Below are 143,477 nucleotides of genomic sequence, written 5' to 3'. Positions count from 1 at the left end.
CCAAAGTTGTTGAATATGTTTGGCAGTAGATAGAGCTGCCGGGGACGACACTGATAATGGAAGTGGCAGTGGTAGTCGTCTGTAGACCACTTTGAATGGTGTTGATCCAGTGGATGGTGCTGGATGAGAATTGATGGCAAATTCTGCCCAGGGCAACAATTCACTCTAATCTTTCTGGTGAGAGTTCACGTAGGCAAGAATGAACTGCTTGAGTGTCCTGTTCATTCTCTCTGTCCGTTGGATTGTGGATGGTATGTGGATGGTATGCTGAGGTGAAGTCGAGAGAAATATCAAACTTCTTACAGAGTGCCTTCCAGAAGTTAGCTGTGAATTGGGCTCCTCGATCGGAGACTATGTGCTTAGGCATGCCGTGCAGGCAGAAGATGTGCTTGATGAAGAGCTGAGCAAGCTCCATGGCGGTGGGTAAGCCAGGGAGAGCCACAAAGTGAGCCATCTTTGAGAACCGATCTACAGTTACCCAAATCGTGTTGTTTCCTCCTGAAGATGGTAAGTCTACCACGAAGTCTGTGGCAATGTGTGTCCCGGTTCATCTAGCAATGGTAAGAGTTGGAGTAGACCCCAAGGATGACCAGGTAGCGTCTTCTGTCTGGCACAATTTGTGCAGGAAGCAACGTAGGAGAATGTGTCTTCCTTAATGGTGGGCCACCAATAAAGGTTTTGTAGCTTAGACAGAGTTCTGCGTTGGCCAGGGTGTCCTTCTACTTTAGAGTCGTGGGCCCATGCCAATAACTTCTGAGGTTCTTGGGCACAATGGTTTTTCCTGCAGGTACTGAGTGTATAGCTGCCAAAATAACCATTTCTGGGTCAATGATGTGTTGCGGTTCCTTTAGAGTGTCCTCAGAGAGGAATGAGCAAGATAAGAATATCAGAGCTGATGCTCTATCTCCAGGGCGGTAGTTTAGCACAAAACTCTGTTCAAAAACAGAGACCATCTCACTTGCCTATGATTTAGGGGCTGTGCGTGGCGGAGGTACTCCAGATTCTTATGGTCTGTGAAGGCAGTGACTTGATGTTGTACTCCTTTGAGCCAAGGGCACCATTCTTCGAATGCCATCTTTATAGCCAGGAGCTCTTTATCTCCTATTCCGTAATTTTTCTCTGCTGGTGAGAAGCGACGGGAGAAGAATGAGCATGGGTGTAAGGCCTTGGAATCACTGGCCTGGCTTAATACAGCCCCTATGCCAACGTCTGAGGCATCAACCTCAACGATGAAGGGCTTGGTGGGATCCGGGTGTCGGAGACACGGCTTGCTCGAAAAGGCATCTTTTAATTTCTGGAATGCAACTATTGCCTCCGGAGACCAATTTGCAACATTGGCACCTTTCTTCGTCATAGCTGTAAGCGGAACTGTAAATGAGGAGTAGTTCTTGATAAAGGTCCTGTAATAGTTGGTGAAACCTACGAAACGTCTGAGAGCCTTTAGACCGGTGGGTTGTGCCCATTTCCGAATGCTCTCCAGCTTCTGTGGATCCACTTGAAAGTGTTACGCGTGGGCTCCGGTCAGGAGTCGTGAACACCACCCAGCAGGGTGACTCCAGGTGGAGAGAGACAGGAAGCTAGAAACAGTGTCTGGTTCCAGGCTGGGTCAGGGCAGGCGGCAAGTAGCAGTGTCTGGGTTCAAGCTGGGTCAGGGCAGGTGGCAAGTAGCAATGTCTGGGTCCAGGCTGGGTCAGGGCAGGCGGCAAGTAGCAGTGTCTGGGTCCAGGCTGGGTCAGGGCAGGCGGCAGAGCAAGGCAGGTCAGAAGGCCCGTAGGCCACACACACAGCAAGCAGGGCAAGGCAGGTCAGAAGGCCCGTAGGCCACACACACACAGAAGGCCCGTAGGCCACACACAGTAAGCAGGGCAAGGCAGGTCAGAAGGCCCGTAGGCCCCACACACACACACACACAGAAGGCCCGTAGGCCACACACAGTAAGCAGGGCAAGGCAGGTCAGAAGGCCCATAGGCCACGCAAGGCAAGGCAAGGAATAAGGCCCGAAGGCCGCGCAAGGCAAGGCAAGGCAAGGAATAAGGCCCGAAGGCCGCGCAAGGCAAGGCAACAAAGTCAGTTGGCAGGCCCGGTTCGGACCCCTCCGGGGGCAGCAGCAGGACCGGTACGGACCCCTCCAGGGGCAGCAGCAGGACCGGTACGGACTCCTCTCGGGGAGACAGCTGGACCGGTACAGACCCCTCCAGGGGCGGCAGCTGGACCGGTACAGACCCCTCCAGGGGCGGCAGCTGGACCGGTACAGCAGGCTCAGATAGTTGAGTAACAAAGTCAGTTGGCAGGCCCGGTTCGGACCCCTCCGGGGGCAGCAGCAAGACCGGTACGGACCCCTCTCGGGGAGGCAGCTGGACCGGTATGGACCCCTCCCGGGGTGGCAGCTGGACCGGTACAGCAGGCTCAGATAGTTGAGTAACAAAGACTGTTGGCAGGCCCGGTTCGGACCCCTCCGAGGACGGCAGCAGGGCCTGTTCGGACCCCTCCGAGGACGGCAGCAGGGCTGGTTCAGCAGGCTCAGATGGCTGAGTCAGAAAGTCTGTCAGTAGGACCGGTTCGGAACCTTCCAGGGGTGGCAGCAGGACCGGTTCGAGCCCCTCCAGGGGCAGCAGCAGGACCGGTTCGAGCCCCTCCAGGGGCGGCAGCAGGACCGGATCAGCAGGCTCAGATGGCTGAGTCAGAAAGTCTGTCAGTAGGACCGGTTCGGACCCCTCCAGGGGCAGCAGCAGGACCGGTTCGAGCCCCTCCAGGGGCGGCAGCAGGACCGGATCAGCAGGCTCAGATGGCTGAGTCAAAAAGTTTGTCTTGAGGCGACAGTAGGGCCGGTCCGGACCCTTCCAAGGTCGGCATCAGGACCGGTACAGACCCCTCCAAGGGCGGCAGCTGGACCAGTACAGCAGGCTCAGATAGTTGAGTAACAAAGTCAGTTGGCAGGCCCGGTTCGGACCCCTCCGGGGGCAGCAGCAGGACCGGTGCGGACCCCTCCGAGGACGGCAGCAGGGCCGGTTCAGCAGGCTCAGATGGCTGAGTCAGAAAGTCTGTCAGTAGGACCGGTTCGGACCCCTCCAGGGGCGGCAGCAGGACCGGTTCGAGCCCCTCCAGGGGCGGCAGCAGGGCCGGTTCGGACCCCTCCGGGGATGACAGCAGGACCGGTTCAGCAGACTCAGGCTCTTCTCGGGGTAGTGCAGGAGACTCGGACCCCTCTTGGGGCGAAACAGCAGACCCAGACTCTTCTTGGGGTTGTGCAGCAGGTTCAGATGGCAGAGTAGCAAGGTTAGAAGTAGTGTGCATGGAAGACACAGATTGTACTGCTGTGGGCTTGATACCTCGAGCCAAAGTCTGACGCTCCTGATTTTGTTTCTGGAGGAACAGTTTAGAGAAGGCACAGGCAGTTCTAGGACATCTAGGGAAGGTGCTCGTTAGTGTCCACTTGGCAGCTGTGGGAAGCAGAGCCCTGCTAGAGTTAATTACTTCCCTCTGCTTCTGTTTCTGGTGCTCTAGCGTGGAAGTTATCGAAGGCTTCTTAACCCGGTGAGTTCTGAGATTTTCAGAGCAAGTTTTTTCCAAAGTGTCCAGAGATGAAGTGCTAGAATGCTTAATCCATAAACTGTTACATGAAATAATGTTGTTAACTGGGCCAGAAGCTGAACGCACGGTAGTAGAGCTGACTGTTCTCCCTAATGAAGCAGCTGGTCCTGTAGCTGAACAACAGGGGCACGGTTTGCCTGGTGGTAATAGGCTGGGAATACATGAACATTTCCACCATCCTGGCTTTGGAGTAGAACAGTTTAAACACTCTTGGTAGACAGAGACATTTCTCTTATTGCAGTTACTGCATGTCCAGTGTTCCTGACCAGCAAGTTGACAGGCTAGGCAGTTCTGATAGCTTGGGTAATTCAAGGTCTGACAGGAATTGCAGGTATAAAACTTTGAAGAAGGAGGCATCTTGTAATAGTGAAAAAGTTGACTCACCGGTTTAGCACACAGACCTATCTCTTCCCCTGGAAATTTGGTGGCTTCGGCATACTGTTACGCTTGGGCTCCGGTCAGGAGTCGTGAACACCACCCAGCAGGGTGGCTCCAGGTGGAGAGAGACAGGAAGCTAGAAACAGTGTCTGGTTCCAGGCTGGGTCAGGGCAGGCGGCAAGTAGCAGTGTCTGGGTTCAGGCTGGGTCAGGGCAGGCAGCAAGTAGCAATGTCTGGGTCCAGGCTGGGTCAGGGCAGGCGGCAAGTAGCAGTGTCTGGGTCCAGGCTGGGTCAGGGCAGGCGGCAGAGCAAGGCAGGTCAGAAGGCCCGTAGGCAAGGCCCGTAGGCCACACACACAGTAAGCAGGGCAAGGCAGGTCAGAAGGCCCGTAGGCCACACACACACACACAGAAGGCCCGTAGACCACACACAGTAAGCAGGGCAAGGCAGGTCAGAAGGCCCGTAGGCCACACACACACACAGAAGGCCAGTAGGCCACACACAGTAAGCAGGGCAAGGCAGGTCAGAAGGCCCATAGGCCACACACACACACACACAGAAGGCCCGTAGGCCACACACAGTAAGCAGGGCAAGGCAGGTCAGAAGGCCCGTAGGCCACACACACACACACACAGAAGGCCCGTAGGCCACACACAGTAAGCAGGGAAGGCAGGTCAGAAGGCCCATAGGCCACGCAAGGCAAGGCAAGGAATAAGGCCCGAAGGCCGCGCAAGGCAAGGCAAGGCAAGGAATAAGGCCCGAAGGCCACGCAAGGCAAGGGAAGGTCCAGGGACCAAATGCACAGCAAGCAAGGAAGGCTAGAGCAGGGAGCCCAGGCGAGCTCGATGCCGAAGCACTGAGGGAACTGTCAGGCAGGGTTATAAGGGACAGCCCAGAACATAGAGAGGAGAAGGGAGATGGACTGGGCCTGTCAGGAGATCCAGCTCTAGAGGGACCCCTGGTGGTGAGGCGGTTGCACAGCAGCCATAGCCGTAACAGAAAGCCTTGGTTGGACACAATATAGTCCAAGAAAGGTACTGATTCCTTGTGGAATTCGCACTTGGATAGCTTGTGTGAAGATGGTTGTCACGGAGTCTTTGCAGCACTCTTTTGACTTCCTCTACATGAGTGGTCATGTCCTGAGAGAATATCAAGATGTCATCTAGGTAGACAACGACACTTTTATAGAGGAGATTTATTTATTTATTTATAGTTTTTATATACCGGGAGTTCCTGTATACAATACATATCACTCCGGTTCACAATTAACAGAAGAACTACTGCCGGGGGGCAGTTTACATGGAACAAATCTTGGAACAAGTAAGAACAGTTGATCTAAATAAATAGGAAAAAAACAAAACTAAGCTCACTTTAAGTAAATAAGTAGGCAATAGATAGTCTTGATTAAATAAGGCAGAAAAACCGTACATTAAAACCAAAGGACAGGGTTGTTAAATCTTCTAGTTCTTAGCTCTCAGGGAATGCTTGCAGGAAGAGCCAAGTCTTGAGTTTTGCCTTAAAGGTAATATGGCACGGCTCAAGGCGGAGGTCTGGTGGTAGAGAATTCCAGAGAGATGGGCCCGCAGTTGATAGAGCGCGTTTTCTCAGGGAGGATTTTGCAGGCTGGGTAATCAATCTGTTTTGGTATGCTCTTCTAGTCGGCTTATCCGAAGTATGAATTTGTAGCTTGAAGGTTAAGTTGAGTGGGGATATGTTATGTAGGGCCTTATGAATCATCATGCTGCTTTTGAACTGTATCCTGTATTTAATGGGGAGCCAGTGGAGGTGCTGGAGGATTAGGGGTGATGTGGTCTTTTTTTTTAGCGTTGGTGAGAATTCTTGCTGTGGCATTTAGGACCATCTGGAGAGGTTTGGTAGAGCATGCGGGGAGTCCCAGCAGAAGTGAATTGCAATAATCCAGTTTCGGGAGAATGATGGCCTGGAGCACTGTGCGGAAATCTCTGTAGCGTAGAAGTGGCTTTATTTTCTTTAAAACTTGTAATTTAAAGAAGCATTCTTTGGTGGTGTTGTTAATGAATTTATTGAGGCTGAATCTGTCGTCTAGAATTACACCCAGATCTCTGACTTGCGGTGAGGTGGAGTATCCTGAGGTGTTTGGAGAGTTGCTGGAGGTAGTCAGGGTAGATTTTTCCGGTGCTATTATAAGGATCTCCGTTTTATTGGTGTTTAGAACCAGGTTGAGGCTGGTTAGAAGCTCGTTGATGGTTGAGAGGCATTTATTCCAGTAGGCCATGGTCTTGTGTAAGGTGTCTGTTATAGAGATCTCTGAAGATGTCGTTCATTAAATTTTGAAAGACAGCCAGAGCGTTGCACAAGCCGAAGGGCATCACTAAATATTCAAAGTGACCGTTCTGGGTGTTGAAGGCCGTTTTCCACTCATCACCAGCGCGAATGCGAAGTAAGTTGTACGCTCCTTTCAGATCAAGCTTGGAGAATATCTTGGCTCCCTGTAGTCTATCGAAAAGCTCTGAGATCAGAGGCAGGTGGTAACGATCTTTCACTGTTATCTCATCGAGACCTCTAATCTATACATGGACGCAATGTGCCGTCCTTTTTCTCCACAAAGAAGAAACCTGCGCCAGCAGGCGACTTGGAAGGTCTTATGAAGCCTTTTTGGAGGTTTTCCTGAATATATTCGGACATGGCTTTATTCTCTGCCACGGAAAGGGGATACACCCGTCCTTTGGGTGGTTCGGTGTTAGACTTCAGATTAATAGCGCAGTCATAAGGTCTGTGAGACGGTAGTATGTCTGCAGCTTCTTTTGAAAAGACAGCTTGGAATGATGCGTATTGAGACGGCAACCCCGGCATTACTGGGGTGGTCGGCATGCAGGGTATAGGCACGACCTCCATTAGGCATTTTCCATGGCAGTCTGGACCCCATCGTGAAAGTTCCAGTGTAGCCCAATTAAATTGAGGCATATGCTGCTGCAGCCATGGTAATCCCAGTACTATAGGGTGCATGGTCTTCTCTAAAACTAAGAAGGAGATAGTTTCAGAATGGAGAACACCGGTCCGTAGACATACTAGTTTGGTGAGTTGGGTTACTTCACCCGGTAAGGGCTCTCCATGAATGGACAACAGGAGTAGTGGAGACTTCATAGTGGTAGTGGGGATCCGCAGGTCCTCCACTAATCACTGAAGAATGAAATTGCCTCCTGCCCCTGAGTCCACTAGGGCAAGAGTCTGGTATTCTAAGGGTCCGCAGATAAAGGATACAGGAAGAGAGAGCAGAGGAGAAGGAGTAGTAAGACCTAAGAAGAGTCCTCCCGCAGGACTTAGGTCTGCCAGTTTCCCGGACATATAGGGAATGTCTGCACAGCATGGCCAGCTTGTCCACAGAATATGCACAGCCCCAATTTCTTCCGTGTTCTTCTCTCTTTTGATGTCAGATGGCTGCAGTCTAGTTGCATCGGTTCTTCTTCGCCAGCCACTGGGACCGAAGGAACAGGCCTGGGTGTGGACTTAACTCGAGCTTCACCCTGAAAGGGTTTTCTGGGAGTCTTGGGCTCTTGAACCTTGTCATGAAGTTGGCGATCAATCCTTGTTGCCAACTTCACTAGTTCAGCCAAGGTCTCAAGCATCTCACGAGCGGCGAGCTCGTCCTTCAGACGAGAGTTCAGTCCTTCAAAGAAGAGGGTCTTCAGGCATTTCGGGTCCCAGGATAATTCAGATGCCAGTGTCTTGAATTCGATAGCGAAGTCAGCCAATGGTTGATTACCTTGCTGAAAGTGAACCAAGGAAGATCCTGCAGTGGTATACCGGGCAGGGTCATCAAAAACCGATTTAAACATTTTGAGGAATCCTTCAAGGTCATGAAGAATTGGATATTCATGCTCCCACAGTGAAGAGGCCCAAGAGAACGCTCGTCCATCCAAGTATGGCAAGATATAGGTGGCTTGGCATAAGCTGTGGGAAAATGGCTAGAATGCAGGGAAAAGTGCATACAGCACTGGTTAATGAAACATCTGCATCTCCAAACTCCCCCCGAGAAGCGGGTAGGAGCAAATAGAGGTACAATAGTTTTAACCGTCACCTCAGACGGTGTAGCTTCTTTACCTGTGGTGGTAGGTAAGTTCATCTGTCTGTGCAGTAGGTTGAATGCAGCGGTCAAGCCCTCCAGCGCATTCTGCTGTTCGGAGATTCACTGGGCCAGGCCTGGAATGGCCCGCATTGCGGTGAGCTGAGCCGGATCCATGGAGTTTGCACTCTGTTATAGTTAAGCGGAGTTTGAGTGGATCCTTGGGTACTGTGGCAGATGACCAATTCTGGGCAAGTGGGCTTTGTTCGATGGCGCTATAGGTTAACCAATATTCGGCTCGTACTGACCGCCATGATGTTGTGTCGAGGGTGGAGGAGCCTTACCTGACGGTCAGCTTCAATGCTGAAAAAGAGACTTTGACTGAGTGGAATGGGGTTACATGTTTTATCTGTTATGTCATTTGGGTTTTGAAGGCCTTTTCTTCAACAGCATTCAGCTCCTATATAAAAGCCCCTCCGCTTCTATTATTATTAACAAGCCTATAAGGATGGAATAGGCTAAACCAAACCAATAAAAGGACAGCACCCCTCCGTACACTCCCTATCAACATCCCACCATCCCCCCCAAACCTTTCCCAACTTTTAACTCTATCTAATCTCTCCCAGCCTCACCCTCCGAACATTCCACACCCAAGTACCCTCATAAAAACAACGGAACACATGTCGCAGGAGCATCCCACCTCACTTGTTATACTACTAATATATTATATCATATGGTTATCCTAAAGTTCGTACGTTATTCCCTGTTAAATCTGCACCCTGTTTAATGTTTTAATGTATTGACCTCTGTTTTAATGTATTCAGTTGTTTTTCATTGTAAACCGGAGTGAAGGCCAACACTAATACTTCGGTATAAAAAAAACCAACAAATAAATAAATAAATAAATAAATAAACAAACGGCTCGCAATCAGCTATGTTTACAATTGGGAGAGGCACACGCCAGGGTTACCCCTTGTCCCCTCGCCTCTTCCTTTTGACCCTTGAACCTTTGTTATTACATATCCAGTCCACTCAGGAGATACGAGGGGTTAGATTACAAAGTATTTTATTTAAATACGCCGCTTTTGCGGACAATATATTGGTGTTTTTTTAACTGATCCCCAACTATCTCTACCTGTTTTGCTACAAGTCTTCCGAACTTTTGGAGGTTTCTCTGGTCTTAAGATCAACTAGGGGAAATGGGAGGCCTTAGGCTATCCAGATGCTTTTAAGGAGAGATGGGTGGATTCTTTCCCCTTGCAGTGGGCACCATTCGTTACTTGGGTATTACTCTTTCAAACGACCCAGCAGCCCTGTATTCACTAAATATCCCCCCCTTGGTGCGAGATTCTCGAGACAGGTTGCAAGCCTGGCAACACCTACCGCTCTCCTTAGGAGGCCATATCAATCTTTTAAAATGATTTTACTCCCGCAGTGGCTGTATGTTTTTCAAAACTTGCCCGTACATATTAAAAGAAAGGACCTACTTGCACTGGATAGAGCTCTCTGCCCTTTTCTTTAGCGAGGCAAGTCCCCCCATATTCCCTTGAGGGGCTGAGGGACAGGTGGGGGTGGGGTGGGATGGGAGTGCCCGACCTTGCCCTTTATAAATTTAGCTAGCAATATGCGGATAGTTCGGGGCTGGCTATTAGACTCCTCCACCTATATTAATTTAGAAGCTGACTGACCGTTGGTAGCACCACTTGACATGAGATTTGTTCTCCAAGTACCCAGTCATGATTTACCTGAGACCCTTCGCCAAAATACTCTCATAGAGCTGATTCAGCAGGCATGGCGGTTATTAAGTCAGCATCTAGGTACCCCACAAATTTGTGCGCACCTTTTTCCTTTACAGGGAAATCTTCACTTTACGCCAGGATCTCAATCCGCAGCCTTTAGTTATTGGGCTGATCACGGTATTACTTAATTGGGGCATGTCCTTGATGAACATGGTGATCTTCCTATCTTTCCACAACTGAGGGCTCAATATGGCTTGAAGACGACACACCTGTTTCCCTTTCTGTAACTGCAACATTATGCCCGTTCTGTACCACCTGACAACAAGCGTGCCGCCACGTTTCAGTCACTACACAATGCTCCTGTCTCTCGATAAACCACAGCCTCTTTCTTTATCTGTTGCTATAAAGTCCTGATAAAGCGGGGCACTGGGGAGGCTAATGTCTTGTTGGCTGAGAGATGGAATAGGGATGGAGAGTTTGTTGTCACGCCCTTTATACTTAAATCCTGTTTTAAACAAATTTCGAAGATATCCTTCAATATGTACTACAGAGAGATGCAATACAAATTCCTTCAGAGGGCTTACCTGTCTCCTCAAATTATGGCCAAGGTTAACCTCCTGAAGACGGGGGCCTGTGAGAAATGTGGGGGGACCTTCCAGTATTCTGTCCCATGCCTTCTGGGCCTGCCCCCCCCATCAGGCGATATTGGGTCCATATCGCCCATTATTTGGTGGACCTCTTTGATACCAACATCCCTCTCTCTCCAAGGTTATTCTTGTTTGGTTGCATCTCTTCTTCAGTACTCAGGGGGTCTGCAGCTCGCCTGTTCATTAATAAAGCTTGTTTGGTGGGGAAAAAAATTATCTTACTTCTTTGGAGGGATAATGCTAGGCCCACTTTCTGGATGTGGCGTAATGCTTTACATCGCTTACTGCAAATGGAGAATTTGGCTTCCCAGACTTCTCTACACCGGCGGAAATTCCTATGAGTTTGGGACAGTTATGTGCAAGCTTTGCCCCATCACTCCAGGAGTCTGATCCTCAACGACTGATTGTGTTGGACTTGCATTTTTTTTTTTTTTTAGACCTTTTCCATCTTATTTCTTCCCTGAAGAGGCGGCCTGCAGGTGCAGCACGAGCTTCAGCAACGGAGGGTGGGGTGGGGGGGACTGGTGTATAGAGTGTGTTCACTGATTGTATCTGCTTTGCTTGCCGGGGTGCATAAGAGTCCATGCACTTCGGTCTTGTTGTTTTATTTCTACTTGATATGTATATGAAATAAAAATCGTTGAAACTAAAATAACCTTTGGTTTGTGGGCCTTCCCAAAAGTATTCCAGACTGAGATCTGGTGCAGACTATAGAAAAAATGGCAGACAGCTGCAGTCGTCTCACTGGCATCTGCTCTTACGGGACTGACTGAACGTGCTCACAGGTTGGGCCCTAAGCCTGCCGATGCCCAGAAGCCACAAATTGTAACTGCAAGTTTCTGAATTATGCACAGAAGGTTGAAATACTGCAACATTACCGGAAAACTAGGGAAATGCAATTCGAAAATAAAAAGATTCTGAGCAGTAGTGGGACGTGAAAGTGTGCAAAGAAGACCATGTTGCCGCTTTGCAAATGTCTATGGGGGACCCATGTCGCAGATGTGCCACTGAGGTTGCCATTGCTCGCACTTGATGTGCATTAGGATGAGAAGAAAATGTTTTGGGTACTTGCCAGGTTCTTATGGCCTGGATTGGCCACTGTTGGAAACAGGATGCTGGGCTTGATGGACCCTTGGTCTGACCCAGTATGGCATTTTCTTATGTTCTTATGTTCTTATGTTAATTTATTCTTCTGATAGCAGAACTGAATGCATTGGGCTATCCAGCTGGATATAATCCTCTTAGCAACCGGAAGACCCGGAGCGTTTGGGTTGAAGGAAACAAATAATTGGGACGCTCGTGTCTCCGAGTGTGGTGTTCTTTTGTAATAGACTAATGCTCGTTTACAGTCCAACGTGTGCAACAAACGTTCTCTATCATTTTGATGAGGTTTGGGAAAGAATGTTGGCAGTTCAATGGATTGGTTTTCATTTCATTTCATTTAATTTAATAAAATTTATTAATCGCCTAACACTAGAAGGCCTAGGCAATATACATGATAAACATACATAATAAAAACAAAAACATAAATATTACACTCATATATACAGGTTTCATAGAAACCATATCAAATTATTCCAATCTAACATTAGGGACTTATCCCTAAAAATTCACTGAATTACATACCTGAAGTAGATTTAACAGGGAAATTCAACAATTAACACTCCATGATTTCACAGTAATATTGTAAAACATTCACATTGTAATTATACAATATTAAATGCAAGAGTAAGCAAATAGCTCTTAAATGCCATCTTGAATTTTTTAACATCTTCCAGCACACGGATTTCAAAAGGGATAAGGTTCCATTGAACTGGAGCCGCGATGGAAAAAGAAGTTTCTCTAGTATTAAAGAGTCGTGCCTGACGGACTGTAGGAATTTCTAATAAATTCAATTGTGAAGATCTTAGAGATCTGACAGGTTTATAAATTCGTAAAAGTGCATTAAACCAAACAGTCGACTCTGAAACACGTAGTTTAAACACTATCAACTATAACTGGTTTCCCAATTCCACTTAAACATCAGGTTTAAGTGGAATTGGGAAACCACTTTTGGAAGAAAAGAGGGATGCGTACGAAGCACCGCTTTGTGATGATAAAATTGAAGATAAGGGCTGTAATGCACCAATGCTTGGAGTTCGCGGACTCTTCACGCCAAAGTTACTGCATTGAGGAAAACTACCTTCCATGTAAGGTATTTGATGTGTGAATCCAGTGGTTCAAAAGGTGACAGCATTAGTTGTTCCAAAATTAAATTAAGATTCCACGGAACTGGAGGTTTCGAAACTGGAGGCCGCAGATGGGTCAGGCCTTTAAGAAAATGTGACATGATAGGATGAATAGAGATGGGTTGCCCCCAATGGGGGTCGATGATAGGCCGCTATTGCACGGAGGTGCACTCTGATAGACGAGGTTGCGAGGCCTGCGACATATAAGGTATGTAGATAATCCAATAAACATTCAGGTGAACAGTCCAATGGATGTATACCCTTAAACATTACTAGGAGGAATATCTTTTCCATTTAAATCCATAATTCCGTCTTGTGGATGGTTTCCTGGATGTGATAAGTATACTTTGCACAGTTAATGAGACGCCTTGTTCTGTCAAGTGAAGGGAGGCTTGCATCGGGTGTAGCAGCATCCCCTCATCTTGTGATAACAGGTCTGCGTGATCTGGCAGCGAGATTGGATTTGTGACTGATAGATATAGAAGGTGTGTGTACCACGGTTGTCGGGGCCACACCGGTGCTATCAATATTAATTGAGCTGCGTCCTGTATGCATTTATGTAATGTTCTGCTTATGAGAGGTATCGGAGGAAACGCATACATGAGAGGTTCCGTCCATGGGATGATGGTCGCTGGACCAAACTGACAAAACCGAGGGACTTTCGCGTTGTTCTCCGTGGCAAAGAGGTCCATCGTTGGTATTCCCCACATTGTGAAAATAGTGTGTGTTACATGTTGATTGAGCGACCACTTGTGAGGAAAGACTAAAGAGGTTAGGACTTTTCAGCTTGGAGAAGAGACGACTGAGGGGGGATATGATAGAGGTGTTTAAAATCATGAGAGGTCTAGAACGGGTAGATGTGAATCGGTTATTTACTCTTTCGGATAGTAGAAAGACTAGGGGACACTCCATGAAGTTAGCATGGGGCACATTTAAAACTAATCGGAGAAAGTTCTTTTTTACTCAACACACAATTAAACTCTGGAATTTGTTGCCAGAGAATGTGGTTCGTGCAGTTAGTATAGCTGTGTTTAAAAAAGGATTGGATAAGTTCTTGGAGGAGAAGTCCATTACCTGCTATTGAGTTCACTTAGAGAATGGCCACTGCCATTGGCAATGGTTACATGGAATAAACTTGGTTTTTGGGTACTTGCCAGGTTCTTATGGCCTGGATTGGTCACTGTTGGAAACAGGATGCTGGGCTTGATGGACCCTTGGTCTGACCCAGTATGGCATTTTCTTATGTTCTTATGTTCTTAATATGCGACTCAACCGGTCTGCCCGAGTGTTGATGGCTCCCAGCAGATATGTCGCTTGAAGGTGTATTGAGTGACGAGTCGCGTGATCCAGAATCTGTAGTGTTTCTTTGCAGAGGGACCATGAACCTGTCCCTCCTTGTTTGTTGATGTAGAACATCGCTACCTGATTGTCTGTATACACCATGACTCGTCGACCTCTTAAGTGCGGGAGGAAATGTTTGAATAGCGTTCCTTATCGCTCTGAGTTCTAGAAGATTCATCTGTAGATGTTGCTTGTGTGTGGACCATAGACCTTGGGTTTGTTGTTGGTCCAAATGCGCTCCCCAGCCTTTGCGAGAGGCATCAGTAGTGAGAACTACGTTGTGAGGAGGGGTAATGAACAGAGCACCTTTGGTAAGAGTCTGTTCCTTGAGCCACGACTTACCACCTCTCCTGGAAGCAGCCAGCTCTGCCGAACCCCTCGCACAGCCAGCTGGAGACAAGCTCCGCAGGGGCTTCATAAAAAGCAGAACAACATCGCAGCTTTCGCTGCCTGAGCTGAGGAAACACCGCAGGACGCCCTCCCCCCACCAGATCACAGCAAGCAACGGGGATACACTCAAGGCCTACCAGAAAGGCCTCCGATCGGAATCCACACCACGTGACCTGCAGCTAAGCCAACCCTCTGACGTCAACGGAGGGGCCGGGTGAGTGAATTTTAAATTTACACTCACCCCAGGCGCCACAGGAGCGCATCCAAAGGAGCAGGCCCCTTTGAGCACCCCTTCGCGCAGCCCATTCAAAGCAGCCCACTATTCCTACCCACCTCTAACGCCTACCTTCCTCTTCCTGCTCCTTCCAAACACTAAAAAACTTGAAAATGAACAAGATCTCTTCTCCAATCAACCCTCCCTCTTCTTCTAAGGAACTCTCAACACAAAAAAAAACACTCTTCTTCGAAACTTCTACACAATGTAAAAAAGCCAACCTCCATCAAAAACAACACACATATCCAACACTCAAGCTATATGCTTCTCTCATTCATACTAATCAATACTCGCTCAATAATTTAAAAAATCCCTCTATTCAATGACCTACTCAACGACTGCAAACCAGATTTCATTGCAATCACGGAAACCTGGCTAAAAAACACAGATTCCATCCTAATAAACCAACTATCCAACCAGAACTACAACATCTCTTCAATTCCCAGAAAAAATAAAAAAAGGAGGTGGCCTAATGCTTATATCTAAAAAAAACCTTCAGCTAAAACTTCATCCATCTACCATTCCTCCACCTTTTGAAATTGCTATATATGACTCACCAAAACTTCAGATATGCATCGTCTACTCTCCACCAGGAGCACTTGAGAAAAACTGCTCACCTCTAATTGAATTTCTAATAAATAACATCTCCCTCAACAAACCCATCATCTTACTTGGCGACTTCAATATACACTTCAACTTACCCTCCCAATCTAAAACCTGCCAAACGATCATTGATGCACTTTCAGCTCTAAATCTTAAACAAATAATCCAATCTCCAACTCACAAAGCAGGCCACACAATTGACCTCATCTTTATCAATACTGAAATTTGGAAATCTTTCTCTACTCACACCAAAGAAATACCTTGGTCTGACCATCACCTAATCCAAGCTGAACTACTCGCCAACCTCAACCTAAAAATGCCTCAAAGCACCCCAAAAATAATATCTTACCGTCCACCATTTAACACAGATCTCCTACAAAAAACTCTTCAATCAGAACTAATAAACAACACCGATAATGCTATCTTATCATGGCTAAATATCACAAAAAAAGTAGCAGACAACATTAATCCCACCATTACAAAATATAAACAACAGTCCAAACAACAACCAATGGTACAATGAAAATATCAGAACTGCCAAACGTCTACTCAGAAAAAAAGAAAGAGAATGGCGGAAAAACAAAAACCCTACCACACTAAATAACTATCGGAACAACCTTACTCAATACAAAAATATCATCAACAATGCAAAAAAGAATTTTTCTCCAATAAACTCTCCAAATTTCATCATAACCCCAGAATGCTATTCACAATAGTTCAAAAACTTACCAAAACCACCCAAGATTCTACATGCACCAAACATGGAAGTGATGACTTTGCGGACTTCAACAACAAAATAGCTCATCTCATCCAATCCAACATAACCAACAACAACTAGAACATCAAACTCAACAGCATGATAACTTCATCCTGGTCAAACTTTGACATCTCCTCCACTCTTGAAATTAGAACTATAATAAACAAAATGAACCCAGCCAACCATCCATTGGACACCATCCCAATAACCTCCCTCAAAACAATTGAACCAACCATTTCTAAAACCATCACCAAAATCGTCAACTTATTGACTGAAGGCTACTACCCCAAATGCCTCAAATCTGCTATCATCAAACCAATCCTCAAAAAGAACAACCTAGATCCAGAAATCCTCACCAACTACCGCCCTATAATCAAACCTTTCATTCCTGGCCAAAACCATTGAAAAAGTTGTACACACTCAACTAGATGATTATCTGGAGACAAACAACATCCTACATCCATCCCAATATGGATTTAGAAAAAACCTAAATACAGAATCTCTCCTCATCTCCCTAAATGACATTATCATCAGAGGCTTTGACAAAGGTGAAAAATACCTACTCATACTCCTTGACCTATCAGCCGCTTTCGACACAGTAAACCACAATATACTGTTAGAACGACTGTCAATCATTGGCCTTTCTGGTACTACATTACAATGGTTCTCGTCCTACCTCTCTGATCGTTCATACCAAGTAGTGATCAACAACACCCCATCAAAAATGATTGACCTCAAAACTGGAGTTTCACAAGGTTCAGCCTTATCTGCTACCCTCTTCAACATTTACCTCCTACCCATCTGCCAACTACTAAAAGATCATGGAATCTCACATTTCCTCTACGCTGATGACATTCAGCTTCTAATTCCCATTCAAAACTCAATTGAAGACGCATACAAAAAAAACATCAGATCTACTTATCTCAATCAAGCACTTACTAAACTCCCTGAAACTGATAATCAACTTCGACAAAACTGAAATCATACTCATGGATAAAAAACCCAATCCAACTCCGCCACCCCTGACAATCCTAGATAAACAAATGACAACGATAATCCCTACCACCCATACCAGGAACCTTGGAGTTACCATCGATGCTGAACTCTCTTTCAAACCCCACATTGCAAATAAAACGAAAGAAGGATACCACAAGCTACTAACCCTAAGACACAAAGCCATTTCTCAACCCTTCTGACTTCAGAACCGTCCTCCAACTGCTTATTTTCTCCACCTTCGATTACTGCAACTCATTACTTATTGGAATCCCTTCATCATCCCTCAAACCACTCCAAATACTGCAGAACTCAGCTGCCAGAATCCTTACCGGAAAAAAAAGAAAACGAACACTTTACACCCATTTTAACCTCTCTTCACTGGCTTCCTATTTCTGCACGAATTACCTACAAATCTATAACCATTATTCATAAAATCTTAAATGATGATCTTCATGGACTAAAAGGCTTAAACATAACCCCCCAAAACCCACAAAGAAACCTACGCTCCAACACAGGATTCCTAAACATCCCCACCTTAAGAGACGCTCATCTTTCAACTACGCGAGAAAGAGCATTTTCCATTGCTTCCCCCAAAACTTGGAACACCCTACCCATAGAACTGAGGACCCAGCACATCCAAAAAACATTTAAAAAAGACCTAAAAACATTTTTATTCCGCAAACTCTATTCTAACTGACACCTGATCATTTATTTATTTTATTTATTTAATATTTATTTATTTATTTATTTATTGTTTTTGTTATACCGAGTTTCATGATAGGCATCACATCAACCCGGTTTACAAATAACAAGGAGTGTAAAGCATAACGTAACGTAAAAAACAATATTTTCAATAAGAACCTTGAACTTTAAATACAGTGAATCAGAAAAAGGGAGAGGGAAAGTTACAAAAAACAAGGAAAATAAACTTGGGATGGAAGGGGAGAAATTGAACAGCACAATATTTACATTTCAGCCTATTGATACATTAGAATAGCAAGTGAAAAAATAAGACTATGAAACGGTACATAGGTAATCAAATGAATAAATATGACAGTTGTGAATGGTAATAGTATGATAAATATTCAGCAGGAATTAGTGAGAGAGGGTTTGAGGTTGGTTGATTCGTGTTTACATTCCATTATTGCATACGAGTTAGTGCTAGTGAGAGGAGGTTTTATTCAAGGCTTGGAAATGCTTTTTTGAAAAGCCAAGTTTTTAGTCTTTTCCTAAATGTTAAAGAGCATGGCTCTTGTCTCAAATCAGGTGGGATCGAGTTCCAGAGAGCTGGACCTGCTGATGAGAAGGCTCTGAGACTCAAGGATTTATGTTGGTAGGTTTTGGCCTTTGGAATTTGGAGTGACTCTTTGTAGTGTTCCCTGATAGGCCTGGCGGAGGTGAATTTTTTAAGTGGTATTTGTAGGTCAAGTTGCGTGTGTTGGTTGATAGTTTTGTATATGATGTTAATGGTTTTGTACATGATTCTATAGTGGATCGGAAGCCAATGGAGGTTTTTGAGAATAGGTGAAATGTGGTCAATTTTCCTGGAATTTGTAAGGACTCTGGCTGCAGAGTTCTGAAGCATTTGTAAAGGTTTGGTGTAAGAAGCTGGGAGGCCTAATAGTAATGAGTTGCAATAATCTAGTTTGGAAAAGATTATTGCTTGCAAGATTGTTCTGAAGTCCTGAGTGTGAAACAGCGGTTTTATTCTTTTCAGGATATGTAATTTGTAGAAGCAATCTTTGGTGGTTTGGTTAATGAATGTTTTGAGGTTGAGACGATTGTCTAGGATGGCTCCTAAGTCTCTTACGTGGGTTGTTTGAAGGAGTGTGGGTGGTTTAGGAAGTGTGTTATTGTTTTCCGGTGATATGAGCAGGAATTCTGTTTTCGAAGCATTGAGTACAAGGTTTAGACTGTTGAGGAGAAGTTTAATTTCTAATAGGCAACTGTCCCAGTATTCCATTGTTTTTGAGATTGATTCTTTTATAGGGATTACGATCTGTACGTCGTCTGCAAAAAGGAAATGTTTCAGGCTTAATTTTGTTAGTAGTTGGCAGAGTGGTAGCAGGTAGACATTGAAAAGGGTGGGTGAAAGTGATGATCCTTGCGGCACTCCTCTATTAGAAGGGTGGTATGGGGATTCTTTATTATGAATTTTGACTCTGTATCCTCTGTTTTCTAGAAATGTTTTGAACCAGTTTAGTGTGGCACCTGTTAAACCAATGTTTGCCAGCTGTTTTAGAAGAAGGGCGTGGTTGACGGTGTCAAAGGCCGCCGAGAAGTCAAGGAGGATTAGAAAATATGCTTGGCCTTTATCAATACCAGAGAGTAGGTAGTCCATGAGTGAAATTAGTAGCGTTTCGGTGCTTGCGGCTTTGCGAAAACCATATTGGTTTGGGGACAGAATACTGTGGTCCTCTAGGTAGTTGGATAGTTGGGTGTTTACCAGTTTTTCCATGATTTTAGCTATAAATGGTAGGTTGGAAATAGGGCGGAAGTTGTTGGGATCACATGCATTTAGATTTGGTTTTTTTAGCAGTGGCTTGATTGAGGCAGTTTTTAGGTCATCTGGGTAGATGCCATGTGATAAGGAGCAGTTTATAATATCTGCTAGGGTTTTTGCTATTGTGTCCGGGATAAGAAGAAGCATTTTGGTAGGGATTTGATCAAATGGGTGTGATGACGGTTTCATTCTTTTTAATACATTTTGTATCTCTGTGATTGTGATGGGTTCAAAGGCATTAAGCTGGATGTCTTTATTTTGGGGAAGATATGTGTTATCTGGAGACGTAGTGTTTGGAATCAGCTGATTAAGGAGATCCGATATTTTTTTTTTTTGTTAAAATGAAGAGCCAATTCGTCTGCTTTAGTCTGGGCTTGTTCGGGTGGTATATCTGGAGTGATAGGTTTAGTGAGGCTGGAAACGAAGGCGAATAGAGCTTTTGAGTCAAAGCTGAGATGATGAACCTTTCGGGCATAGTAGTCTCTTTTGATTTTCAACGTGGTACTTTTGTAAAGATGGAGTGATCGTTTGTAATCAGAGAGTGAGGCTGGTGAAGGGGCTTTGCGCCATTTTCTTTCTTTTTGCCGAAGTAATTGTTTGAGTTTTCGTAGTTCATCATTATACCAGGGTTGACGTTTGGATGTATTAGCAGACCTTGTTTTGGTTGTCAGTGGGCAGAGAGTGTTTGCTATAGATTTTGTTATTTTGGACCAGGATTGGAGGGCAGCGTTAGGGGTAGATACTTCAATGAGTGGTAGATCCGAGGTTAGAGCTTTACTTAGATGTTCCGAGTTGCAAGGTTTTCTGTATAGGAAAGAGGGTCTTGAGTTGAGTTTGGAGTCTGATCGAGGTAAGGAAAAACTGGTGGAGATTAGAGAATGATCTGACCATGGGACTTTTTTGCAATTTGGTTGTTTTGTAAGAGAAATACCAGTGTTTGTAAAGAGTAGATCGAGCGTGTGGCCTGCTTTGTGGGTGGGTTTATTGATTTGTTGTCTGAATCCCATCGCTGACAGTGCGGTGAGGAGGGCTTCACAGTTTGTAGAGAGGGGAACTTTGTCAACATGTAAATTGAAGTCACCCAGGATTATAGCAGGGGAGTCAAGATTGAGATGCAGAGTTATGGTTTCGATGATAGGAGAGGAGTCTGACTCTAGTAAGCCTGGCGGGGCGTAGACTAGCAGGATTTGGAGTTGTTCTGATTTGAACAATCCTAGTTCTAGTTTAGTTACTGTACTGATGGGGTGGTGTGAGAACCTTAAGGATTTTTTTGCAGCTAGGAAGATACCCCCTCCTCTTTTTTTTTGTCTTGGGATGGAGAAGAAATCGTAAGTCTGCGTTGGTAATTGGTTAATGAGTGTGATGTCCGTGGATTTGAGCCATGTTTCTGTTATGGCGCAAACGTCTGGGGTTGTGTCCTGCAGTATGTCGTTGAGTATAAGAGTTTTGTTGGTGAGAGATTGGGCGTTGAATAGGATTATGGTGACTAGGGTGAGGCCTAGTAACTGTGTAGTGGGGGAAATCATGATTGGGATGAGTGATTTGTAGGTGCGTGGTCGGTAGTACATTATTGTTCAGGTTGGATCGGTGCTGGATGAGTGCTACCGGAGCTTGGATGTGCTGCTAGAGACTGGATGTGTGCTTCTGTAGCCTGGATGAGTGCTGCTAGAGATTGGATGCGTGCCTCTGGAGATTGGATGCGTGCTGCTGGATGAGTGCCTCTGGGGACTGGATGAGTGCCTCTGGAGACTGGATGAGTGCTGCAGGAGACTGGATGAGTGCTGCTGGATGAGTGCCTCTGGGGACTGGATGAGTGCTGCAGGAGACTGGATGAGTGCTGCTGGATGAGTGCCTCTGGGGACTGGATGAGTGCCTCTGGAGACTGGATGAGTGCTGCAGGAGACTGGATGAGTGCTGCTGGATGAGTGCCTCTGGGGACTGGATGAGTGCTGCAGGAGACTGGATGAGTGCTGCTGGATGAGTGCCTCTGGGGACTGGATGAGTGCTGCAGGAGACTGGATGAGTGCTGCTGGATGAGTGCCTCTGGGGACTGGATGAGTGCTGCAGGAGACTGGATGGGTGGATGTGTGATCGCTGGATGGATGGATAAGGGTGGGTAATGGCTCTTGCTCTGGGACGCTCCAAGGAGCGCACTAAGGGGCAAGCCCCTTAGGTTGCGCTCCTTCGGGTGCGCGACGCCTGGTGCGCGACGCCCCAGGGAGTGTCTGCAATTTAAGGGCCTGAAAACAGTGCTGGGCTAGACGGCTGGGTTGGGGGTGGGAGCAGTATTACTCACCACGTGGTCCTGCTGCTTCTCTTTATTTTGCAGGTTTCTGAGCCCTCTTGTCTCTTTTTTTCTCTTAATTTCCCGGTTCACTGTTCACTGCTGGCTCACAGAAGGGAGGGGTGAGCGGGCTCTTGCCCCGACTGAGCTGTGCCAACCGCACGAGCCCCTGCAGTGGAGGAGGACAGAGACTGAGAAAGGATCCTGGCAGAAAGAGGGACGCCCAGGGAAGCGTCTGTAATTTAAACGCCTGAAAACAGTGCTGGGCTGGGGGTGGGAGCAGTATCACTCACCACGTGGTCCTGCTGCTTCTCTTTATTTTGCAGGTTTCTGAGCCCTCTTGTCTCTTTTTTTCTCTTAATTTCCCGGTTCACTGTTCACTGCTGGCTCACAGAAGGGAGGGGTGAGCGGGCTCTTGCCCCGACTGAGCTGTGCCGACCGCACGAGCCCCTGCAGTGGAGGAGGACAGAGACTGAGAAAGGATCCTGGCAGAAAGATATATTTCTATACCGGACTTCACAAATAGAATTCACATCAGGCCGGTTTACATGGAACTTAGGGGATAAACAAGTGTAACCAAGAACAAGAAGGCTGAATCAAGCAAAGTTACATAAAACAGGGGCATTGAACTTGGGGGCTAGAGTAGCCAGGAAGAAAGGTAGAGCGGAAATAAGCAACAAATAAATAATATATAACTGGTTATGAGATTGGTAATTATCTCATTCCTTAGGCTGAGTTCGAAGTGGCATTTTGACTAGGGGAAGGCTTGGAGGAAAAGCCACGTCTTCAGTTGTTTTCGAAAGGTATGAAGGCAAGGTTCCAGTCTTAGGTCAGTCGGAAGTCTGTTCCAGAGGACTGGGCCTACTGTGGAGAAGGAACGTTCTTTGGTGGTTTTTAGACGGGTGTATTTTGAAGGTGGGACTTGAAGGGTCCCTTTATAAGCTTCTCTGATGGGTCTTTCGGACGAGTGGTGTTGGAGAGGGTTCTGAAGGTCTAGTGTGAGCTGTTGGTGAATAGATTTGTGGATTATCGTGAGAGCTTTATATAGAATTCTATATTTTATTGGGAGCCAATGCAGGTTTCGAAGGATGGGGGTAATGTGAGCACGGCGGTTGGTATTGGTTAGGATTCTCGCTGCTGCGTTCTGGAGCATTTGTATAGGTTTTGTGGCTGAAATGGGGAGCCCCAGGAGTAAGGCATTGCAGTAGTCTGTTTTTGAAAATAATGTGGATTGAAGGATGGTTCTAAAGTCCTGAAAGTGGAAAAGGGGTTTGATTCTTTTTAAAACTTGAAGCTTATAGAAACAGTCCTTGGTGATATTATTAATTGATTTCTTTAGATTTAGATGATTGTCTAGTATAATTCCTAAATCTCTAGTTTGAGAGATCTGTGGGTCCAGAGCTGTAATGTCGGTGTTGGTCGAGTGTTCAGGGGAGATAAGAAGGATTTCCGTCTTGGATGCGTTTAGAACCAGGTTCAGGCTAGAGAGGAGGTTTTTTATGGACTTCAGGCAATTTTCCCAGTAGTCGAGCGTTTTTGGCAGAGAATCTTTTATGGGGATCAATATCTGCACATCATCTGCATAGAGGTAATGTGTTAGTTTTAGGTTTGTGAGTAGATGGCAGAGGGGCAGTAAGTAGATATTGAAGAGGGTAGGGGATAGCGAAGAGCCTTGTGGGATGCCTAGTGTTGCTTTATAAGTTGGTGATTCTCTGTTGTTGACTCTAACCTTGTAGCTTCTGTTTTTGAGGAAAGAGTTGAACCGTCTGAGGGCGAGTCCAGCGATTCAAATGTCAGATAAGCGGTTTAGAAGAATGGCATGGTTTACCGTATCGAAAGCCGCTGAGATATCTAGGAGGACCAGAAGGTATGAAAGCCCTTTGTCAAGACCCAGGAGGATGTGGTCTGATAGGGAGATGAGGAGGGTTTCTGTGCTGGAGGATTTCCGGAAACCGTACTGTGAGGGGTATAGTATTTTATGTTCCTCAAGGTAGTCAGAGAGTTGTGTGTTCACAATTTTCTCTGTGAGCTTTGCTAGAAACAGAAGGTTGGATATAGGTCTGTAATTGGAGAGTTCTTTTGTATCCAAGTTATGTTTCTTCAAGAGGGGTTTGAGAGATGCAGATTTTAGCTCATCTGGATAGTTTCCTTGAGTTAGGGAACAGTTTATGAAGTTAGTCAGTGCTCTAGAGATGGTGCTGGGGATGAGGAGCAGAAGTTTAGTAGGGATGTGGTCCGTCGGATGGCTGGATGGTTTCATTTTTTTAAGGGTTGATTCTATCTCCAAAGTGGTTGTAGGTTCGAAGGAGTCGAAGGAGGCTCTGGGATGATGGGTGGGATTGGAGTCTAGAGCTGGGTTCCTCGGGTTGGTAGGAAGGAGTGCCAGTGTGTTTGTGATTTTATCTTGGATGAAGCGTGCTAGTTCATTGGCTTTTGATTGAGCCTGTTCATCTGGGATAGTAGGGGCAGAAGGTTTTGTGAGTTGGGATACGAAGGAAAACAGGGCCGTGGCATCGTATTGTATGTCATGGATTCTGCTAGCATAGAATTTTTTGTCTGTAGAATCGAGATCTTGTAGAAATGCAGGGTACGTTTGTAATCAGATAGAGTTGTGGTGTTGGGGTTATTACGCCATAAGCCTTCTTTGTGTCTGAGGTCTAGCTTCATCAGTTTCAGTTCTGGGGAGAACCAAGGTTGTTTCTTTTTTTGTGACCAATTGATGGTTTTCGACATTTTAGGACAGAGTTTGTTGGCTATTGATTCCGTGATGTTGCTCCAAGAGAGAAGGGTCGCGTTGGGGTTGGAGATATCCATATTAGGTAGATCTTTAGTTAGATGTTCGCTAAGAGTGTCGGAGGGGCATGCTTTCCGGAAGTGGATGGTAGATTGAGGTTGAGATTCAATATAATTTACTTTGGTGGAGAGAGTAATTGATATCAGGGAGTGGTCCGACCAAGGTACAGGGGTGCAGTCTGGAGAATTATAGTAAGACAGGTTAGAATTAATGAATATGAGGTCAAGCGTGTGACCTGCTTTGTGGGTTGGTTTATTTATGATTTGTTCAAAACCCATGGCTCTGAGAGTTGAGAGTAAGGATTCAACATTGGTAGAGAGAGGTGAGGCATCTACATGAAGATTTACATCTAATGAAGATCTACATGAGGCATCTACATGATCATCCCAGCACTCAACAGAACTCGCAAGCATAATCCTCCTCCTTCATGCTCTGATGTACCCTCCTTTTCTACCCCTCCCTGCTCACTCCCTTGATCCGTTAAGTTCTTTGAAAATGTTCTCCGCAACATTCTGTTATTCAACGACTAAGAAAATATGTTGATTGTTCACAAAACCCTACTGTTCCCAACTACTATGTTAACTCCATTTGATTGTAGGATAATTGCATATGTTGAATGATAATTGCAGATTTGTAAACAGTTATGATGGCTCTACCGAATAACGGTATATAAAACCCTACAAATAAATAAATAAATAAATAAATAAATAAATAAATAAATAATGAACAGAGCACCTTTGGTAAGAGTCGGTTCCTTGAGCCACCACTCTATATGCTGTAACATGGTGGGTGTCAAAGTCACTTTCGCCGCTAATGGTTGAGAATGTTGTTTCCATTGTCGTTTGAGTCCCCATTGCAGATGACGCATGTGCAACTTTGTGTTGGGAACAGTATGAATGGCTGCTGCCATGTGGCCTAACACAGTGACGATCTGATGCACTGAGGGCCTCTTCAGTACACTAATGGAGCAAAACAGCCATTGCATCTCCAGCTTTTGATCCATCAGTAGGAAAGCTCTGGTTTGGATGGTATCCAGATGAGCTCCTACAAATTGTAGAGATTGTATCGGGACTAATATGGACTTCTGATAACTGACTACAATTCCCAAGTTGTTCAAGCATTGAAATGTTTGGTGAATGTAGTCGTTGAGAATCTGGGGTTCTGATGCCAGTCGTTGAGGTATGGAAAAATTTGTATGCCCTGTTGATGGAGGTGCGCCACCAGCACTGCCATACATTTGGTAAAAACTCTGGGGGCCGCTGAGAGGCCAAAATGGAAGGACTTTGTATTAATAATGTTTATCCCAAAACTGGAAGGACAGGTACTGCCACGAGGATTGGTGGATAGGAATATGGGTATAGGCATCCTTTAAGTCTATTGAACACATCCAATCCCTGGGTTGAAGACGTGGTAGAATGGTTTTCAGCGATACCATCTTGAATTTTTTTGACCAGGTGCTTGTTCAACTCACGGAGATCCAAAATTGGACGGTGGCTACTTGTCTTCTTGGGAATTAGGAAATATGGTGAGTAGAATCCCTTGTTGCGGGCATAAGGTGGAATAGTTTGAATTGCTCGCTGATGCAGAAGGGATGCTATTTCCTGTTGCAACTGATTTTGATGGTTTCGGGATTGGTTTGTGAGTAGATGTGGAAGGTCGAGTTTAGTGGTGAAGTGTAATTGGTACCCTTGCCTTACAATTTCCAGAACCCACTGATCCGTTAAGGCCTCCCAGTGGTGTAGGCACACTGTTATTCTGCCTGATGGGTGTTGTGGCAGTGATGGAGGTACCCCAATTAAAAAGAAGGGGTGGTCTTGGTCGTAGTTTGAGGTTGCTGTGCCGGGGCTCGCTGCGTTCTAGGTCTACCCCTCCTATTCTGTAGCGGCTGAGGGTGAGCCCGCTGAGAGGGATTGTATGTGGCAGGTCTATACTGTTGATACTGTCTGAACGGCCGCCGCTGACATTTCTGTCTTCGGTTAGCGGCATAGTATCGGCGCTGTGTGGTTAAGGACGATGGTTGGATCAAGGACCGAACTGCAACCGCTTGTGCTTTTAAATTTGCCACCGTCTCTTGGAAGCGGTCACCGAACAGGTTATCACCTTTGCAGGGCAAGTTAGCAAGCTTGTCGTGCAGATCTTCTCTTATTGCGCTGAAGCAGAGCCATTCTTCGAGCCACTATGGCCGACGCTGACGCACGAGATGAAGATTCAAACGCCTCGTACACTGCACGCAGGAGGTGCCTTATGTCCTCTTCCCCCTTTGACCTCCCCCCCACCATCCCAGCACCCCCCCCTGCTCCCTCCTACACCTTTCTCCTGGGCCCGGCAACCTCCTCTCCACCGCGCCCTTTCACCCCACATCAATCCCCCTATTAAAATACCTTGCTTTAAGGTATCCTTGTTCCCGCCACCCCCCCTCCCTCTGCATTTAATTGTACATAAGTGCACTTGCCTCCAATACACTGTAAATTAGTTTATATGCTAAGTTTACAAGTGCACACACACGCCTCCTGAACATTGTTTATACATATTTAATCTTACATGGATATCCAATTTTCCATGTCGTTCAACAAAGTTATACCCTTGCTCGTTAACTCTCTTTCCTTGTACTTCCATATTTTATCCAGCTTAGTATATTATCCAACTATTTCCCAGTTAGCCCCCCATCCTCGTTCATTGTAATTTCCTTTCTCAGTTACTTGTGAACTGACATGATGTGTCCTACGAATGCCGGTATATAAAAATGTTAAACAAATAAATAAATAAATGTCTTGGATAGGCTGGATGACCGGCAATGACAATTGATCTCCTGTAGGAATTGTAGCTTTTACAGTTTGCAAGCACTCATACAAATATTGCACCAGATAGAACTGATGTTGGTTTATTCGGGCCGAGAGCATTGCTGACTGGAACGCTTTTTTATCGAACTCATTCAGGAATCTATGTTCCTTTCCCGGAGGTGCAGAGGCATGCAACCTAGATTTTTTGGCACGTTGCATGGCCGATTCTATGACCAGGGACGAGTGTAAGAGTTGCAGAGTGGAGTAAAATGGTGAATGTTTTATTTTAAATCAGTCTTTCTGGAGACTGGCGTGATGGAAAATGGCATTTCCCACGATTTTTCTAGGACCGAATCCAACACCTTGTGCTTACTCTCTCTGAAACCCACACAAGCATCCCCCCAGCCCCCTTCTCTTACCTCCCATGCTCTCTCATACCCTCCTACTCTCTGTAACCCTCCCCGCATATAGGCTCCCTCTCTGAAACCCACACTCAAGCATCCCCCCACTCCCCCTCTTACCAACCAAGCTGTCTCTCACCCTCCCCCACACGCCCTCTCCTCTCTCACACACAAATTCTCTCTCATCAGCATCCCACTCCCCTCATATAGGCTCCCTCTCTCTGAAACCTGTACTCAAGCATCCCCCCTACCTTACCTCCCATGCTCTCTCTCACACCCTCCCCACCCCCTTACCAACCATGCTCTCTGTCACCCTCCCCTCTCTCTCACACACTCTCTCTCTCACTGGCATCCCCCCCCCCCATGCTCTTAATCACACCTTCCTGCTCTCTCTCACCGGCATGCCACGGGAAACGCTCCGTTTGCAGCGAAGATGATGGCCCGGCACGGCATTCGCAGCGAAAAGGTAAGGCCCCCCGTGTGCTGCGAACAGCGTGCCAGGCCTTCATCTTCGCCGTGAATGGAGCGTGCTCCGTTCGCGGCATGCCGGGGTCTCCTCTGCTATTTTCTGTGCAGAATTTGGCAATTCTGCACAGGGGGGGAATTCTGCACAAAGTCTGCATTCCGCAGCATCGCAGAAATCCCCCAGGAGTAACACTCCCATGCAGAGGATCTGCATTTGATTCTCAGCTCAGGTCAGCTGGGGCTGAGGATGCTGAAAATTTGGGCCCAAGGGCCTGGAGGAGTCAATTATCGCACAACAGCGACACTTAGTGGCCAGACTGAGGACCCAGTGATTGCATGGCTCCAGACTGACCCTTGCACATTGCTACCAGCTCCCAGCCCCCAGCCAAGGACTCTCACTGCAACGACTGGATTACAATATTTTATATCTGAATGTCACAACCAGGTTGTTTTTTGGGGGGCAAGGAAGTAGAAATGTAATCTTTAGGTTTGATCTTCTGGCTAAGAAATCCATATAAACATTTAACCATTTTTCCACCAACCCAAAGCTACCAACTCCATCCAACATGACCAGTATCAGGCAATCCTGGGTTTGTTTGTGGCTTGTTTTGTTTTGTTTTAACATCCTGCCTCTAAGCATTTTGTCATCTGAAGACCTGTTGTCTGAATTAACAAAATTATGACTACAAATCCCAAAATGTTTTCAGATCTCAGGATTAGCATATTCTTTTTTTTTAAACTTTATTTTTATTAAAGTTTAACATTATTTCAAATACAAAACATTTGAAAAGAAAAGCTGAGGATACATTGCAAGGAAATAAAAAGTACAGAATATAAGAAATATATCAGCAATATCCTCATGCTAAAAAAAAAATAATAATGGGGGAAAAAGAAAATAGGGCAAATTGACCATGCCAGTCAAGATAATAACTAAAGAATAACAACAGCTGCCTGAAACTAACACTGCCCTCATCATACAAAAGTTATCTAAGATGGATTAAGAAGGTGTACTACATCTGGACTCAATGAAGTCCTGCAGCTGACCTGGATCAAAGAAAACATATCTAATAGCATTGAATATTACAATATATTTACATGGGTGTCTAAGAATAAATGAAGCACCTAGAGTTAACACCTCAGATCTCATAAGACGACATTTTTTCCAGCGCTCCAGTGGCTCTAGCTAAATCTGGAAAAATCCAGATTTTCTCCCCCTTAAAGCTTCACGATTACAAAGAAAACGCAAAATATTGTCACAATCTTGCAAAAACACAAAAGAAATTAACAAGGTGGCTATATGGTAATGTTGTAAACTAGAATTTTGCAAAACAAATCAGTTAAATTCGAAGAGACATCTTGTTGTGCTAAATCTAAATTCTTCTTTTTCGAAGGCAAATAGAAGAGTTTTTGAAAAGGGGGATAAGCAGATTCCTGAATAAGCAAAATTTCATTCATATACAATTTAAACATTTCTAGAGGACAAATTAAAGGAACTTGAGGAAAGTTCAAGATGAGCAGGTTCAAATTTCTTGCGGCGTTCTCCAGACTCTCAATTTTGCAAGAAACCAAATTAGAATCCATTATTTGTTTAGCTTGTAAATCTTGAACTTTGGAAACAGAAGTTTCTAAGTTGGAAATAGATGTTTCACAAGAAGACACCCGATGATCTTGACGCAAGCATTTGGAATGAATATCTAAGGTAAGTGTTACCAGCGAACAAGCCAACACTCCCCACAAACTATCCAAAGTTACTAAATGAGGTCTAGTAAAAGCTGGTCTGACCTGAAGTAAGTGGATAGCATCTTGAATCCGCAGTGAACCAACTGCAGAGACCTTGTCAGCTAATGGGGCCTCGTCCATCGCCGAAGCACCAAAAGCCATGCTTCCCATCTCCTGAAAAGGCTGACAATGCTGCCAGTCCCTGCAGCGGTTCTTCAGCGGTGGTGGGCAGCAAAACGCAACTCGGCACATCATGAGTAGCGCCACAGATCCAAACCTATCCCGGCACCTCCACTCCTGCATGAGTAGCTAAATCAAGAGGACAGGGCGATGATCGATCAATCGGGCTGAGCGAAGCCTCAGCAGTCGACAGGCCGACAACCCCGTCAGCCAAGTCGGAAGCGACGATTGAAGAAGGCATAGGAGTCTGCCAGGTGGCTCCTGCTGGAAAGGTGAGCTCTTACAACCCCTTTCCTTTTCCCCATGACTCCAGGAGAAAAGAAAAAAAAGACCAAGAAACAGTGTAAAAAGGAAAAAGTACAGGAGCTCAAAATTCACACATCTAGTCGGGCAGCAATCTTGACATGCCCCAAGCTGGGTATTAGCATATTCTGATACATGATAAAAGCACCTTGGTGCTGGTAACATGTTCAGAAGCAGATTTTGGGAAGAGTAGAAGAGACATTAGGAGTCCAAAGGAAACAAACTCAAAAGAGTATGTATGTATTTACAAATATCAGCACTTGAGCAAAAGCAAGACAGCAAACATGAAATACTTTCTCAGCAAAAAAAAGTCAGTCGCTATGCCCTGCTGAATGAGACATGCCTTTGTTTAGTATCACAGTTCCTGTACTTTAGGCTATTATAGGAAATGTGCTTCAACAGTTAAGCAGACCAGATATCACCATGGATTATAAGAGGCAAATGCTAACAGGATTTATTTCATATTAAAAATGTGTAGTTTTGGTTTTAGTCTAGCTGACTTTATTTTCACCCAATATTCTCAATAAGACTGTTCCTCTCTTTTTTTTTCCCCTTAAGAAATTGTAAAGTATGCTTGTTTACATTTCTCTGCTTAAGAAAATTACTGTCAGAGATTAAACAGTTTAATATTAATGAAATGACATTGCACCTAAGAACACACTTAATTCTGTAATCACCTGTTTTATCTGCAATGAAGAAAGCTAAAAATACTGGCTTAAAGCATGCTTTTTAGCTTCAACGAATTGATTACTCGTAGAGTGCTGGCATGCTCATTTGCCAAGTGATCTTGTTGCAGCAAATACACCAATGTGGGACAAAGGTCAGCATTCATCCAGGCTATGCTCTCAGCTATGAATCTTCTATCCCTCTACAAACATTTCATCAGAAGCAAAGCCTCTGCTGTGAACAGTGTAATGGAAAGTTTTGTACTGAATAGTCTTTCAAATTAAACTTACAAGCATGGTTACCCAACATGTCAATGCAAAGTGCTATGGAACCTGCTCACCCTTAAGCTGTGAAAAGATAATGCAAAGTGGCAAAACACTGCTAAAGCAAACATCTGCTGTGCAACCATATAGGCAGAGTCAAAACAAACAAAAGCATCGTGTTCTATATTATGAATTGTAACAAGTAAGCAACTCAACTGACAGCAGCAAGTAGATCAAATTGCTCTGGTATCAAAAATTACTATACAGGAGATGTGTTTTTAGCTTCCCAAAGGCTGACAACCTAATTGGAAGAGATGGGGCAGATTTACAACTACATTCATCAGGCTGCATAATACTGAAAAGTATTCTAGGTGAGTGACAATGCTTGACCCTAACCGCCCACTTGTCATGTTGCTTGTTCCTGTCATATGTGAAGAAAGGACCTATGCTATCTCAAAAGCTCGTGTATAATTTTAAATAATCCTGATGCTGTGCTAATTAAAAGTATCACAACTTGCAATGAATTCATTTCTTTCCAAGACTAATAGGTTAAAAGACCTCCTTGGCTTACTATATATAGCCCACTCCTCATACACTAAGCCATAATATGGGTAGCCAGGGCTGACGCTTCTGCCCTGTCCCTTCACAGTCAAATAAATACACAACTGGGGTGGGATCGAACAGGCCGCAGCTTTATTACCCAAACACCCAGGAGCCCGACATTACACTAAGCCACACCGAAGGGAAGGACCACAAAGATGATACATTTTAGCTGTCATCTGCTGAGCTAACTCACAGCTCGATCCAGTATCGTCCGCTCGAGGATTGCCCGTCTGTAACGTGCTCGTAGCGCACAATTCGGGCGCGCAAGGCAGTTCGGCGATACAGTGTCCAGTTTCACGCGTCCGTATCGCTTCTGAAAACAGACGCATAACCCTTTCCGCACCCGGCATGTAAATGAACGAAAAAGCTGTATAATGAAGGAATTAGCTATTCCCCTGCGATACTGTAACGGGCGCTGATATTATCTCCTCCGTAACCCGCTGTTCTGCCGCGGCCTTAACCTGCTAGTTTACCGCCTCCCCCTAGTAGGAGTTAGTGTAGTGTAGTGTAGGGTAAAAACATTGCTTACCTGGTCCCGTCCGGTCTCCTGCAGCCCCGTCCGGACCGGACGGGGCTGCAGGAGACCGGACGGGACCAGGGCAAAAAAAAACAAACGAAAAAGTAGCAAGGCTCGGGCCTGCTATGGTAAGTGTAAAAAGTGTAAAACACAAAAAACCTGTGTGTTATATAAAAAATAAAACAATTTTAAATACCTGTCGGAGGGCCGTGGGTCCAGACGGCCGGTGGGCGGCGGGCAGCCATCAGCGGCATCCGGTAGTCCCTTCTCCCTTCCTCCCTCCCTCCCCTGCCTGGATGAGCGCCAAAATCGCACGGGCGGGTCGGCAGCCGGGGGGGGGGGGGGGGGGGGGGGCGGCAGCAGGATCCGGGAGCGGCGGGTAGGCAGCAGCGGGGTCCGGGGGGTCTGGGGCAGCGGCAGCGGGGGGGGGGGGCGGCAGCGGGGGGGCGGCAGCAGGATCCGGGAGCGGCGGGTAGGCAGCAGCGGGGTCCGGGGGTGGCAGCGAGATCCGGGGAGCCAGCAGCGGCAGCATGTTCGATCGCGCAGGCAGGTAGGTGGCAAAGTAAAGATGGCCGCCTGCACGGGAAAATCGTGCAATTGGCCGCTGAAGACGTGACGTCACGACGTTTGGCGTCACGGGGTGCGACGTCACGTCTTCAGCGGCCAATTGCACGATTTTCCCGTGCTGGCGGCCATCTTTACTTTGCCACCTACCTGCCTGCGCGATCGAACATGCTGCCGCTGCTGGCTCCCCGGATCTCGCTGCCCCCCCGGACCCCGCTGCTGCCTACCCGCCGCTCCCGGATCCTGCTGCCGCCCCCCCGCTGCCGCCCCCCCCCCGCTGCCGCTGCCCCGGACCCCCCTGCTGCCTACCCGCCGCTCCCGGATCCTGCTGCCGACCCGCCCGTGCGATTTTGGCGCTCATCCAGGCAGGGGAGGGAGGGAGGAAGGGAGAAGGGACTACCGGATGCCGCTGATGGCTGCCCGCCGCCCACCGGCCGCCTGGACCCACGGCCCTCCGACAGGTATTTAAAATTGTTTTATTTTTTTATATAACACACAGGTTTTTTGTTTTTTACACTTTTTAAACTTTTTTACACTTCCTGGTGCCTGTCATTTCAAATGTCATTTGAAATGACAGGTACCAGCGCACCCAGGTTACTGTATAGGCGCTGTTACAGCGCCTATACAGTAAAATGGGTTGCGCGGGCATAACCCTTCCCTAACGCTTCACAGTCGCGGCATGCATTTGCATGCGATTAGAGGAGAGTATCGGGGGGTTAGTGAAGAGAACTGTGCGTGCGGGGAGGAAGGGTGCGCCTGACACTACCTCACTGTTTTTACCGCGGCCTTACTGGATCGAGCCGTCAGATTGCAAGCTTTTGAAGATAACGATCAACTTGCTGAATCTGAATGCCTTTTTTTCTTTTTTTTAATATCTAAATGCTGCAGAGCCTTCCATGCTCCAAGTAAGGGGCCTCAAGCGTTTCTACAGAGCAGAACCAGCTCTTGGGAAGAATAACCCGAGGGTGCTTGGGGGCCGCCTGGGGAGGCGAGTGTACTCCCAAAGTCCAGGGCCAAGAGGTCAAAGGGAACTTCCAGGAATTACCTTAAGCGGCCGGCGAAGGAACCTCCGGAATCCAATCGGGCTTTTTCCAGTCTGGCCAAACACAACGCGCTTGGCCAGATTGAAAGATAAAAAAAACAGGGGTGGGGAAAAGGGAAGGCAAATAACAGTGTCCTTATTTTCCTCAGTTACAAAGCAGGTGGCTCCCCACATACGAAAGCACTTACAGCTCGATCCAGTATCGTCCGCTCGAGGATTGCCCGTCTGTAACGTGCTCGTAGCGCACAATTCGGGCGCGCAAGGCAGTTCGGCGATACAGTGTCCAGTTTCACGCGTCCGTATCGCTTCTGAAAACAGACGCATAACCCTTTCCGCACCCGGCATGTAAATGAACGAAAAAGCTGTATAATGAAGGAATTAGCTATTCCCCTGCGATACTGTAACGGGCGCTGATATTATCTCCTCCGTAACCCGCTGTTCTGCCGCGGCCTTAACCTGCTAGTTTACCGCCTCCCCCTAGTAGGAGTTAGTGTAGTGTAGTGTAGGGTAAAAACATTGCTTACCCGCCCTGGTCCCGTCCGGTCTCCTGCAGCCCCGTCCGGACCGGACGGGGCTGCAGGAGACCGGACGGGACCAGGGCAAAAAAAAACAAACGAAAAAGTAGCAAGGCTCGGGCCTGCTATGGTAAGTGTAAAAAGTGTAAAAAACAAAAAACCTGTGTGTTATATAAAAAAATAAAACAATTTTAAATACCTGTCGGAGGGCCGTGGGTCCAGGCGGCCGGTGGGCGGCGGGCAGCCATCAGCGGCATCCGGTAGTCCCTTCTCCCTTCCTCCCTCCCTCCCCTGCCTGGATGAGCGCCAAAATCGCACGGGCGGGTCGGCAGCGGGGGGGGCGGCAGCAGGATCCGGGAGCGGCGGGTAGGCAGCAGCGGGGTCCGGGGGGTCCGGGGCAGCGGCAGCGGGGGGGCGGCAGCGGGGGGGCGGCAGCAGGATCCGGGAGCGGCGGGTAGGCAGCAGCGGGGTCCGGGGGTGGCAGCGAGATCCGGGGAGCCAGCAGCGGCAGCATGTTCGATCGCGCAGGCAGGTAGGTGGCAAAGTAAAGATGGGCCGCCTGCACGGGAAAATCGTGCAATTGGCCGCTGAAGACGTGACGTCACGACGTTTGGCGTCACGGGGTGTGACGTCACGTCTTCAGCGGCCAATTGCACGATTTTCCCGTGCTGGCGGCCATCTTTACTTTGCCACCTACCTGCCTGCGCGATCGACATGCTGCCGCTGCTGGCTCCCCGGATCTCGCTGCCCCCCCGGACCCCGCTGCTGCCTACCCGCCGCTCCCGGATCCTGCTGCCGCCCCCCCGCTGCCGCCCCCCCCCCCGCTGCCGCTGCCCCGGACCCCCCCGCTGCCTACCCGCCGCTCCCGGATCCTGCTGCCGCCCCCCCGCTGCCGACCCGCCCGTGCGATTTTGGCGCTCATCCAGGCAGGGGAGGGAGGGAGGAAGGGAGAAGGGACTACCGGATGCCGCTGATGGCTGCCCGCCGCCCACCGGCCGCCTGGACCCACGGCCCTCCGACAGGTATTTAAAATTGTTTTATTTTTTTATATAACACACAGGTTTTTTGTTTTTTACACTTTTTAAACTTTTTTACACTTCCTGGTGCCTGTCATTTCAAATGTCATTGAAATGACAGGTACCAGCGCACCCAGGTTACTGTATAGGCGCTGTTACAGCGCCTATACAGTAAAATGGGTTGCGCGGGCATAACCCTTCCCTAACGCTTCACAGTCGCGGCATGCATTTGCATGCGATTAGAGGAGAGTATCGGGGAGTTAGTGAAGAGAACTGTGCGTGCGGGGAGGAAGGGTGCGCCTGACACTACCTCACTGTTTTTACCGCGGCCTTACTGGATCGAGCCGTTAGGAAGGGGATCTAGGGACGGGACACAGGAAGTTCAGAAGAGGGAGCCTCCAAACTAGAGAGGAAAAGCTGGCAAGTCGTCTCTAACCACCCAGCCCCAGGCTCCGGACTAATAACCCGCACACACCCCCGGCACCGTACAACCTCCGGTAACTACGCGCCAACAACTGAGCTCCTATTACTCCACCAGCCCCTCCCGCCACACGTTTCAAAAAAACGGTGACCGTGAGGGCGGGTACTCCCCTAGAGATTTTCTTCCCCCTTCCAGCGGAGAGTTACAGGCGAGGCCAGCTCCTTACCTGGCCATGGCACACGAGAGTAAGCCCTCCGGGCAAGCAGCTCCTGACTCCTCGAGCTCCCGCAACCTCCCCACCACCGGGCCGCTCTTCGCTCGCTCTGCAGGGACTGACAACAGAAACAACGGGCAGAGCCCCAGGCCCCGCCCCCCAAACCCTGCGCGGGCAAACGGGGAACTGCCGTCACGCGCACAATGGGGCCCGTTGTCAGGGTGACGGCTGAGCGCTGGCTGCGCGTGAGAGCCCGCCCGCTTCGGAATGCGGCGGACTGCCGACTCGCTCCCCTGGGGCGCGGAGGGGGGACGCGCTGGCTGAGGCCTTTTCTGAAGTTGCAACGGGCGCTTGAGCCCGGGACCGCAGATAGTGTCTCCCTCCCCCCCCCCCCCCCCACACCCCTTTATTACAGTCTGACAGCTGTTTGGTACGTGCACTTGAGGATTTTTCAATGTCCTATTTTGTAAATTAATGTTTGTACTTACACAATTTATATCCAAAAAGGAAATGTTATATCAATCTCATATTGTGATGCCACTTCCCAAAGTATTATTTCTTAAATGTATGGCCGCATCATCAAGCCTGTCAGCGTGTTCTCTCTGTATTCAAAAAGAGAGCCGCCCGGACCTCTAATCATCTTTCTTTTTTTCTTTTTTTTCTGTTTTTCTGTTTTTTGTTTTTTAACTGTTTTTGAAATATCAATTTTATAATAATCTTTTTAAAAAAAAAAAAGCTTACACAATTGCCAGTATGCACAGCACTGGTCGCTACAAAGACTTCAAAATATCCAATTGCTTCTTTCTTGAGTGAAAGAAAGTTTAATTTTCTGCTTACTGTACCACTCGAACTATCCACCGCTGAATTTTGTGTCAAATGTAAACTGCACTGAGCAGTGTCATTTCTTGATATACCGCAAATCCATACTAAGAGCAAGGCGGTTTATATAGTAAACAAAAATTCATATATAACTCACTTGTTATTGTACATTAATATTAATAAAACATTACAAAAAATAAATATGCCATAAAAGTTTTCAAAACCCACACCTTACAGCAAAAGCAAACACAAGAGCTTCAATCCCTTCCCAAAATTATTAGTATTATTTGACTGTAAATACTAGAGATCAAAGGCATGTGTGAAGATTCAGAACTAAATCTCAACCAAAAAACTGTATAGGTGAGAAAAAAAAAAGTGTGCCACCCTTATATAACAGTCTCAAGTGCCAATAGTGTCACAGTTATAACAGAGATGCAAAGAGTAAATGACCTGTCATAATAGGCTTCATCAAATGCATAAATCTGCCAGATGAGTGGCCTTATAATTTAATCATCGGTCACAATAAATATATTTTTTTAGAGTATTTTTTTGTTATGCAGTGTGTAGCTCATGCGATTCTTTAATCCAGTTCCTTAGCTTAAAAATGTTCTGAAGCCAGAAACAGCAAACATGCCCGACATGGAACCATGTTTCGAACTCCCGTTGTTCTTTCTCAAGGGCTCAGTTCAGCGTCTACGAGAACAGTACATTTGTATCTCAAAACATGTTGACATTAAATCATCTCAAAATTCTTTAACTTTAAGTGGGCGATACATCAAAGGGTGGTGGGCACTTACTGTAGTTGTAGTCCGTCTTGATTTTAGATTCAATGAATTTTGTAATGGCATTTCCGCATGTATATGCAAGGAGTGTAAACTGGGAGAAGGCTCTTATCCTCATTGTTTTTGGTCTTGCCCAGTGATCTTTGCTTTTTGGTCGCAGATCATTCAAACTTGCAGACAGCTACTACAGAGGGACCTTCCGACGAACCCTATGTGGTGGTTGTTTGGGGTGGCGCCGATACTTTTACCTAAGCTACAGGTGGCTGAGCACCATTTTATCTGTAAAGCTGGGCTGATAGCCAAGAAGGTGATTCTTACGGGGTGGGTAGGCGAGGACGCACCCAGACATGATCATTGGTTTACATTGCTTATTAAGCTTTATACTTTAGAATTCTGCAGTGCCAGACAAACCTCGGCTAAACGTAGATTAGATGTTGAAACAATTTGGAAGCCTTTAAACACTTATCTAAGGCCTACCATTAGTCCCTGCCCGTAATACTCTTCTATGGTCCTGAACTAAGCCCTGCTCAGGGCTATGCAGCAGCTAAGTACAAGCAGTCCCAAGAGCAAGATTGATGATGCTCCGCACGGACACATAAGGGGAGGGGGGGATGGGAAAATTGAATAAAGGTCTAAAAGCATATGTAAAAGGGCCTTTCTTTATGTTTTCAGGGGTGGGATTAGGCTGGCAAAGGATAGTCCATTACCTCGCCTTATGTTCCTACTTTATCATCGCTACATATATGGGCCTGGGTGTAGGCCTCTTATGGTATCAGTGGGGACGAGTTCAAAGTTGAATTTTCTGCAGATAGCCATGCGGTCTTTTTGTTAGAGTTTTTGGTTACTTCTTTTCTTTCCATTGATGTGTTCTACCAAGACTAATTGTATAGCGCAAAGGTTTCTTTTTACCTGTTACTTGTCAAGGATGGGAAATGAGGGAGTGCATTATTGGCAAACTGTAAAATGTTCATGGCTGTTAAATTTGTCTCCTTTCCCTGTATCTTTTGCCATGTCTAAGATGTTTATGAAAATGCAATAAACATATTATACAAAAAAAAATATATATATATATATTTCAGACCTATTAGTAAAAATTTGTAACCTATCATTAAAATCATCCATTGTACCTGAAGACTGGAGGTTGGCTAATGTAACCTTAATATTTAAAAAGGGCTCCAGGGGCAATCTGGGAAACTACAGATCAGTTAGCCTGACTTCAGTGCCAGGAAAAATAGTGGAAAGTGTTCTAAATATCAAAATCACAGAACATATAGAAAGACATTGTTTAATGGAACAAAGTCAGCATAACTTTACCCAAGGCAAGTCTTGCCTCACAAATCTGCTTCACTTTTTTGAAGGAGTTAATAAACATGTGGATAAAGGTGAACCAGTAGATGTAGTGTATTTGGATTTTCAGAAGGCATCTGACAACATTCCTCATGAGATGCTGCTAGGAAAAGTAAAAAGTCATGGGATAGGTGGCTATGATCTTTCGTGGCTTACAAACTGGCTAAAAGACAGGAAACAGAGTAGGATTAAATGGACAATTTTCTCAGTGGAAGGGAGTGACAGTGGAGTGCCTCAGGGATCTGTAGTGGGACCTGTACTTTTCAATATATTTATAAGTGATCTGGAAAGAAATACAAGTGAGGTAATAGTTAAATCACAAGCAGATTGTGATAAATTGCAGGAAGACAGAGACTGGAAAACTGGGCATCAAAATGGCAAATGAAATTTAATGTGGACAAGTGCAATTTGATGCATATAGGGAAAAATAACCCATGCTATAGTTACACAATGTTAGGTTCCATATTAGGCGCTACCACCTGAGAAAGATCTAGGCGTCATAGTGGATAACACATTGAAATCATTGGTTCAGTGTGCTGCGGCAGTCAAAAAAGCAAACAGAATGTTGGGAATTATTAGAAAGGGAATGGAGAATAAAAAACAGAAAATGTCATAATGCCTCTGTATCGCTCCATGGTGAGATCACACCTTGAATACTGGTATAATTCTGGTTGCTGCATCTTAAAAAAAAAAAAAAAAAGAGATACAGATGGCACTGCAGAAGGTACAGAGAAGGGCAACCAAAATGATAAAGGGAATAGAACAGCTCCCCTATGAGGAAAGGCTGAAGAGGTTAGGGCTGTTCAGCTTGGAGAAGAGATGTCTGAGGGGGGATATGATAGAGGTGTTTAAAATCATGAGAGGACTAAAACGGTTAAGATGTGAATCGGTTATTTACTCTTTCAGATGAAAGACTAGTGGGTACTCCATGAAGTTAGCATGTTGCACATTTAAAACTAATTGGAGAAAGTTCTTTTTCACTCAACGCACAATTAAACTCTGGAATTTGTTGCCAGAAGATGTGGTTAGTGCAGTTAGTGTAGATGTGTTTAAAAAAGGATTGGATAAGTTCTTGGAGGAGAAGTCCATTTCCTGCTATTAAGTTGACTTAGAAAATAGCCACTGCTATTAATTGCATCAGTAGCATGGGATCTTCTTAGTATTTGGGTACTTGCCAGGTTCTTATGGCCTGGATTGGCCACTTTTGGAAACAGGATGCTGGGATTGATGGACCCTTGGTCTTTCCCAGTATGGCATGTTCTTATGAAGTTGTGCAGACCTGTTCTCATAGGTTGGGCTAAGTTGCATGTGTTATCACTGCTGGAATTCAACTCATACGATTATTCCAATTCACCATGTCCTAACCTCTCTCCAGGCTGCAGCTTCAGTTGTTGTAAATGCAGCATAATTTGTTTCTCTAAATTGATTGTGAAGTGAAAAAAAAAAAAAGGAAGTTTTCCTTTGGTTTACAAAAAAAAAAAAAAAACTTCCCTTTTTCTAAAAGGAAAAACTTAGTGAACCTTTGCTTATTCTCTGGAACCCTCTTTTCCCTACAAGCATAAAGTCTATCTATTCAAGCGACAGATAAAGGACACATTTAAAAGAATGTTTGGTTTCTGTGACCTTCAATTTACACCATCAAAAAATGCCTATTTTGTATATTTTCATGCTTCCTGAAGATGAAAATACTTCATGTATTCCAGCACCCATGGAAGAACATATAAGCAGTTTCCTGATTTAGGAACACTCCATCATAATCATAGGAGGTTGGAGGGGGGGGGGGGGTCATTTAGAAGTCAAGCATGGTTGAGAAAAACCATGTTTCATTTCCTTTCAACTATTAATCAACAGTAATTCTAGGATCTTTCCCCCACACCATAATCCTCAACCAGACTAGCACAGCAGGTAAGCGAGACTAACAATCTTCACATTAGCATGTGCAACCCCTTGAACTGTTGAATTACTTGAGCATCCAGTACTGCATTATCTATTCTACCTTCCTTTTATCTCACATAAAATAAATCTGGTTAGATTTCATGTTCATGCTTAGTATGAGACTGGACTCCAAGTCATAGCAACACAGCAAACGATGGTAGAAACTGAGTAAAAAAGGACCACCCAGCCTTGTCCGCAAGATGTTCAAGGTTGTACCACTCCATGCAAGTTACCCCCTCACCTTCTTGTTCAGGGCCGTAACTGCTACTCCATGCAAAGAAAAAGATACCACCCGTTACCCCAGTGTTTTATTTCCATCCTCTTGCCACTAGAGATCCTCTGTATTAAATTCAGAAGTTTTTGTCTTCACCATTTCCTCCACAAGGGCATTCCAAGCAAAACTACCACACTTTCCATGAAAAAATTATTTAATGGCCTTGTTCCAGAGTCTACACCAATGGCGTTTCATATCATGGCTTCCTTGCCATTGGAAAAGGTTTGTCTCATGTGCATTTTATTTTTTTATAGCTATCATAGCACCTTTCTCTCCTCCAAGGTATACATATTTATGGTCTTCAAGAGTCATGTGTCTGTTGCTGCAGTGACTGCACCATTTTGGTTGCCTCTCTCTGGACTATTTCTGTGCTTAAGGTACAGCCCCGTAGCACTGAACACAGTTACTCCAGGTGAGGCTTCATCAGTGACCTGTACAGGCACATTATCACCTCTTTTTTCTTGCTGGTTAGGCCTCTCTCGATGCAGCCCAGCATCCCTCTGGCTTAAGTAACAGCCTCACCACACAGCTTTTCTATCTTCCAGTCATATCACCCCAAGGTCTCTCTCCTAGTCCATACTCAGTCTCTCATTCCACATCCCATGCAACTCCTTTGGATTTCTGTACCTCCAATACAAGACTCTCCACTTTTAGGTACTGAATCATACTGCCAACTATTCATGCATTTCTCAAGCTGTCTTAAATCACTTCTCATGCTGTCTATCCTGTTGCAGATTTTAGGGTCATCTGCACAAAGACAAAAGCTTTCCCTCTGCAATATCCCTCAAAGATATTGAGTAGAAGCAGCTCCAAGCCCAAACCTTGATGCATTCCACTAATAACCTTTCGCTCCGTTGAGTGACTTCCATTAACCAACACCCTTTGTTGTCCTAATCAACCAATTTCTAATCCCATCCTTTATCTTAGGACCCACTCCCAGGCTGTTCATTTTATTCATCAGCCTCTTATGGAGGATGGGACAAAAAGCTCTGGCAAAATCCAAGAAAACATCCAGCGTCTCTCCCCAATTCAATTCTCTAGTAACCAATTTAAAAATATTTATTAGACATGCCCTCATCAGCTATGTGTAGCAATATTAAAAAAAAAAATCCCTTTTATCCAGGAAAATGACTTTTAAAGAAGTCGCCCATCTGATATGCGGGTAGAAGGTACCAGGCATTGTGCCACACGGAGCACGGTGTGGAAGCGCTCCTGGGAGCAGACAATGAAAACGCGCCAGTTCTGTATTTTCAAAATTAGGCTGTCAGGGGTAGGTAAGATAAGCAACTGCAAGGAAGATTTAAAAAAAAAAAAAAGTGCAGATCTGTGGATAGTTTTGCCCTAAGCGATTTTCAGACAGAAAGTGCCCATGTAACTTTCCTTCTGAGCACCGCTGCAAAGCCAACCGGTAAAAGTACCCGGGAACTTTATTCCAAAACGCCCGCCTGAGGTGCGAGAGGGGCTGTGTGTTAAGTTTGTAAGTCATGCATTTGAAGCAGCACCTTCTGCAGTATATTTAGTTTTTATTGGTAATGACCCATTGTTTGGTTTCCTGTCATTTCCCCCTGTATCCGCTGAAATAAATGATATTTAGTTTAAAAAATAAAGTGGATCTAATGTAAAATTGCCACATAACCTCACTAGCACACAGAATAAAAGTTAATCGAATAAGTACTTCATATGGCTGCCTGGAGTCCTCGCTTTGTAATTTTAAAGAGTTTCCCCAGCTAATAAATACAAAAATTAGAACAATGTAAAGAAAGTGGAGTTTATTGCAAATAAATCTATTTCACAATGAAGACAAATATGTACAAAGTTTTAAAGAAAGAAAAAAAAAAAGGCGGTCTTGTTTTGTCAGGTTAGGTGTTAATCTCTTTAGGCAGTTTATTTAAAAAAATTAAAAATTTAAATTCAAGGCTACAGAAAACCATGAACTAACAGGCTGCCTGACACATTAACAACCATGTGTGCAATTCAGAAATGCTGCAGCATGAATGCCTCTGGCTTGCTGAGTTTGTGCGATGGAAGATGCTCACTCAGTATCTGCTGCTTCACTTCTTTACTGGCAGTGGTGAAATTTGCATATCGTGAGCATCAGGCGTTCGAGTGCTTACTCTACACACACTTATCCCACTGCAATGGAATAAAACCTTTAACCAACACAAAAGGCTGCCAAGTATTTTTCTACCCTTACGTGTTCCTCTGTCCCAAAACATAAGTCATCACAGTTTAACATCTTAAATCCCAAGACTGGCTGCAAACAACTCTCATTCAATCAAACTAGCGAGATGTGACCTAAAATGAACTTTAAAAATATTAATGACCAATACAAACAATTCTCTCCATTAGTGTTTCTAAACATCTGCAAACAAACTTGCAAGTCCAGATTTTACTGGGACACAGTGAATTAAAAATTCAACTCAAGATTATCTCCTGTAAAAAAAAAAAAAAAGAAACCTGCTGGCAATCCTGAAGTTGAAGTGTTGAGACAGAGAAGAGGCTCATCTCTCACAAACAACTGGGTCAGCTTTTGTGCAGGGATCAGGAGGCAATCCTTCCACACCTCAAAATGATTCCAGCCATTAACAAAATAAAAGAGGGAAGGCTGGCTTGTCCAAGTCACTCATTCAAGCCGTCCATCTTTCAGATGAAGCAGGGCCAACAGCTTTTCCACAATTGGCTGGAAATACATCTTGGAGAACATCAGAAGGACAATGAAACAGTGATCCATTATACTTTGGCAAAACTCTTTCTGGAGTGGCTTTTATAGTCGCATACAGCATTTCTCAGAAACCCCTATAATAGTCTAGGCTCCTGTATATACTCCTCAAATAAAATGAAACCAGTAGCTTTATTCTACTGTAAAAGAAAGATATGCCAATTGCTATGAAAACCAGGACTCATTTGTGAGCACAAGAATCCAGATTGTATTTGAAGAGAGGATGGACAGACTCCAAACAGTTCCAAGTTACCAGTGTAGCAAGCTTGGCATCAAAGCAGGCAAAGTTTTGCCAACTATACTGAGGAAAGTTCCAAGTAATACAGGAGTCTAAGAACAGTGGGGGAAGGAAATACCTGAACTTCTTGTAAGAAAATTGTTCATAAACTCCAAAATCACCCCCCGAAAAGTAAAGAGAGACTTCACAGTTGCAGAATATAATTGTAGGAAAGGGATTTACTGACCTAGCTAACATGAATCTGGGGTCTCAATGGCACATTACACAGATGTAATGAATGCAGAGTTAAGATCCTAGTTTACTTAAAAGCAAACAAATCATTACCTGAGAAATAAATCCAGTAATTCAGCCTCTCTCAGCTACCACTGTGTGTATATAAAGATTTACAATCAAAGGCAGGAAACTTTAGTGAACCAAAAAAAAAAAAAAAATCAGTCCAATTTGCTTCTCATAATAAAAGCAAAAAGATAGCTTGGCATCAGCTTTTTTTGGGACAGAACTACAAAGTAAAAAAAAAAAAAAAAGCAATGCCTTCATCCTTTTCCACATCTTCTAAAACAAGTTCATGTCACACCTACAAGGCACGATTGATTCTATAGGGATGTCCAGTCGATGGGTTTCTTGCCTGATTTTTTCAGCAGCTCATTGGTTTTCGAGAAATGCTTGCAGCCAAAAAAACCCTTGTGCACAGAGAGTGGAGAAGGATGGACAGCCTGCAGGACATGGTGGCGTTTCTGGAAGAGAAGGAATTACAAAAACTATTTTCAGACTTGAAGTTTTCAAGGCACCCCACAAAGATAAAAACTTCTGACATCACAAGTGATTTCAGTGCAATATTCCACATCTAAGTAACTCAATGAAAGACATCAGAGACAGTGAAATGACCGTTTTCCTTTTATGCCATCTCTAAGCATTCAGAGATTATAATATATTATTTGCAAAAAGTACAACAGTTCAATAGAGAATCAGACAACTTTATGGAAGTCAGAGCACGTTATTTGAACATAAGAGCGTGGGAAGCCATCTCTAGTTTAATTCATCACTAAATCTGCAATTCCAGAAACTAGAAGGGGAAGGTAGGCAACTCTACTCATGCCCTATTCCTTACATACTTCCTTCAAGTGCTTTCTGCTTCATACTGTCAGAGACAGGACAGTGGACTGGACCTTTGGTGTGATCCAGTTTGGCAATTCTTTTATCCCAAAATGGGCACCAAGGAGAAATTACTACTTACCTGATAATTTCCTTTTTTTAATGAAGACAGGTTAATCCACAACCAGTGGGTTATGCACCTCTACCAGCAGATAGAGAATGGGCATAGCTGACCTCACAGTATATATATGTTAGTGTTCGTGGTAGTTGTAGGTGGATCCTTGGGCCGGGGGGAAGATCCCGAGAGGGACCACCGGTCAGGCTCAGAGTATGGAGACAGACACTCACTAGTTCTTTTATTAAATAGTATATGGAACCACCAGAGGTGGCAGTAATGAGCTGCAAGTGCCTGGCTGGGCTGTAGTCCCTCATATACTGGAACGACGATCCTGGATAACTGAGCTGTAGAGAAACTGAAATATAGTGAGTAGGCAGAGTATGCAGTGTTCAGGAAGAGAACCTTGATAGTAACACTCACACAATAGTCCCTTAGAAGCAGCCCAGGAGCTGGAAAGAAGTAGGCCCTCGAGGAGCGAGTACCTGGTTCCAAGGAATGCTCTGAGAGAGCGATGGTAACTCACTGGTGTTGTAGGCGGAGATGACTTCCTGGCAGAAGTGATATTCAGTAGCAAGTCCGGGAACGAGGGCCCTCGAGGAGCGAGTACTGATTCCAGACTGCAATCTGAAAAGCAAAGAGAAAGCGAGGCCCCCGAGGAGCGGGTACCCCTGGTAAGTCCGAGGAGGCAGAGTAGCAAGGTATACGGAGAGCGAATCCCATCCGCCAATACCTGGAGGAAAGCCCTTGCTAACTCGATTCGTTAGTTATTTCTGAGACCTTAAATATCCGGTGAGGATGACGTCACCTCAGGGGGATGCCCCTGAGGTTCGCGCCACTGCCGATACTTGAGTCGGGGCTGCGCCGCACACACGCCCTTAGACTGCTGGGAAACATGGCAGTGTGCAGCATCCAGCCGGTCCGGGGACGCCGGAGAACGGCAAGATGACGCCGCGGCAGCCAAACTTCCAAAAGGCAAAGAGGGAGTCACCAAAGAGGTAAGGTGGCGTAGTGGAGATGTCGGGCAGCGACGGTCGCAACAATATATACCCCTGCACTGACAACAGCCCGCCAGTACTCTCTGCAAAAGCCAGCTCTGGACAAACTAAACAATACATGAATATAACTAACAGACAATCATTCACGTACTCAGTTAACAGGAAAAGATTGAGTTCAGACAAGGAGTGCAATATCACTAATCTAGGAACTGGTTATAATACCAGTAATCCCCAGAAACACAGCCACTCAGGATGACAATATCACATCCAGCAGCCAAGGGCGGGAAGGTGGAGTAACCTGTCTTCATTAAAGAAAAGTAAGTTATCAGGTAAGTAGTAATTTCTTTTTTCTTAGAAATCAGACAGATTAATCCACAACCAGTGGGATGTACCTAAGCTACTCTTGAACAGGGTGGGAGGCTGCCTGCAATCAGATCAACACCACATGTGCATCCTCCCAGGCCTGCACATCCGGGCAATGCCTGGAAAAAGTGCGTGAGGAGGACCACGTCATAGCTCAGCAAATCGATGGGAGACAACCAATCTAATTTCTGCCCTAGATACTACTTGAGACCTAACTTGACTAGACAATGGCTGCTCAGCATCCACATACACTACCGCGATAACAGTCTTAAACTAGTGGGCTAGTGTAGCCCGCAACGTCAGCTCACCCTGTTACCCCCACCTTGGAGTATAAAGAGCCAGTCCATCTTCTTGAGAGGTTTAGAAACTTCCAAATACCTCATGATATGCCACTTGACATCTAAAGTCCATAATAGGCGATATTCATCCACATCTCTCTCACGGTCCAGTGTCAGCAGAGAAACAGATTGATTTTTACTTGAATCAGAGACCATCTTTGGCAAAAAAGACAGAACAGTTCGCAGATGGACCACCCTGTGTCACTCGTCACTCACAGGAATGGTTCCCGGTAAGACCGAGCCTGCACCTCAAACTACACGCAGAACACAGTCCTCTAATAACTAAACCTCAAGGAGAGGCTACGTAGTGGTCGAGAAGTGGGACCCACTAGAAAATCCAGAACCAGATTAAGACTCCACAAGGGCCCCAGCAACTGCAAGGGGGACAAAGATGCTTCACCCCTTTCAAAAAGCGGACCACATGCGGATGGGCTGACAAGGGTTCACCATTCATCTGAACTCAGAAACAGGCAAAAGCCACCACCTGTACTTTCAAGGAATTAAGGGCTTCTCATCCTGCAAAAAAATCCAAAATTAGGAGGATCTTAACCAAAGGAGGATGAACCCCTTGATCCTCACACCAAACTTCAAACACTCACTAAGGAAGTGGAGAACTTTCGCGCTTGAAGGAAGATAGAATCACAGCAGTGGGCTATCAACACTTCAGTGACCAAGCCCTCTCAAGGGCAACACTGTAAGACAACAACCAAGTCAGATCTTCATGAAGAATAGGCCCCTGTCATAGTAGATCCCTGTGGACCAATAATCGGAGAGGAGAGTCCTCCAGAAGTCTCTGCAGATCTGCATACCATGGCCTCCTGAGTCAATCTAGCACCACAGAAGCACCAACCCTGTGTCTCTCTCAATCCTCTGAATCATTCTGCCCAACATGGGCCACAGGGAAAAGGCATATAGAAGCTTGCCTTCCAACCACTCCTGCATGAGGGCATTGATGACCAAAGGCTTCATAGTTCTCCTGTAACCGAAGCAAGGAACCTTCATATTGTGTGATGCCGCCAGCAAGTCTAGAAATGGGAGGCCTCCAGTGGCCGACTGAGCGAGAACAATTTGTTTGACAATTCCCATTTCCTGGATCCAGACTGTCTGCTGAGAAAATCTGCTCATACATTGTCTGTTCATGCAATGTGCGAGGCTGAGATCTCCTGAAGATGTAATTCCACCCATTTCATGAGTTGGGCTATTTCCTGCAACACTTGCTGGCTCTTGGTTTCTCCCCGACTATTGATATAAGCCACTGTCATCGCATTGTCTAACATTATTTGGACCGCTCGACCCTGTAAGTGGTCGATGAATCGCAAACATGCCAATCGAACGGCATGGACTTCAGAGTCCAGAGACAGATTCCTCTATTCTCCAGCACCCCTGCACTGTCAGCTCCTGACAGTGAACCCCCCCCAACCCTGAAGGCTTTCATCTGTCACGAGAATTAGCCAGTCCAGTATTCGTAGGGGAATGCCCTTCCCTTAGATGATTTGCTTGCTACCACCACTGCAGTTGGATGCTGATCTCCAATGGTAACTGAAGTTATATCAAGTAATCCTGAGACTGTGGACTCTCAACGTACAAGCAGTGTGCGCTGAAGAGGACGCATATGCGCTCTTGCCCATGGAACCATTTCTAGGGTGGCTGCCATCAACTCGTGCACCTGTAGATAAGACCACACCATCTGATGTACTGTTTCTGTCAATAGTCGCACCTGTGCAGTTTCTGAATGCGGATCACCCTGCCTTGCTTCGTGTCAAAACGAACACAAAGATACTCCAGTGTCTAGGATGCTACATATTGCTCTTGACCAAGTTCACCACCCAACCTAGTTCGTGTAGCAAGGATATCACCTTGCGCGAGGCCTGAAGACTCTTACATGCTCTTGGCCCGAATTAGCCAATCGTCTAAGTATGTGTGGACCAGAATGCTATCCATTCTCAATACTGCCACTACCACCAACATGACCTTGGAAAAGTTTCTGAAAGCAGTGGACAAACCAAAGGGTAGCGCTTGAAACTGATCATGTTGCCCCAAAACAGCGAAACGCAGAAAACTGTTGATGCTCCAGCCGGATGGGAAAATGCAGATACGTTTTTGACAAATCCAGTGATATAAGAAACTCCTTGACTGTACTGCCGTTATCACAGAGCGTAAGGTTTCCATGCGGAAACAAGTCATTTGCAAATGATTGTTTACTCCCTTGAGATCCAGAATGGGGTAAAAGAACCTTCCTTCTTGGATACAACTAAATAAATGGAATATCGGCCCATATTTTCTTGTGACATGGGCACAGGGATCATGGCCTGCAGGCTGAAGTCTTGACAACATGCACTCCACTGCCTATCTCTTCTTGGAAAAGCTGCAAGGAGACACCATGAAAACCTCCCGAGGAATGCTGAGAAACTCCAGAGCATAGCCATCTCTTATCACCTCCAGAACCCACTGGTCTGACGTGACCTTGACCCACCTTCAATTAATATAAAAAAAAACAAAAACAAAAAAAAAACAACACACAAGGAGCCTGGGACTCACCCTACTTATTGGCCATTTTTTCCAACTCACTCCCAAACAAGTGTGATCCTTTAAAAGGCAATTTTATAAGATTAGACTTTGAAATTGTATCAGCCAACCAATTCCTCAGTCATAGCTGACGCCTAGCCACTATCACCAAAGCCACCCCTTTAGCAGAAGTGCGGACCACGTCGCAGCCCACAATTGCCAAAAGGGCGGTTGCCGGTTCCATCACTGCCCTGGAATTCAAACCAGACCTATCGATTTTCTAAGAGAGAAACAAGAGGCTATCTGCAAATTCATTGCCACCACCTCAAAGGCCTGCTTAAGGATAGGAAAATTTGTTCTTACCTGATTTTCATTCCTGTAGTAGCATAGATCAGTCCAGACAAGTGGTTTTGCATCCCTACCAGCAGACTGAGGAAGAGAACAAAAACTTTGAGGCACTGCTACAAATCCAAGAGTGCCACCTGCAGTCCCCTCAGTATTGACCTGTACCCAAGCCAAAGTGTTCAAATTAACAAACCCTAATCCAACTAAGGCAGGCAGAGAATACAGTTGAAGCCCCCTATAACTAGGACCACTTGATTAAGAACAAGGAACATATTAACCTATGTACACTATCAGTAACTCTGCATATGCCTACATACAGTCTCATCATCAAGAAGCGAGGAAGCCTTTCGGAAGAAGGGAATGGGTGGTACTACAGGAACGAAAATTATTAGGTAACAAATTTTCCTTTCCTGTTCATACCCCAGATCAGTCCAGGCAAGTGGAATGTACCCAAGCCCCCTTATACTGGGCGGGAACCCAAAAGACCTGCGCAAAACACACTTTCCCCAGACGTCACCTCCTCTGGCGCCCACACATTTGAGTGGTGATTTTTGGTAAAAGTGTGAAGAGAAGCCCATTTTGCAGCCCAACAAATCTTTTGCAGAGATTGCAACTGACAGTTCCTCCAGGAAGGTGCCCGCAACCCTTCTGGAGCTAAACAACCCTTACATATGAAAGCTGAATTTATAGCCTCTTTCAGCCATCTCGCAATCGTGCCCTTGGAAGCTTTACTTCCCTTCTTTTCTCCACTAAAAAGGACAAAAAGATGATCCAACCTCCGAAAGGTATTTGTCACCTTGAGATACCGCAATCGCACTTGTTGCACATCCAAGAAATGTAACTTTGCCATTGGATCGGCCGGAGACAAATTCGGAAAAGCTGGAAGCTCAATTATCTGGTTAAGATGAAAGGACGAAACCACTTTAGGCAAAAAGGAAGGTACCTTACACGACACCCCCATCCTCCGAAATCCTCAAAAAAGGATCTCCACACGACAGCGCCTTTAGCTCAGATATCCCTCTGGCTGAACAGATAGCCACCAAGAAAACAGACTTCAAGGTTAGATCCTTCAAGGATGCCCTAACTGGTTCAGAACAAAGGATCACACAGAACTTTAAGCACCAGGTAAAGGTTCCAGGCTGGACATAACTTCCGGACCGGAGGACCTAGATGTTTCACCCCTTTCAGGAAATGCACCAAATCTGGATGAGCTACCAACATCCTTCCTTTTACCTTACCTAAAAGAGACCCTACAGCTGCCATCTAAACCTGGAGGGAATTATAGGCCAAGCCCATGGAATACTGCTTGCCATACTGGGTCAGACCAAGGGTCTATCAAGCCCAGTATCCTGTTTCCAACAGAAGTTAATCCACATCTCAAGTACCCAAACATTAGATAAATCACAAGCTACTATTGATTATTAGTTACCAAATAATAGTTTATGGGACACGCAAGGAAGTTATTAGGTAATATGTTTAATACAAATAGAACATTTTATTTTACTCAACACATAATTAAACTTTGGAATATATGTTGCTGGAGGATGTAGTAAAAGCTGTTAGTGTAGTTGGGTTTAAAAAAAAAACGTTTGGACGAGTTCCTGGAGGAAAAGTCCATAAACCATTATTAAGGTGGACATGGAATCTATCAACCTTTTGGGATCCTTGGCCACTGTTTGAAATACGATATTAGGGCTTGATGGATCTTCGGTAAACACAGAAGCAAAAAATTTGTTTAGCCACGGAAAGACTGAACAGATTCTTTGCTTTGGTGTTTACTGAAGAGGATGTTTGGGAGATACCCATTCCAGAGACTGTTTTCAAGGACGATGATTCAGATGAACTGAACCAAATCACTCTGAACCTGGAAGATATGGTAGGCCAGATTAAACTGAAGAGTAGAAAATTACCTGGACCAGATTGTATATACCCCAGGCTTCTGAAAGAACTAAAAAATTAAATTGCAGACCTATTTCAATTAATTTGTAATCTAACATAAAAATCATCTGTTGTACCTGGAAGGTGACCAATGCAACCCTGATATTTAAAGAGGGCTCCAAGGGTGATTCGGGAAACTAGACCAGTGAACCTGATTTCAGTGCTGGGAAAATTCAGGGAAACTGTTATAAAGGAAAAAATCACAAAACATTTAGATAGACATGGTTTAATGGGACACAGCCAGCATGGATTTACCCAAGGGAAGTCTTGCCTCACAAATCTCCTACATTTTCTTGAAGGGGTGAATAAACATGTGGACAAAGGTGAGCTGGTAGATGCGGTGTATCTGGATTTTCAGAAGGCAAAGTCCTGCATGAGAGGCTTCTAAGAAAACTAAAAAAAGTCATGGGATAGGAGGTATTTTCCTTATGTGGATTACAAACTGGTTAAAAGGAAACAGTAAGATTAAACAGTCTGTTTTTACAGTGGAGTGCCTCAGGGATCTGTACTTGAACTGGTGCTTTTTAATATATTTATAAATGATCTGGAAAAGGGTACAACGAATGAGGTGATCAAATTTGCAGATGACACAAAATTATGCAGAGTAGTTAAATCTCAGGCAGATTGTGATAAATTGCAGAAGGACCTTGTGAAACTGGAAGATTGGGTTTCCAAACAGCACATGAAATTTAATGTTGACAAGTGCAAGGTGATGCATATAGGGAAAAATAACCCTTGTTGTAGTTACACATGTTAGGTCCTATCTTAGGAGTTACCTCCCAGGAAAGAGATCTAGGTGTCATAGTGGATAATACATTGAAATTGACAGCTCAGTGTGCTATGGTGGTCAAAAAAGCAGTGTTAGGAATTATTAGGAAGGGAATGGAAAATAAATTGGTGGATGTCATAATGCCTCTATCGCTCCAGGGTGAGATCGCACCTTGAATACTGTGTGTAATTCTGGTTGCCACATCTCAAAAAAAAGATAGTTGCACTAGATCAAGTGCAGAGAAGGGCGACCAAAATAAGGGGCACAGAATGGCTCCCCTATAAGAAAAGGCTAAAGAATTAGGGCTGTTTAGTTTGGAGAAGAGACTACTGATAGAAGTCTACAAAATCATGAAAGGACTTGAGCAGGTTAATGTAAATTGGTTATTTACTCTCTCAGATAACAGAAGGACTAGGGGGCACTCCATGAGGATATCAAGTAGCTCATTTACAACAAATAAAAGAATATTCTTTTTCACTCAGCGCATAGTTAAACTTTGGATTTCATTGCCAGAGGATGTTATGGCAGTCAGTGTAACAGGTTTTAAAAAAAAGGTTTGGATACGTTCCTAGAGGAAAAATCCATAAACTGCTATTAATTAATAAGCAATAGTAGCTTGAGGTCTATTTAATGTTTGGGTACTTGCCAGGTACTTGTGACTTGGTTTTGCAACTGTTGGAAACAGGATGCTGGGCTTGATGGACCCTTGGTCTGACCCAGTATGGCATATCTTATTTTCAAAAAGGATAAAAAACTTGAGGAACGTCCACCTTTAATGATTCCAAACTATTTTGCAAGCACCACGCATCAAATACTCTCCAAACTCAGACATAAGCCAGAGACGTGGAGGTCCTTCGCACTTGCAGCAAGGGGGTAATCGCAGATTCCGAGCATCCTTATATGCGGAGTTGCCTCCTCTCAAAAGCCAAGTCGCTAGGCAGAAGCAATCCGCCTGGTCTGAAAATATGGGGTCCCTGCTGCAACAAACCTGGCAGATTGCTAGACACACGGGCCCGTTTACCGCTAGATAAACCAGGTCTGCAAACTACATCTGGCATGGCCACTCGGGTGCCACCAGAATCACTCTGACCTGATGAAGCTCAATACGATGCAATACTCTCCTCCCTGAGACACCACAGGGGAAACACATACAGCAACAGCCCAGTTGGCCATGGCTGAATGAGGGCATCTATGCCCTTGGAGCTGCGACTGAAAAAAATAAAATTTCAGGCTGCCTTCGCATTTCCTAGTACCTCTCATGAGGTCCCAGTCCGGCCTGCCCATCTACTCTGAATCAGGGCAAAGGCCTCCGCCAACAAATCCCACTCCCCGTGATCTAGCCGCTGCCTGCCGAGATAGTCCGCTTGCATGTTGTCTACCTCAGCCATGTGCAATGCCGCTATTCTTGCAAGATGGTTTTCTGCCCAAACAAACAGGACTCGTGCCTCCTGCACCAACAGACAACTCTTCGTACCGCCTTGACGATTGATGTACGCCGCATTGTCGGAGAACACTCACACTGACCTCCTTTGAATGAGCGGGAGAAAGGCAAGCAAGGCGTTGCGAACTGCTCTGGTCTCCAAACAATTGATGGACCAGGACGCCTCTTCTAGTGACCAAAGCCCCTGGGCTGATCTGCCTTGACAAAATCACACCTCCATCCTTTGAGGCTGGCATCCGTGGTCACCACCACCCAGATCCATTCCTCTCTCCAGATTGCTCCAAGAAACCCACCACGAGAGACTGGACCTGGCATCCCCCTGAAGCAGCAAAGGAAGCTGAAATTTCTCCGAAAGCAGAATCCACTGGAAAAAAAAAAAAAAAAAAAACAGCCCTCTGCAGGGGTCGCATGTAAGCAAAGGCCCATGGAACTAATTCCAGTGTAGAAGCCATAGAACCCAGGACCTGCAAATAATCCTAGACTCTGGGAACCAAAAACTGCAGAAGGCCAAGTACCAGACCATTCTCTCAGAGGTCAGAAACACCTTCCTTAACTGAGTATCGAACAGAGCCCCAAGATAGTCCAAAGATTGGGATGGCTCTTCGCCAGATTCATCACCCAGCCCAACTAGTCCAAGAGCTGCATGACCCGGCAAACTAAATGACACACTGCTTCCGACTTCACCCTGATGAGGCAATCGTCCAGATACGGATGCACCAGAATCCCTTCCCTCCTGAGTGCAGCTGCCACTACTACCATCACCTTTGTGAATGTGTGCGGCGCTGTCGCCAACCCAAAGGGAAGGGCTTAAAACTGAAAATGCTCTCAGAGAACCATGAATGTCAGGAACCTCTGGTGATCATCCCTTATGGGAATATGGAGCTAGGCCTCTGTCAAATCCAATAAGGCCAGAAACTCCCCTTTGCGTACTGCCGCTATCACTGTCCGCAAAGTTTCCATCGAAAAACGAGGTACCCTGAGGGCAGCATTGATCTTCTGAAGATTGAGAATGGGCTGAAATGTCCCCTCTTTCTTGTGAACCACAAAATACACTGAGTACCTTCCTTGTCCCCTCTCCTGAAGGGGTACCAGAACAATGGCTCATAGAAGAAAATGATGTTGCACCACCGCTTGGAATGGGAGACCACAAAGGTGTCCCTGAAAATTCTAAAGTGTATCCGTCTCTTATCACCTCCAGCATCCACTGGTCTGACTTGACATTGCTCTATGCTTCAACGGCAAGAGGAAATGTGGAAAAAAGGATTTGCATTCACAAAAAAGCAGGGGAGTAGCTTGCTTGTTGCAGCAGTTACTACCCCAAACCAAATAAGCCTGATACTTCACTTGGAATACATATCCAGCACAGCTCACTGCTTCAATGGCAGAGGGGGAATGAAGAAAGAGAGGATTTATATTCAGACAACAATTAACAAGGACTGAATTGTACAGGCTGGGTAAAACAAATAAGTGTGGGAGTAGCTTGCTTATTGCGGTGGTTACTACCCCTAACCAATTAAGCTAGATACTTCACTTAGATGCAGCTCCAGCACTGCTCTCTATTATCAGTGGCAGGGTGAAAGGTAACTAGAACCAAAAAGTTACTAATAAGGGCCAAGAGTATCAGTATGAGAAAAAAAATGTGTGAAAGCTTGCTGGGCAGACTGGATGGGCCATTTGGTCTTCTTCTGCTGTCATTTCTATGTGATCCTGGTCCACTCCTCGTGAAAGAAGGACAGTCTATCTCCAACTGCATTCAGAGAGGAGTGAACCAGCCCACCTTCACTGGCCAATTTTATTTCTACCTCCCCCCCCGGGAACCACCATCCCAAGGAGGTCTAAGCTGCACCCAAAAGGATTGCTGCCTGCCCGATCCCTGCTTTTGTGCCGTAGGCAAAGAGGATCTGCTCAGACGAAATCTTCTTGTGTCTCGAAAACAAGCACGTGGAGGAAAGGGCTTCTTGGTAGATTTCTTGTTCTCGGGTAACTTATTACCCTTCACGAGTTGCTCCAGATCCTCTCCAAACAGCAACTTGCCCTTGAAGGGGAGGTTAGACAGCTGGGCTTTAAACCACACATCCACTGACCAATTTCGCAGCCACAACAGCCTCCGCGCTGCCACCGCAGAGATCATATTCCTGGCAGAAATCCAAATCATGTCATAGAGGGCATCCACTACAAAGGCCACACCTGCCTCCAAACGGCCAGCCTGAGCAGACTCCGCTGTCGTCCCCGACACCTTCTCGTGCGCCTTCTGCACCCAGCACAAGCAGGCTCTCTGCATCAAACTTCCACAGACCGCTGCCCAAAGGCTCAAGGCAGAAACCTCAATCAGCCTCTTCAACATAATTACCAGCTTCCAATCCTGGATATCTTTTACAGCGGCCGAACCTGCCACCGGGATTATTGTCTTCTTGAGCACTGCCGCATCCACCTTGGGAATCTTCCAAGACTCCAAGGTTTGTTCCAGCAAGGGATATAACTTAGCCATAGCTCTGGCTACCTTCAAGCTCGCCTCGGGAGACTCCCACTCCTGATCCACCAACTTCACCTTCTTGGGCAAAGGAAAAGTCTTACGAGGTCCCCGCAGTCCCTCCAGGACCAGGTTCATCCCCTCATTGTCTGAATCTTCCTGCGTGACCTTAATCCCCAACTCCTCCAACACCTGGGGAATCAACAAAGCTAGTGCCTCCCTGCAGAACTGGACCACGAGGGTTGTCACCCTCTGCAATCGGGAAGTCAACCACATCCTGCATAGGATCCACTAAATCGCTTGTCCAGATCCAACGGACCACCCTGCTGCTGACTGCGCACATCCGACTCCTCAGACGTGTCCCCGTCCTAAGCCGTGGATCGTTCCAGCCCAAGGGGGACACAGGATCCCTCCAGAGCCCAAGGCTTCTTAGCCACAGGGGCATTTCTGGGAAGCAGCCACCTGGATCTTGCTTCTTTCTTGCCGAAATAGGCCTTATTAAAAAGCAAGACAAACTCTGCTGAAAATTGCTCCGAATCCGAAGAGGACCGATCCTGCCCATCATCCCCCATGGCCCTCCATCCCTTCCCTGCCACTAGCAGGACTTACATCAACGGGAAAAAGCAGGGCAGGGGAATCCCAAGGCTCTGGAACGGCCTCTTGGCTCCTGTCATGTGCCTTCAAAATGGCCACTGGTTCCTCAGACCCCTCACCCGCACCCCTAGGATGTGCAGCATCGGCTCAGCTGGCCTCGTGCTCTGACACCCCCCCCGAGAGTCCCGAAGAGTTCCAAGGCCCTCCCGAGGTACACGCCGCACAAAACACTGTTGCACTGTGGCGAACCCCTTCAAACTGCAGCCGCTGCAACTTTTCCCCACACTAACAGGCATCGGCCTGAATCACAGTCAAGCCTAAAAACAGCCCATTGCTGAGAAAACACCGCTGGCTGCACGTTCCTGATGCTGAGCGAGCACCCAGCCCGGCGATCAGGAGGTTTCTGTTCTCGCTCACTCGGCCCTGTCTCCCGGCCTATTAGCATGTCAAGCTCTCTTCACTCTTTATTTCTTAAAGGCACAATCAAAGAAAAAAGAAACCACCAGCAAAAAGCAAGGAAACCACAAAAAGAAAAGGACTACTTGCCTGCTTTTGGATGCCAGGTGGGCACAGACACTGGAGGTGAGGAAACCAGGACCCCTGGCTTTCACCCCTCCCCTAACAGATAAGGGCTGAGCTAGGTCAAGGATCACCAACCCCCCGCTCGCCCTGCTCTACCCAAGGGATGGCCCACGAAGGAACCTAACACCTTAGAGAGACTTCCAGGAATCTTCTGTCTTCCTTCTGGTTTGGTTTTTTTCCTATCAAAACTCCAGACTGCAGATGTGCACCTCTACCATCTGCTAGAGACAGAGAAATACAGAGGGACTGCAGGTGGCACTCTGACATGTAGCAGTGCCTCAAAGTTTTGTTCTCTGCTTCCATCTGCTGGTAGGGATGCAAAAACCACTTGTCTGGACTGATCTGGTGTATGAAAAGGAAAGCTTCAATTCTCCTATCATGTACATCCTTCAATACCGTTCTCCCTTCTCCAGGAATAGTTGTCTGCTTGGTTACAGCACACACCAGCGCATCCACTTTCAAAAAGCACAACTGCTCTCTTGCCACCGGATCTAGGGGGTACAGTGCTTTCAGGGCTAGTCTGCCTTTAAAAATAGCTTCCAGGGCTCCCCATGCAAGATCAATCAATTCTTGAATAGGATCCATAATGGGGAAGACACAGGATACTTTATGCAAAGGAACTAAAATAGGATTCATGTTTGGCTGGAATCAGCACCCGGCACCCAGAGCATCTTCAGCGTCTGGGAGATCAGAGTCGGCAATTCATCTCTATGAAAGAGACACAACATTGTTCTATACGGCTCCAACCAAGGAGGGATTTCCCCATCCTCCCAGGAGTAAGAATCGCCTTCATCTAATTTAGGCGCCCACCTGGATTCCCAGAAGAGGAATGGAATCCCTAAAATTATCTCCCCCTCTTTTTTTTTTTTTTTAAATATTTACTCTTTACCTGAGCTCAGCCTGTCCCGGTCGAGTATATGTTCGGGCTGCGGGGGGAGAGAGCAAAGGCCTTCACTGCCACATTCGGCTTCCTGCACCAGGTAGCCTCTCAGCTAAGTCCACGCCGGAAAACAAACTATCAGACCAAGGCAGGAATCCGCAGATATCACCTCAGGAAAACATGACTTGAAATAAGGTATCACAGGACCGAGAGGAGATTTACTTTTTTTCCCCACTTCTAAATTTTTTTTTTAAGCAATCCCCAGTCCACAGTCTGCTGGAGATGAAGAATACTGGCGGGCTGATGTCAGTGCGGGGGTGTGTATACACACATATACATACACAGGATGTCAGCTTTGCTCCATCTGTTGGTAGAAGTGCAAAACCCACTAGCCGTAGATTAACCTGTCTGAATGCTAAGAAATGGAAGCTGACAAAATACCGGAATGCTGAGATATTTGGAGTGAACAGAAGGACTTGTCCCAAGGTGGTGATCATGATGTATTGGGGTTAGCATAGGAGTGGGTAAACCTTTGGGCCCAAAGGTGGGATAGGCAAGGAGGGAAGATCTCCCCCTCAAGCATGAAAGGAGTGAGGGTTTCCCTTGAAAAAGGGGTGCCCCTAATATCCAACAACAGAAATACTTCCAGCTCACTTCTGCCACAAGCTCTTTCTGCAGACCAAAAGGAAAATCTCCCATGGTCAGTAGTTTGTTCCACCTCTCAATTAGCAAATCTGGTATTTTTCATGCTCTACCCATGCATAACTCTGGGGTGTAAGTTTGGCCTCCAGTTACTTTGGGAAAAGAAGTCCCACATCAACATCAAGGAAGTTAATCTGATTTTACAGAATGTATTCCAAAGAACTTTACAAAGAGCCAAGTTTAATAATTGCAAGGGTGGCAGATACACCATTATTAACAATTAGGGCTTCAGAAGATCAGGGGTTATTGGTCACTGCTCAGAACCCAACCAAGGTTTCAAACTGCCTTCAGCATCAACCCCCTTCTTCTGTCAGTCAGCCCCGGTCACGGTCCAAGCAAGCATTGCCAAACAATAAATCATTGATTTTCCTGAAACCCATTAATAAGCAGATCATTTCATTATGGGAAGATAATTTTAAAAAGCTACAATACATTCAAAAGAAATATAAAAAGTTAGCAGTGCTATTAATGTTAGACAAGTTATGATCCAAACTTCAGTCTGGATCTAGTCACCAGCCTACGATTCCAGCCCTAGTGAGGAACAAACGTTTCCTGAAGAGACACAAAACAAAAATTGCCCCCTACCTGATCAATTGAGCAGCCTTTCCTCTGTGCGTAGGCTCCCCACAGCATGAAGACGAGTCCATCCAAGTTCTTGTTCAGCCAGGACACCACCGCGTCTGTGAATTCCTCCCAGCCACATTCCTTATGGGAATTGGCATTGTGCGCTCTAACGGTGAGCACAGCATTGAGTAAAAGTACCCCTAAATTATTGGAAAACAGAAAAGGATTACATATTTCAGCCAATGTGGCAAGTGAAAAGCAATGCCTTTTTTCCGGATACCATGAAATATTGTTAAATGAAACTCCTTTCTAACAGGCCGATAAAGTAAAATCGCAGGAAAGCAGGCGAGCGCCCGCTCTCCCAGTGCGCACACAAGACACTGTGTGCGCGATACAGTAAGTTAATTTATTTAAATTAGGCCCGGCAGTAAAAAGAGGCGCTAGGGACACTAGCGCATCCCTAGCGCCTCTTTTTTGACAGGAGCGGCAGCTGTCAGCGGGTTTGACAGCAGACGCTCAATTTTGCCGGCGTCTGTTCTCGAGCCCGCTGACAGCCACGGGTTCGAAAACCGGCAAAATTGAGCGTCCGGTTTTCGACCTGCCAGCCGCAGGCCCATTTTAAATTTTTTTTATTATTATTTTTTACTTTTTTAAACTTTCGGGACCTCCGTCTTAATATCGCCATGATATTAAGTCGGAGGGTGCACAGAAAAGCTGTTTTTACTGCTTTTCTGTGCACTTTCCCGGTGCCTGGAGAAATTAGCGCCTACCTTTGGGTAGGCGCTAATTTCTGAAAGTGAAATGTGCGGCTTGGCTGCATATTTTGGTTTCTGAATCGCGTGGGAATACCTAATAGGGCCAACATGCATTTGCATGTTGCGGGCGCATTGGCCGCGCGTTTTGGCCGCGCTATTACCCCTTACTAAATAAGGAGTAAAGCTAGCGCGTCCAAAAGCAGACTAACAGTGTGCTCTGTACTGTATTGGCCTGTAATTTTCTAGGTTTGGAAAACAACGTAATGGTCAAAACAGATGAAAACCCTTCCAACCCTGTACCTTGCTCAGCCCATCCAGTCAAATCTCCGTGTCCAGGATGAGTAAAACCTTCTATGTCTGTAGCCAGCTCCTTGTAAATATTTTCCAAACTGCAAGGAAAAAAAAAATGCACTGGAGAAATTCTGAGATCATGGAACAGAGTAAAAAACAAAACTAAATGATCACATGTCCACTCCTTCCCATCTTTCTTCTCCTTAAGACCAAATTGCAAAGCACAACAGCACCAAATCACAGAAAACATAGAAGTCAAAACTCCCCATGCACAGACATCTGCAACTTCAGTTGCGCTATAATTTTTTTTTTTTTACAAAACTATTTCATTAACAAAAGGAGTGGGAGTTTTTACTCATTTTCTACCAAAAACCCAGTTCCAATTATCTGAACCATTTCATACATTTTCTCCTTTGCACATGGTGTGACATAGTGCTACTTGTGCAACCCCCGCCCCCTCCATTTTATAATCCCTTTCAACTTGCTTTAGTTCAGTCACTGCAGCCACCGACCTTAGTCAGGGGCAATGCATTGGGGCTCCTTCTGGAACCCGATAAACACAATGACAGACCACCTCCATGCACTCCCCCCCCCCCCATACACACAGAGGCTGTAAACCCCCACCTCTGCAGCATCCCCAGCACACAGAATCAAACCCAAGTCCCTCCACATGGCAGTACGCAATGCTACCTCTGAACCAGTCCAATTTTTTATTTTTTTTTAATGAAAAGTAAAAGCTTAATGTTCTAAGTCATGCCTGAACCATACAATGAAAGTTTAACCCAGCAAATACCAGAACTTTCTCATACCTGGGTGGTGGAAGCACAGGCCTCTGAACACTGAAGCAGAGTCCATGGGCTTGATTAGGCCCATGATATGGATCTTGCCCCAAGATAACAACTTTTACCTAAACAAACATTGACGTGTAAGAATTATACATTTCTATCATATCCCTTATCAGCCATTCCTTTTCCAAGGTGAAAAGCCCTGGCCTGTTTTTCCATGGGAGGCGTATGTATGTATGTATGTGGCCTCCTACTTGGGCTCTGATCTCCTGGTGCCACAATCTGCATGTGGCTTATTCTGTCTGACTCTTAGGCCAGTAGCTTGTGTGTGTTATTGGGCAACAGAAGAATCAGAATTTCAAATACATATAAACTCTTCGGCCATTTTCATTACTGGCAGACAGGCAGCTCATGAAAACAGAGGCAGAGTTTACCGGCATCGGTCTTTATAACCAGCAGCCGCAGCGGGTCGCATTAGCAAGGAGGCACTAAGCTCACGCAAACGACCCTAGCGCAACCCCCTAATTTACATATTGCATGGCGCCCCCCCTTATGGGTGCCATACATGCGTTAAAGCGGGCACTGAAAAGTCAGCGCCCGCTTTCCGCGAAGATTATTGCATCGGCCCCCTTGGTTGCTGTTATACCTTCATAATAAATCATGAGTGGGGTGGAACAAGAAAAGAAAATTAGGTCTTACCTACGATAATTTTTGTTCCTGTAGTACCAAGGATCAGAGCAGACTCCTGAGTTTTGCCTCCGCACCAGCAGATGGAGACAGAGCAAGATTTGACTGGCTCTGTCATAAATAGCAGGATGCCATCCACAGTCTGCCAGTATTACGCAATGTCAAAGCAGAATGACCCCTAACTTAAAACTATATACAGAAATCTCAACCGGGAAACCGTTGGATCACTGACCAAATCAACAAACCGGACCACATCACATATCAGGTAAAACAAGAGCAGAATCAGAAGCAGCGGTGTCTCCAAAACTTTTATGCACACAGCAGGTGGGACTCTGGACTGATCCTTGGTACTACAGGAACGAAAATTATCAAAGGTAAGACCTAATTTTCTTTTCCCTGTAAGTACCGGATCAGTCCAGACTCCTGGGATGTACCAGAGCTTGAACCTACTTGAGCTGGGATCCGGAGAGGCCCCCTTTCAATATGCCTGCTCCGAAATTGCTTGGATCCTGGACATCGAGCCGATAATGTCGCGCAAAAGTATGCAAAGATTTCCAAGTTGCTGCTCTGCAAATCTCCTGTGGAGAAATCTGATGACACTCTGCCCAGGAAGCAGCCTGGGAGCGAGTGGAATGTGCTTTCAGCCCCTCCGGCAAGGGCCAACCACAGAGCAAATATGAGGAAATTATGGCCTCTTTCAACCAACGGCCGATGGTGGTTTTGGACGCCATATTACCCCTCTTTGGTCCATTCCAAAGGACGAAGAGATGATCCGACAATCGAAAACCATTGGTAGCTTCCAGGTAACGCAGTAGCAGGCTACGGACATCCAGCTTTCGTAAAGCCTTTGAAAGAGAATCAGATCTATCCAGGTCGGTAAACAAGGATAGCTCCACCGACGGGTTCAAATGAAAGGAGGAAACTACTTTTGGCAGAAAAGATGGGACCGTCCGCAAACTCATTCCGGAATCAGAGATCCTCAAGAAAGGCTCCCTGCAGGACAATGCCTGAAGTTCAGAATCCCAGTGTGCCGAGGAAATTGCCACCAGGAATACTACCTTCAATGTGAGATCCTTTAGCGTCGCCCTCTTCAGTGGCTCAAAAGGAGGCGCACACAAAGCCTTAAGAACCACTTTTAAATTCCAGGATGGACATGGAGAATTCAGTGGAGGGTGTAAATGTTTTGCCCCTCGCAGAAACCGGGCAACAGCGGGGTGTGCCACTGGAGTCCTCCTGTCTACAGAACCACGTAAAAAACAGGGGGCTGATACAGGATAATCCCTTAGCTAAACCGTCCTGTAGAAAGGCTAGAATACTGGAAACGGACACCCGAGTGGAGACAATCGCACGCGAAACGCACCATGATTCGAAAACCTTTCAAATTCGCACATATAAGAAAGTCGACATCTTACGCGACCTCAGGAGGGTGGAAACCACTGCGTCCAAATAACCTTTACCTTTTAGACATCGCCTCTCAAACGCCATGCCGCTAGACAAAAGTGATCTACCTGATCGAAACAAACAGGCCCCTGGTGAAGGAGGTTCGGCAGAAACGGAAAATGCAGTGGGCCCTCCACCGCGAGATTGACGAGATCCGCGAACCACGGCAGACTGGGCCACTCGGGAGTCACTAGGCTTACCGCCGACAGATGGCTGTCTATTTGACATAGTACCTTGCCATCAGCGGCTAAGGGGTGGGGGGGGGGGGGGGGGGAGGGAAGACATACAGAAGGACTGTCGTCGGCCAGGGCAACGCCAAAGCATCCACGCCCTCTGCCCCCATTTCCCTTTGACAAGCAAAGAAGCTCGGAGCCTTGGCATTCTTGAAGGTCACCATTAGGTCCATGAACGGCATGCCCCATCTGTCGCAGATGAGTTGAAAAGCTCTGTCCGCAAGCCTCCCACTCTCTGGGGTCGAGCTGATTTCGACTCAAAAAAAATCAGCATGTATGTTGTCGACCCCTGCTATGTGAGACGCGGCTATGCTGGCTAGGTGCTATTCTGCACAATGAATTAACAGGCAAGCTTCTAATGCCACCGGACGACTCCTGGTCCCCCCCTGATGATTGATGTAGGCTACTGTGGTCGCATTGTCTGACAGCACCCTGACTGACTTCCCCTGAATCAGAGGGAGGAAGGCCTGCAACGCCAGGCACACCGCTCTGGTCTCCAAGCGAATGATCGACCACCGAGACTCAACCGGGGACCAGAGCCCCTGCACTGACTTCCGCAAGCACACCGCTCCCCAGCCGGAGAGGCTCGCATCCGTGGTGACCACTGTCCAATCCGGCACCACCAGCAGAAAGCCCCGGAGCAGACTGTCTGAGCACAGCCACCAAACTAGACTGGATCGTGCCAGTCCGTGAATGGTAATGGAAGGTAGAACTGCTTGGACACCGGACTCCAGCTCCAAAGCCTGCAACCAGGGGGGATGACCCCGCAGGATCTGCCAACCCCCCTGGGAGGACTGAAAAGTAATTCCTGTTTCTTCTTTTTTTTTGTAAAGAGAAAGAGCCTCAACCCAAGAATTAGGGCACCACTACAGGGTTTGCACCACCTCCATCTGCTGGAGACAGAGAAATATTGAAGGGATGAAGGAGGCACACCAGGTTAAGTGAGGGTGCCCTTCAAGTTTTTCTTTGTCTCCATCTGCTGGAAGGGAGGCATAACCCACAGTCTGGACTGATCCAGGTACGTACAGGGAACTGAATTCTGCACCTAGAATGCTCTAGAAGAATACATCCTGCCTCTTTCCACTCACCAGAACACAAATGCTACAAAAAAATAGAAATTCTACCCCAATATACAAAACAGTTTCCCTCTCATCTTCAATATTATTACCAATATCATCCATGACTTACATGATAGATTAATTTACTCATATCTTTGAAGTTTTCACAAACAAAGCAGCTACTAGAAATTCTTCAAACCTGCTCATGAACTGCAGGATGAATATCAAAGCAGTACATACATCTCTGATAGCACACGTTTGTGTCCAGGTGAAGACTTGATGCGGTGGTGGATAAACAGTGCCACGTTTTCTCTCTTCTTCAACAAATGCCAGCAACTGTTGAATTAAAGAAATCACTTTAACTGTTAAAGGTTCCTAGTTACATGTGCCAATACTGTTTATCCTTTTCCAAATTTCAAACAATTTATTTTCCTATTTATATTCTATCTCTGAGGACTGACCAGCATAAGAACATAAGATATGCCATACTGGGTCAGACCAAGGGTCCTTCAAGCCCAGTATCCTGTTTCCAACAGTGGTTAATCCAAGTCACAAGTACCTGTCAATTACCCAAACATTAAATAAATCTCAAGCTACTATTGCTTATTAATTAATAGCAGTTTATGGATTTTTCCCCTAGGAACTTATCCAAACCCAGTCACACTAACTGCTGTAACCACATCCTCTGGCAATGAATTCCAGAGCTTAATTATGCGCTGAGTGAAAAATAATTTTTTTCAATTTGTTTTAAATGAGCTACTTGCTAACTTCATGGAGTGCCCCTAATCCTATTATCTGAGAAAGTAAAAGAAAATTATTCCTTACCTGCTAATTTTCATTCCTGTAGTACCACGGATCAGTCCAGACAGTGGGTTATGTCCCCATTCCAGCAGATTGAGTCAGAGAGAAACTCAAGGGTGCACCCTCTGCGTCCCTCCAGTATTCAGAATATCAAAGCATAAAAAGAAAGGCTTGGATGAATCAAGTAAACCCAGAAAATTGAACCATTATAAAACCGGTATAACATACTAATTCTGAAAACAATAAAACTTGCAAAAAGAACCATTGACCCGACACACTAGTATCCGGAAAAGGTACACACAACAGCTGACAGACAATCCCAACCCCATAAAGTCTTAGGGAGGGTGTGTGGACTGATCCGCGGTACTACAGGAACGAAAGTTAGCAGGTAAGGAATAATTCTCTTTTCCCTGTACGTACCCGGATCAGTCCAGACAGTGGGATGTACCAAAGCTTCCCTACTTAGGGTGGGCCCCAGATAGCCCTGCTCGAATGATGCGAGCACCAAAGGAGCCACATCCCGGTGATGGAAGATGCAAGCGATAGTGCCGAGAAAAGGTGTGTAGCAATTTCCACGTAGCTGCCTGGCAAATCTCCTATGGAGATACCGCCTGACTCTTGGTCGAGGAGGCGGCTTGAGCCCAGAGTGAATGAGCCTTGTTTCCCGCTGGAGGTTGCAGACCAGTTCTCACGTACACTGAAGAGACTGCTTCTTTTAACCAGCGAGCATTGGAAGTCTTAGACGCCTGCTGCCCTTCTTGGGACCACACCAGAGGACGAAGAGATGGTCCAATAAGCAGAAGTCATTAGTCACCTCCAAATAGCGAATAAGAACGTGTTTGACATCAAGGCGGCGGAGCTCCCTGGAGTCTTCATTCGAGAAGGATGGAAGTTCTATTGATTGAAACGCCGAGACCACTTTTGGTAGAAAAGATGGTATGTGGTCAAGGACACCCCAGAATCCGTAAAGCGGAGATAGGGCTCCCTGCACGAGAGAGCCTGAAGTTCAGAGATCCTGCGGTCGAAGGTAATGGGGACCAGGAAGACAGTCAAATCTTTAAGGCTAGCACTGTTCAGCAGTTCAAAGGGAGGACCGGCCAGAACCCGGAATACCAAATTGAGCCTCCAAGAGGGGTACAGCGTATGGACCGGAGGCTTCACGTGCTTAACCCCCTTCAAAAAACGAACTATATCAGGATGAGGAGCCCCGTCCAGATGTTGGATGAGAGAGCCAAGGGCTGCCATCTGGACTCGCAGAAAATTGTAGGCCAATCCTTTCTCCAGACCCCGCTGAAAAAAAGGAAAGAATTTGGGCTATTGAAGCGCGACGTGGAGATATGTTGATGGACTCACACCAGGCCTCAAAAAAAAAAAAAAAAAAAACAACAAACAACTTTCCATACCAGGACATAGGAGAGGGAAGTAGAAGTCTTCCTGGCCTTGAGGAGGGTTGAAACATCATCCTCTTGGTCACCTCGTCTTAACCTGCGCCTCTCAAAAGCCAGGCTGCAAGACAGAAGCGATCTGCCCTGTCGAAAAATACTGGACCCTGACGTAGGAAGTTCGGTAGATGTTCCAAGCGAAGAGGACAGTCCATTTTGAGGTTGATCAAGTCCGCAAACCATGGTCTTCGTGGCCATTCGGGCGCTACAAGGGTGAACGGACCCTGGTGGATTTCTATTCTCCGAATTACCTTTCCCACCAGGGGCCAGGGCGGGAACACGTAGAGCAGGAGATGTTGTGGCCATGGAAGGACCAGGGCATCCACTCCTCCTGCACCGTGCTCCCTTCTCAGACTGAAGAAGCATGGAGCCTTCGCATTCTGAGTCGCCATTAGGTCCATGTGGGGAGTTCCCCACCGGAGAAAGAGGAGTGTCACTGCATCCTCGGAGAGTTCCCACTCTCTGGGATCTATATGTTATCTGCTTAAGAAATCCGCTTGGACATTGTCCACCCTACTATGTGGGACGCCGCTAGGCGGGAGAGGTGAAGCTCCGCCCATGCCATCAGCTTGTCCGCTTCCAGCGAGACATGACGGCTCTTCGTTCCCCCCTGCCGATTGATATACGCTACGGTGGTCGGGTTGTCCAAGAGTATCCTAATGGCCCTATGAACTAGGGGGAGGAAAGGCTTCAATGCGAGCGGACCACTCTGGTTTCCCGTCGATTTATCGGCCATGTCGCCTGCATTAACGTCCACCCGCTGCCCCTGCGCCGAGTGCATTTGACATACAGCCCCCCAGCCAGAGAGGCTGGCATCCGTGGTGATGATCACCCACTGAGGTGCCTCCAAGTTCACACCCTTCAACAAGTGATCCAGGCTGAGCCACCAGCACAGGCTGTCCTTGGCAAGATCAGTCAGGAGGGCTTGAAACTCCTCTGACACCAGCTTCCAACGTGAGAGTAGAGCTCTCTGCAAAGGTCGCATATGCGCAAAAGCCCAAGGAACCAAATCGATAGTGGAAGCCTTAGAGCCCAGAACCTGGAGATAGTCCCATGCTGTGGGGATCAGGAGGCTACTAAAGCGCTGTACCTGAGAGATGAGGGACCGGGACCAGTCCGGGCGAAGAAATACCTTGCCCATGCTGGTATCAAAGTGTGCTCCCAAGAAGTCGAGCGATTGATAGGGCATGAGGCTGCTCTTGGCAAAATTGACGATCCATCCCAAGGAGGGGAGAAGCCGTAGGACTTTTGACGGCCAGTCGTCCAGATAGGGAGGGAATTCTTGTGCACACCTTCGAAGGGCTGCCGCCACTACCACCATGACCTTGGTGAAAGTGCAGGGAGCAGTCACTAGGCTGAAGGGTAGCGCCTGAAACTGGAAATGCTGGCAGAGTATTTTGAAGCGTAGAAAACGCTGGTGCTCCTTGAAGATCGGAATGTGGAGATAAGCCTCCGTCAAGTCCAAGGAAGCCAGGAACTCCCCGCAGTGAACTGCCGCAATGAAGGACCGCAACGTTTCCATCCGGAAGCGAGGGACCTTGAGGGCTCTGTTGACCATCATGAGATAGAGGATTGGATGGAAGGATCCTTCCTTCTTGGGGACTACGAAGTAAATGGAATAATGGCCTGACCCCTGTTCCACCGGAGACACCGGAAGGATGGCTCCCAGGGCCAGGAGTCTGTCGAGCGTCTGACGTACAATGAGCTGCTTCTTCACTGGGCTGCACGGTAAGAAGAGAAACCTGTCCCTTAGGGGCCGAGAAAATTGTAAAGCGTAGCCGTACTTTAGAATATCCAGGATCCAGTGATCAGAGGTCATTTTGACCCACTCCTCGTAGAAGAGGAGAAGACGTCCCCCTATCCTGGGCATCGAGGCGTGGGTCGGCACACCTTCATTGGGAAAACATGGATGGGCCTCCTTGGGAGGGGTTATCCTGAGTTGGTCTTCGGCCCCAAAAGGAATGAGACCAAGACTGGGAATGAGCAGAGGGCGGCCTCTGAGAGACCAGCCTGGACTGACAAAAAAAACCATTGTTGACCCCTGAAACGACTCCTGGTGGAGCTGAAAGTCCTGGAGCTTCTCGGACGATCCTCAGGCAACTTATGCACCTTATTCTCTCCGAAGGGCTTAATAAGCTGTTCCAGGTCCTCTCCAAAAAGTAATTTTCCTTTAAAAGGTAGGGATCCCAGCTGATTTTTAGATGAAGAATCCGCCGACCAATTCCGAAGCCAAAGAAGGCGTCTAGCTGAGACCGCTGAAACCATTGACCTGGCCAGAACCCGGAGGTCATACAGCGCATCCACCCTATAAGCTATGACTGATTCCAGACGCTCCGCCTGTTGCGCTTCCTCCGGAGGCAGGTCTTTGCACTGAACAATTGTTGAAACCATCTGAGACCTGCACGCTGCATAAGTGAGCTACAGACAGCAGCTCTGATCCCCAGGGCAGATGCCTCAAAAATCATTTTGAGGTATACCTCAAGCTTTCGGGCTTGGAGATCCTGGAGAGCAGCTCCACCCGTGACCGGGATTGTCGTCCGTTTAGTGACCACCGAAACTAATACCTTGAGGAGCTTGAGGAGCTCCAGGAACTCTTCAGGGAGGGGGTAGAGTTTGTCCATAGCTCTGCCCACTCTTGAGTGTAGCATCAAGGGCATCCCATTCCTTGGACAACTGGAAAAGCATCTCGTGGAAAGGAAAGTTTCTTGCCAGTGGGCACAGCCCTGCCAGGACGGGATCCCCTTCTTAGCCATAGCACTGGTGCCAGGGGCATTCTCAGGCGCATCAATATCCAATTCCCTCAGAACATGGGGGATTAGGGGGTCCAATTCCTCCCTCTGAAAGACGGAGGACCCTAGCATCATCCCCTTCTACCTGCAAGTGCAAGGTCTGGTCATCCAAATCAGGATCAGGTAATGAAGACAGAGGATCCTGAGGTGCAGGAGCAATCGGCTAAGGGACCAGCTGGGCCCTGGAAGACCCCGGGGTAGCCCCAGACCCCATACCATCCCTGGGCTGATCAAATCTGCTGACTTTGGCAGGAGGCAGTCCAGGAGCTGGCTCTTGCTGCTGCTCCAAGCAAGCCAGGTAAGCATTGTGAAGGAGGAGAACAAATTTCGTTGAAAACAGGCCGGGGGGGGAGGAGGGGTAGGCCCAAGGAGAGGATATCAGGGAGAACCCCTGAAGAAGCTCCCGAGGTTGTAGCCAGGTCGGGAGGGGGGGGGGGGGGGGGGGCTATCGACAGGGGTCAGAATCGGCTCAGAAATCAAAATGGCCGCCAGATGGCAACGGGGCCGACCCCCTCCCCCCCAGAAGCTGGCACGATTGCGAACGCACGGCTGAGCGAGTGGTCAGTCGAGGGTCCCTCCCCTTTGGGGAGGCACCTCGAACATAAGCCTTCTCTGGAGAGCTGCAACCCGGGCTCTCCATCGCGAAAATCGCGGCATGGGGGGAGGGAGACACACAACCAGCTACAGCGATCACCCCCAAATTCTGACCAGGGCGGGAAGAAACCTCCGCTCAAAATACCAACGACTTCAAAAGTCCCTCTGAAGAAACTTTAAAGTATTAAATTTTTTTGTTTTGAGCAGAGGAATGACGCCTCTCTGCTAGCGCTGCCCAGAGGAAAGACAGCTTCTCAGGGCAGCATGTCGGAGAAAGGGGGAGTGGTTGGACCACCAACTATCACCCCGAAGAATGAGAAAAATATTAAAGTCTGTGCAGAAAAATAAGACAGAACCTACCCTGAACACACTACAAGGTTAAATATGGGGACAGTTCTGCCTGCAAGTTTCTCAGTGCCAAGGCACTGAGAACTTTGAGTAACTGCTTACACTTTTTTTTTTATATTAAACTTGAGCCATCCGAAGAGAAAGTAGAAAACTAATGTTCTATCTGTAGCAAAGAGAAGAGGGGGAACCGCAAGATATACCACTCATCTGCTGGAGTCAGAGGAATACTGGAGGGACGCAGAGGGTGCACCTGCTTATATAAGGGCGCCCTTCGAGTTTGTCTCTGACTCCATCTGCTGGAAGGGGGACATAACCCACTGTCTGGACTGATCCAGGTACATACAGGGAAATAACCCATTTACATTAACTTGTTCAAGTCCTTTCATGATTCTGTAGACCCCTATCATATCCCACCTCAGTCCTCTCTTCTCCAAACTGAACAGCCTTAACTTCTTTAGCCTTTCCTCATTGGGCAGCCATTCCATGCCCCTTATTTTGGTTGCTCTTCTCTGAACTTTCTCCAGTGCAACTATATATATATTTTTTTTAACTTGTGAACTTTTTTATACCGACATTCATGAGAACATCACGCCGGTTTACATAATAACTGACAGAATGGAAAATACAAAAAACAGGGAGGGGGAAGGGGAGCAGGCGAGAAGCGACCTTTTTGTCAGATGTGGCAAAAGAGGATACATTCAGGTACTATAGGAATTTCCCAGTACCCAGTAAGCTTACAGTCTAAGGGCTCTATTTACTAAACATGTTCCCCAAAGATACAAAATAAATGAAAACATTTCCTAAATAATCGTTTAAGTTTGTATCTAAGGCAATAGAGGGTGTACTTTGGGCAAGTAATATGAATTGCTGGGTTTGTTTTTGTTTTTTTATAAAATGCTTCTTTTTACAATTGCATGTTTTCCACACTTCTCATTTACAATGCATGGGACCTTAACAACTTCCACGCCCAAACCTACGACACGCCTTCCCGCTCCTGCCCAGCATCCCCAGCGCTTCTTCCTAGGGAAAAGCTTTCTGCTGCCCCGGCCCTGCCTTTGTAATATAAGAGAAATCAGATACTTATCAATAGTCTCTTTGCACACACACTAGATCAAAACACCGTTTTCTTACCTTCCGAAAGTAAGGTTTGTTAAACTCGGTGCTGAGTTCCTCTTTCCAGCCATCCCCAAAGCCTTGGGGCACGCTGCGGGCTGCGAGTTTCTGTAAAGCCGCCTGTTTGTTCTTCTGGATGCGCTGCAGCTGCTCGGAGCTCAGGGGAGGAGAAGCGATCTGTGGCGGGGATGCTACATTTCCTTCATCCCTATCAGCCGATCTGAGTCTTTTCACCGGGTTTTTCTGCGGATCAGCAGCACAGAAGCGACGATGTAGAAAAGTAACAGCAGCCTTCCTGCCTGAAGCACAGCAGCTGCTGGGCCTTGCACACGATTTGCAGGCAACCAGCAGCATCTCCCAACACCAGCAGAACGCGAAAAAGAGGTAATTGTTTAGAAGCTTGAGCAAATAGAACGCAGGGTTTAAAAAAAATAGATTTTTGCTTAGATTGCTAGGTTCTGATTTTATAGGACGAAAAACAGATTTTTTTTTTTAATATATTGGGAATTTTTTGAGTCTTCCACAACCCTCACAGGTCGCTATAGTGTTGTGTACAGACATAATAGCACTGCGGAATGTTGCTATAAATCTCTGCCTTACTATGCCCCCTCTACCGTTCGTCTCCAAGCTTATTACGTACGTGAACGATCACTTTCGCGGTAAAAGAGGTTGATTCTCCCCGCCCCTTTCCGTATTTTCAACCGAGATTGGACAATGTGCTACTGAGCCCCGCCCCCGAGCGACATGCGTTGGGCTGGCAGTCCGAAACCCCTGCACATAGGAGCATTATACCTCTACAATTCTTTTCACATAAAAATCTGTATTTTTTTCATACCTTGATGAAACTTTATATGTACGCGAAACGATGCGCATGCGATTTGTCAGACTAGGAAAACTCTTCCACGGACTGCTCGTTTCCGACGCATTAACAATGCAAAAAAAGTTACTAAATATTACTTAAATAGCTTGCCTGTAAACTTTGAGAGCATTTTTTCCCATTAACATAAGAGGATAACGCCAAGCCCTTCTTACCTCTGCAGTTGTTGCACAGGGGTTGTCTGTGTCGGCCCAAGGTTCAGATAAGGTTCTTTTCTTAGAGACAGGAATGAAGAAAGCTTGGATAGTTTTCTGACCTATCATTTTCACTGCTGCTGTTTTACTGTTGAATGCACTAATGATTCCCTTTTAAAGTTTCGTAGAGTTGCGAGGAATCCCTGAAAAATTCTACCGCTGCTGGGAAGTGTGGGCGCCAAATCTTGTCTTGCGCAAGCGCAGTTGTGTTCCGCTGCCTGAAGATTTGAGTGCGGGGGGGAATTCCCGCCCGCGGCGCGAAGGTGAAGAACCATAGTGTATTAAATTAGGCAAATAACTGTTAGATTCATTCCCTTAGGAAAATCAGCAAATAGGAAAGAATTTTTTTTTTAATTTCTAATTAGGTCGTTGTAAAATTAAGGTCCTACGTGCAACTGTTTCAATGAAAAAATATAATTGCTATATTTAATCTATTGAATTAATATTTTTTGTTAAATAAGTGTGACAATTCTATAACTTATAAAACTGCCTACATTCGAAAAACGAAGGTTTATGGAGTATGAGGTCCCTGTGTCACTATCCCAGGTGGGTATGGTACAATTTTATGTCCTGAAATGGTGTACACCTTAGATTTGTCTGTTTCACAGAGGGAAGATTTTATTCATTCTTAATTTGTATTGCTTTTATTGAGTTGATTATGTTTTTGGCATTTGCATTAATACATCCTTACTTAAAATGTTACCCACTTGATAACTTCAAGTTGCTATTCCATACTGTCAGCTTTCAACAAAGGAAATAGCCAATTACCTATGTGAGGCCTGATTTTTTTAAGGCTTTTGTTCCTGATTCTTTTTCCATTTGGGGGGGCAGGCAGGAAGTGTAAATCAATTCTTGCCTCTTAGCTAGAAATAAACCTAAACAAACAATTTGCAGGCAATACCTTATTACTGGACTAACAATCAATATTTTAGTGACTTTTGAGAGCCAGAATACCTTCTTCAGGGCCGGTGCTTCCATTAGGCAAACCAGGTGGTCACCTAGAATGCCAAATTTTTTGGGGTAGCAAAATGCTCCCTGCATGATTCCCAGAAAGGGAGAGCCAGTATTACCAAAGATGGGAGTGCTGTACTGGAACTATGTCCAATGGGAAAGGGGTTTTTTTTTGGGGGGGGGGGTGAATGACTAAAGGTTCACAGAGGGTGCAAAATACTCTTGTACCCACCCTGACAGGCAGTAGGTTTATTCTGGACTCTGGCTCCGCTGCTTCAAAAGGAGAACAAAGCTCCCCAATTCTCCCTACATTAAGATCTGGGTATAATATAGTTTTCGAATTCTAGATGGTTGCTGGGAAATCAGGGAAGGAAGGAAGGACAGTTCTGTCTCTATTTTAAACCAGATCTACACATCCGCATTAGCTTTGACTTTAGAATCTAATGTAATGCTTTTGGGATTTATGTACCTAGTGAACACAAACTTACTTAATATACATGGATACATTTCTTTTTTTTCTTTTTTTTTTACAGCAAATTCCTTCTGCATAAAGCAAAGTTGCTGGAGTGGGTTGTGCATTGTTGCATTTCACGATCCTGTGAAACTTATCACCCACTACTATGAATGGATAAATTTGTGATTAAAATACTGGATAACCGTATTGCTGGAAAGACCAGAGGGGAAGGTCTGGAAGAGATGAGACAGAATGAGAAAGACGATATGTTTCTGAGCAGAGAAAAGCATGTAAATAAAAAGTTCAAACTCGAAATCCACAGCAACGACACTTTTCTAAAAGAGAGGCCTCACAACAAATACACATGGAGGAAAATCAGTGCCGAGGGTTTGGACTGTGATTATACGCTGCTGTTTGACAAAGCAGAGGCAGATAGGATTTTCAATGACTTGGAAAAAGAAATTACATATTTTTCAGGTAAGTGAAGGTGGTAGGAGACATAGAATTACATTTTGCCATGTAGGATGGTGTGCACCACTTCTTATATATTTCTCTGCATTTTAAAGAAAAAGTTTTGGTGAGAGAGACTGTTACTTTTTTCAAACTAAGTTCTTTTGATCACTGTATGTACCCTTTCACTATAACTTGTAAATCCTACACCCTCTGGGTAAAAGGATTTCAATAAAACCAAATTAACACTGTTACTATATATAACCACATCTTTGATTTTCTGTGTGCAAAACTGTTATTTCAGACCCAGTTCTGTAGAATCCCCTTCGCTGAACATCTATGACATAGTTTTGTAACAACCTGCATACATTTTAAATCAAATGGAAGCATACTTTCCCTTTGAAAATGATCCCACCCAACCTAGCTAACTTGGCCCTGCTAATTTGTGTGCAGATTTTTTTTTTTTATACTAAGGAAATGTAGGCATGCAAATGCAAACCTGTCCCCAGCCCCACAAATGTCTCTGCTCACTGTACATACATTTAAATACATGGATTCTTTGACCTACAGCTCTGATGAGCAATCTCTTAAAATGCTATTTCCACTGCTAAAGCAGTGTTTCCACCTGTGGAAGCTACTTTGAAAATCATCCTCATTTCTATTAAATTGTTCCCCCTCTTGTTTCAGGGTTCTGATATAAGTGCTTAGGAAAGGACCAGCTGAAGCTATAGCTCATGGCTTGCAGTGAACTGGTGGCTGATGGGAACAGAGGTGGCAGGATAGTTATTGTATAGCTGATCCCCAGCTGCTGCAGAAACCATGCCAAATCCCTTGCAATGCTGCTGAAGGGTGAGGCTAATATTCCCAGCCATCATCCTTCAAGAGCCCCCTCAGTGTATGAGGAAGCACTCACTTGCAGTAAAAGGACATTCAACAGCATACATGTCAGGTACATTTTGTAGAGAACTACAGCTGGTCCCTACCAGCAGCCTACTAAACAACGAGACTGTTGAAACCTTGGATCAATGTAGATCCAACCTGGGGTCCTTCAGTTCTCCTTTAGGCTTGGGAGGTAGCTTTTTTTTAATTCAATCTGTGAAACAAATTGGATAGAAGCTGCAGTATAATCACTTACTATAAGTGATGAGACTAAAAATTATTTTAAATGTATCTCGAACATAGAATGCCTGTCTTTAACTATCTACATGTATAACAATTCCCAGCTAGAGACCCTCCTATCCACCTCAACCTGTATGCCCTCGCTGATTTTTTTCTTTTCTCTGAGCATGCTGTAATAACTAACACACACACTCACCAAAACTGTCAACCCCTGTGATAGAAATCTTTTGTAATGTTTAACCAACTTTTCTAATTACTGTAAATGTTCTGATGGCGAAACCGAATGACGGTATACAAAACACAATAAATAAATAAAATGCTCAATGACATGTCCTAGCATTTTATTGAAGAAATCATCTTAACTTGGTCTTTGTAAAAGGCCCCTAATGTAGGAAGATAGGGTGTGGGCTTTGTCCAGATCTACTGAAATTGGTGGTTGGATAAACAAAGGGAGAATAACTTTCAAAACTGCTTGCATGTGCCCATTCATGTGTGTATGTGAAAAAAAAAAAAAAAAAGCAAGTTCAGACTGATCTGGATAAAAGCTAATTTATCCTGCTAAATCACAGCACTTATATAGTTAAGTCAGAAAAGAGTTACTTCAAGAGACAAGCACTTTTTCAGACTTATCCAGCTCTGAAAGTCTGCTGCTACTGACCCGGATCACTGCTGCTACTTATTTGAACAAGTTAAAATGTCTAAGTAGTAGAAAAGGTGCTACTTAGCTGAAAAGTTGGAACTTAGCCAAGTTTGTGCAAATCATATACAGTGTTATTTTGTACTTCATTTTAAAAGAATACGTGTAGATTATACTCACACTATTTAGATGCTTTTACCCACCAAAGTTGGCTTTTACACTTATAAAGCAGAAGACTTTCTAACATGCGCATGGCAATGAAATAACCAGTTTTACCAATTAGTCTACCAGCTCACCCAGTCCATCTGCAGTTCATGAATGTCACCCTGACCCCTCACACAGTCAAGTTTTCACTTTTAAGCTGGATGCGATCACTTACATAAAATCTTGAGTAGCAGTAACTGTCCGTAAGTAAAAGACTTACACACATCACTTTGCCAGGTTTTCAAAAAGCAACTTCTGCACATAAAATGTTAGCCCAGAATGCCCCGCACATGCCCTTTTTTTTTTTTTTTTAACATGCATTCTGTTGCCCCCGTGTATATACGCGCATACATGCATGCTTTGCCATTTTTAAAATAAGAGTTGTGTGCAATCTGGCCATAGACTCACGTAATGGGCCTTTTTACACGAGCAACTCTTAAAATTCACCAAACATGGTTTTAACATTTGTGTGTTATTTTTTGGTTTGCAATTTCTACAGGTGATCTCTCTAAGGTGCAAGTTTATGGGAAGTGGCACAGCATCCCAAGAAAGCAGGTGACCTATGGTGACCCTGGTTTAAAATATACCTACTCGAGTGTTACGTTGTCTCCTAAACCATGGATACCAGTGCTGGACTACATCAGGGACCGTATTACTCAAGCTACTGGACAGCGCTTTAATTTTGTTCTGATTAATAGGTAACTTGCTTTCTGAATGCTGCAGTCCTGCTTAGTGTTGTAGAAGGAATACACCTGTCCTAAAAATAAAACAGAACAAAAAACACTTATTCCCTGTACGTACCTGGATCAGTCTAGACTGCTGGGTTTTGCCTCCCTTCCAGCAGATGGAGACAGAGAAAAACTTGAAGGGCACCCCTTCTTAGTATGATGATTAAAGTGAAATTACAGATTCCTAGAAACTAAAAATTCTGATGTCTTAATTCAGCAAAGAGCTGTCATGAAGCGACTTTGTCTCTATAGTTATACCTCTAGGAGGCGCTGCCATAAGTTGTGGTGTGATAGCTGCTTTCCATCTGCAAATATAAAACCTCTATTCCATTTCTTAAGATGATAATGTATAAGAGAGAAAACAATCTAAATCAGCATATATGGTTAAATTATGGTGCAAATTACTACTACAAACATGACGGACCCATCAGTAAAACATAGGCTGGAGTCCTGTATTTCTGAATTTTGAATTGGAATCTCATTGTGTAAAGGCAAAACTAAGATATCTGTTATTAGGATATGACAAACTTTTTAATCAACAATTACTTTAGCATTGATTACATGTATATAAGTTCTCTTTTTTTCTCTGACATCTGTTTAATTAAATAACTTATATCCTTAATCTATTTTCTTCTTACACATTACCATACCATAACTCACTCCATCCACTAACATACCCTGAACATCAAACAATTTACAATGTCAAACAAAACTCTTCCAAAAGGAGAGCTCCTTCCATTCATTTTAAAAAAACAACATTCTGACTCAGATTTGGGATTTTTTTTCTGCTTCAAAGAGGAGTGAATTCCTAAGAGTGGGCCTACTCCTACTGCCACAGTAAAACAATGATCTACATATTTTACTTTATACTTCAATCTATAGTTTATTTATTAACAAAACACTTTACACACCCGCATCTAGCGGAGCAAATATCTTGTTAACCTATAGAAATAAAATCTCACATAGAATTTGATTCATCTTTTAAATCTAATCACATAGAAAGACAAAGACAGCTACCTGATACAGTTTCATTTCTAAATGAAGCAGGAAACTACTGTGAATATTTTACCTAACTTAAAAAGAAAGGAATCCCATTCTGTTCTAACCACATGATTTTTTATTTATCAAGCAAAGAAGGTGAAAAGCAGAAAAATAAAAAGGAAGCTTCTCATCTTTATTGGATCTCTGTATAAACAATTACAAACATTTGCTTTGTTCAAAAAGCAAGGCACTCAGAAACTAATTGCACGTTTCAACTCATTCTGCCATATAGGTTCCTTCCCTAAATAAACAGTATTTTAGTATTTTATTACATATAATAGGGATAAAATATAAACATTTATAAACAGACATCTAACAAGCATTCCAGTCTGATTCAGGACCAAACCATAAATTATGTAGAGAAAAAAGGGACAAGACAGCTTCAGAGCCACTCACCTTCCTTATCTTACATACATGCAAGTATTTATTTACCCATCTTTTAAAGAAACTATACCTTATCAGTTTCTGTCCAAATTCAATGCTAGCCATCAAGAGAGAACAGACGAAACAATTTTCTTAAAGAAGCTACTAAACTAAATTCACTTTCTGTAAAAATCAACTCATTTCTCCACAACTTTAATTCCTCATCAGTCTGTTTATAACTTTCAAACAGAAAAAGCAATTCATTTAAACCAGTTCTCCCCACTGTTTCTACTTGCGCATAAGAATAACTTTGAGCTGTACATAATTCCCGCTTGTCTTATCTTCCAACACAGTTAACTCTCCAGCTCCCAGTGTCCTTTGAAATGCTGAAACTTCCATGGCAATTGTAACGTGAGACTGCTGTAATTTACATCGTGGCAGCAATCCGCTCAGAGCCCTGCAAGCAAGGCAAGGACTTAAAACAAAGGACTAACTGTTGCAGTTTTAAACCTCTGTGTATTGTATTCCAGTACAAATTTATTAACAACGATACAGGCAAACGAACCAGAATCACTCCTAATAAGCTTTCATTAAACTTGAAAGAATCTAAAAATCCCCACAGCAAAATCAAAATAATGTACTTTTATCTACAATTGACCAAAGAAAATCTCTTACTTGCTAACAACAAAATTATACTTACATACAGATCTGTCTTTCACTTACTACGAGCAGTCTCTCCCTTTTGTCTGTCTCCGGGTATTACCTTTCAATAGAAAGCCAAAAACTGTCTGTCTATCTGTTGGTCTCAGAGTATCACATCTGAATAAACATCCAGAAATCTTTATCTGGGTAACTTCCTTCGGACGAGAGCCAATTGATGTCAGAGTACCAGTGTTGAATCTGAACCTGTCCACCAAGTTCAGACACAAGACTGCACAATGCACGGTGGCCGCAGCGTCCCATCTGGGGTGCCAAATGTTGAGCGCTAAATCACTCCTAAAGGCGCTGCCCCATGAACACAAAGATACCATACCAAATTTAGTAGAAACAAATTTACATTTATTATTGCATATCAATAAGCAATGCAAGCACCTTTAGGAGGAACAGAAGGACAGGACCTCTCCGGCCAGATGCTCAAGAGAGAGCTCTACCCTTTTGTTTCTCTCCGTACATCAGTAAAGTCGTCTTTTTATAGATAACAGTCTTGGCTCTTATGGGAGTATCATGTACTATGTCAGAACAAGATGAATTAAACCTAAGTTACCCTGATCCCCCCCCCTCCCAAATTGAGGCCCACTTGCCTGATGTTCACATCAATCTTCTGTTAGTCCTTTGTCCTGTCAGGTTTTCACCCTCAGTGAGGTTTCCAAGACTCTGGTTTCGCTGGTATCACTTTAGCTGGAACATTAGCCCGTGAGATTCTAACCTTTTCCTTCTGCTTTTCTGTGGCCCCATGACCTTCCATCATAAGTTTTTGATATCTCCTGCTGCTGTCCAGATGCCTCCTGTATTTTCTCCAAATCAGGGTCAATAGGGCATTTAAGATTCCCATGGCCAGAACTGCAAGCAGACCAAGGCAGCAAAGGATTCTGGGTGAGCCATAGTCTCCATGTTGGTCTCAGACTCAGGCACACATCATTTGTTGCATGCCAGATTTTATATTTTCCAGGTTGAGAACATAAAGCCTTCACTGCCATGTGAGATGTAATGTTTGAAGATTACATTTTTTCCCAGTTTGATTTCTTTTCATTTTTAAATAGATCTATTTTAATTCTGACTTTTGTTTTATTTTGGATCGATCCAAACACTTTTTGGTCTAGTTTTTTAGGTCAAATATTTAATTGTTGTCTGTCTTTGTGTGTTATCTGTGTGTCATTGCGTTCTTCAGTTGGAATGAATGACTGAATGTAGTCCAGTGAAATGTATGTTTTTCTGTACTGTCTGAGAACCTAAGTTGTTTGTGGTTTGGACTATTGCATGTTACCTTATAATAAAGTGGGAACATTATGCAGTTTAGTAATAGTATATGCAAGGATTTATTGACATAATGGAATTTTCTCTGATTAATTTGAATTTGTTTTACTCTTTTATATTAGGCTTTAATCCGTAACATATACATCTAACTCAATAATGAGTTAAGAGGCTATGGTCCGATGTTAAAAAGGCACCATACTGAGAAACCTGTATATGCCATGTGTCAGTGATTGCAAAAATCATTCTATCCTTTGCCACAGAAGTCTTAGAAACATAGAAATGACGGCAGAAGAAGACCAAACAGCCCATCCAGTCTGCCCAGCAAGCTTTTGCACTTTTTTTTTTCCTCCTACTTATCTGTTATTCTTGGCCCTTAGTAACCTTTTGGTTCTATTTCCCTTCCACCCCCACCATTAATGTAGAGAGCAGTGTTGTAACTGCATCTCAGTGAATATCTAGCTTAATTAGTTAGGGGTAGTAACCGCCGCAATAAGCACGCTACACCCATGCTTATTTGTTTACCCAGACTATGTAATTCAGTCCTTGTTGGTTGTTGTCTGTATACAGATCCACTTTTCTTCATTCCCCCCTGCCACTGAAGCAGAGAGCTATGCTGGATATGCATTGAAAGTGAAGTATCAGGCTTGTTTGGTTTGGGGTAGTAACCGCCGTAACAAGCAAGCTATTCTCTGCTTTTTTTGTGAACGGAAATCCTTTTTTCCCACATTACCTCTTGCCGTTGAAGCTTACAGCAGTGTTGAAGATGCATTAACCGTGTGTATGTTTATTGAATAAGGGTATTATCTCCAGGTAGTAGCAGTCATTCCCACGAGCCACCCACTCTTCATTCACATCCTATAGACTTTATGGATCCACAGTGTTTATCCCATGCCCCTTTGAAGTCCTTCACAGTTCTGGTCTTCACCACTTCCTCCGGAAGAGCATTCCAGGCATCCACCACCCTCTCCGTGAAGAAATACTTCCTGACATTGGTTCTGAATCTTCCTCCCTGGAGTTTTAAATCGTGACCCCTGGGTTCTGCTGATTTTTTTCCGACGGAAAAGGTTTGTTGTTAACTTGGGATCATTAAAACCTTTCAAGTATCTGAAAGTCTGTATCATATCTCCCCTGCTCCTCCTTTCCTCCAGGGTGTACATATTTAGATTCTTCAATCTCTCCTCCTAAGTCATTTGATGAAGACCCTCCACCTTTTTGGTCGCCCTTCTCTGGACTGAAGGGTGCAAAATGACTTCTTTTCTTTGTTTTTCTTGTTCTATGGTGGGTGGCCTTACCTAGATGCTGGTTTCTTTAGTTTTCAGGCAATGTACCTTTATATGACATGTGATAACTGACTGTCATCACAAAATTATTTTTATGATATACCTAGTTAATATCTAGTTATGTACCTATTTGCAGATGCCACTATTTAGATTTTCAAGTTAATGACACAGACTGAATTAATGGAGTTTTTATTAGTCCCTACATTCCAAGTGTTTTGTAGCATTTTCCAGTCCTATAACTTCTAATATGTATATGCATTTACTTGCTGAGTCAGCTAAATGCTTATTTGATAGGTTCACCTTTATCTATGAAGTCTGGTTTTTATCAAACTAGCCAATCACCCTGTTCCACTGCTTGCCATTTTCCAGTGTGATATGTCTTGGTGTGGATCAAATGTTCCCGAGAGTTCTTGAGTCTTTGCCCCACCTGTCCTTTTCTCTGGATTTTCCCTGTTGTGAACTTTGTCTCAGTGGTGATTCAAGGTTCAAGAGAGATGTATGATTTCTGCCACGCCAGCATATGTCAAATACATGCTGTTCTGTTTGCTGTAAGCAATGCAGCTAATTGCAACTACCGAAAGCTATTTCTAGCATACTCTTGCTTGCCTTACAGCTGCTGCCTCTCCATAAATCTTTTATTTTTATTTCTTCTTTTGGAGCCTGCGTTTGTTTTTCAGTAGTGGGGCACTTCTGTTTATCTATATTCCTATTGCTGCATATGACCAGAACATGTCTTATGTTTAACACCTTTCTACTTCTATCCCTGGCTCTCATTATGAGACTGTCCTCCTTGCAGAGACTCACCCATTATAAATGGTGCTCAATGTAGCAGGGATGTGCAACTATATTTTCTATACCTTTTTTTTCATAACTTCTCTGTTCTTTTTATCCTTATGCTGGTTCCAACACAATTATGTGGTTTCTTGACTTAGAAATGTTATAATCTGGTGTGGTTGTGGACCCTGGATCGTAGTGAGAGCTGACTCCACACACAGGGAGGAGCCCTGTGGGGACACACTACGATAGGGGTGGCCTCGGCTGAGACGGACACAGAAGTAAGACACTTTATTAGACTGGAACGTGGGTAATAACCACAGCGTTATTACCCAGTCCAGAGTAGTAAGGGTGCTTAATATCATCATCTCTGGTAGTGTCCCGCAGAGCAGGGTACACCAGGAACTCCTCTCCCAATGACACACCTCTCTGGGTAGATCCGGTAAAGGCCCGAGACCCGGGGTACACCAGCGGTCCCATCAGCAAGATGGTAGAAACGAGAAGCATACGCACAAGGCTGAACTAGGCAGGATCCCGAACAAGGATAGATGGATTCTCCAGGCAGGTAGGCCCTCCGAGGAGTGGATAGCCAGAACGTGACGAGGCCCCAGAGGCGCAGGTACCTAAGGCCTTCTAAGTCCAGGAGTTCAGGAACGAGTTCAGAGTAGCGAAGCATCTCCAAGAGGAATGGAATAAGCAGGAAGGAAGTCCTTGCTAACTCAGGAAGCATAGGTTGGATGGATTAAATACACTGGCGGGTGATGTCATGTGGAGGGGACGCCCCCAAGGTTCCCGCCATGACGTGAATAAGAGAGCCTGGTGCATACACCCTAGGTAATCCCCGATCCAAGATGGTGGATGGGATCGCCCATGCCGTTCCGGGGTTGCCGAGGAAGGCGGCGTTTGCAGGCTGAGGCTGCCATGGCTCTGAGAATCGCTAGTGCAGGGAAAGGAGAGGTGAGCAGCAGAGGTCACAGCAGTCTGCGATCGGACGCAACAAGAAAATACTATGCGATTTCAAACATTTTTCCTATAATGCTGTTCTATGTCTTTCCTTTTTTCTTTTTTGTCCGCTATAAAGGACTGCCTCTTAACATTCTCCCTGTACCTATTAAGAACAATTTCTTCCTTTTGGAAGTTTTTTTTTTTTCCCATAGTCTTTCTATGCTCATATAATGTAAACTAAAGCTTAAGACTAATATCAGTCACACTTGCAGTTCAACAACCGAGCTGAATGACTTATCATAACCCCGCCTTAATGCTGCCATTTGCTATCTGAGGACTGCTTATATCTATGTGAGTATCACATACATTATTATAGATCTAGAGGGCTACATGCTCTGCTCTATACACCCAATGTAAACCAAGGGTTAGTTGCTAGACTACACTACTAGGCCTACTTGCCATGGACTATCCTCACTGACCTGTCACCCTCTCTGGTGCTTTGTTGTGCCAATCTTGCCATTTGAAAATGGCACAAGAGGGAAATGGTGTGTGCCTGAGTCTGAGACCAACATGGAGACTATGGCTCACCCAGAATCCTTTGCTGCCTTGGCCTGCTTGCAGTTTTGGCCATGGGAACCTTAAATGCCCTAATGACCCTGATTTGGAGAAAATACAGGAGACATCTGGACAGCAGCAGGAGATGTCAAAAACGTATGATGGAAGGTCATGGGGGGGTCACAGAAAAGCAGAAGGAAAAGGTTAGAATCTCACGGGCTAATGTTCCAGCTAAAGTGGTACTAGTGAAACCAGAGTCTTGGAAACCTCCCTGAGAGTGAAAACCTGACAGGACAAAGGACTAACAGAAGATTGATGTGAACATCAGGCAAGTGGGCCTCAATTTGGGAGGGGGATCAGGGTAACGTAGGTTTAATTCATCTTGTTTTGACATAGAATATGATACTCCCATAAGAGTCAAAAGACTGCCTGTGTTATCTATAAAAAGAAGACTTTACTAATATAAGGAGAGAAACAAAGGGTAGAGCTTCTCTTGAGCATCTGGCCGGAGAGGTCCTGTCCTTCTCTTCCTCCCAAAGGTGCCTGCATTGCTTATTGATATGCAATAATAAATTTAAATTTTGTTTCTACTAAATTTGGTATGGTACCTTTGTGTTCATGGGGCAGCGCCTTTAGGAGTGATTTAGCACTCAACAGGTGTGCCACCTGCGACCCTTCAGTATTTCTCTGTCTCCAGGAGATGGAGGTGGTAGAACCTGCAGTCCTTTGCTTAAAAAAAAAAAAGTTGTGAGAAGGTAGCTGTTAACTACTTTAGCTAATGCTTGATCAAGCAGGACAATAGAGAAAAAAAAAGGCAAAGGGAGTGCTTTTCCTCCCAGGGGGTAGGCAGGTCCTGGTGGGACCACCCCCCCTGGTTGCAGGCAGACCAGAGCTAGGGTTGAAGGCCCAATTAGTTCCATGACCCGGTGGTCCGGTCCCTCCCCCTTGTTGCTCCCATCTCCAGAGAGGCTTCATTCCTCTGGCAGCGCATTACTTGTTCAAAAAAAAAAAAAAAAGGCTGCAAGCTCCAAGGCAGTTGCTTTCTCGCCGCGTCAATTCTCCCGGGCTCTGCTGGCATTTACTGCTCGTTTTCAGTCACCAGTGCACCTCTCCCCTCGCCGGCCATGCCACATGTGTCCCGATGCGTGGCCTGTGGAGAGCTGGCGACGCGATTCTCCCACGAAGGACTCTGCTCTCGAGGGTACATTGAGTGAGTCGAGGAGAGCTCTAGTCAGGTCCTGTGGTGCGGGAAAGCAGCTGGCTGATCAGGGGAATCTAGCTGTCCCATTCCTGTGGAGCATGGGAACGGCAACCATTTTGGAATCCTTTTCTGCCACAGCAACTGGAGCAACAGGGTGAGAGGACATCCCGCCCCCACTTTCTCCTGATTTGAGCTCGGGGAGTCCTCAGGGCTCATTGCCAGATTCCCCCGAGGATTTTGTGGTTCCCCGGGTGGGGGGGGGGGGGCTATTTTAAAGGTCCATATACTTTTACTACGAGCTTTGTGCCACTAATGCACAAAGCCTATATGGCTGGCGTGTCTCAGCAAGACGAGACAGGGATGCGTACACTATCTGAAGAGCCACCACCTCAGTCCCTAGGCAATTGGACCCATGGGGCTGTTAGAATTTGGAAAATCCGGAGTCTCTCGCCTCTGAGGGATCAGGGGGGGGTCCATCACTTAGGGGACTCAGACCAGCTGGGACGCCCGGCCTTAGACCCTCCCCCGGTTCCTTCTCCCTTCATTGGGATGGATCAGGACGAGGAAACAGAGAGGCCCATTCCGGTGGAAGGTGATGACCCAAAGGTGGTTCATTTGTTCCAGAAGGTTGAACTGGATCCGCTGATTCCGCATGTCCTAGCTGAGCTGGGAATACCACTTCCTCAGGAGATCCCGGGCCTTGACACGGTGGACCCTGTCCTGGCAGGCTTGCGTGCTCTATCGAGGACTTTTCCTTTTCATCCTATGCTCCTGCAACTTATGATCCGGGAGTGGGATACTCTGGAGGTGAGCCTGCTAGTAGGGCGAGCGATCGACAAGCTCTATCCGCTGCCTGAAGACTCCTTGAAACTCCTCAAGGTTCCGAAGGTCGATGCTTTGGTGTCTGCTGTCACCAAAAGGACGACTATTCCAGTGGCAGGAGTAGCAGCTCTTAAAGATCTCCAGGACCGGAAGCTCGAACTCCATCTAAAAAGAATCTTTGATGGGTCAGCACTCTGTGTCAGGGCGGCTGTCTGCAGCAGTCTTGTGCAACGAGCGAGCCTGAGGTGGGTTCAGCAGCTCCTCAGCGCTAGGGATCTCTTCTCAGGAAGCTGAGCAGGCAGAGCGATTGGAGGCAGCAGTGGCGTATGGTGCTTTATATGATCTCTTCTTTACCTCCCCCCTGACCATGGAGTCAGCGGTCTCGGCCATGAGGTCTTGTGGCTCCATAACTGGTCAGCCGATGTCTCCTCAAATTCTCAGCTGGGGGTGCTCCCTTTCAAGGGTAAGATCCTATTTGGAGAGGACTTGGAACAGCTGTTAAAATCCTTGGGAGAGAATAAGGTGCATAAGCTCCCTGAAGACAAGGCTAGGGGCCCCGGGAATTTATTTCCTCCCCGCTCTCATTTTTATAGAAACATAGAAATGACTGCAGAAGACTACCAAATGGCCCATCCAGTCTGCCCAGCAAGCTTTCACACTTATCTGTTACTCTTGGCCCTTATTGATAACTTTTTGGTTCCAATTTTCTTTCCCCCCTGCCATCGATGCAGAGAGCAGTGATGGAGCCACATCAAAGTAAAGTATCTAACTTAACTGGTTAGGGGTAGTAACTGCCACAATAAGCAAGCTACTCCCACTCTTATTTGTTTACCTAGCCTATGCAATTCAGTCCTTGTTGGTTGTTATCTGACTATAAAATCATCTTTTCTTCATTCCCCCCTGCCGTTGAAGCAGTGAGCTGCACTGGATATGTATTCCAAATGAAGTATCAGGCTTAATTGATTCGTGGTAGTAACCGCCGCAACAAGCAAGCTACTCCCCTGCTTATTTGTGAATGCAAATCCTTTTTTCCACATTTTCTCTTGCCATTAAAATGTTGGAGTCCATTAACCGTGTGTGTGTGTGTTTATTAAATAAGGGTATTAATCACCAGGTAGTAGCAGTCATTCCCGCAAGCCACCCCCATGCCTCTTCTCATTCACATCCTCTAGATTTTATGGATCCACAATGTTTATCCCACACCCCTTTGAAATCCTTCACAGTTTTGGTGTTCACCACTTCCTCCGGAAGGGCGTTCCAGGCGTCTACCACCCTCTCCGTGAAGAAATACTTCCTGACATTGGTTCTGAGTCTTCCTCCCTGGAGTTTTAAATCGTGACCCCTGGTTCTGCTGATTTTTTTCTGATGGAAAAGGTTTGTCGTTGACTTCAGATCATTACAACTTTTCAAGTATCTGAAAGTCTGTATCATATCACCCCTGCTCCTCCTTTCCTCCAGGGTGTACATGTTTAGGTTCTTCAATCTCTTCTCAGTTATTCGCTGAAGCCCATCCACCTTTTTGGTCGCCTTCTCTGGACCGCCTCCATCCTGTCTCTGTCCCTTCGCAGATACGGTCTCCAGAACTGAGCACAGTACTCTAGGTGAGGCCTCACCATAGACCTGTACAAGAGGATAATCACTTCCCTTTTCTTACTCTATATTCCTCTCTCTATGCAGCCCAGCATTCTTCTGCTTTAGCTATCGCCAGTTCGGGGTCAGAGAAGATTTTGTCAGAGCAGAGTGCCTTCCTTTGGACAAAGGCAACCAACGGGGAGAGCTCAAGCTTGGGCTCCCTCATTTCAAGGGCGCAGGCCTAACCACGATGGAGTCAATCAGGGGTCTTCGGGATCCAAGACCTCACAATGAGACAGTGCCGACCCATTCCTCTGTTCTGTTCATAGGGGGACAGCTCTCCCTGTATTATGAGGAGTGGGTCAAAGTAACGTCGGACCAATGGGTTCGGGTCGGACCAATGCAGGCAGACTTTCTAAGCAGCCAACAGCTGGACCCCCGAGAGTGGGAGTTGTCCTTGGAAGCAATGACGCTTATCTCTTGCCAGTGGGGATCTCCCCAGTCGGATTTGATAGTGACTCAGAAAAATGCGAAGGCACAGCGCTTCTTCAGTTGCAGAAGGGAACATGGGGCGGAAGGGGTGGATGCCCTAGTTCTTCCTTGGTCCCGCAACATTCTGCTCTGTGTTTCCCCCGTAGGCAAGATTCTGAGAAGAATAGAAAATCACCCAGGGACGGTTAATCTCGTAGCTCCAGAGTGCCCCCGGCGACCATGGTTTGCAGACCTAGTCAACCTGGCTGCATCAGGGTCCGGTATTTTTAGATCAGGCAGACCGCTTTTGTCTAGCGGCCTGGCTTATGAGAGGATGCAATTGAGGAAGAAAGGGTATCCTGAGGATGTCATATCCACTCTCTTACAGGCGCGGAAGACCTCTACTTCTATAACTTATGTCTGGGTGTGGAAAGTATTTGATTCTTGGTGTAGTGAGAAGAGGTCCTTTCTTGCCAGGTGTCGGTACCACAGATCCTACAGAAGGGGCTATCCTTTAGTTCCCTCTGGGTGCAAGTTGCAGCTTTGGGGTGACTTAGAGGCAAGATTGAAGGTGCGTCTCTGGCAGCACACCCTGATGTGGTCTGTTTTCTGAGAGGGGCGAAGCACTTTAACCCGCCGATCTGTTCCATTTGTCCTTCTTGGAGTCTTAATGTGGTGCTCCGGGTGTTATATGAACCTCCCTTTGAGCCCCTCAAGAAGGCTACCTTCAAGGATTTGACCCTCAAGACGGTGTTTTTGGTGGCTATCTGCTCTGTTCTGAGGGTCTCTGAGATACAGGCCCTTTCCTATCAGGAACCTTTTCTATGGTTTGCTGATCCCGGGGCATCACTCAGAACGGTTACATCCTTTAAGAACATGCCATATTGGGTCAGACCAAGGGTCCATCAAGCTCAGCATCCTGTTTCCAACAGTGGCCAATCCAGGCCATAAGAACCTGGCAAGTACCCAAAAACGAAGTCTATTCCATGTTACCATTGCTAGTAGTAGCAGTGGCTATTTTCCAAGTCAACTTAATAGCAGGTAATGGACTTCTCCTCCAAGAACTTATCCAATACTTTTTTTAAACACAGCTATATTAACTGCACTAACCTCATCCTCTGGTAACAAATTCCAGAGTTAATTGTGTGTTGAGTGAAAAAGAACTTTTGCCGATTAGTTTTAAATGTGCCACATGCTAACTTCATGGGGTGCCCCCTAGTCTTTCTATTATCTGAAAGAGTAAATAACCGATTCACATCTACCCGTTCTAGACCTCTCATGATTTTAAACACCTCTATCATATCCCCCTTCAGCAGTCTCTTCTCCAAGCTTCTCCTCTTTAGTCTTTCCTCATAGGGGAGCTGTTTTATTTCCTTTATCATTTTGGTCGCCCTTCTCTGTACCTTCTCCAAAGGTTGTCTCTGCTTTTCACTTAAATCAGACAGTGGAACTTCGGCCTTTCCAGATTTAGATCGAGATATTCCTCACGCTAGAGAATTGAGACGTCTAGATGTTAAGCGCGTTCTCTTACGATACCTTGAGGACATCAATGCTTTTCGGGTTTCAGATCATCTTTTTGTTCGGTGGAGCGGTGCTAAGAATGGACATAAGTTTCCTAAAGCTACCATTGTCCGTTGGTTGAAAGAGGCTATCGCTTACATTTGCCACAGACGTACGGTTCCGGATGGTCTTAAAGCTCATTCGATCCGGTCTCAAGCTGCTTCCTGGGCAGAGAGCCAGTTAGTATCGCCGCAAGAAATCTGCAGGACGGCGATTTGGAAGAGTCTGCACACATTATCATTTGGATGTCCAGGCACCGGATGTCAACTGTTTTGGGAGCAGCGTCATTCGAGTGGGACTCTTCAGGTCCCACCCCAATTAGGGAAGCTTTGGTACATCGCAGCAGTCTGGACTGATCCGGGTACGGAAAGGAAAATTGGTTCTTTCCTGCTAATTTTCGTTCCTATAGTACCACGGCTCAGTCCAGACGCATGCCCATTGGGGGAGGAGTGTTTTAATATTGAGAATCCACTCGATTTTCTTCTATTCACAGATTCTCCTTCCGTGTACATAGATGTAGTTCTGGTCCTTGCTTGATCTAACCATTGGTTTTAAATTGGTAGTTCTGCTTTGTTAATGTTAATACTGAAGGGATGCAGGTGGCACACTGTACTAAGAAGGGACGCCCTTCAAGTTTTTCCTCTATCTCCTGCTGGAAGGGAGGCAAAACCCAGCAGTCTGGACTGATCCGTGGTACTACATACAGGAACGAAAATTAGCAGGTAAGAACCAATTTTTCTTTTTACACACAAAAGAAAAAAATTGCCTTACTTTTTTCTGACATCTTGTTACATAATACAGCTGCCCTGGTCCTCTAGTAATAAAATGTGATTTTTATACTTCTATTCTTCCTCTTTAGTCACCCGCAATTTCCAAAAAGCAGCTTACAATTAGTTGATTTAATACACATTAAAAAAAAAAAAGTTAAACAATGCATAATTCAAAAAAATACAAAATTACAATAATTATAAAGCAAAATAATTGGACGCCAACATCCAGCTCGTTCTAATTTCCTATGCTCCCTAGGGAGCGGACTGGCTGTGTCACAATATAATTTATAATATTCCCTCTATTTGAATAGGATTTACTATTACTAGTTGCAGCAGTAGTTTACCATGTGATGATGGCTGGAGTTTTTGAATATTACATTAGGAAATCTTGCTTTCATTTAGTAAAACAATGCACAGTCTTGCTTCTGATATTTTTCCATATGCTTTAACAATACCTATATTGCAGAAGATGAACTGAGTTTAAATGGATCTATCAGGTCCAGTATCTAATTGTAAAAGGTGTAATCCATTATTATCAATGCTTGGATGGATCTTTTTTTTTTGGCTCTGGTGTTGGGAACTCTTAACTAATACCCCTGAATTCTTTCCATTAAAAGATACAAGGATGGGAACGATCACATAGGTGAACATAGAGATGATGAAAAGGAGCTGGTTCCACAGAGTCCCATTGCCTCAGTATCGTTTGGAGCCTGCAGGGACTTTTTCTTTCGCCACGAAGCCTCTCGCAGGAAAAAACCTTTGCAGCGGATTGAGCCAGTCAGGCTGGAGCTGGCCCATGGGAGCCTGCTGCTGATGAACTACCCCACCAATGTTCACTGGTACCACAGCCTGCCCATCCGAAAAAAAGTACTGCTGCCAAGGGTCAATCTCACATTTCGGAGAGTCATGCATTCAAAAGTAAAATGATGGGTGCAGGGAAAGGTAATGCAGCAAAGAAAAGTTGTTTTTTTATAATCTAAATTAGAACTGTAGCGCTGAAAAATCTGCGCTGAGAACACCATATTGATTCAGGATCTTTTCCAGGTACTGCCTAAAGGTGTGCTGGCATCTTTCTCCCTATTGTGGAATTATTATGTAAACAGACTGTCAACAGTTAAAATGTACATGAGCTATGCACAGTAACTGCAATAGGCTCCTCTCCTCCATGATTACAAAGTCGTCTGATTTCTCAGCGATTACTTTATGTGCCCTCGTCTACTGGCTGCAACAAAGTAACAGTACCCATAGCTAAGGTGATGTGTTTGTTTTTAATCTAAAATCATAACTTGGTCTGTCTGTGATGTGTCAGGAACCAATGCCTCTGCTTCTCAGTTTCTTGTTATGTTGTGGTTAAGGCCCAAACTGCAGCTATTTTTTTTTTTATACACTCAATGGGTGTCTGAGACATTGCCACTTGTCAGTACAATGGTTTGCTTCCAAGATAGGGAAGTCACTTTCAGAGCTTCCCTGTTGCAAAAAAAACCCCACAGCAACAGAATGCAAAGCACAGGAGGATTTGTGAAGGAGCAGACTCAGATTACAAGATGCATCCCACGCTTCCTCATCAACTGTTTTGATCTGAGAGTGGTTTGGTGTACTGCTTAAAATTACCTATCGGGCAGTTCATTTGGTAGTTAGAACTATCTCATGCTTTCAGAGCTGACAACACAGCACCACTTCAAACCCATCCCTCTGGTTTTATCTTATTGCTGTAAGAGCTTACAATAAAATATGTATACTTTAAACCAGAAATGCATGTTTTTATTAATGTATCATATTAAAACTAATAATCAAATTACATGACTTGACATTTTCAATCTAACAACTTCCCCTATTAAGGATGGTGTGTACAGTTCTCTTTTATACAGTTATCTACAGCGTTAGCAATTTCACAAATTATTTAAGTACAGCTGTATTACCATTTATCCCACAGTTTGCCACACAGCAGTGTGACACACTTGAAATGCCTTTGCTAATGATGTGGACCAACACTCAAACATATTAATGCACTGCATTAATTTTAGATTTGGCAGAATTTTATCAGTCCAGAAAAAATCAACACCTGCTATAAAAGGAATTAGTGAAGTAATGCCGCAAAGTCTTATTTCACACCATGTGGATTTCCAAAGACACAAGAAGGCTTTCTACACCTTTTAGCAAGTGATTAATGCGAGTTAATTCAAGTCTTTGCCTAATTTGGAGATAGACAATACTAGATAAAAAAAAAAAAGGTGCTGAAAATGCAATGGCATTTTAACTAAAGAACCAAGCTAACAGCACTTTCTAAATCATGGCTGGTAACCCTTTTATAATGTCCACTAACTCGACCTGGGGCTTAGCTGCTCTATGATTTTAGAATGTTTAAATTACCCTAGGGCTGAGCCAAGCACATTTATCCCAATTATTTTTATTTTTTATTTTTTTTTTAACACTTGCAGGATTATAGAATTTTAAAAATAGTGCATTTGTCAGACATTTTTCCCCTATTTCTTTCTCATGCCACTAAAACAACTTTACCTACTTAAGGAAAGATTTTAAGTTGATGGTGACTTTTGACATTGAGTATTTGGATTGGGTGAGATTCTGACTGACATGTTAATCCAGGCATTCACTGATGGTATCAGGAAAGAATTTTTGTCATCACCAGATTACATGTGCTACTTGAGGTGTAGAACAGCAAACCTATATGAGACACAATTCAGACCTTCCCACGGAACCCAGAGATTTTACAGGCTCAAAGTCTTACGCAGCTAATTTGATTTTCCCAGCACCTAAAAACCTCTCTCTGAAGCTGATATTCAGCCACAAAGAATTTGAATCAACTTTCTGCTGCACATTTAGTTAAAACAAAGTCCCTGATGAGCAAAAAGCACAGGCAAAGCCACATTAGGTAGCTGTCTGGTACTTAACTATATTGGCTTCTGGTAAAAGCAAGTTAGAACCATTACAAGTTGTAGGGATTTTTAGATCCAGTTCTCTGTACTTCAGGGTGTGTTGGCATTTGTATCACAGGGCGGGGACAGATTCATACTTCTAGACCAGGATGCCAGAGTTTAGTGCGAATCCGCTCGTAAAACAGCAGGTATGCATTAGAAGACAGGACTTCCTGCAAGCTTGCCTTGCGAACTGTGTCATCAGAAATCCACAGCCACTGGCTACTGCCAGGCATGGAACCTTTGGAGCCAGATGGGGACCGTCTATAGGTCACAAAGTGTCCAGAGTGCATGTCTCCATGGTGAACCACAACAGCCATCAGGCGGAAGAGGTACAGCGAGGAACTGGGAAACATGAGCAAGAAAACGGATTCTGTGTCAACTTGACAATTTTATACTGTGTTACAGACACACAAAGGTATTGAATTAACACCACATGTTCCAGTAATCTGCTACGGTCAAGGAGAAGCCACAAAAATACCTGTCAGCAGTAGGCTTATAAAAACTGAATCATTGTATACAAATCTTTCTCATGCACTCCCTAGAGGCCTCACAGGTCTCCAGAAGATCTGGTCCTTTTGCTAATTAGAGGCAAATAATACCAGAATTAAATTCTCTTTTTGTCAAAGACTGAAGAAGCTGTATGTTAACTTTTTATGATCAGGGTTACTTTTAAAACTGATTGAAAAATATCTAACTACAATAAAGAGGAAAATTGTCTTGCGCCTGTATTACCAGTATGGAAATTTAATCCGTCCCTCTCTACTGTCCAATCCACCCTCTACTACTACTACATATGTAAACTGAGCTCCGCCCCTCTCACTGCACGCTCCAGCTCTGCTCCCCTCTCTGAATTGTCAAATCGACACTCTACTACCACTCAATACAGCAGAGCTCAGCATTCACTCTACTACCACATATCTTCCTACACTGCACAGTATTTCCCAATTCTTGGCCAGAATATAATAAACAAGGGTATGTTAACGAGCATCTTATGGCTTAAGTACAACTTCCCATTTTCTAAGTCAGAATTAAAGACAGATTAAAAAAAAAACAACAACTGAGATTTCATTTTTTCTGAAAAAGAAATGAAACATGCAGATGTTTATAAAAGGGATCATGAACTGCTGCAAGTCAGAAATGGGAAAGGACTGTAGACAAAAAAAAAATAAAATTCTGTGTTGAAAAATAAGTACAACTAGAAACAGAAAATAAAAGCCGGTATACCCCAAACTGAGGAGCTGCAGCTAGAACCGGGCACTCACCTATAGTCAGGAATTATAGCGAACGCAGATGTGAGAGTTGATGGCAGCATGGTGGGAGAACAGGCTCCATTCAAGAATGCGGCTGCAGCACTGCTTGCATGATCTAGTGCTACAACACAACATGACAGTGCTTTCTTAGTTTTACAAACTTCTTGGAATGGTATCAGTAAATTAGGCACCCGCCTCCAAAGCAAAGCAATGCAACCTTGCCCAAGATCACAAGGAGCATCAGGGGGAGAAGCAGGATTTGAACCCTGGCTTCCCTGGTTCTTGGCCTGTGGCTCTAACCACTGGGCTACTCCTCCACATTTCTTATTTGGACAAATATATGGGCATATGTATGTATGCTGTTATTACATGTTTTGTTTCTACTGTCCATATAGTGCAGTAATGAAAGAGTGGATTGCTGAGTTTTCCAATCAGTCTTTCAGCATTCCACCGTTTCATTACTGCACTATATGGACAGTAGAAACAAAACGTGTAATAACAGCATACATACATATGCCCATATATTTGGCCAAATAAGAAATGTGGAGGAGTAGCCCAGTGGTTAGAGCCACAGGCCAAGAACCAGGGAAGCCAGGGTTCAAATCCTGCTTCTCCCCTGATGCTCCTTGTGATCTTGGGCAAGTCACTTCACTTTCCACTACTTCAGGTGCAGGGAAGAACCTACTGTCCTCTTATTTGTACCTCACCTTGAGCTCAAATTTGAAAGAGTGAACAATACCCAAATGAAAGATTCGTTTCATGATCTCTGGAAGTTGTTTGGTAATCAAATACTTTAGAAACCAGTAAGCTATTCTCTTTGGGATCTTTATCACCAATCCCAGATGCACGATTTACTACATACACATGCAGAAAATATGAGACAATCTAGCTGCCTTCTTCTCAGGGTGATCACTGCATCTTGTTTTGTGCTGTTTCTCGAGTACCTGCTGCATTTCCTGCTGGCCGAGCTTTCTCCTCACAGGCCACCACTGCACGCTCGGTCTGTTTTGGAAAATTCTGCTCAGACTTGTTCCCTAGGAGGTTGTATTTGTAGACATCCAGGGACAAGAATTCGTTGAACTGCACGTGCTCGTGACGTTTCAGGGGTGCACCCTGGTTTGACCAGCTCAGCCTCTGCAGGTGGATGCACAGACACTGGGGAAGCTAGTTGACAAAAACAGAGAAAAACCAAGGATGAAAAGGAGAATTAAATACAGCAGCCCCCTAACTTTGGTCACAATTGGGCATTTCAGATGTGACACTCAGTTGTTCACGCTGACCCCTGACCAACAGATTATACTTCCTGCTCTTTGGAAAAGATGTGGAATTTTTTTTTTTTTTTTTTTTTTTTTTTTTTACAAATTATGTCACCTTACCTTCCCCAGCTTTAACTGTTTAACAAACGTTGTCTTCTGGTTCTGTACAGATTGCCCAGTCAATGTCTCGTCTGCTTGAATCTGAAAGAAAAGGGCATACTTTTACAGACTATATAGATCTAAACTCATGCTCATTAGTGTTATAAAAACAAACATCAGGCAAGCTGCATTTGACTCAGACCCCTAGTCCTAGTGATATGCACACAGCCTGAATAGGCAGCCTCCAGCTGCAACGATCCGTAACACCTCTGTCCAGCTCTGCCACAGTATTTACAGCCATACAGATACACACAGCGCACATATTGTACCAACCTTCGTACAGTTTTCACAGACAACATCTTTAACAGATTCTGAAGAAATGAAATGTTGGAGGCAGTGATCCAAAGTCATGGGACGACCCTTAATGGACAAAGAGAAATAATTGCCATTTCAAAATCCCTCATTCCAGCGATAGCAAACCTGTGGCATTCACAGTCCGTTCTACTGGTACTTCGGAGCACCTGAGATCCAAATGTTTCTCTGCACTCTGCTTTTCTAATTCACCAGACTGGCACGAAAGAGCTGCAAGCATAGTTCTGGCACAGTGATTAGAGCAGCAGGTTATGAACCAGGAGACCAGGGTTCAAGTCCCACTGTCACTCCTTGTGACCTTGGGCAAGTCACTTTACTCTCCATTGCCTAAGGTACAAACTTAGATTGTAAGCCCTCTGGGGATAGGTAAATACCTACAGTACCTGAATGTAATCCACTTTGAAGTGCTGAAAAAAAGTGCAAAAAGCGGAATATAAATCTAAATAAATAAAAATGATTTATTTTAAAAAGTGATTTGAGGCTCGCTTTCTAAAAGAAAACAAAATAGAACAAAACAAGGACCAATCTAAAAATGCTAGGCAATATTTTCAGTGAGAGCATGAAAAGTTACAAAAAAAATTCTGAAATTATTCCATCAGTAAACTTTCAGTATTAGGGACTTTCTTCCTCTGTGCAGCCAGGTGATTTCCATACATAAAGAAAGAGGGCAGAACACTTTGAGGAACTGGGACGCGACCTTCAATGTCATTACCATGCTTGCTTTATCCCATCTACAGCTGGTTCAATCCCCACTCCCTTCCTCCTAGTCAGCAACTGAAGAGTGAGTGATTCCACAGCAGCCTGAATTTCATCCATGGCAAGTACAGCCAAGGATGAGATTCTGCACAGGAGGAGGACACTCGTGTTAAAAAAACTTAGCCAGCCAGGTGCATCCTTATTGCTAGCTGAACAAACTCATAAATAAAAACCTGTAGCCACCCACAGAACTGGAAATTTTCACTGTCCTGTCCATTTTCAATACCAGGTGCTCAGTAAGAATTCCCTTATCGGCAGAAAATTCTTACATTTAAGAGAGTTTTCTTGTTAAACTTATAAAATCTATAGTCTTAAGTGACAGTGCACAGGAATCTTGTACACTAAACAGACTTATCTGCCAGTCAGGATCTACATACCCAGGCAGTGGCTGGAATACTCAGAGAAAGGCTGTCAAATGTATCATATCTCACAGGACTCTGAAAGAAAAAGCATACCACATCAGTCATTTTTAAAAGCCAGTCTAAGATTTCCATAATGAACAGCAGGATATATGGGTAAGATTCAGAGTGCACTCTAGGCCAAATTTACAAGCCTGCACCCCCCACCAAAAAAAAAAAAAAAAAAGACATGCATTTGCATTTACTATTTTATTTATTAAAACTTAATATCCCACTTGATAAAACATGTTGTCCAAGCAGTGCTCTAAAACTCTGCATAAAAGAAAGAAATCCTTGGAATTGGTATTAGGTCTCTTGAAATCTGTGTTGGGTATGATCTTGGCCCTCAAAGTCACAAGTAAAATGAATTACAATTTCAATGCCATAAATCTCCCATACCAAAACCACAATAAATTGCCAGCATTCAAACACTAACAACCCTACTTATGAAAAGGCAATTATTATACAACAGGCCCTAAAATGTCAATATACCTACTATTAGGAAAACAGAAAAAGCCAAGCTGCTATAGATCCCTACACAGAACCTACACACTAGCAGAATACGGCAACTCGGTCACACATGTAAAATTACAAACAGACCCCCACCAAATGCAGAATGAAGTGACCATAAAAGTTGTAATACAAACATGCAGACAAAAATTGAATTGTAAACCGCAATAAGCCAGACTGTATGCATACCAATACAAAGAATATTTCCATACTAATACAAAAACATTTCAAAAAACAGCTGACAAAAAGGATATCCACTAATTTAAAATTCATACAAATTTTCCAAAGACCAATAAAATATTTCAAAACAGCACACACAAACACATCCAATACTTGAAAAGTATTTTAAAAATCCCTTGCTGTCCATACCTGGGATCTTTTGATTTCCAGATACCCTGAGATTGTCGTGGATTAACAGGGGAGAGGAGAGGGGTTGTTTGTTTCTCGGTCTCTTCTCTCTCTCTCATGCACACAATCTCACACAGATATGCTCTCACGTACATACACAGACAAACATGCTCTCTTCCCCATCAGACACATTCACTTCCATCAGCAGCAGAAATCCAGCGGGCCGCTTCCTCTTTTTGAGGCGGCAGGGGGGCTGATGCTGCACAGTTTCCTGCGTCTGTGAAGGGGGAGAGCAGCGCCCTGTTGCTCCTCCTGTGCTCCAACACCACGCGGGCCCATTGCAGATACTTCCTCCTCCTGTCACGGGGCGGAAGTCATGCTGTTCTTTCCTCTGCTTCTGGCTGCGACTTCGTGGTCTCTCCCTCCTTCCCACCCAGGCAGACCCACCACTTACTGCTTCATACCACGCGCCTAGTGCTCCCACCGGCCCTGAGTGCACTGTGCAAGCATGCCAGGTACTAAAAAAGCTGCCCATCCCCCTAAGTGAGGACCGGGACTGTGATAACTAGGTTATAACGAGGAGGAGGGAGAGCAGAAAACCCTGGGTAACTGTGAATAAAGGCCCATAGCACCACTAGTGTCTGTTCAAATGGGCAGGAAACCCAAAAGGAGCCAATAAACAAAACGTCCATGCAAATATAATCCTCTGCCATACAGCTACCAATGTACCACTGGCCAGCGAGATCTGCTATTTGTAGAGTACCACTACAATGAACGAACAAGCCAACACTTTTACTGATAGAAATCAGCCCACAACATTTTTTTCTCATCTCAGTTTGTCTTATGTTTGAGTCCTACTCTAGCTCAAGAAGAAAAAAAAGTTTAATATACTGAGGCAGGCCCAATAACTCAGTACCAAGTGCTATACATTGCCCTGCGTAAGATCCCCAGTTCGGTTTTCTGCACCCCAGGGTGGCTGGGGAGGCACTGTTCAGCACTCCAGAGGGAGGGGCAAGGGCAGGAGAGATGTAGTTATTCTTTAAAAGCAACACCAGAAGGCGAATTTAGAGCTCCTGTTTGTAGGGTTCTGGCACAACAATGGCCAGACTCTGTGCACTGGGGAGAAGGACTGGACAGAAAATGAAGGCAAAAAAATATTCCCAGGGAGTTGCACTGAAGGCAGATCCCAGCCCTGGTTTTGACCGAGCTGCAGCCCCAAAAGAAGCAGAAAGAAACTGCAAATTTAAAAAAAAAATAAAAAACCAAAAACGTTTTGACAACATGTAGATTAAACATTGCCTTTGCACTATCTATTGGACACAACAGGAGAATCAAAGACAGAGTTTACCTTAACTTATCCTAGATTCAGAAGAATACAGCGCTAGGGTCCAAGTCCCATGGTTATCAGCTGCATTCAGGGAGCCAGCAATTTATTTATTTATTTTACCTGGTGTTTGCAGCGTTTACAAAGCATGTTGCTGGTCAGTCTTCCATGGAAAGGATGCTGGCACTTCCAGTGACTTGGAATGAGATGTAATGACCCTGAAATAAAGAATAGGGAAGGTTAAAAAAAAAATGTATGCTTCTAAAACAGTGTCAAAGAGTGTCCACCAACTGGAAGACCTGCATCAGGCCCGATTCACTAAAGCTTTTCTCCCATTCTGTGTCTATGGGGTGAAAAAAGGTTTTGTGAATCAGGCCCTAGGTGTTAGACTTTTTTTTTTTTTTTGCACAGAACACAAGATAGGAAACCCCTTGATGAAACAGGTACTGTGGGAAATTATTTTAAAAGCAGTTATTTATTTTACATGAAGAACTTTGTACAGCGATAGAAATTAGTGAAGCAGAGAATCACTAATATTACTAGTGTAATTATTTGATATAAGGCTTATATGTTCTAAGAATAAATGTGCTATTTTTTCTTAGCTTGCCTTGTAACAAGACACAAATCATGAGATCAGATATATTAAAGAGTGGTTACTCAGGAGGCTAAATGTGCAAGTATCAAGGAAAACAGGACAGTAGCAACTTGGCCACACCTAACTGCTTGCTGATGTGATAGGACAGACAGTTGGGGCCTCAAGAACACATGGGAGTAGCTCAGAGAAAAAACAAACTAGGACAAAGGTCAACAGAATCAACATAAAAAGACCTACTTCAAGCTAACTTTGAAATCAGAGAAAGAACAGATCAGAGGAAAAGCTTGTTGGACATTACAGTGGTTAATGAAGTGCTTGATGAACTGTTCCTGGTTTTCCAGCACTGTCTTGTATTCTTTTATTGCTTATTCTCAGACTTATAAGTAACATTTCTATACTTATTTATAAGTGTGTTGTGTATTCTATGATAAAATAACCACCAATATTCCTACCCACTTCAGGTACTTGGTACTGACCGGTGAAAATCCTCTCTCTTTTTTTTTTTAAACAAGAAATAAGGTTTTTAAGCTCCTCCTACTTGGCCATCATCGACACTATAATGTTTAAAGTTGTGGTACCTCCTCACTGCAAACAAACTTTGCAGCAAATACTGTACAAGTTTAAGAGAAGAATGGGAATATCCCCCCCAACCACCACCAGTCACCTGTTGAAAAATGAACTGACAAAGCTAAATGCTGGCAAAACAACTCAGCAATTCATTGAGGCTTGGAGAAAAGGCCTCGCGGTGGTAGGATCCCGTCCCCTTCATGCCTGGTCAGAAGCTAAGCTACTACAGTGAACAGGAGACACCACTGCTTGAAGATGCTGAGCCTTCTGTTCCAAGCAGCCACGTCACCCTGATGCATCCAAACCACGGAAGAAATACAAACAGCTGGGAGGACAATTCAAGAGAAGAGATTTTTCAGGGAGGCACCATAATTAAAAAAAAAAAAAAAAAATCCACAGGTGTACCATAAAATATAATACAGAAAACACATCCTTGCAGAAATGATAAACGAGACCCATGACAACAACCAAAACAAAAGGATATTGATACGCAGACATAAGGGATAAAGCGCAGGACTGCTTCTATGGGCAAGTCCAAAAGCAAAGCACGTTCAAGCAGCAGTGTCTGAATTATTAGGAAGGCTGCTCTCCCAGTAAAAATGTTGCTCGCAGTAATTTTGTTATGGGTTTGACAGTTGCTTGGTTTTGATTGTAAATATTACTGCCCTTGACACAGGGCTTGGGGGTAACCTGCACGGAGCAGCAGTTACTACTATAAGCAGCTTGCTGGGCAGACTGGATGGCCCATTTGGACCTTTTCTGCTGCGATTACTATGTTCCTGTGTAAAAGGCAGAGCATAAAAAAAAAAAACAAACCAGGGCTGTTGCTAATTTAGGGACTGCAGTTAGCACTGCTGAGTAAGCGGGATTATACAAGATCATAAAAAAAGATTTCTGTACGCAGACATTTTGGCACTGCACTTACTAATCAAGGCCATTATCGCTGATTGGAAGATAAGAAAGACCACATAAGGTTTCTGAAGTCCACTTCCATTTTTTTTTCATAGCACATCTTCCTCCAGGAGTAAAGGGTAAGCATTGAGGAGCTGATGCAGAGTAAATGATGATTTGTGTTTGTGGGAAGATCTTGATGACTTGGGCTCTAACGTGGTATGGAGGCGGTCATAGTCTATATTCAGTCAATAAAATCACTTGTACAATTATGCTGAGCAATTTTCAGATTTGAAAACAGAAAAAAAAAAAAAGTTACCTCTTGTTCTGCAGCTTATCTGTCTTTCGGTTATTTCTGGCTGATCCTAAAGCAGAAAATACATTGTTTCAACCCCATCCTGTAAATGAATTGTATATTATAAAACCCTTGATGTGCATCAGCATTCTGTCTCTTGCTCTTATTTACGCCCAGTCTATAGTATACCCAAGGGGCCAAATTAATGGCCCTGCCAGATGAAGAGCTGGCCTTCTTAGCGTTCAGCTGAGGCATGAGGGAGGGGGCGCACCCTCTAGGAGTTCCAGCAGAGATTTCCTTCTGGCCCGAGGAAGCGACGTGCTGTCTCAAACCAAGGGTCAGGCCCCAACACGGGCCAGACGTGGCCCACATGCTGCAGTTGGACCGGATTCTGGCAGCTAAAACTGATTTAAAAACTATCAATTTCCTTTCCCCTCCAAAAGGCAAAAAAAAAAAAAAAAAGAGAGAGAAAAAAATCTTTCAAGAACAGGAGCTTCCAATGAAAATCGCCTTAAGAGCATAAGAAATTGCCATGCTGGGTCAGACCAAGGGTTCATCAAGCCCAGCATCCTGTTTCCAACAGTGGCCAATCCAGGCCACAAGAACCTGGCAATTACCCAAACACCAAGAAGATCCCATGATACTGATGTAATTAATAGCAGTGGCTATTCCCTAAGTAAACTTGATTAATAGCCGTTAATGGACTTCTCCTCCAAGAACTTATCCAAACCATTTTTGAACCCAGCTACACTAACCACATCCTCTGGCAACAAATTCCAGAGCTTTATTGTGCGCCGAGTGAAAAAGAATTTTCTCCGATTAGTCTTAAATGTTGTACTTGCTAACTTCATGGAGTGCCCCCTAGTCCTTCTATTATTCGAAAGTGTAAATAACTGTACGAAGGTTGGTACAATATGTGCACTGTGTGTATCTGTATGGCTGTAAATACTGTGGCAGAGCTGGACAGAGGTGTTACGGATCGTTGCAGCTGGAGGCTGCCTATTCAGGCTGTGTGCATATCACTAGGACTAGGGGTCTGAGTCGAATGCAGCTTGCCTGATGTTTGTTCAAGACCTCTCGTGATCTTAAAGCCTTCAGAGGAAGGAGGTGGTTTTAAAGCTGCGGAAGATAGACATTTTAAGAGTGAGCAGGATAGGCTTCTGGAGGACAAATAGATCAAGGGGTGGGACATCCTAGCTAAGATTGTAGCTCCTAACCTTGAGATGCAATTCTTGAGGATTTTGAAGGCCTTTCTTTACTGGGAGATAAATCTGGCTGTGCCAGCGTTTCTTTTAATTTTTCCTCATTTTATGAACAATGCCCCCCCACCTTTATCAAATGGAGAAAAAACTACAGAAAGGAAGGAAATCAAAAAGGAAGAAAATATTTTAATAGTACTTATGAACTGCTTCACTGATTAAAAGAAAATCACCCGAAACGATGTTCAGCAGTAATATATATCACAATATGACACACATCACAAATCAAAAAACAAACAAAATACAACTTAAAATAATTAAAAACAAATAAAAAAAAGAAAAAACGGGTCCCATACATCACCCATCATTCTCCTACCCGCCCATTACAACAAGCTGTTAGAAAACTGGATCATAAACTGTGATTTCAGCATTCTACATTTTTTCAAATTCAATTCCTCCTTCAGTTCGAGAGGGAGCTCATCCCACAAAGTTGGTGCACCTCTACCAAAACATCTTTCTAATAATTTAATCTGGTGGGCTTTTTACAGGTAGATTTTGCAATCGGGATTTCCCCTTAGAGCTTAAACTCCCGCATACATCAAACCATTTGAGTCTCTTCTTCAACCCCGTAGAAGCGGTACCTCGTAGGGCCCTACACGCTAAGGTTAAACATTGAAATCTGCAACTCAATGATACGGGGAACCAACAAAAGTGGACTAGTCGCTGATCTTCCAGGATTCCCATTACCATGCATGCAGTGGAGCTCTGAATTAATTGGAGTCTTCAAATAGTTTTTCCTGTTAAACCCAAGTAGAGCACATTGTAGTACCGGTAATCTATGCTTGATAGAATTAATGCATAAGTTACTGCTCCGTATGAACGGAGCCGACGTACCATCTTCAATTTCCCATTAAGTATGGCCTATCACATTAGCAATCTGCTTTTCCCATGTACAAATTCTCATCCAAAACACCCAGCGACCTAACCTCCTCTTTAGAAAATAATTCCACACTCCCCAAAATTGGGCACGTCAACAACTGACCAGGACCCATCCTCAGTTCCATTTTAGCCCCCCTTTTTTTTTCTTTAAACACCATCCTGTTTTCACCTAACCAATGTAGCACCGCTTGCAGACATCAATTCAAACTAAAGACTGCATCATCATGATCACTCCCCCCCCAAAAGGTGCCAAGATCTGTATATCATCTGCGTAGATAAATATTTCAGATCCAAATTTTCAGACAATATTTCCCAGTGGAGCTAAGAAAACGTTAAATAGAATGTGGGGACAATGAGGAACCATGTGGGATTCCAATTGAATTTTCCTACTAAAGGGATTTATTCCCTTGCCAAAATATAAAGACAGTCAGAAAACTCAAGAGCCATTTGAGAACCGTACCCCTCAAACCAGCTTCTTTACAACGTCTCATGAGCAACTACAACAAAGGCATGTGTGAGGTCCAATAACACTAATAATACAGTCTCTTTCTTCACAAATAAGTGTGGGAGTAGCTTCCTTGTTACAGCGGTTACTACCCCAAACCAAATTAGCTTGATACTTCACTTTCAATGCATATCCAAGCAGCTCTCTGCTTCAATGGCAGGGGGTAATGAAGAAAAGAGGATTTATATTCAGACAACAACCAACAAGGACTAAATTGCACAGGCTGGGCAAACAAATAAGCATCGGAGTAGCTTGCTTGTTGTGGCGGTTACTACCCCTAACCAATTAGTCTTGATACTTCACATTGATGCAGCTCCAGCACTGCTCTCTACATCAATTGGCGGGGGTGGAAGGAAATTAGAACCAAAAAGTTACCAATAAGGGCCCTGACCTCAGCGGTCAGAGTAAGAGATAAGTATGAGAAAAATAAGTATGAAAGCTTGCTGGGCAGACTGGGTGGGCCATTTGGTCTTCTTCTGCCATCATTTCTATCCTTCCTCAGGAGTATTTCTTCCATCCTAGCTGTTAAAAGAATCTCTGTACTATACCCTCACTAAATCCTTCCTGAGTTGTATCAAGGAAATCAGACATCTGAGAAGTGATGACCTTTTCCACAATCTTTGCAACATCAGTGTTGCGTCCGTCGGTCGCAGAAGGCTGCAACCGCTCTGCCTCACCCTTTTTTTGCCTTTCTCCGCCTCCATGGGTAAGACTGGCTGCCTCTGGTGCCGAAGCCCTTGGCGTCTCCAACAGCATGGGTGTCCCTGTCCGCCATGCTCATTCCCGTGGCCTCCTAGGGCATGCGCATGCTGCATACGCTTATCCACACGTCATGGTGGGAACCTCGGGGGCGTCCCCACCGCATGACGTTCATACCTCCGGGTATTTAAGACTAAGCTCTACTCAGAACAAACGAGTTAGCAAGGACTTTGGTTTAGCTACTCTGACCGCTTCTAAGCTGCATGCTTAGACTCCTCGCTACCCTCCAGGGTATCTCGCTCCTGAAGAAGCTCTGGGCACCCGCTCCTCGGGGGCCTCTCGCTTCCAACTACCCTTTGGAGTTTCTTCCACTAACTAGACAACCGCTCCTCGGGGGTCTTTCTTCTCTTCTCAGGATTCTGTGCTTCCAGGTACTCGATCCTCAAGGGCCTATCCAGCTCAGAGTATCCTGCACCACGGACCTCGGATCCCACAGTCACCATCCGCCAGGGGAATTCCTGCACTACTCTTCAGTGAGTACCTCTATGATCCAGCTCTCCAATTCCACCCACCAGGTTTGGCTTATCCCGCTCTACGGAACACTACCAACCTTCCTCATCAGGGTGAGACCTAGTCATCTGAGGCTGTCTGAACATATTGGCACCTTGCTGGACTTCTGTGCCATATCCTCCTGCACCATTACCATCATTCTACAGCAGTACAATAAAGCTTTCCACCTCCAGTGTCTACTCTCTAAGTTTAGCCTATCGCTGTGGTTCCCCACGGGTCCCCTCCCCATGGGAGGAGTCATCACCACTGCGACTAAGAGTCCACACTATGCCTCAAACCCAACAATCAGGTTTGCTTTTTTGTACATTTCATATTTGGGTTTTCATCTTGCGAACTTGATCAGCTTCAAAATGTTGCTCTCAATTGATAACGAATTGACGCATTAAAGCATTGTAGAACATTAACTCAATCACCTCAGCCAATGATTTACCTGTGTGAGACTACATGCACACACATTTCAAAAAACCTCTTCAGTGGTTCACTGCTAATTTTAATCATCAAAACAAATGGTGATAAGCAACTGCTCCACATAGGTAGGACCTGAGTAACTGTCATCAAAATGTATGGCATAGTCAAAGCAAGAGGAGGCCAGGAACCACCAGTTATTTAACATGGCCCCGATGACTAGGAAGGAGCTGCCAGAAAAAGATGAATGTTGAACACGGATTGACTTTTGGTATCCCTTCACATTAAACCTTTTTTGCTACAGCACAATGGGCTCTATCATCTGGTAGTCTACCATCTGGAATGCTCTGTTAACTAGTATCTTCCCCAGGTCATAAATTCTATGGAGGGGAAGGGATGAATTAGGACACAAAGTCCCTTTTCTCTGCTCTGTCCACTCCAGCCACCCTCCCCTCCTGTTTCCTGCCTGGGAGGGGAGGGGCTAGAGAAGGAAGCAGAGGGCTCTCAGATAACCCCTCATCCCGCTAGTCACCATGGATACCAGGTACCAGAGCTTTTAAAGTATTTTTTATTTAGTATGACACACTGCTTACCTCCAATGAATGAATATCAAATAGATGTGTGACTCGTGGCCGACGTTCCCTCTCATCCTCTAATGATGATGTCAGGACATGGAACAGCTCATGGGCATCCTACTGAGCAAAAATAGGTTGCTTAATGCAAGTAACAAGTCAGCAGCATCACAGTGTACCCACATTATGCCATGCACTCCAAAGGATGACACTGCAGTGCACAGAAAAAACATGTAGAATTCTGGCCTATATTTTTACGGATCAAACAATTGAATAAAACTTTCTTGTGCTTTGTGACTTCTGGAAAAAAAAAAGGGAAAATTGGTTCTTACCTGCCAATTTTTGTTCCTGAACTACCCCAGATCAGTCCAGACAAGTGGGTTTTGCATCCCTACCAGTAGATGGAGGCAGAGAACTAAAAACTTTAAGATACTGCTACATAAGAGTGCCATCTGCAGTCCTTCAGTATTGACCTGTACCCAAGCCAACTATAGAACTCCTCCTCAACAAGCCCCTAAATGAGGGCGAATGCCAAATCAAAGGTTAAAGCCCCCCAAACAGAAAAACCACAAATCAACCCAAGGGGCTAACCACAACCTGGGAAACTTCTTTAGGTTCTGCATATAAACATTCTGACAGTTCTTCCCAGTAAGCATGCCCCAACACGGACTTGCCATAACAGTCTCTGGACTGATCTGTGGTACTTCGGGAACTAAAATTAAGTAGGTAAGAACCAAAATTTTCCTTTCCTGTTCATACCCCAGATCAGTCAAGACAAATGGGATGTACCAAAGCATCCTTACACTGGGTGGGCCCTCTCAACATACTTTCGCCAAAGGTCGGCTTTCCTAGAACCTGAACATCTAAACAGTAATGGCAATATAACGTGTTAAGAGAAGACCTCATCACCGCTCTACAAATCTCCTGCAGCAACACCGACACTTTAATAAAGTACGCACACAACCCCTCTGGAATTCTTCTTCCCTTACAAAAAGAGGTCAAAACAAAAGTTGCCTTCAAGCAACACACTATCGTGCCCCTGGAGACCTTGCATCTATTTCTGGCACCTCCAAACAATACAAATGATCTGACCGCTAAAAACTGTTTGTGACCTTTGCCTTCAGCAACTCAGCAGACCAATTCAGGAAGGAAGGAGCTCCACAGTCCGATTCGGGTGAAATGAAGATGCCAGCTTAAATAGGAACAAAGATACCATGCACACAGACACCCCCCTCAATCGAAATCTTCAGAAATGGTTCCCTGCAGGGCAAAGCCTGCAGCTCTGAGATCCTTCTGAACGAACACATGCCACCAAAAATACCACCTTCAGCATGAGGTCCTTTAACGACGCAGTCTTCAACGGCTCAGTACGGAGGCCCACAGAGCACCCACAAGACCACGCCGAACCCAATCTATGCACCGGCGGCCGCAGATGCTCGACCCCCTTCAAAAACCAATGACCTTTTACCTTGAGTATACCTCCGAGACATCCTAAGGCTGCCACCTGAACACACAAGTAATTGCAAACTAAGCCCTTGAAAATCACGGGCTCAGAGTATCCTTTTAGTTGCAAGCACCTGCTCTCAAAAGTCAAGTCGCAAGACAAAAGTGATCCACCTGATCCAAGAAAATATGACCTTGCCTTAACAGCCCCTGCAAATGAGCCAATCTCAGGGACCCATTAATTGCACGCTAAACCAGATCCGGGAACCACGGATGATGCAACTTCTCTGACACCACCAGTACCACCTGGCCTGGATGCATCTTGATGCGCTTACACGCTCGACCTATTAAACGGTCATGGTGGGAACACATACAGCAGGATCCTTGTCAGCCATGGAAGAACCCAAGCATCTATGCCCTTGACTGCAACCTATTGTCTGTGGCTGAAGCTTGCTGCCTTTGGCGCTGCTCCTTGACGCCATCAGATCCAGACGGGGAATGCCCCAACAAGACTGAATAGGCCACATGCTTCCTTCGACAGCTCCCATTCTCCCAGGTCCAACTGCTGCCTGCTGAGATAGTCTGCTTTCACATTGTCCACTCCTGCAACATGTGAAGCGGCTATCCCCTGCAAATGTCACTCAGCCCAGGCAAAAAGGTCCTGGACTCCTTGGGCACCAGTGCAATTCTTCGTTCCCCCTTGCTGAGTGATAGCCACCATTGTCGCATTGTCCAAAAATTCTCTGACAATTTGACCTCTGACTTGTGGAAGGAATTTCACCAACACCCTGCACACTGCTCTCGTTTCCAAGTGATTGACAGACCAGGATGCTTCCACTTGCAACCACAGTCCTTGTTCCATCCATTCTTGACAGATCGCCCCCCAAATCCTTGAGATTGGCATCTGTGATTCCTATAACACTATCCAGAACCTCCAAGCCCATCCCTTTTTCCAAATTGGGCCAACACAGCCACCACAAGAGACTGGACCTGGACACTTCCTGCAGTGGTAAAGGTGGATGAAACTCCTCTGACAACAGATTCCAGTGCAACAGCAACACTCCCTATAGAGGGCACATGTGGGGAAAAAGCCCATGGCCAAATTCAATGTAAATGCCATTGAACCCAGTACCTGAAGATAATCCCAAGCTCTGGGCACTGGCATCTGCAAAATCCACACCACCTGAGATTGTACCTTCCGAATCCTCTCTGAGGTGAGAAACACTCTGCCAAGCTGAATACTGAACTTCACTCCCAAGTATTCCAGCATCTGGGTAGAGCTCGGGTGACTCTTTGCCAAATTCACCACCCAGCTCAAGGACTGCAACATTTCCATCACTGTGCGCACAGACTGCAGGCATACCTCCTCCGATAAGCCAGTCATCCCGATAAGTATGAACTAGGATCCCCTCCCTGCAGAGAGCCTCTGCCACCACCTTTGTGAATGGTTTACTGACTGCACCTCGGATGAACGGGAGGGCCCAAAACTGGCCCCAGAACCATAACACGTAGAATCTTTGATGTTCTTCCTGGATGGGTATGTGCAGATAGGTAGTGCTGGTGCTAGCTGTGCGAATTGTGCTGTTCTCCCCCCCCCCCCCATTTCATTCAGTCTTTGTCTCGGGCCTACCAAAAAATGCCCAATTCCTTCCAGCAACCTAAACGTTAAAACTGTCACCCCTCTACCCTCCGGATCTTCACCCCCTCCCCTGGAACCCATTTCTTGTGCATGTGAACATTGACACCCCACCCAGATTTGAGATCGGGCTGTACAAATCCAACGAACTACAAATCTGCCTTGTCTACTCTCCCCCCCACCCCCACCCCGGCCTCCTAGAACTCAACCCCTCCCCCCTTATTAAATTCATTACTGATACCATCAATATTGAAGCCCCCGCCATTATCTTAGGAGACTTCAATCTCCATGTAGATGCTTCCCCCCTTTCATCGTCCTGTGAAACCTTCAACTCCCTCAACGCCATTGGCTATAAACAAATAGTTTCCGCTCCCACCCATAAAGCTGGGCACACCCTAGATCTCATCTTTATTAACTCCTGCATCCTTTCCATCAACACGCCCTCATGCACCCTTGTTCCATGGTCGGACCATTCCATCAAAACCCTACTCTCCATAGAGGCACCTACAGTGTGCAACCCTGCCCCAAATACCTCTATTGTCTTCAGAAAATCCTGCCCCAGCGAAGATCTTATCTCAGCCTTTTCCAGATCCCTGCCCAAACTTGACTGCACTAATCCTGATACTGCTCTTAACTCGTGGAGCAACCTTACCCTCGACATTGCAAATAACTTATTCCCAATCACCAGACGTGAGCTGAACCCATCTGCAAAAAATCTGAAACCATGGTACACCGCTGAATTAAAGCAAATGAAAAATGAACTCAGACAAAAAGAAAGAGCCTGGCGAAAAGCCCCCTCTCCACAACTACTAAGAAAATGTGTAACGTTCACATTGTTTTTCTATTACACAACTGCTAAGAAAAATGTATACTTCTGTAAACAGTTATGATGGCTCTACCGAATGACGGTATATAAAACTCAACAAATAAATAAATACAAAGTTTCCATTTTCAAATCTGCCCTACATCATTACAGACTCTCCACACTTAATGCCAAACGCGATTTTTACTCCTCTAAAATACATGATTACATGTACAACACGAAAGCCCTCTTTTCTTATGTTGCTGAACTTACTAAATCTGCCCCTCCCCCCATCCCTGACAATGAACCTAGTAGCAAATGTGAAGAACTGGCACTCTACTTTCACAATAAAATAGTTAATATCCTCCTCAGATTCCCCCCTAACCCCCACCCTATCTCCTCGGGCCCTTGCCCAACATCTGCCACCCTAGACTCCCTTGACCTTACCTCCTCCAAGGAAATCAAATCAATCCTCAAAAAGATCAAACCTGCAACCCACCCCTCAGACACCATCCCCACTAAAGCCCTTCTCACTATACCCAATACCATAGCCAAACCATTAGCCGATATTATTAACTGCTCCCACTCCTCTGGCATAGTCCCAGACACCCTTAAGCACGCAGGGGTTAAACCCTTGCTTAAAAAACCTTCGTTAGACCCTAAGGACCCAGCCAACTTTCGTCCAATATCTAATCTCCCATTTATCTCTAAAATCATGGAAAAGGTAGTCAACTCCCAACTAACGGAGTACCTCGAAAATAATAGGATACTTCATTCCTCACAATTCAGCTTTCGCAAGCACCTTAATACTGAAACCCTCTTACTCTCCCTCTCAGACTACCTCCTCAGAGGCATGGACCAAGGACACTGCTACATCCTTGCTCTACTGGACATTTCTGCCGCTTTCGATACTATAAGCCACAATCACCTCCTCTCCCGCCTATCCGACATTGGCCTCTCTGGCTCTGCTCTCCAGTGGTTCACATCATATCTATCTAACAGACAATTCTCAGTCAAAGTAGGCAATACTGAATCCACCCTTTACGCCCTCTCCCAAGGAGTTCCTCAAGGTTCCGCCCTCTCGTCCACCCTTTTCAATGTCTACCTTACTCCCCTCTGTCAGCTCCTATCTGACCTTGGCCTCAAATTCTACCTATATGCTGACGTTCAAATCATCATACCCATTATTGATTCTTTTATCTGATGCCCTAAAATTCTGGGGGAACTGCCTTGCTGCCATTAACACCCTCCTCTCTAATCTCCACCTTGCTTTAAACCCCTCTAAAATGGAACTGCTCCTCATTTCTCAACACCTACCCCCCAAACCCGCCCTTGCAAACGACCCGGCATATAGCGCCTTTCCCGCACAACATTGTGTTCGAAACCTTGGAGTTCAAATTGACCAGCAACTGAACCTAAAAAAAACACATCAACACAATCCTCAAGGAAGGTTTCTATAAGCTTAATGTGATGAAAAAATTAAAACCATTACTCCATGTCAGTGATTTCCGCACCGTCATCCAAGCCACCCTCTCATCTAAAATGGACTATTGTAACTCCCTCTTCCTAGGCCTCCCCCACTCCACTATAAAATCACTTCAAATGCTTCAGAATGTGGTAGCTAGGACCATATCCAATGCCCGTAAATATGACCATATCACTCCCATCCTTAAAGACCTTCACTGGCTCCCGATCCCCTCTCGTATCCTCTATAAAACTCTCACTACGATCCACAAAGCCATTTACACTCACAACTCAAACTGGCTTGATGAGCCACTCCGTCACACGCGCTCTAACCGCCCCACCAGAGCTTCTAATAAAGGGACCCTCCACGTGCCTTCCCTAAAGAAGGCACACCTTGCATCCACGAGGGACCGAGCCCTTTCTATTGCTGGGCCTACACACTGGAATTCACTACCTTCAAACCTCCGAATTCAGAACTAACCTAAAAAGACCTGGCTCTTCAAACAAGCAGACCCTCCATAGCAACTCCATACTCCCATACCCCTTTGCTGCGCCAGCATGTAACCTGAACCTATGTATAAAGTTATGTTACACTGTTTCACTGTTTTCTGGTTTTGCGTATTCCTGCAACCAGCCTGTTGCGCTTGTATCTCCAACTCTTTGCTGTATCTCTGTTCCTATGTAATCCCTTCCCTGATGCTTGTTTATTGTAATTTCCAATCTGTAGTTCTACTGTAAACCGATATGATGTCACTACTAATATCGGTATAAAAAAAGTCTTAAATAAATAAAGAGTATTAGGTGCCCTAGGCAAATCTAATACCCTTGCACCCCGCCTCCTACTCTCTCCCTGTACACAGTTAAAATTATGCGTTCATTATTCAAGTTTTACATGAAAAAATATACAAAGTACAGTCTGAGGTAAAAAATTCCACTCAACTAACTGCTGCTATCACCATCCACTACGTTTCCATATGGAAAAACAGGAACTCGCCTCCTTCCTTTTTTGGCACGACACAGTAAATCGAGTACCTCCCATGACCGCTCTCCCTGGCCATCACTGGTACTATCGTGCCTGCAACTGAAGGCGACACAACGAGTCCCGAATCGCTACTTGCTTGCCTCGGACACTGCACTGAGATACCACAAAAGCTTCCGTGATGGGGAGAAAAATTCTAAAGCATAGCCATCCCTTATTACCTCTAGGACCCATTGGTGCAAAGTAATCTTGGTTCAGTCTTCGTAAAATTGCGATAGACGGCCTTCCACCGCCATCTGGAGAGAATGGACCAGCCTGGCTTCATTGTGAAGCCTTACCGCCACCTGCCCCCTGGTCGGAGCCCTCTCGGGGAATTCTACGGGTGCTTCAAAAGGACTGCCGCCTACCGGATCCCTGGTTCTGCCCTGAAGACAGAGCAGAACCCTTAGTGGGATGAAAACTGCCGCACCTCCCGAAACCTAGAACAAGGCAGAAAAGACTTCCCGACTGTCATCTTATCCTCCGGCAGCTTATTCCCTTTAGACTCCCCCAAAACCTTCATCGATTGTTTCAGGTCTTCCCCGAGCAACAATTTTCCTTCCTTTAAAAGGGAAGATTACAGAGCTGAGACTTGGACCACATATCAGCTGACAAATTCTGCAACCACAGCAGATGTTGCACCGAGGCTGCAACCATATTCCTGGCCGAAGTCCAGCTCAAGTCATAAAGCATGTCAGCCTCATATGCAATCCTGGCCTCCACCTGAGTTGCCTGGCTATTAAACACCAGCGTCTGCTGAAGACTTCTCCTGAGTCTTCTGGACCCAGCATAAACAGGTCCTCTGCATCATACTTCCAAGAATAACCGCTCACAGGCTCAGCGCCGAGACTTCAAACATCATTTCCCAATGAATCTCTAGCTTACGGTCCTGTGCATCCTAACGCTGCCCAACCCACAACCAGAATGGTCGTCTTGTTAGAGACCGTCGAGTCCGAAGCATCCACCTTCAGCAATACCAGCAGCTGCAGGATATCTTCCATGAGGGGATACATATTTGCTATGGCTCTAGCCACCTTGGGGCTCACCTCTGGGAATTCCCATTCCTGGTTTACCAGCTTCTTGATCCTTTTAGGGAAAGGTTTTTGGTGGAACCCAGAGTCCAACCAACACCAAATCCATCCCTTCATTGTCCAACTCCTCCTAGACCACCCTAATACCTAGTTCCTTCCAAACTTGGGAAATAAGGGGACTCAACCCGCGAGTGGTTCATCTGTTCTGTAAGGAGTTATCTCCCTCCGTTATCAGGACCTTTCTTGGACCAGCCATGTCCTTATCCCTGTCCTGATAGACATCCACCATGAGATCTGCTGGGTCATCCAGGTCCGAATTACCTGAGCCGCCAGGCCCCTCAGGATGGTCCAGGCCCAGCCAGTGAAGGAGGTCCTCTGTCCTCCTGGCCAAGGAGCCCTTTGGCCTCTTTGCAGCAGGACGAGATGGCTGACAGAAATGCCCTGTTTATAGCCAGTGCTTTTCCTGGTTAAAAAGGCCTTATGTGTAAGCAAGAAAAGATCTGAGGAAAACTCCACTTCATCCTCCTCATCTGGCCTAGAGCTTATATCCCCACCCCCACCCTGATGGAACTGCCAGAGACAATGGGGGAGGGGAGTCCCATCACCTTCCAAGCTGTAGCCCTTCTCCTGCCTGATGGGCTGTTTAGGCTCCCAGTATTAATCCTTTCAGGGCCCTGAGAACCTGTGGCTCTCCTCCCAGCCTTGTTCCCTTCGGAGGTCCCTTCCCCTACAGAAACAAATCACGGCATGGCGCCACTGCATTCAGCTGTCCCCGAGCCAGGCCACTGGCCAGACCAGCTTTCCCGCGCTGGAAAACCACTGTCGGCGCCATCTTGTCTCCACATTTCTGGGCCTGCTGCAGAGGAATAGAAGCCGCATGATCACGACACGCGGGAGAAGAGGGGAACACGGCCCAACGCAGCCTCCGACTCCCCGAGCAGCCCGAAGCCACGAACAGAGGAGCTACGTTGCTCCCTTCCCCAGCCCAGGCCTGCCCAGATGATCAAACCAGGAACAGTCCCTGTGGTTACTGCTAAATGACAAATGTAACTTTTTTTTTTTTTTTAAAGAAAAAAATAAAACACAAACAAAAAACCACTAGCCACAACACAGGAAGAAATTCAAGCAAAAAAAGGAATATTTCCCTAGCTTTAGCAACACCTCTGGGAAGGAGCCTTCAGGGGATAAAAAGGAACCAGGACCCCTGGCTGTCAGACCCCTGGATCTGCTACAGGCTAAAGCCGATCAGGGATTACCAACACCCCCCCCCCCCCCCCGGCTCAACCTGAGGGTTGGCCGACAAAGGAACCTAATACCTCATGAAGCATCTTCTAACTTCTCTTCTTCTGTCCCTTTCTTTCTTCTTAACTGCAGCTTTGCACCTCTACCATCTGCTGGAGACAGAGAAATGACATTCTCGCTTATGTAGCAGTGCCTCAAAGTTTTGTTCTCTGCCTTCCATCTGCTGGTAGGGATGCAAAACCCACTTGTCTGGACTGATCTGGGGTGCAAACAGGAAAGTAGGATTTCAACCACAAAACCATGCAGCAAACAAAGAAAATGCTTTTGTATCTGTACAGAGCTCTAGGCAACATAGTAATGATGACAGACAAATGGTTCATCCAGGAAGCTGCTTATGGTAGTAACTGCCTCATCATGTAGGTTACTCCCATGCTAAGGGTAGTAATATACTAAATTGTAATTATATTTAAAGCATAGAAAATGCTGCTGAATTTTCATAGACTATTGCTCCAGTTCACCACTCAACACACCCTTCGTCTTAAGTTTTTGGGTGTGAAGGACCTTGAGATAGTGCAACACAAACTTGAGAATCAGGACGGCCACTGTAACACAATCTCCAGGCAAACACTAATGTGTGAAAGAGGACATAGCTTGAATGACACATCAGAATTGCAGGAAATCTATGCTAACTGCACTTTTGCTGTTATTTCATCTACAGCAGGAAGCCCTCTGTAATATCTTGGCACAGAGAAGAAAGGCAATCACAGACTCTGGAGCCTCTCAGGGTCCTCTGGTTGAATTACCTGCTCTTCAAACGAAGAGATCTGCCATCTGTACATCCGTAACACGTCCAACAAACCGCTGGCATCCACGACATCGTCCTCCATGGTTTCTTGAGTGGATAACGCTAAAATAATATTAATAGCTTATGGTAAAGTTTGTAAAATTGCACGAGCCCAGGGAACATATACTAGGAGGCACTCAGCAACTGCATGCACCAAATACTGAGGGACCTTTAGAAGCAAAGTACTTTCTACTTCTGGCAGACTTCAAACTGATCACAAGTAGGCAGTTAACCCTTAATGCAGGGAGCATGGAAGGAAAAAAAAATTGGAACTTAAAATGTGATTTTCATCAGTAATGAGCAGGGGACATCACTGATTTAACAAGCTCGTGCTTGCTGCCCAACCAGGGAGTTTACTCCTCCTGCTTTGGCCATGGTGAAGTAATATTGGGTCATTAAACCCCCTGACTATTGTACAGGCTCCGAGTCTTAGCCAAAAGACCAAGAAGAGACCATCCTTAGCTCATGGCTCAAACCTCTGTTTGGATCTTAGCCAAAAAGAGGGAAAGGAACAATCTAAAATTGTACAGTAAACCATGTAAAATGTAAGCTACAAGAGGATTTTAACTACATTCACTCGGATGTAGAATTCTAGAATCCGTATCGGTCCCGAAAAAATCTGTAGACTGTGAAACCCTTTTGAAGAACAGACCAAAAAAAAAAAAAAGGTATCACATCTGAAGAGGAGGCCCACAAGGTCTCAAAAGTTCATGCATTGCTCCTTTAAAAGGCATCACAGCCTACAAAGATTCCAGCTACCTTTTCCAAAGTATCTGCAATAAAGTTCTGTTTCTGTGGCTCTCAAAGGACAATTTCCACAAGTTGTTTCCTCGGTTAAATGGCAATTTATGTACCTAACAATCAACCTCTGTCAATGTAGCTAAACATCAATGCACCGTTCCACAGCGCATGCAACTTTTAGTGAAATTTAGAAGAAATGCTCCCATGGACACAGTTAGGACAAGGGAGGAAAAGCATGCACAGATTGCATTTTTTTTTTAAACCAATGCACAGTATTCTCTGTGAAAAAAAGTGTCCCCGCAAAAAGCAGGCGCAAACTTCTATGGTACTATGTACCCGGGGGTGAGCTTCAAAAGTAAAAGCATGTTTGAACTTTCTTTTTGTAAACTGATGCAAAGTGCACGGATAAAAATGACTCGTGGATTTTGTCCCAGAATGGTCAGTTTGCAAGTTACCCCCTTAAAGCATAGCAAACATTGTAAAACAAATTATTCTACACTAATAAGGATTCCTCAGGTAAACGCTCTCTTTTTATTTCTTCTACCTTTTTCCATTTTACAATATATCATGTATGTCAAGCGTAAATCAGCAGGCTCCATAAGCACTAACTGCATCTGATTATTTTTGTATCTTGATGAATGCTTTCAGACAGACAATCAGTCGCTACTCCTGAGGACTGCTTTGGAGTGTATTTCATGAGAGTGGGGGAAAGGAGCAGGAGACCAGTAGTGAAATGGAGGGAGAATTAGGCTGTGCAGTTCTCAAAGCCTTCCAGGAAATTTACAAATGGCAATTGAATTGTTCTAAATCGAGGGAGCATAAAGGATCTAGCAGTCTATTTAGAACAGATCAGCTCTACACAATGCTAAATTCACCACCAAAGTTTACTGTTTATCTGTAAGCAATTTAATAGTAACAATTTTACCCTTCAGGATGTGAAGTAAACTGACGGAGAGGTACTGGTGCTGGGCATCCCCATTCTGGTCTGACTTGTATTGTGCTGTGAACTCCTCCAGCCACTTGATAAAAGATGGACAAGCAGACAAACCTTGCAGCAAAGAATTCATAAAACAGGTGTTCCCTAAATTTAGAAGGCCAGGCACCAGGCCTATGAAAATGAAATAAAAAAAATGTAATCTCTAATTAGGATGGTTTAGAAACAGGCAAAATTGTCACATCAAACTATATTTAAAAAGTGAGAGTGGCTGCATAAATGGCATTTGTATTAAATTCATAGACCAGATATAACCATTATATACACACACATATTCAATGATGACACAAATATTAACTCTCAATGTATAATTATAAACCTGGCACTGTAAAGTATAGAGCTGCCAAATCAATCAGGCAAATGTGCAGAAGAATTCAATGTCCACACATGATTTTAAGTAGAGCTGCACCACTCACTCAGTTTTTCTGGGGAAGCAATCATAAAACTATAGGATTTCTTTTGTGCAGCACAGGGGCTCTATGATTTCATGAATATTATCATTATAAAGGGTTTGAATACACTGCAATATCAAACTATAGATTTGGTTGCCAACTCACCCCTGTCAAACTGAACAGGCTTCATTGCATGCATGGAACGGCAATCCTACTTTTCTTCAGGCAAATCACATCACGGGGCAAAACCAAGACTGGGTCAGCATGTTTGGGTTGACCTGGGCGAGGTAGCAACCCTGACATCTGACTGTGATTTACATTCCCCCCACTAAGGATGCTTGATGTCTTCTAACATTTTGGCTACATTTGCTGGCCTATTTAATGGTTTCTCGTTCTTGCGTTTGTGGAAACACCTTATGTGAACTGGACCCAACAGACCATTTACTAAAGATTAGGGTAGTGATTGCTTTCACATGCAGAAGTTAAGCCTGTTGATCCATGGCATATTTAGTGCACGTGTTTATTTAATCCTCATCTCTGTTCCAACCCACTTCAAGCACAAATCTCATAGTGGTAGTGGTGGACAGACAAGCTCCTCCTTCACTGAATCCTTCAGCACCACTCTCCTATGCCCATCATGAGGTCTCCGTTGGGTCACCAAACACAATCATTCCCCTGCCCCAAACACTGCTGGTTCTGATAGCCAAGAGCCTCAAACATCAGTCTCCCGAGTCATTATGCTATGGCCCCATGTACATACTGATATTTAGAAAACTTTGCTAAAGATACTTCTCACCTTTTTTGCGTTTCTTTCTGTCAGTGATGGGACCCCACAGGACGTATATACCTGCTGCCAGAGCAACTGCAATTCCACCAATCACTCCCCAGTTCTTCATTATTTTATATCTGAAAAAAAGGAACATTTTTTTAACATTGGGAAAGGGGCCCCAATACTGTAACTATGGCACTTTGAGTATTTCCTAGGCCCATTTTTTTTTATAAAAGGAGAAGAAAGATGGTTAAAGAAATTGAGGGAAACAGGAAGCAGCTGAACATAATTTAATCAGAAACGAAAATGTCAAATTCATTTTTAACCAGAAACAATATCTCAGACTGTTCTTTAGCTTTTCCTTCTGCGGCCTCTCAGGTGTAGAGGGCTAACAGCAGCAGTACAACTGCATCAGGTTTCCAAGAAGACAGAGTAGCCATGGCTATAACCCATACACCACCGAGTTTGGGATAGCTGCTTCCCCCTCCCCCGACAGCTGCCTCATTTGTTTTTGGTGGTGGTTTGGATTATTAAAAAGCTTGGTGATAAGTCATGGGGGGGGGGGTGGAGGGGATCTGGGTATGAGAACACAAGGAAGATGATGACAAGGCTTGGAAGAGCCTGCCAACAAAGACGGTGCAGGCCAGCACTGTAACAGGATGGAAACGTGCTTGGCACAGGCATGGAGGGCAGTGGTAAGAACAGGGCAAACAGCTCAGTTAAAAGAGCTGGGGGGGGACGACGACACTAGCTGGTGTCAGATTAAGTACGGACATTCATATCCTCATCTACACAAAGTGACAGAGAACCAGAGGGGAACACTACTGGATGCCCCTTGTGGACCGTGTACATTTCTAGTGTTTCTCAGTGCTCGGGCCAAGCTGTGCCTCACTGGGTGCAGGTAGAGCTCTGCTATATTTTGTTAGCAGCCACAGAACGTCCACCTCTGTGGCCATGAGGAGAGTTTCCATTTGAACAAGTTGATTACACTATATTACAAAACAGACAAACACCAAAGTCAACAAGCATCCATCGATACTCGCTGCTACTGCGGCACTGAAAATAAATACACAAAGGGCCTGATGTCCTAAGGCTTTTCTACCATTCTAGCAGGCCGATACAGTACAGTGCGCTCCGGTGGAGCGCACTGTTATCCCGCGTTTGGACACGCTAGCTTTACCTCTTATTCAGTAAGGGGTAATAGCGTGTCCAAACCCCCCGAAACTAATAGCGCCCGCAACATGCAAATGCATGTTGATGGCCCTATTAGTTATACCCGCACAATTCAGTAAGTAAAATTGCAACCAAGCCGCACATTTTACTTTCAGAAATTAGCACCTACCCAATTTCTGCAGGCACCGGGAACATGCACATAAAAGCAGTAAGGTCCCAAAAGTTAAAAATAATTTTTAAATTAAAAAATTGTTTAAAAAAAAAAAATCGGCCCGCAGGTTGAAAACTGGACGCTCAATTTTGCCGGCGTCCGGTTTCCGAACCTGTGGCTGTCAGCAGGTTTGAGAACCGACGCCGGCAAAATTGAGCGTCAGCTGTCAAACTCGCTGACAGCCGCCGCTCCTGTCAAAAGAGAGGCACTAGGGAGGCGCTACTGTCCCCAGCGCCTCTTTTAACCACGGGCCCTAATTTGAATATTTTTTTTTAGTGAATCGCACACACAGGAGAGTGGCCTGTGCGCGCGCCGGGAGAGCGGGCACTTGCCCGCTCTCTCGCGAATTTTACTGTATCGGCCTGTCTATAAGAACAAAACAAAACAAAAAAGCTTAGTAAATCATGCCCAAATAAATCAAACTCATTTAAAAAAAAAAAAATAAGACTGGGGTCCATTTTTAATAATTATACTGCTCTGGGCAGTGGGCATCACGGCCTCATCATATAATCAGGTGACACTCTCTTCAGCTAAGAACCTTTAGTGATATGTACAGTTCTTGTATAATAATTGTTGGTATATTGGGCACGTGGACAGGATCACGTAAGTATACATATCTGCTGTACAGTAAGTTATTTTTCTTCCCCCAGTTTTCCAGTAAGCCAGCAATTCCCAAACCTGCCCTACTGACCTCACAACCTTTCAAATTTTCAGAATATTCACAAAGAATATGCATGAGATATTTGCATATGTTGGCTCTCCAATTTGGGCACCCTGCCTGATGAACACTCACCTGTGATCTTGGGAAAACGCCCTCATACCCCATAAGCCTTAGCTTCTCGAATATAGGCAGTTCTGTAAAATGTAGAACTTTGTCACATGTATCTGTGGACGTAACAAAAAATATTAAATCAATAGTTTTAATAGAGCCGCTGTGTCTTTTTTTTTTTTTTTTTTATTGATGGTAGAAATCACTTGTACACAGGATTTTGAAATTTTACAACCATCACATTATCTGGGATTTTATGGGCTCCTTACTTACCTGATAATTTCCTTTTCCTTAGTGTAGACAAATGGACTCAGGACCAATGGGTATAGTGTACTTGTGCTAGCAGTTGGAGACGGATCAGATTTCAATCTGACGTCAGCACCTAGTACATATACCCCTGCAGGAAGTGCAGCAGATCAGTATTCTTCCTTGCAAAGCAGTATGGATATATGTGTGATTGATTAACTTAATGGGTTTAACTCTGATAATTTAGGTGCAACATTAAAATTTGATTCATTTTGATTAATTGAACTGGTTGATTGGCTATAGCTGGAGACCGCCAGTATCTTCAACCGGAAAGCGTCGACACCCGGCAGGGTGGATGCTCTATGTAAAGGAAAAACATGGCTTACCTTGATTTGATGAACAACCATGTATAACGGCAGCCGAGGGTGGGCTGCTGAGTCCATCTGTCTACACTAAGGAAAAGGAAATTATCAGGTAAGTAATTTCTCCATTTCCTAGCGTGTAGCAGATGGACTCAGGACCAATGGGGTGTATAAAAGCTACTCCCGAACTGGGTGGGAGGCTGCCCGAGGTCCGATTAGGATAGCTCTTGCAAATGCTGTGTCCTCCCGTGCCTGAACATCCAGACGGTAGAATCTGGAGAAGGTATGGATGGAGGACCAAGTTGCCGCTCTGCAGATCTCGGCAGGCGACAGTAATCTAGTTTCTGCCCAGGAGACCGCCTGAGCTCTGGTAGAGTGGGCCTTGACCTGTAGAGGTGGTAGTTTTCCCGCTTCTACATAGGCCGCCTTGATGACTTCTTTGATCCAGCGGGCAATGGTTGCCCGTGAGGCCGCTTCCCCTTGCTTCTTCCCACTGTGAAGGACGAACAGATAGTCCGTCTTTCGTACTGGTTCCGACATTTCCAGGTATCTGGATAGTAATCTGCTGATGTCGAGATGGCGCAGGGATCAACCTTCTTCCGACTTCTTCAAACCTTCCATGGTTGGTAATGATATGGTTTGGTTGAGGTGGAAGTGAGAGACTACTTTGGGTAGGAATGATGGAACAGTGCGTAGATGGATGATCCCTGGGGTGATTCTGAGGAATGGATCACGGCAGGACAGCGCTTGTAGCTCTGAGATGCGGCGGGCCGAGCATATGGCCAGCAAGAACACCATCTTGAGGGTTAGTAGACGGAGAGATAGGCCTCGGAGGGGTCTGAAGGCTGATCCCGCTAGGAATTCCAAAACTAGGTTGAGGTTCCACAGGGGCACTGGCCACTTCAGAGGGGGGCCACTTCACGAGGAAGTGTGAAACATCTGGGTGCGTGGCAATGCTGTTGCCCTCGCTCCTGGGACCGTAGCATGACAGGGCTGACACCTGAACCTTGATTGAGTTGAGGGACAGTCCCTTCTGAAGTCCATTCTGTAAGAACTCCAAAATTATGGGAACTTTAGCGGAATGTGGTTTGGTGCTGTGATCTTCGCACCAGGCTTCAAATACTCTCCAGATCCTTACGTACGTTAGAGATGTTGAGAACTTGCGCGCTCGGAGGAGGGTATCTATTACTGACCCCGAGTATCCCCTCTTCCTCAGTCGGGCCCTCTCAATGGCCAGACCGTAAGAGAATTGAGCTGGATCCTCGTGGAGAATGGGGCCTTGTTGTAGTAGGTCCCTGTGTGGAGGCAGGGGTAGAGGATCCCCTGCCAGAAGTCTTCTCATGTCTGCCGTCTTCTTAGCCAGTCCGGGGCCACCAGAAGGACTAGACCTCTGGGTCGCGGAATCTTGTGAATGATTGCGCCCAGTAGGGGCCATGGGGGGGAAGGCGTATAGCAGGGTCCTCGGTGGCCAGATCTGTACCAGGGCGTCGATCCCTTGTGACTGTGGGTCTCGCCTGCGATTGAAGTATCTGGGTATTTGAGTGTTGGATCTATTCGCCAGTAGGTCCATTTCCGGAGTCCCCCACCGATCCACTATCATCTTGAAGGCTGTGGAGGACAGCTTCCATTCTCCCGGGTTTAGGCTTTCTCTGCTGAGGAAGTCTGCTGTGGTGTTGTCTTTCCCGGCGATGTGGACGGCGGAGATGTCCTGGAGATTTGCTTCCGCCCAGGACATCAGGGGGCTATTTCTAAGGATACCTGCTGGCTTGTGGTTCCGCCCTGTCGGTTGATGTATGCCACCGTGGTGGCGTTGTCTGACATCACTCTGACCGCTTTGTTTCGAAGTTTGTGGGCAAATCGCAGGCAGGCTAGCCTGACTGCCCGTACCTCTAGTCGGTTGATGTTCCACCCCGACTCTTCTTTGTTCCACCGCCCTTGGGCGGTTAGCTCTTCGCAATGTGCTCCCCATCCGCTTAGGCTGGCATCTGTGGTGAGCAGGGTCCAGGTTGGGGAGGATATTCTTGATCCCCGGCTCATGTGGTTGGACTGTAGCCACCACCATAGCTGGGTCCGCACTCTGGTCAGTAGAGGTAGATGTACGGTGTAGTTCTGTGATCGTGGACTCCACCGAGATAGGAGAGAGCATTGCAAAGGTCTCATGTGAGCTCGCGCCCATGGTACCACTTCCAATGTGGATGCCATTAGACCAAGGACTTGTAGATAATCCCAAGCTATGGGCCAGGTGGCGCTCAGCAGGGTCTGGAGTCGGTTCCGAAGTTTTGATCTCCTCGTGGGGGTCAGGCTGACCTTGTCCTCCTTGGTGTCGAATTGGACTCCTAGGTATTCCAGTGACTGCGATGGCTGTAGGGAGCTCTTGTTCGTGTTGACTACCCATCCTAGGCTTTCCAGTAGAGTTATGACTCTGTTGGTTGCTCGGTGGCTCTCCTCCGGTGACTTTGCCCTGAACAGCCAATCGTCCAGGTAGGGATGGACAAGGATTCCTTCCTTCCTGAGTGTCGCCGCTACCACTACTGTTACCTTGGTAAAGGTCTGCGATGCGGTGGCTAACCCGAAGGGTAGTGCCCGGAATTGGAAGTGTTGGTTCAGGACCTTGAAGCGTAAGTAGCACTGGTGTTCCTGATGGATTGGGATGTGCAAGTAGGCCTCTGACAGGTCCAGGGATGTGAGGAACTCTCCTGGATGTATTGCACGTATGACTCACCGCAGGGTTTCCATGCAAAATCTTGGGACCATTAGGTGTTGGTTGACTGACTTGAGGTCCAGGATGGGCCTGAAGGTGCCCTCTTTCTTGGGTACAATGAAGTAAATGGAGTAATGTCCAGAATTTATCTCCCGTGAAGGCACTGGGGTTATGGCCTGTAGGGTGAGGAGTCTGGTCAGCGTAGTCTCCACTGCCGTCCTTTTGCGGGGACGGCAGTGGAGGCTACGCGGGGGTCGTGGCAGGGAGATTCCACGAACTTGTCCGGAGGGGTTCGAAGGAAGTCTAGGTAGTACCCTTCTCAGATGATGACTAGGACCCGAAGTTGTCCGAAGTTATCTCGACCCATCTGCAGTAGAAAAGGGTTAGTCTGCCCCCTATGGCTTCTTCCCTTGGATGGGTCGGCTGATTCTCATTGTGCGGTGCGGCTGGGACCTGAACCCGAGCCGGTTCCCCTCTTGCTGTGCCTGTTCCGAAAGGACTGGTTTCTGGCCGGAGGACGAGGTGCTTGATAGGTATTCCTGTAAGGGTTGAAGCGCTGTGAGCTTCTGCCTCCGGATGGCCTGGGAAAAGGGCGCTGGTTTCTCTTTGACTTGTCTTCTGGCAGACGAGGTAGTGGAGAGTCGCCCCATTTGTTAGCCAATTTCTCCAGTTCGCTGCCGAACAGGAGGGAACCTTTAAAGGGCATTCTTGTAAGGCGTGTCTTGGAGGAGGCGTCGGCCGACCAATTTCGCAGCCAGAGTTGTCTCCTGGCTGCCACTGAGGATGACACTCCCCTGGCTGCTGTGCGTACCAGATCGGAGGCAGCATCCGTGAGGAAGGAGAGAGCTGATTCCATGTCTTCTCCCGGGGTGTTGTTCCTGGCTTGAGATAAACAGGAACGTGTCACCACGGTGCAGCAGGTCGCAATTTGAAGGGACATAGCTGCCACCTCAAAGGCTTGTTTCAGTATGGCTTCCAGGCGCCGATCATGTGCGTCCTTGAGGGCCGCCCCTCCCTCCACTGGTATGGTGGTGCGCTTAGCGACTGCGCAAACTATGGCATCCACTTTGGGGCACACTAACAGCTCCTTGGTCGCTGGGTCCAGGGGGTACATGGTGGATAAGGCTCGACCCCCTTTGAATGAGGACTCTGGCGCATTCCACTCCAGGTCGATTAGCTGTTGCGCCGCCTGTAGGAGGGGAAAGTGGTGGGCCGTCTGTCGGAGGCCCTCTAGCAGGGGATTCATTCTAGGTTCCCCCGGGGTGCCTTGGCCCGGGATAGCGAGCTCCGAGAGGCACTGAGATACCAGGTCCGGAAGGTCCTCCTTTGCGAAAAAGCGTCTCATGGTTCGATGCGGCTCTGTCCCCGAGGGAAGTTCTCCCTCCTCGAGGGGCTCGACTTCTTCCTCGGAGTAATCCGTTTCCCCGTATTTGGGGCTTCTGGGAGGTGGGAGCCTGTGCCTAGGCCTCGAGGGTCCTGGGGCATGAGGGTCTTCCGGTGGTTATGGGTCTGCTCGGTACTCAGACTGCATCCTGATAAAGGCGTGGATCCCTTTGAATAATTCCACCCAGGAGAGCGAGGCCGGTTCTAAGTTGAGGGGTGCCAGATCTCTGGGGGTCCCCGTCTGAGGGATGGTCTCACTGAGGCCTGCTAGGTCCGGGGTGCTTCCTGAGGAGCTAGCACTTAATCGTGGGTGAGACTGGCCGTGGGCTGGAGCTCCTAGGGCCTCTTCACATTGGGCACATAGGGCGTCTGCTTCCTCGCTCTGTGCGGCTCAGAGGTTGCATGCAGAGCAGAGGCCTAGAGCCATTATGCCTGACTCTGGAGGTGCCGCTTCTGTGGACGCGTGGGTTCTTGTGTGATCCATTGCGCCGATGCACTCCCAGCCGTAGATGTGCGCTTAGTAGAGTGCGCGAGGCTTAAGCGCGGAGAATTACTAATGTGCGCCTAAGGATGTGCGCCTATTAATGTGCGCAATATCGGCGCCTATAATACGCGCCCAACCTTGGCCGCCTATGATACGCGCCCAATCCTTGGGCGCCTAGCTTAATGGGCGCCCAACTATTTTCGGGCGCCTAATATAAGCGCCCGTTACTTGAGCGCTTAGCTTTATTTGAGCGCTCGAGCGGGCGGAGGGCGGCGAACAAAGACAAGATGGCGACGGCGAGCAGGCAAGCAAGATGGCGACCTCCTTGGAAGGTCTCCACGTGGGCAGACCCTGCTAATCCTCAATCCTCAGAGACCAGTAAGTAAAGGATGTACGCCTTACCTTGTCTTCGGCGCTTCCTGGTTGCGACCCAGGCGGTCTCCGGCTGCGGGGGGAGAGAGTGATTACCTTCACCGCCGCGCTCGAGGATGTGCGCCCGCCGCCTCTAAGCCGCGCCCGAACTCGTCTCGCTCGGGGGCTAAGTCCTCGCCGCGAACGGCTCCAGACTGAGGCTGCCTCTAAGCCGCGCCCGAGCCCTTCTCACTCGGGGGCTAGGTCCCTGCTACGAATCAGCCACCGGACCGAGGCTCTTACCTCCGAGGGACACAGAAATCACCTCGGGAAACTCGACTGGGGGAGGGACCCGAGGGTATCACCGCAGGAGTGCGGGGCTTGTCTTCAGGTAGGATATTTCTTTAATTTGTTTGGTAGAACGCTCAGCGAGCGTGAGATAGCTCCTAACTGCTTTGGAGACGGAAAATACTGATCTGCTGCACTTCCTGCAGGGGTATATGTACTAGGTGCTGACGTCAGATTGAAATCTGATCCGTCTCCAACTGCTAGCACGAGTACGCTATACCCATTGGTCCTGAGTCCATCTGCTACACGCTAGGAAATAATTATTTATTATTAACGGTTAGATTTGTTCACTTAAGAAATCAATCATTTGCTCAATGTATTGTTCCTCCCCTTCCCACCGCAGCGCTCAAATCTCCAGGGAGCAGGAGGCAACTACGCATGTCCACGACTTGGCCCCAAATTTGCAGGGCACTCGAGTAGCGTGAGAATTTTTCAGGGATTTCTCTCAATGCTACGAAATTTTGAAAGGGAATCACTACAGTAAATATTAAAAGAGGGGCAGTTAAAATGATGGCTCGAATAGTTTTCGGACCTATTTTTCAATCCCATTTCTAAGAAAAGAACTTTTATCTTAACCTTAGGCCGACAGACAAGCCCTGTGCAGCAGCTGCAGAGGTAAGAGGGGCTTAGCGTTATCCTCTATGTTAATGGAGGGAAAAGTAGTCTCAAAGTTCACAGGCAGGCTATTTATGTAAAATTTCGGGACGTTTTTGCATTTTATGGGCGAGTAGTTAATGTGTCAGAAACAAGCAGTTATCCTTGTAGGAATACTCATTCTGACAAATTGTATTCGCATCGTTTCATGTACATCTAGATATTAAAGAAACATAACGCTATGCAACTACAATGTTATGTGAAAAGAATTATAGAGGTAGAACGTTCCTACACGCCGGGGTTTTGGGCTGCCAGCCCAACGCGTGGTCGCTCGCAGGCGGGGCTCAGTAGCACACTGTCCAATCTCAGATGAGAATCCAGCCAGGGGCGGGGAGAATCCACCTCTTTTACCGCGAAATGTGAGCGTGCGCGTACGTAATAAGCCTAGAGACGAACTGTAGAGGAGGCCCAGTAAGGCAGAGAACTACAACAACATTTCTATAGAGACTTGTGAGGGGGTTGTGAAGCACTTACAAAATCATTTCCGATACATCATTTTAAAACAAAGCTGTTTTTGGATCCTATAAAAACTAGAATATAATAATTTAAGCAAAAATCTATTTTTTAAACCCTGCGTTCTATTTGATCAAGTTTCTAAAACAATTACCTCTTTTTCGCGTTCTGCTGGTGTTGGGAGATGCTGCTGGTTGCCTGCAAATCGTGTGCAAGGCCCAGCAGCTGCTGTGCTTCAGGCAGGAAGGCTGTTGTTACTTTTCTAAATCGTCGCTTCTGTGCTGCTGATCCGCAGAAAAACCCGGTGAAAAGACTCAGATCGGCTGATAGGGATGAAGGAAATGTAGCATCCCCGCCGCAGATCGCTTCTCCTCCCCTGAGCTCCGAGCAGCTGCAGCGCATCCAGAAGAACAAACAGGCGGCTTTACAGAAACTCGCAGTGCGCCCCAGGGCTTTGGGGATCGCTGAGTATATCAAACCTTATTTTCGGAAGGTAAGAGAAGGTGCTTTGATCTAGCGTGAAAACAGAGATTCTACTGATAAGTAAGCTTCTGATTTCTCTTACATTACAAAGGCCGGCCCAGGCAGCAGAAAGCTTTTCCCCATGAAGAAGCGCTGGGGATGCTGGGCAGGAGCGGGGGGCGTGTCACAGGGTGTTGGGTGTGGAAATTTAAGGTCCCATGCAGCGTAAGCCGGAAGGGCTACTTCCAAGTGTAGAACTCATGCAATTGTGTAAAGATGCATTTTAAATTTAAAAAAAAAAAAAAGTTTTAATCGACTTGTCCAAGATCATCCCATCACCCTCCATTGCCTCAGCTTCAAGCTTAGAGGGTTATTTACTAAAGGTTTTCTGCTGTTTTGTGTCTATGGAAAAATGCTTAGTAAATAAGGCTTAGATTGTAAGTCCTTGGAGACAAGAAATATCTACAGTACCTAAATATATTCTCTTTAAAGTGGCTGACCAGTCACCAAACATCTACCTTTAAATTCAAATAATGTTTTCTATGGATTTGGGAAAAGCTAAAGGTTTTAGCACAAATCACTAATCTATGCTTTGGTTGAACCGGCTAACAGTTCCTGAGGGCTTATCTCAAAATTTTATTTTATTTATTTATTTAAACGTTTTTATATACCGTCATTAAGTTATTCACCATCATAACGGTTTACAATAGGGCACCTATATCAAAGGAAAATATATCTCATAATTTACATGGGTGGTGCCATTAGAATTCGGTAACAAATATGAGTTTATATCAAAAGACATTACTGTGGATGAGTGAGTAGAGTTTCATTCTGAAGGTTGACTATAGTTAAAATAGGTTGAACTAATTCCATTAGGGGCTGGAAAATAGTCGTTGGGTGCTTTGTGCCGCTTATCTTTAACTTCATTTAATTAATTTCCTGCTTCGTTCTCCTTCTTGAAGGCTTGTTTGAAAAGCCAGGTTTTGAGTTGCGTTTTGAAAAATTTATGATTGCTCTGTAGTCTGAGGTCAAGGGGCATGGAGTTCCATATTGTGGGTCCGGCTAGAGATAATGCGCGATCCCTCACATGGGTGAGTCTTGCTGTTTTTACGGATGGAATGGGTAGAAGTGCTCTGTTTGCTGATCTTAGATTTCTGTGTGGGACGTGTACTTTAAGTGTTGTGTTCAGCCATTCTGCTTTTTCGTCGTGGATGTGTTTGTGTATTAAGCACAGTGCTTTGAATTGTATTCTTTGTTCTATAGGTAGCCAATGTAGAGCGGCAAGTGTATCGGATATGTGATCTCTTTTGCTTTTTCCAGTGAGAATTCTAGCTGCAGCATTTTGTAAAATCTGTAGTGGTCTTATTGTGGTGTTGGGTAGGCCTAGTAGCAGAGCATTGCAGTAGTCTGTGCTTGCAAATATCAGAGATTGAAGAACAGTGCGAAAGTTTGGTAGGGATAGTAATGGCTTAAGTTTTCTGAGTATCATGAGTTTAGCATATCCTTCTTTTACCTTTAGAGATATGTGTTGTTTGAGGTTTAGTTCATTGTCAATAATTACTCCGAGATTGCACACTTTTTTAGTTAAGACAATTTGTTTGCTATTATTGATCAATATTGGAGTTTGTGTGATATTCAGGCTTTTCCTTTCTAAGTGTATAAATTCGGTTTTGTCAATGTTGATTATCAGCTCCATTTGGTTTAGTAGTTGTTTTATTATGTCCAGATACATCATGGCCAAGGCTAATGTTTTTATGCCATAAGATGCATTTTCCAGTGGTTCCTGGAGGGGGGAGTTTACTTTCAAGGCCCTTCAAATTGCTTAGTATGTCAGCTTAGTGTGTGGCATACAGCAGTGATGCCACAAAGCCAATATTCAATAAAACACTTGAGAGCTTTCATGGTTTCCAACATTGTCTTTTATTGATAAGTTGCAAAGTGATGGGTTAGTAATTACAGCTGATGTATTTTCTTTAAGATGGTACAAGTGCTTCTTAAACTTGTGACTTCTTACAATCTTGATGATATGACAGTTGATTTAATTCTTTATTAATCTGTTTATAGAGTTGCTTACTGGAAAAACTAGTTTTCCTAGAGGAAAAAAATATTAGACATTTGGATGCCCTATATATTCCCTTTGCTATTGCAAGCCTACAGTATGCCTTTGAGGTCTTTAATTATTTTCTTAAGTGCAAGTATGTGTTCTCTAATTACGTATTAAGGGGTGGGGACTATTCAGTGGGGGATGGAATGCTTTTGATTTGCATTATTCTCCTGTTTGGCATGCATCAGAGCCAGTGCTGCCAAGCTTCATTAACCTGTTGTATTTCTTTGCATAACAACAATAAACAAATCTGACTTAAACAGATGTTTATCTTTCCTCCAGTTGGCAAGTTATATGCACCCCTCCCAGTGTAGTGAGGGATCAGAGGTGGAATTTACATCATAAAGTCACTTTATCCCCTACCTCCTCCTCTTCATAGTACCAGGGTGATACTCTTGTGGCTCTTTGGGTCTCGAATGGGGCCCCACTCCTTTCTTCCCTCCCCTTGTCCTTCTCCTTGGGATTGCTGAACATCACCCTCTTCTTGGATCTGGATGACCACAGATTTCTCTTACATGACGGGAACATCTCCCTTGTAGAGCAGAAATCAGACTAGATAACTGAGTCCCAGCTTACTGAGCACTCCAAACTTAAATCAATTGAGAAATATATAAAGTGGATTGGGAAGGTGGAAAGAAACTTCCATGGAGACAGAAGTTAGTTATAAAAAAAATGAGAGAACAGCAAAAGGGGAATCCACAAAGTAAAGTGATGCACTGGGTTTAAGTGTTAGAGGGACAATCCATTGCTAACTTCACATGGGGGAGCTGCAAATGCACAAGGTTGTCACCCCCCCACCATTTGGTATATTCTTTGGCCTGAACTCTCTAGCAGGGGACTAAAGGGACACGTACATAACTAAGAACATTTAAAGGGAATTTTTTTTTTTTTTTTTAATTCAGCAGTTGCTAGTAGTTGTTGCAGAACAAAAGAAAAGGTGGCACTGTTTACCCACCGCCCCATCAAGTCTTCCCCTGGACACAAATATGTTCTATTAGAGATGCAGGTACTGCTTTGGCCACCCCTGGCAGTTCATAGGCAGGCTGGAAGGATTTTTAGGTGCTGCTTGCTTTATTTATTCTTTTGGAAGACTCTAATGAAAAGACTAAGCCAACATGTAAGTCATGGATGGTCCTGGTACAAGCACTGAAGTGATTGGTACTGGTTTGGTTTTGTGTGATAGATGCCTTTTTTGCAGTGTTTGTGTTCTGCTGGTGAGCAGGGAGGGGCAGGATGTATTCTACAGTACTTGAGGTGCATCTGATTTACTAAAGACTTTTCCCCCTTTTGTGTCTACCGGAGAAATGCTTGGGCTATAGGCCTCTGTGTGAGATGGGCGTATTGTAATGTAGTATTGACTTACAAAAAAAACATGAGATGCCAGGCCGGGTTAGACCAAGGTCCATCAAACCCATCTTATCTACCATAGTGTCCAGTCACAAGTACCCGGCAAATCTCCAAAAGTTAATCTATCTTGTTGCTTACTCCCAGGAATAAGGAATAGCTTTCCTATCTTCCTGGCTAATACTTGTTTATGACCTTTTTCTCAAAGAACTTGGCCAAATCTCTTTTAAACCCCGCTATGCTATTCACCTTGACTATCAATAGATTCCACAGCTTGATTGTGTGCTGAGTGAAAAAGCACTTTCTATGATTTGTTTTAGATCTGCTGGCTGTTAGTTTCATGGAGCGACCCCTTGTTTTAGTGTTATTTGAAAGGGCATATTTATTTGCCCTATCTACCTGTTCCAGCCCACTCGTGATTTTATCCATTTTTCTCATATCCTGTCTTAGTCATTTTCTTTTCCAAGGTGAAGAGCCCTGCCCTGTGTAAGCCTTTTTTTTCATGGGAGGCACATGTATGTATGTATGTATGTATGTATGTATTAGGCCTCTTACTTGGTCTCTGATCTCCTGGTGCCACAATCTGCATGTGGCTTATTCTGCCTGACTCTTAGGCCAGTAGATTTTGTGCACCGTTGGGCAATAGAAGAATCAGAATTACAATGACAGAATAATGGCTTCCCAAAGAGAAACTAGAAAGCCCATTTTTAAGGCCAGGAGCTTTGGTTGCTGTTAATGATTTGATCTGATTACACCTGCAAATAAATCTCTATCTAATAGATGTAGCTATATAATTAGATTGACCTGTGCCTCAGTTCTTTTTTTTTCTCAATGCCTATGCCAGTGTGTTGCTATAGTAAAGGTAGGGACCGGCCTTCTCAGTTTTTATTTATTTATTTTTAATTTTTTCAGGAGTTTTTATCAGGGTTTTTTCAGAAACAGGAGAAATCAGTGGAAAACAATGATTCTCTTTATTTATCTGGGTAAATTATCAGTTTATTTTGAGTCCCAAAGATAATGTTAATAGAGTAAATAATAAGCAATGAATGTGTTGCACACTATTAGAGCGAGCAGTAATTATGAATGATTATGATGGCCACTGTTCATAGGATTAGATCTTATAGTCCTTTTAAATAGACCATGAATATGTGCAAATATGAAACAGAATAGTAAATGCACAAATAAGAGCTAGAGTATACAGTAACTAGTGTAATTCCCTAAAATACTTATGATTTTGAACGAGAACATGTTTACTTTGCGGTGTCAAACTAAAGGTGATTGCTAACCCACAATATAGGATCATTAACCGTGAAGATGTATGCGGATCTTGCAAACCGTTGTGATCTACTTTTGGAAAACGATATATAAAATGCCGAAATAAATGAAGAGAAGCCTGGACAGTAAAACAGTATTAAGCAGATTCTCCCTGCCTAGCATGTCCTGTGATTCCCCACCTCCCCTACTGCAGCAGCATTCATCCTTACCCATGGTGGCTCCTGGCTCCTTCTGCTCTTGTGTGGGGCTAGGGAGCCCGCTGGCAAGTGATCCCGGTGGCTGGATGGGGGAGGGGCCACTTCCAATGCTGCATCAGTGACACTGGGAAGCAGGCATTTTGGCGGCTAGGGGAGGCTGGAAGTGAAATGCTGCATTGGCAGCTCTGGAAAGCGAGTACTTTTGCTGGTGGGAGGGTCGGGACGTGAATCGCAGCTTGTACCTTGTCCTGCACTGGTGCGAGGCCTTCAAAGTTTGCATCTGCAGCTCCGGAGCTGCTCTTTAATTGTCTTAAACTATGGGTTAAGCCAACTTTTTTTTTGTTTTTTTTACTTTTTGGAAAAATCTGGAAATTTATGAATGAAAACCAGTTTAAACTGAAAATGAAGGAGCCTAATTAAAGATCAACTGTCTCTTCAGAATTTACATTTAAAATTTATCATAAACCTCTAATCTGGAAGCGGGATGTAGATTCATTCAACCTGATACTGCTTCCATTCACACTGGAAGGATAGCAGAACATGAGGATGAGCCCCTCATTAATCCGGCAAAACTGATCTCATGCAGTTTTTTCTGAGACACTAATATTGGATTAAGAGTAAGTGAATATTGGATTAAGTATCAAATTAATCTGATCATTTTAAATTAGTTGACTAGAGAATTGGATTGAGGGCAGAAAGTGGATGCTTACTTGGATTTCAGCAAAGCTTTTGATCTCGTCCCCGCATAGGAGGCTGATGAATAAAGCAAGCAGCTTGGGAGTGGGTCCTAAAAAAGTGGATGGGATTAGAAATTGATTGACTCATAGAACAGAGGGGTTGGTAAATGGAAGTAAAAAGGGTCACTTAGGGAAGATAAGGCCATCACAGAAAGATTAAATTAATTCTTTGCTTTGAATTTTACAGATGACTATGTTGGAGATACCCTTTTCAGGGTGACAATTCTGATGAACTGAACCAAATCACAGCAAACCTGGAAGATGTAGTAGGCCAAATTGACAAACTGAAGAGTAGTAAATCACCTGGACCGGATGGCATACACCTCAAGGTTCTGAAAGAACTCAAAAATGAAATGTAAAAACTATTACAAGTAATTAGTAACCTATCATTAAAATAATCTGTTTTACTTGAAGACTGGAAGGTGGCCAATGTAACCCAGATATTTAAAAAGGGCTACAGAGGTGATCTGGGAAACTATAGACCAGGGAGCCTTACTTCAGTGCTGGGAAAAATCATGGAAACTGTTAAAGAATAAAATCATAGAATGTATAAATGGATATGATTTCATTGGACACAGCCAGCATGGATTTACCCAAGGGAAGTCTTGCCTCACAAATCTACATTTTTTGAAGGAGTTAATAGACGTGGATAAAGGTGAACCAGTAGATGTGGTGTATTTGGACTTTCAGAAGGCGTTTGGAAAAGTCCCGCATGAGAGGCTACTAAGAGAACTAAAAAGCTAAAACTAAAAAGATAGGATGTGATGTCCTTCTGTGGATTGCAAACTGGTTAAAAGATGGGAAATACAGTTGGATTAAATGGTCAACTTTCTCAGTGGAAAAGGGTAAACAGTGGAGTGCCTCAGGGATCTGTTCTTGAAACAGTGTTTAATATATTTATAAATGATCTAGAAAGGGGTACGATGAGTGAGGTGATCAAATTTGCAGATGACACAAAATTATTCAGAGTAGTTAAATCGCAAGAGGATTAAGATAAATTGCAGGAGGACCTTCCGAGACTGGAAGATTGGGCATCCAAATGACAGATGACATTTAATGTGGATAAGTGCAAAGTGATGCTTATAGAGAAAAATAACCCTTGCTGTAGTTACACAATGTTAGGTTCCATATTAGGAGTTATGACCCAGACAAAAGACCTAAGCATCATAGTGGATAATACATTGAAATTGTCTGGTCAGTGTACTGTGCTGGTCAAAAAAGCAATGTTAGGAATTATTAGGAAGGGAATGGTGTATAAAACAGAGAATGTCATAATGCCTCTGTATCGCTCCATGGTGAGACTGCACCTTGAATACTGTGTACAATTCTGGTCACCGCAACTAAAAGAAAAAAATACAGTCACACTGGAGAAGGTACAGAGAAGGGCAATCAAAATGATAAAGGGCATGGAACAGCTTCCCTATGAGGAAAAGCTAAAGAGGTTAGGGCTGTTCAGGTTGGAAAAGAGATGTCTGAGGGGGGATATGATAGAAGTCTATAAAATCATGAAAGGACTTGAAAAGGTAAATGTGAAGCAGTTATTTACTCTTTCGGATAATACAAAGACTAGGGTGCACTCCATGAAGTTAGCAAGTAGCACATTTAAAACAAATCAGAAAACATTCTTTCACTGAGTGCACAGTTAAGGTCTGGAATTCATTGCCAGAGGATATGGTTAAGGCACTCAGTGTAGTTCTGTTTAAAAAAAAAAGTTTGGCTAAATTTCTGGGGTAGAAGTCCATAAACTGTTAACCATGTTGACTTACTGGTAGATTTTAAAACCACTGTGCATGTCGAAGCCAGGAGATATATGTGTAACTCGGTGCACCGTGCCCTGCATGGACTGATGTGCAAGGCTATAAGATTTGCCTAGGGCACCTAATACTCTTGCACTGGCCATGGATTCCAAGTCAGGAGTTGGGGGGGAGGTGTCAGTTAAAGTTTGTATCGCTGGAGGGAGCTGGTTCTTTTTTTTTTTTTTAATTTTTTTTGGCTCAGCCCGGGTCAGAGCTGAATTGGGGGGCAGCACAGTCATTGATCACCCAGAGCAGCAAAAGCTTGCACCAGCCCTGGGTGAAATCTCTGCCATGAAAAATGTTGAATGGGTTTGCAGATTGAGCTGTGGCTTTCAAAAGATATGGTAGCAAAGATAAATAAAAATAAACAAACATTGGTTTCTGGAGTGCCTGTTGTTAAAGGTTGACAGCAGGTGGGAAACAAATCGTCAACAAATGGAATAAACTAACTTTACACCTTTCTCTTTGCTATTTTGCAATATTTCAAAGATTGATGTTAATCGTTGCAAGCTGTAAAATGTGAAACTCAGATCTTAGACCTCCCCCCCAATAAAAAATGCTGTAATGTTGAAGAGGCCATTTCTCCTTTCTTCTGGGCACTGGGAACCTTTTAACTCTGTCTCATGTACTTTATAAATAATAAATATTTGCTTTCTAAGAACATCTTGACTTGCTTGTTGCATTTATATTTCATGGGTCACCATTTAAGAATGATGAAATTGGCACTCTAATATTTAATGTGTGAATTTTAGAAGCACTGTAAATGAAGGCATTAGGACACCAGAGTCTGGTATTTGAGGCTGTCATATTTTCAGTAATGTCTCAGAAAGATGTTGGAGGCGGCAGAATAAAAAGCTTCTCTCAGCCGATGTTCTTCTATTTCATTCCCAGCACCCAATTGTTTTTAGCTCTCTCTTTTTTACCTTTACAGTGTTCTCCACTACCATTTCAACCCTTATAGCAAGTGGAATAATAGATGAATAGATCAGCATTAAATCATTTGCTAAAAATAAAGAGGGTTTCATTCCAGGAATGTATAAAAATACATAACTGCACTTGGCTGTTTGGAACAACAACAGAAACAAATAGAAAAATATAAACAGGACCGAAAGTCTGCTAGGAATTTTTCCAAAGAGAAACCCATTCTAGGGCAACATTTTCCACTGATAAGACTTTATAGTGCTGGCAAATCAGTGCAGCAAAATTCTCAGGGGGTCGTTTTCAAAAGGATTTATGGTATTGTGGCAATTTCCAAAAACCCATTAACATGCTTAAAGTGCACCGATGAACGTAAGACCTACCGTATTAACAGTTCAATAGTATATATCTGAGCAATTTTCAAAAGCTCACTTCCATGTGTAAAGTGTATGTTTGTGCGGAACGCCCAGTTTTAAGTATGTAAATCCTTTTGAAAATTGCTCCCGTGTAAATAAGTGTCCCCATGCCCGGAGATAACATGGCATTTTCATTTTTCTAGGTCTAATGTTCTGATTACTTTTTTTTTTATAGTACTAATAGATATGATGAGTTTAATAGTAAACAATCAAATGTAGAACCTGGTAATAGCAGGAAAGCATATGCATAAAAAAAAAAGAGCAAAATTCTCCCTTTTTCCCCCTGCGTGCGCTCCCCCATCCCAGAGCAGTAGCGACACCACCATATCGTGCGTGCATCAGGCGAGATCAGAGCATGTGCTTCAGCTATTATCAGTGCTCAACTTACACTGTAATCTTTTCATTTCAAAGCACTAAGCGTCCATTTTCATAGCCCGCACTTCTCCTGGGCACCCGCTGCCAAGGTTGCACTAGGGCCGCACAATTTATCCCTAGCGCATCCTTTTTAGCACAGCAGCTCATTTGTTTATTGTGCCAGACCCACCCCTGTTCCCCGCCCGACAGTCTAACCCTGCTTAGAGTGAGTGTCAGTAATAATATTGCTGTATTTCTCAGAAGTCAGCAATCTTGCCCCCTTTCCCAGCATTTGTCCCCTGCTTGCCCCTTTATATTGTGGAAAGCAGAAAGATCAAATAAATCATTGCACTGAAATGTGCTTACAAATTATCTAAGCTGTTTTGCCATTGGTTCAGGTTTGAACAAATAAGATTGATTATAAACTAAGGCCCCTGGCAAAGCAGGGGTGCAAAGAATCTGTAAATTCTGCAGTTTTATCACTTTTTTTTATCCACTTTTCCTGCACCTTACTTTGTCTTTTTTTTTTTTTGTTTGTGTGTTGTAGCAGCCTAGTAGGAGTCCTGGATCCTTCTGTAGTGCCTGAAGTTGAGTAAACAAGTGGGGACGACTGAACTCTCCGCAATAGTGAGACGGCAAGTTAGAACAGCTTTAGCCACAAAGCAAAGACATTTTGCAATAAAGGGGCTTCAGTAGAGCGCTGCTTTTTTCTGACAATTCTCCGCACTTTCCAAGGACGTAGCCGTAAGACATCCAGGGGTACAGAGACCCACGTCTCTCCATATGGCTTTACATTACCAATAGGTTCACTCAGCATTGATTAGTTATACTGCTGGGCCCCTGTAAGAAACGCCTCATGGGATATACGACTTCAGATGGCATCATGAGTGAGCAATGTTTCTCAACAGTTCTCATGTATTCATTTAACTGATGTATAAATTATTGTATATTCCTTTTATATTCTTTCAAAATTATCACTGTGGAAAAAATAAAGTCAGCATTAGGATAAGAGGAAACCCTGTACATTCCTACAAGCAACATTGTAAGGTAAATTTAAAAACATTTGAAGTGAACAGAAATGCAAATCAAGCAATAATGTTTGTTTTGGAGCATCAATAAACAATTCATGGAATCTAAATAAAATACTTTTGCAAAATATTGATGAGAGCTAACTAAGACTCGTACATAGCATTATGGTGAACAGAGTAAATATAAAAATCACTTTACTAATAAATATGATATATTTAGATTAGAACGATATTCTAAAATGCTTAAAAATTGAGGTCAAAACATTGTCCAGCTTCCAGGAAGTAAAGTCAGAAGCTCTTATTCAGAGAACACCTTGCGTTATAAGGAATAAACCTGACATGGTATTTATTCAGGTAAAAAAAAACAAAACACTGCAGTGTCTAAATTGTAGGTTTAAGAGTGCTGGTTTGCTTTAATAACCACTTCTCAGTAACCAATGTAGGGTTGACTGAAAGCTTTATTATAGAGGCTAACAGGGCTTAACTTGTACCAGAAGGATTTTGTTTCTAGTGCTTTCCAAAAATCTCTCACATCAGTTGCATTCAAATAGTGCAGTGGTTCCCATCCCTGTGCTGGGGACCCCCTACCCAGTTGGGTTTTCAAGATATCCACAATGCATATGCATGAGAAAATTAGCATGCACTGCCTCCATATGCAAACTTTCTCTCATGCATATTCATTGTGGATATCCTGAAAACCCAACTTTTTGGGAACCACTGAAATAGTGAATACAGGAGATTGGTCACACGCAAAATTCAGCTCCTCTAGCCTGTACCAACGCTTGGCTGCAGTGGGGTGGTACAGGAGCCTTGTGTTCAGTGCGTTTTGTCAATTGGAGCTGGTAGGGATGTGGACGTACCATGAAGGCGACGGTCTCAGAACTCAAAGAGAGAGGGTGATTGCTGCCACATGGAGGATGGCCCCTGCTTCTACTGAAAGGATGAGCCTTAGAAGAAGGGAGGAGGCCTTCCTCCAGGCCTCATTCAGCAAGCTAAATCAAATAAATAATAAATTGCATTAGAACATGTCTCTCATGCAGCCCCTAAAAGATTTATCATGCTCTGAAGCAAGCAGGGCCCAGACTGTGGTTTTATTATAAATAAATGATATTGGCTTCCAAGGTTTTATATTTTCAAAATGAATGTAGTGCACTGCCCTCAATGGAGGGTATAATTTTATCACAACCTGCAAAGTTGTAAATATTCATCTGGATTTTACTGAGGCTTTTCAAAGCAAACTTATCTTAGGGGGTTATTTTTCTAAAGCTTTATCGCATGCGATATAATGCAAATTAGGGGGAGAGGAGGGGTGGAGTTGGGGGGGGGTGGCTTCGCCGCCGGCGTTAATGTTACATCGTCGGCAGTAGCGCGCCAAATAGCACCACCTTTCACGGTGGCGCTATTCGGTGCGAAAGCCGGCAGCTGGTGCACCACCGTGGTGCGAAGGCTACAGGCTTTCTCAGGCCCACGCCTCCCCGCCCCCCCCCCCGTTTTCGCAGGATTCATCATTCTGCGATGAATGATGAATCCAGGCCTTAATTTGCTAAGTGTGTGCCGGCTGGTCCATGCATAAAGTCACACTTGCTCCAAGCAGAGAGTAATGCCTGCATGTAAACTCAACGTGTATACTTTTGAAAATACAAAAGCATATGCCCCCCAACTCTGTTCCTTGTACTGTCTACTGCGAGCTTTTGTAAAAGTGTGTACATAATAGAGTTAGGCAGACACTGGACCCTCCCCCAGACTTTTCATCAAATGCTTTTGCAAATCTGCCTCTTCGTGTTCAGGTCATTTTCAATGGGGTGAATTCTGGGGCCCTGGTTGACCTTTCATGTAAGTTTTCAGCTGATCAGATCAGCTCTGCAAACATTATCCTGCCTCTGGATGGATAGAAGCATCACACAAGTGCTTTCCCAACACGTGTTGCAATTGTTAACCATATCATATTAATGTTTCCAGTGCTATTACAGCTGAGGAATGTCCCAAGGAATTGCATTAGGCTGTAGGATTGTTCTTTTGTACAAGCAGTGCCCAAAACTTAACATACATTGTCTAAAGCAAGCAATATACAGCTTGTGCTACTGCAGATGTATGTAGGCATTTGTTTATTTTTTTTCATGTGATATCCTATCCAGTGCTGTGGCATTTTATGTCCATTCCCACCTCCCCAAGTAATTATCTGTGTGAATCTGATTCCTTTGCCTGCTCTGGCGTGCCAGGAAAACCCGCAGGATCAAAGCTTTTAGTGCTGCTCAGATTCCAGCAAGGGTTGGCCTGTAAGAGACAACCTCTTTGCCAGTGTTATTGCATTTGTATGTGCGTTTTATCTGGTCCAGCAGCTGCCTCCTTGTCTTCTTAGACCACCTCCAACCCTACTTCCTGCCTGTGCCCGCGACCCTGTGAGTCATTGTGTGTTGTTGACCACAAGTGCAGTATGGATCTTGATGCTAGTCCCCATCTACAGTACAGCAAGTCAGGTGCATTCCTTTCTTTTTTTTTTTTAATTAACCAAAGTGTATAAAAAATACAACACCCATCTGTTGTAAAACAAATTCAAATAAGTGATTCTTAGGAATAGAGTCATTGTATGCTATCCAAAGTCCATCAACCGTATAACTGCTAATTGTGAAGAAAAACTATCAAATGCAAAATTGCCTTTTGAAAAAAGTTGACCCCCCCCCCCCCCCCCCCCCCCCCCCACACACACACAAACCAAATTCACGTGGAGCTATAATAGCTTTTACATTTTTGTGACAGCCCTCTTTCGCAGTAGTCGCACTTTTGATAGAAGTAGCACTTACAAGGATCGTGGGGGGCTAATAATTATGTGCACTGAGTGAAAGATATTCAGTAAAGCCTAGCTTGGGCATGGCTGGGTCCATGACGAGAGAGCTCTGCACGCTCCGGGCTGGCCAGGTCAGACAGGATGCGCACGACTGAAGGCCATTGCACCTGTACCTGAATTGAGCCTTTTGTTTTTAAGGAAGTTTTTGTTTTAGGGTAATAAGTGGGCAGACATGTGAGGGAATGTGTTCGGTGGCTTCTACAGCAGCATGGCGCTCGGCATTTTCAAGACATAGTTTTAATTGTATTTATTGTTTTAGGTTTTTTGTTTTTTTTGGTTTTTTTTTTTTTACTGGTTTTAAGTCTGGCACCATGTTTGTTCTACACATGATGGAGGTTTGTAATGTAATCTGCTGTCATCTGTGGAAGAAGCAGAATATAAATGAATGAGGGTGAGGCAGAGAAGGTTTGCGCTACTGTACATCGCACGGTGCTACTATTACGCTCCAGAGCAGAAGAACTGTCTGCAATGTTCAAAAGCTTTAAGAGGCAAGTCAGAATAACCTGTCATCGGTTTATTTTTTTCTGAGTGCTATAAAAGAATCAGTAAGTCTGCAGTGAATCTTTGTGGATGGTAGGGTGAAATCCAGGGGCAGGGTTTCAGGACAGAAGGGCTTAACCCTCAGACCAGCTGGAGACTTAAATAAGGAGAAGCAGCACAAAAAGTTGCTTTCAGGTAGC

The 143,477-nt window shown here is 45.0% G+C and overlaps 4 protein-coding genes across 9 annotated transcripts; 2 read left to right on the top strand and 2 right to left on the bottom strand.

Annotated features, from left to right (window-relative positions):
• Positions 1 to 43,147: 43,147 nt before the first annotated feature.
• Positions 43,148 to 73,552, bottom strand: UNG (uracil DNA glycosylase). Of its 2 annotated transcripts, XM_029619333.1 has the most exons (7): positions 73,415 to 73,552; positions 72,401 to 72,625; positions 65,536 to 65,631; positions 61,902 to 61,999; positions 61,102 to 61,190; positions 60,068 to 60,246; positions 43,148 to 45,084 (listed from the first exon to the last, which is right to left on the bottom strand). In XM_029619333.1, exons 1-7 carry the CDS (start codon positions 73,520 to 73,522, stop codon positions 44,944 to 44,946), a joined length of 936 nt encoding a protein of 311 aa, XP_029475193.1. In that variant the 5' UTR covers positions 73,523 to 73,552; the 3' UTR covers positions 43,148 to 44,943. The 2 variants fall into 2 exon arrangements, with proteins under 2 accessions (XP_029475193.1, XP_029475192.1); XM_029619332.1 differs by lacking the exon at positions 73,415 to 73,552 and having other exon boundaries at positions 72,401 to 73,023.
• ALKBH2 (alkB homolog 2, alpha-ketoglutarate dependent dioxygenase) lies at positions 72,636 to 93,026 on the top strand. 4 transcript variants are annotated; one of them, XM_029619335.1, is made up of 4 exons: positions 72,636 to 72,766; positions 74,938 to 75,335; positions 77,768 to 77,966; positions 91,942 to 93,026. In XM_029619335.1, the coding sequence occupies exons 2-4, from the start codon at positions 75,029 to 75,031 to the stop codon at positions 92,249 to 92,251; spliced, it is 816 nt and encodes a 271-aa protein (XP_029475195.1). In that variant the 5' UTR covers positions 72,636 to 72,766; positions 74,938 to 75,028; the 3' UTR covers positions 92,252 to 93,026. The 4 variants fall into 4 exon arrangements, with proteins under 4 accessions (XP_029475195.1, XP_029475196.1, XP_029475194.1 ...); XM_029619336.1 differs by lacking the exon at positions 72,636 to 72,766 and adding an exon at positions 73,584 to 73,716; XM_029619334.1 differs by lacking the exon at positions 72,636 to 72,766 and adding an exon at positions 73,641 to 73,999.
• A 42-nt stretch (positions 93,027 to 93,068) lies between these two features.
• Positions 93,069 to 129,614, bottom strand: USP30 (ubiquitin specific peptidase 30). 2 transcript variants are annotated; one of them, XM_029619330.1, is made up of 14 exons: positions 129,476 to 129,614; positions 122,364 to 122,455; positions 120,214 to 120,323; positions 118,957 to 119,139; positions 117,250 to 117,353; positions 107,832 to 107,930; positions 102,946 to 102,991; positions 100,697 to 100,791; positions 98,371 to 98,430; positions 97,199 to 97,285; positions 96,887 to 96,967; positions 96,455 to 96,674; positions 95,523 to 95,631; positions 93,069 to 94,602 (listed from the first exon to the last, which is right to left on the bottom strand). In XM_029619330.1, exons 2-14 carry the CDS (start codon positions 122,387 to 122,389, stop codon positions 94,350 to 94,352), a joined length of 1,473 nt encoding a protein of 490 aa, XP_029475190.1. In that variant the 5' UTR covers positions 122,390 to 122,455; positions 129,476 to 129,614; the 3' UTR covers positions 93,069 to 94,349. The 2 variants fall into 2 exon arrangements, with proteins under 2 accessions (XP_029475190.1, XP_029475191.1); XM_029619331.1 differs by lacking the exon at positions 129,476 to 129,614 and adding an exon at positions 129,101 to 129,120.
• On the top strand, positions 129,327 to 140,074 carry LOC115100659 (uracil-DNA glycosylase-like). Its single transcript, XM_029619339.1, has 2 exons — positions 129,327 to 129,814; positions 139,472 to 140,074. The coding sequence occupies exons 1-2, from the start codon at positions 129,506 to 129,508 to the stop codon at positions 139,508 to 139,510; spliced, it is 348 nt and encodes a 115-aa protein (XP_029475199.1). The 5' UTR covers positions 129,327 to 129,505; the 3' UTR covers positions 139,511 to 140,074.
• The last annotated feature ends 3,403 nt before the right edge of the window (positions 140,075 to 143,477 follow it).

The sequence above is a fragment of the Rhinatrema bivittatum genome, chromosome 11 (genome assembly GCF_901001135.1).
Source record: "Rhinatrema bivittatum chromosome 11, aRhiBiv1.1, whole genome shotgun sequence".
In the NCBI taxonomy this organism is placed as follows: domain Eukaryota; kingdom Metazoa; phylum Chordata; class Amphibia; order Gymnophiona; family Rhinatrematidae; genus Rhinatrema; species Rhinatrema bivittatum.
Note: the sequence above shows the minus strand (reverse complement) of the source record. Positions and strands in the feature narration are given on the sequence as shown.

What these genes read in the sequence shown, in the direction of transcription:
- UNG (XM_029619332.1), bottom strand. Translation starts at nt 72,736, where the DNA reads ATGCTGCTGGTTGCCTGCAAATCGTGTGCAAGGCCCAGCAGCTGCTGT. An exon ending in CCTGTGCTTCCACCACCCAG is followed by an intron (nt 61,191 to 61,901) that starts GTATGAGAAAGT and finishes TTTTCCTTGCAG; the next exon opens with TTTGGAAAATATTTACAAGG. An exon ending in AAGGCTGCTCAATTGATCAG is followed by an intron (nt 45,085 to 60,067) that starts GTAGGGGGCAAT and finishes CTTCTCTTCCAG; the next exon opens with AAACGCCACCATGTCCTGCA.
- ALKBH2 (XM_029619335.1), top strand. Translation starts at nt 75,029, where the DNA reads ATGGATAAATTTGTGATTAAAATACTGGATAACCGTATTGCTGGAAAG. An exon ending in AGAAATTACATATTTTTCAG is followed by an intron (nt 75,336 to 77,767) that starts GTAAGTGAAGGT and finishes CAATTTCTACAG; the next exon opens with GTGATCTCTCTAAGGTGCAA. An exon ending in AATTTTGTTCTGATTAATAG is followed by an intron (nt 77,967 to 91,941) that starts GTAACTTGCTTT and finishes TTCCATTAAAAG; the next exon opens with ATACAAGGATGGGAACGATC.
- USP30 (XM_029619330.1), bottom strand. Translation starts at nt 122,389, where the DNA reads ATGAGGGCGTTTTCCCAAGATCACAG. An exon ending in GTAAACGCTGCAAACACCAG is followed by an intron (nt 98,431 to 100,696) that starts GTAAAATAAATA and finishes TTTTTCTTTCAG; the next exon opens with AGTCCTGTGAGATATGATAC. An exon ending in GCTATAATTCCTGACTATAG is followed by an intron (nt 94,603 to 95,522) that starts GTGAGTGCCCGG and finishes CATGTTTCCCAG; the next exon opens with TTCCTCGCTGTACCTCTTCC.
- LOC115100659 (XM_029619339.1), top strand. Translation starts at nt 129,506, where the DNA reads ATGCTGCTGGTTGCCTGCAAATCGTGTGCAAGGCCCAGCAGCTGCTGT. An exon ending in TCAAACCTTATTTTCGGAAG is followed by an intron (nt 129,815 to 139,471) that starts GTAAGAGAAGGT and finishes TGTGTGTTGTAG; the next exon opens with CAGCCTAGTAGGAGTCCTGG.